This window comes from Sciurus carolinensis, chromosome X, assembly GCF_902686445.1.
Source record: "Sciurus carolinensis chromosome X, mSciCar1.2, whole genome shotgun sequence".
Classification (NCBI taxonomy): Eukaryota; Metazoa; Chordata; class Mammalia; order Rodentia; family Sciuridae; genus Sciurus; species Sciurus carolinensis.
The window spans coordinates 92,354,079-92,498,257 of record NC_062232.1 but is presented as its reverse complement, the minus strand read 5'-3'; the positions used below and the strand labels follow the sequence as shown (position 1 = coordinate 92,498,257).

Genomic DNA, 144,179 nt, shown 5'->3' with positions numbered 1-144,179 from the left:
TGGACACAATATCTTTATTTAAATATTTTTGTGTGGTGCAGAGAATTGAACCCAGTGCCTCACACATGCTAGGCAAGTGCTTTACCACTGAACCACAACCCCAGCCTGGGACATTCTGTTTTTAACATAAAATACTTATTGTGATTTAAAGGAAACAGGAAAATAGCTTATTATGAGCCAAATATGACTGATGATGGTCCAGGAAGAGGGATTCACATTACCTGGAAGATTCCAATGTGAAAGAGGTTACATGAACTTTTATAATCACAGAACAAAAGTAAGTCATAAATCAATATATTTACCAATTACATTGGTGGCATCATGAAGCAAGCAGGCTATAGCAAAGTGGGGAAATCTCTCCTATGGTTTTATTTTTATGTATTTACTAATTTTTATTTGTTCTTTTTAGATATGCATGACAGTAGAGTGTATTTTGACATATACATACACGGAGTAGAACTTATTAGGATCCCATTTTTGTGGGTATACATGATGTGGAGTCTCCTATGGTTTTAGATGTTACTAGGGCTAGTGGAGGCTAAATTTCTGCTGAGTTTAGTGATACATTTTGAGAAATTTGTCAAGTCAACAATGTTCAGATACAAAAATTAAGTAAATGGTTATTAAAGGGGCTCAAGATAATTCTGGTTCTTGACTTACAGCCTTTTATCTCTCTACGACAATCATAATGTTCTCAGCTGATGTCAGTCTGTAGGATCTTGAATACGGACATGACTTCTTCAGATAACTCCAACTCACACAGTAATTTCCAGTGAAAATAAATTGAGCTCTCTCCAAGCAAATAGGAAGAAGGAAAGACAATCCTCATTTTTCAAGGGCTAAAGAATTTGAAGGGCATCAGCTGATGCTAAGTACAACAAATGTCCCATTCTATAGGGAGAGGGAATTCTGGGATTCTCTCTGACATTCACTCCTTTGAATTTATAGATTTGGTTTATATGAAAGGTCACACTTTCTTATATGACCACAACAATATCTTACGTCCCATTTGCTCTCCTTAAAACATGACCTCAATGCTCCTTCCACTGAAGAGTGTGTTTTGTGTTTCCTCTCCTTGAATCTGGGTGGGGACTTATGACTGCCCCAATCAATGAAGTACATAGGAGTGATGCTATATTATTTCAGAAGTTAGATTATTACAAACAAACAAACAAACAAAAGAGCTTCTTGAGATGAAGGCATTTGAATATCCAAAATTCCTTATCTTTATAAAAAGAGAGCCTCCCAAAGAACTCAATAGTCATAAATCCCCTTCCCAAAGCAATTCTAATCTTATCTTTTCAGAGAATGTAAAGTGGGTACCAACCATGTCTCCTGTCTATTCTTCTATGGGCCCATTTATCTTTCCCCAAAGTCATTTCTTTTTCTACAAATATCCTTCTTCTTTCCTTCTTAAAAGTAGTTTATACTCCCTGAAATTGCTCTCTGCCCATCTTCATCCCCTATTGATAGTATATAAGCCAGAAATTCAAACCTCTTCCCAGTCACATTTCTTTGTGAAATCCCACATTAATGCATATGATTACATCTGTTTCTTTCTCTTGCTAATCTTTCTTTTGTGAATTTAATTCGCAGGCCCCCAAATACTTAACATAAGAGGGTAGAAGAAACATTTTTCTTCCCCCACATCAGCCATCATACTGTCAGACAAATCAAATTAGCCCAAGTAGAGAGACAACATAGACTCACTACACAGGGGAAACTGAACACTTAGCTGATAGAATCAACTACCAGAAAATAATATTTTGGTTTTTGGTGCTGGGAATTAAACCCAGGGGTACTTAATCACTGAGCCACATTCACAGTCCTTTTTTTTAAAAAAAAATATTTATTTATTTATTTTTTAATTTATTTTTTATTGTAAACAAATGGGATGCATCTTACAGTCCTTTTTAAAAATTTTTAAAATAATTTTTTAATTGTTTATGGACCTTTATTTTATTTATTTATATATATGTGGTGCTGAGAATTCAACCCAGTGCCTCACACATGCTAGGCAAGTGCTTTACTGCTGAGCCATGATCCCAGCCCATCCAGCACGTTTTATATTTTATTTAGAGACAGGGTCTTGCTGAATTGATTAGGGCCTTGCTAAGTTGCTGAGGCTGGCTTTGAACTCATTATTCTCTTGAGCTGCTGGGATCACAGGCGTGCAATTACCAGAAATTTGAGTGAACTAACCTAGAGGTGATTCCAGCTCCTAACCTTTGAGAATCCCAGCTGATGCCTGGACATTATGGAGTAAAGATAAGCCTTTCCTACTGTGTCCAGTCCAAATTCCTGACCCATAGAATCCATGAGAATGATAAATGGTTGCTTTATGCTTCTAAGCTTTGAGAGAATTAGTTATGCAGTCATAGTAACTGGAACAAGTGACAAAGACACAAAAGTTCAATAACATGTCTGCAGGGTAACTCTCAAGCATAGCTCTATGAATCATAAGTATTATTTATTATCACCAACTATTAGCTCAGAATTTTGTATGCATTATTTCTTTTAATTCTTACAAATTGCCTACAGGGTTGGCCCTATTATTATCCACATTACATAGCTGAGTAAACTAAAGCTCAGTGAGATTAAATAACTTGCTTTGGGCCATTCAGTTAAAGTGCACACTGTATCCTCTTGCCACATAGCTTCCTCAGTAAGAAATATATTTTAAATGTGCAATGAAAGATAGGATCTGTAGGATTTGGTTACAGAAATCTGTCTCAAATTTCACATATTTGTCCTCCCAACTCCCATAAAAGCCACTTTCACTAAATACCTGTTATTACTATGTTGGCTTCTGGTTGGTTTTCCTGTATCCAGGGTGCAAAATTCCTACAGTATCTGTGATATTTAGGTTCTTTAAACACTAATGGTTTGGTTTTGCCTTTCACCCATGACCTTGATACAATAGTTTCATTCAAAATCTTCTCTCTTCTCAAAGACTCAATCAGGAATATCATTTCTTCAAAGATCAGAGTCTACCACTGCTTCCTTGTTTGTTTTTTAGTCAATTCAAAAGTCTTTTAGTGACTTTTAGTCACTAAAGACTGGAACATAGCATAAACTCAGAAACTATTTTGTGGGTTGAACTCTCTTGAGTACACTATTGTGTATATTAGTTTCCTGCCTTCTTTGATTTTATGGGTTACTTTCACTTTGTTCTATACAAGGGCATTTTAGATCAGAAATAATCCCTGGGAATGCCTTTAGATGAGGCAATACTTTCTGGAAGTTGTTTCCTGGGACTTTACCTAGGCCAATGACTATAGGTATCCCTTACACTCTTCTAAATGTCAAGAAAAGCAACATAAACAGTCATATTCCTTTTTTGGATATAGGTTGATAATATTATATTTTGTTTGCTTTGAACAATATTTATGGGTAGCACCTTTCACATACTTGTCAAACTTTCTTCCAGATGAGAGAGAGGCTATATCTCATTTAAAACTGTTTTTGAGTTGAAGATGGACAGTAGGCCTTTATTTTATTTGTTTATTTTTATGTGGTGCTAAGGATCAATCCAAGTGCCTCATATATGCTAGGCAAGGTATCTGTCATTGAGCTACAGCCCCAGCCCCTTATATCTCATTTCAAAAATTAATTCTTAATTATATAAATAATGAAAAAATGATTGAGCATTATTTCCTTAACATACTTAATATTCACAAATTAGTTTTTCTTGCTAAAGTATATTCTCTACTAATTATTTCTGACAGTTTCTGTCAGTAGTAAATTTTCTGGGTTCTTATAGGTCCAAAATGTCTTAATTTCTCCATACTACTTATGTAATAGTTTGGCTTGACATTAAATTTGAGTTTGGGCATTATTTTACCTCAACAGTTTGAAGATATTGCACCTTTGCTTTCCTGCCTCTGATGTTCCTAATGGGAAATCTGATGTCAAATGGATTCTTATTCCATTGTAGGTGGTCTTTATTTTCTCTCTGAAAGTTATTGCTATTTTCATATTATCATTGATGCTCTAAAATTTCACTGTGGTGTGTGTAGACTTAAGTCTTTTTTTTTTTTCAAATTACTGTTCTCGTTTTTATAACTCATCCTGCTTGGCACTCAGAGGGACCTTTCAATCTGAGGACTGTTTTATTTCAGTGCCAAGGTGGTTTTCTTTGCTATGTAGTCTTTAACTATTGCTTCTCATCCATTATCTCCAGTTTTACCCTTAATGGAACAAATGTAAAATGCGAAAATGTTTTGATTGATCCTTCATGCCTCTTATCTTTTAATTCCTATTTTCCATTTTCTATACCTTTGTTCTACCCTTTGGGAGAATACCTTAGCTTAATTTTCTAGTTCACTAATTTAATATCCATTTGTGTCCATACAGATCTTCCATTCAGCTATTGAAAAATTATTTACTTTTTATAAAAGAGAACTTGCTCAACTTGATAAACATTTTCAACAAATGCCATTTTAGCTAACCTTGCACTTAATGATAAAGATTTAATGCTTTCCAACTAAGATTGGAAACTAGTTAAGGGTGTCCATTTTCACTATTACTGCTTGATGTAGTACTAGAGGTTATAGCAAATGCAATAAGTCAAGAAAGACAAAAGGCATTAAGCTTGGAAAGGAAGATATAAAGTTATCTCTATTTGAAGATGACATGATGATCTATGTAGAAAACCCTGTGGTAATTATAAAAAGCTCCTGAATCTAAGAAGTGAATTAAGCAGAGTGGCAAGGTTTAAGATCAACATTCACAAATAAATCACATTCTAGATCCTAACAATGACCATGTGGGAAGCAAATTTTTTAATACAATGCTGTTTGACAATATTTAAGAATGCAATATTTAAGTATAAATCTAGCAAAATCTGAAATGATGAAATTAAACACCAAGGAAAGAAATCAAAGAAGTTCTAAATAAATTGTAAGACATATGTTGTACATGGAATGGAAGATTAAATATAGTAAAGATGTTGATTCTCCCCCAAATTACCATGTAGGTTTAACACATTCCTATAAAAAAAGGTCAGAAAGATTTTCTTATATGGACAAGATTATTATAAAAATCAAAATACCCAGGCAACCAAAACAACTTTGAAAAAGTAAAATAAAACTGACAAACTCTACCTGGTTTTAAGACATTATGTGATGAGAGTAATTAAGACTATTTGATAGGCATAAATACATAGGTCTGTTGAGTACATTAAAGAACTCAGAAATAGATTCATATCAATACACTTGACTGATTTTTAAAAAATTTTGATTGACATAATAATTGTACATATTTATTGAATATAGTGTGATAATTTGATACATGTACACAATGTAAATCAGGACAATTAGCATTTCCATTTCCTCAAAAATTTATCATTTCTTTGTGTTGGATACTGTAGAACTCCTCTCTTCTAGTTATTTTGAAATATATAATAAATTGATGAAAGCAACAAGAGAAAAATAGCAAGTGACATATAAAGATATCCCCTTAGACTAACAGCAGATTTCCCAGCAGAAACAAGAAGGGAGAGAATGGGATGATATATTCAGGATGCTGAAATTTAAAAAATCTGCCAGCTAAGAATACAATATCCAGCAAAATTATCCTTCAAAAATGAATAAAAATAATGTCTTTCCAAGAGAAGCGAAAAGTGATGAAATTCATCTTTACTAGACAGACCAGTCTATAAGAATTGCTTGAAGAAGTACTGTACCTGGAAATGAAAGGACAATAATTTCCACTATGAAAACACAAAAATTATGATATTCACTGGAAGAGCAGATACACAAATGAGAAAGAGAAAAGGATCAAACTTTATCAATCAGAAAACCACTGAACTGCAAATATTAACAATAATGAATGAGGGATCTTTTCTAAAAAACAGACAATTAATAAAATGACAGGAGTAACTTCTTACCTATTAATAATAACCTTGAATGTAAGCATATTAAATTCCCCAATTAAGAGATAGAGACTGCTGAATGGATCTAAAAAAAAAGAATACCTAATTATATGGTGCTTATGAGAAACTCACTTCACTGGTAAAGACTCACATAGTCTGAAAGTAAAGAGATGGAAAATGATGTTCTGTGCAAATGGAAACCAAAGACTAGTCAGAGTAGTTATACTCTTATCAGATAAAATAAACCTTAAGTCAGAAACTATAAAAGAGACAAAGAATGTCATTTTATGATGATAAAAGTAGTGATTCAGCAAGGGGATATTACAATTGTAAATATATTGTACCGCAAACCAGACCACCCAAGTATATAAAGGAAATATTACTAGTTCTGCACTGAGAGATAGATTCCAATACAGTAACAATTGGGGACTTTGGCACCACACTTTCATCAATGCATAGACCATCCAGACCAAAAAAAAAAAAAAAAAAAAAACCCAAACAAACAAAAAACAAAAACCAAAACCAAAAAACAAACAAACAAAAATGGGAATTAAATTATACTACAGACCAAATGAACCTAACAAACATTCACAGAAGTTTTCATCCAAAACTACAGAATGCACATTCTTCTCATCAGCACATGGAATTTACTTGAGGATAGACCATATATAAGGACAAAAAGTGAGCCTCAAAATTTTTTTAGGGTCTGAGGATATAGCTCAGTTCATAGAGTGCTTGCCTGTCAAGCACAAGGCTCTGGGTTCAATCCCTAGCACCGCAAAAAAAGAAAAAAATTAAAAGTTCAAATTACATCATGCATCTTCTTTGCCCACAATGGGACAAAAAGAGAAGACAACAAAATAGGAAGTTTAGAAATTGTACAAATATATAGAAAGAAAATAACAGCCTCCAGAACAATCAGTGGGTCAATACAGAAATCAGAAGAGAAATTTAAAAATTTTTGATAAGTGAAAATGAAAAAATATACCAAAATCTATGTGCTATGATTTTGATATTGTTTGAGTGTGTTCCTCAACAGTTCTTGTGTCAGAAGCATGATCCTCACAGTCTCGATGCTGGGGATTTGGGGTGGACCCTTCAGAGGTGGGGCCTAGTGGCTGGTGGTTAGGTCATTAGGGTTGCAACCCAAGAAAGAATCAATGCCGGTTATGGAGTAAGTTAATTCTCATGAGAGTAAGTTATTATAAAAAGAGCAAGCCTGACCCCTAAATCACACTTTGGTTTCCTCTCTTGCCATGATCCCCCACTCCCATACACACACCATGATGGCATCTACTATGCTGGGATTTAAGGGGGGTCCTCACCAGAGATGAGCAGATACTGGCACCATGCTCTTGCATTTCCAAAACTATGAGTTATATAAACCTCTTTGCTTTATAAGTACCCAGATTCAGGTGTTTGTTACAACATAAAATGGACTAACTATACTATGAGCTACAGTAAAAGCAGTACTGAGAGGGAAGTTTATAGTGATGAATTCCTACATCGAAAAGATAGAAAGATTACAAATAAACAACTTAACAGGGCTGGGGCTGTAGCTCAGTGGTAGAGCGCTTGCCTCACACGTATAAGGCACTGGGTTCAAAATAAAAATATCTTGTCCATCAAATATTTTTTTTAAAAAAACCTAACAATACAACACAAAGACATAGAAAAGCAAGAACAAACTAAACCCAAAATGAGTAGAAGGAAAGAAATAGTAAAACATAGAGCAGAAATAAATTAAATTGAGACTATAAAATACAAAATACTGACAAAACAAGAAATTGTTTTTAAATAGATATACAAAATTAATAAATCTTTGGCTAGACTAAGAAAAAGAGAGAGAAAATCCAAATACATAAAATGAGATGAAACATGAGACATTGTAACTAATACCACAGAAATAGGAAGAATGTTTAGGGACTATTATGAACAACTATATGCCAGCATATTGGAAAATCTAGAAGAAAGGATAAGTTCCTAGATCCATTTATCCCACTAAGATTGAACCATGAAGAAATAGATAACTTAAACAGAGAAATAACAAACATCAAAATTTAATCAGTGATAAAAAGTTTCCCAACAAAGAAAAGCCCAGGACCTGATAACTGTTAAATTTTACTGAACTTTTTCTTTTTTTGTGGTAATGGGGATTGAACCCAGGTCCTTAGTGCTTGCAAGGCAAGCACTCTACCAACTGAACTGTATCCCCAGTCTGAATTCTACTAAACTTTTAAAGAAATAGCACGAATAATTCTCTAATCCAAATAATTGAAAGAGAGGGAATTATTCCAAATCCACCCTATAAGGTCAACATTACTGTAATACTAAAACCAAACAAGGATACATCAACATAAAAAAGAAGATTGGAGACCAACACCTCTGATGGACATAGATGCAAAACTTCTCAACAAAATACTAACAAACCAAATTCAACAGCACATCAAGAGGATTATATATCATGTTTAAGTGGTATTTATCCCAGGATGTTTCAACTTATGCAAATCAGTAAATCTGATGCATCACATCCACAGAATGTAAGACGAAAATGATGTGATCATCTCAACAGATGCAGAAAAAGCATTTGATAAAATTCAACATCACTTCATGTTAGAAACTCTCAATGAATTAGGTGTAGAAGGAAAATACCTCATCACATTTAAGGATACATGTGACAAACTCACAGCCAACATCATATTAAGAAAAAGCTGAAAGCATTTCATTTGAACAAGGAAAGGTGCCCACTTTCACCAGTCTTACTCAACATAATACTGGAAGTCCTAGCTGGAGCAACTAGTAAGCCAAAAGAAATAAAGGGCCTCAAATTGAAAAGGAAAGGAAAAGGAGGAAGTTAAACTCTCCCTGTTTTCAGAGGACATTATCTTTTATATGGAAAATCTTAAAGATTCTACCAAAAACTTTTAGAAATGATAATCAAATTTGGTAAAGTTTCAGAGTATAAGATTAACACACAAAATTATTAATATTTCTTTAATAAATAATTTGCTGAAGAATAAATAAAAACCAAGTGCATTCATGATAGCTTAAAATACATCTCTATGATGAAAAATATAAAGCACTGATGAAAAAAATCGAACAGGACGCACATGCACACAAAATAGACTTTCTATGCTCATGAATTGGAAGAATTAATGCTGTTAAAATGTTCATACTGTAAAAAGTGATTTATGGATTCAATGCGGTCCCCATAAAATTAATAATGACTGTCTTCATAGATATAGAAAAAATAAGAATAAAATTTATATGATTACAAAATACCCTAGAGTCAAAATAGTCCTGAGTAAAAACAAAACAAAGATATAACAAACCACAAAAAGCTTGAGGTATCATAGTACTTCAAAATATACTATGAAGTTGTAATAACCAAAATAGCATGGTATTTACATAAAAGCAAACACATAGACTAATGGAACAGAGTAGAAAGTCCTCCAATAAATCTATGTGTTTGCAACTCATTGATTTTTCAACAGTCACCAAGAACATTGAAGGAGGACTCTCTTCAATAAACAGTCTAGGAAAACTGGATATCCACACACAGAAGAATGAAAGTAGACCTGCGTCTCTAATAATATACAAAAATCAAGTCAAAATGGTTTAAAAACTTAAATATAATACTCAAAGCTCTGAAAATATTAGGAGAAAACTGGAGAAACTCTCAGTACATTTGTTTGGACAAAGATTCTTTGGTAGGACCCCAAAAGCATAGGCAAAAAGACCAAAAATTGACAAATGGGATTTCATAAAACTAAAACACCTCTGCACAGCAAATAATAAACAAAGTGAAAGATAGCCTACGGAATGACACAAAATATTTGTAAGCTATTTATCCAATAAGATATTAATATCTAGAATATTAAGGAACTAAACTCAACAGCAATCCCCCAAATGATATGATTAATTAATCGGAAAAAAGACTTGAATAGACATTTTTCAACAGAAAATATACAAATGGCCAAGAAATATAGACATATTTCGTTATATTGTGCTTCATTTTATTGCTCAGATGTTGCATTTTTTACGAAATTGAAGTTTTGTGATAACTCTGCATTGAGAATTCTATCAGCATTATTTTCTTCAACAGCATGTGCTCTCTTTGTGTCTCTGTGTCACATTTTGGGAATTCTCACAATACTTCAAACTTATTATTATTATGATGTCTGTTATGTTGATCTGTGATCAGTAATCTTTGATGTTACTATTTTAATTGTGTTGAGATGCCACAAACTGGGCCAGAGTAAGATAGCAAACTAAATAGATCAATGTTGGGTGTATTCTAACTGTTCCACTGACCAGCTGTTTCCCCATTTCTCTCCCTTTCTTTGAGCCTTTCTATTACCTGAGGCACAAAAATGTTGACATTAGGCCAATTAATAAAACTACAATTTCCTTTGAGTGCTTATATAAATGAAGATGATCATGTCTCACTTTAAATCAAAAGCTAGGAACAATTAAACTTAATAAAAGATAAGACAGGCCAAAAGCTAGGCCTCTGGTGCCAAATAGTAAAGTTGTGAATGCAAAGGAGAAGTTCTTGAAGAAAGTAGAAAGAGTTCCTCCTGTAAACATATAAATGATAAGAAAATGAAATGGACTTATTGCGGATATGGAGAAGGTTTGAGTGGTTCAGATAGAAGACCAAACCAGCCCCGACACTCCCTTAGGGCAACGCCTAACCCAGAGTCAGGCCCTGACTCTTTTCAACTCAGTGAAGTATAAGAGAAGAAGAAAGGTTCAGAAGAAAAGTTTGAACCTAGCAGAGTTTGGTTTGTGAGGTTTAAGGAAAATATATCTTCATAACATTAAAACTGAAAGTTGCAACAGACTCAGTGGCACATGCCTGTAATCCTAGCTGCTCTGGAGGCTGAGACAGGAGGATCACAAATTCAAGGCCAGCTGCAGCAAATTAGCAAGACCCCGTGTCCAGGTAAAAATTTACAAGGGGGCTGGGGATGTAGTCCAGTGGTAGATGGTGCTGGGTTCTATCCCCAGTACTGAAAAAATATATTCAAATTGAAACAACAACTGGTAATGTAGAGACTGCAGCAATTTATTCTTGAGATCTAAGAAAGTTGATGAAGTTGATTATACGAAACAATATATTTTCAATAGAGTGAAACGGTCTTATATTACAAGAAGGTGGCATCTAGGCCTTTCATAGCTACAGAGGAGTTGTCCATGTCTGGCTTCAAAACTTCATAGAACAGTCTAAATCTCTTCTGAGGGGCATTGCAGGTGGTGACTTTAAGATGAAACTAATGATCATTTACCAACCCTAAAACTCTAGGCCCTTAAGAATTATACTAATCTTATCTTACCTGTGCTCTATAAATGGCACAACAAAGCCTGGATGATAGCCCATCTGTTTATAACATGGTTAAATGAATATGTTGAGTGTACCTTTGAGAACTCCTGCTCATAAAAAAGTTTTTTCAAAATATCATTGCTAACTGACAATGTACCCAAGCGCTCTGATGGAAATATACAAGAAGATTGATATTGTCTATATGCCTGCTAACACAGCATCCATTCTTCAGGTCATGAATCAAGGAGTAATTTCAACTTTTGACTTATTTAAGATATATATTTTGCAAAGTTATACTTGCCATAAATGGTGCTTTCTCTGATGGATCTGGGCAAAGTAAATTGAAAACCTTCTGAAAAGTATTCACCATTCAAGATGCTATTCAGAACATTCATGATTTATTGGAGGAGGCCAAGATATTAACATTAGCAGGATTTTGGAAGAAGTTGATTCAAATTCTCATGGATGACTTTGAGAGTTTCAAGACCTCAGTGGAAAAAGTAATGGTAGATGTGGTGGAAGTAGAAAACTAGAATTAGGAGGAGAGACTGAAGATGTGACTGAACTGCTGCAATCCTATCATCAAACTTTAACAGATGAGAAGTTGTTTCTTCAGGATGAGCAAAGAAAGTGGTTTCTTGAGATGGAATCTATGTGTAGTGAATATGCTGTGAACATGAAATGACAAGGAAGAATTTAGAATATTATATAAACTAACTTGGTACAACAGCACCAGGGTTTGGTAAGATTGACTCGAATTTTGAAAGAAGTTTGACTGGGGGTGAAATGCTACTAAACAGCATCACATGCTACAGAGAAATCTTTCATCAAAGAACGAGTCAATCAATATGGCAAACTTGACTGTTGTCTTATTTTAGGGAGTTACCACAGCAGCCCAGCTTTTAGCAATCATCACCATGATCAGCAGTAACCATCAACATCAAGGCAAAAAGCTCCACCAGCAAAAATATTGCAATTTGCTGAAAGCTCAGATGATCATTGGTATTTTTAGCAATCAAATATAAAAGTATGTACAATGAATTTTAACATGATGTTATTGCTGTTAAAATTATAATATAACAAACATAACTTTAATATGCACTGGGAAAACAAAAAATTCATGTAATTTGCAATATTTTGATATTTACCTTTTTAAGGTGGTTGGGAACCAAGCCCACAATATCTTTGAAGTATGCCTGTATATTAAAAATGCTTAAATCACCAGGGAAATGCAAATCAAAACTACACTGAGATATCATTTCACTCCAATTAGGATAGCTATTATCAAAACAACAAAAAGTAACCAATTCTGGCAAGGATGTAGAGAAATGGAAACTCTCATATATTGTTGGTGGGAATGTAAATTAATATAGCCATTATGGAAAACACTATGGAGGTTCCTCAAAAAACCTAAAAATAGAACCACTGTATGATTCAGCAATCCCATTACTGGGTGTATTTCCAAAAAAGGGGAAATCAGTATATTGAAGAAATATCTTCACTCCCATGTTTATAGCAGCACTATTCACAATTGTGAAGATATGAAATAAACTGAGATGTACATTGACAGATGAATGGATAAAGAAAACGTGGTATATGTACACAATGGAATATTATTCAGTCAAAAAGAAGGAAATCCTGTCATCTGTAGCATCATGAATGACGCTGGAGGTCATTATATTAAGTGAAATATGCTGGGCACAGAAAGACAAATACTGCATGTTGTCATTTATATGTGGAAGCTAAAAAAATCATTTCATAGGAGAAAAGAGTAGAATAGTAGTTACCAGAAGTTGGGAAGGAGGAGGCAGAATGGAGGGATGATGGTTATTGGGTACGAGTGTGCAGTTGGATAAAATGAATGACTTCTATTGTTATATAGCAGTAGGGTAACTGATGGTTGACAACAATTAATTGTTTGGTTCCAAATGGCCAGTGGGAAGAATTTTGAATGCTCCTGATACAAAGCAATGATGAATGTTTAAGGTAATGGATATGCCAGTCACCCAGCTCTGATCATTACATATTGTATACATGTATTATAAAAATACAATCACTTAAAAAACTAGAAAAAAAAAACAAAATGTTCCTCAATATGTGAATGGATATACAAACTGTGGTACAGTCATATCAACAATAAAAAGATACAGAATTGTGATACATGTAACAAGTTGGATTGGTCTCACAGACATTATACTAAATGAAAAAAGGCTAATCTAGAAAGCTTACATGCTGTATCAGCGACTTTTGTCAGTGTGACCAAAATACCTGAGAAAAATAACTTAAAAGAGAAGGTTTTTTTTTGGCTCACAGTTTCAGAGGGTTCGGTCCATGGTTGGGTGGCTCCAGTGCTTTGGGCCTAAGAGGTAAAACAGGGAATCATGGTAGAAGAGCATGACAGAAGAAGGCTGCTCACCACATGGCAGCCAGGAAGCAGAGAGAGAGGGAGGAGGTGGTCAGGACACAAGAAATACCCTTCTAGGGCACAACCCCATGAACTACTCCCTTCAACTAGGTCTCACATCCACAGTTTCCATCAACTACCACTGGTCTATTCATGATCCAATCATTTCCTAAAAGTTCTACCTCTTGACATTGCTGCATTGGGGGTCTATCTTCCAACACATGAGACTTTGTGGGACATTCTAGATGCAAACAATAATACATATTGTACAATTCCATTTACATAGTTTTTTCAAAATGACAAAATATCAGAAATAGAAAATAGATTAGTGGTTTCCAGCAGTTAGGAATGATGAAGGAGTAGGTATGCTAGGTGTGGCTAATAAGGTGTGGCATTGAGCAATCCATATGGTGATGAAATGATTTTTTATTTTTTTATCATGGTGGAGGTTACACAAATCTGCACAGATAATAAAATAACATGGAATTATACACATTTTACCAATACCAAATTCCTGATTTTCATTTTATATTACAGTTAGGTAAGTGTTGACCACTGAGGGAAATTAGGTGAATAGTACTTGGAACTGTCTGTAATATTCTTCGATTTTCTTCAAATCTAGAAATATTTCAAAATAAAAATTAAAATATGCAGAGAAAACCAGATGGGATATTCATATGCCTAGAAGTTTTATTCCCTTATAAAATTTGCCATAATTAAAAATTTTTATTTTTAAATTAACCTACAGTGCAATTGACTTTTTGGTATATAGTTTTATGAATTTCAAAACATGGATATATTTGTGTTAACACCACCAATTAGATTGCAGAATATTTTCGTTGCCATATTTCTTTATGATCACACATTCCTTCCACATCTGACCCCTGGAACACGCTGATGTGTTTTTGTCTCTATTGTTTGTCCTTCCAGAATGTCATATAAATGGAATCATTGATAGTGATTTCTTTTACCTAGCATAGCACACTTAAGAGTCATAAAAGTTGAGGGTATCAGTAGTTCATTGATGTTATTGCTGAGTAGTATTTCATTGAGCAAATGTACCACAGTAGTTATCCATTTATTTTAGGTATTGGAGGACATTTAGGCTGTTTCCATTTTATTATGAATAGAGTGTGTGTGTGTGTGTGTGTGTGTGTGTGTGTGTGTGCAATTGTGCATATACACACATGTTTTAAGATACAGTTCACATACCATAAAATTCACTTTAAAGTGCATAATTCAGAGGATTTGAGTATATCTGCAAGGTTGTGCAACTGTTTTAGTCAGTTTTTTTCATTGCTGTGTCTAAAAGACCTGACCATAACAATTGTAGAGGAGGAAAGGTTTATTTTAGGGGCTCACAGTTTCAGAAGTCTCACTCTATGGACAGCAGGCTCCATTCCTTGGGGCTCAAGGTGAGGTGGAACATCATGGCGGAAGACTATGGCAGAGGGAAGTGGCTCACATGATGACCAGAAAGCATAGAGAGAGATTCTGCTGACCAGATACAAAATATATACCCAAAGGCACATCCCCCAGTGCCCCACCTCCTCCAGTCACACCCCACCTGCCTTCAGTTACCACTCAATCCCATCAGGTGATGAATTCACTGGTTGAGTAAAGTCTCTCATAACCAAGTCATTTCTCCTTGGAACCCTCTGGCATTGTCTCACACCTGAGCTTTTGGGGGGACACCTCACATCTAAACCATAACAGGATCATTAAAGAATAATGATCAATGCGATCTCCATTTCCATTCTTTGATATTCCGGCTATAAGACAAATATTGGTAGCTGGGTCAGAGAACATGCTATACCCATAGGATAATAACCTCAAATTCACAATTTATGGTCAACCAGCTGAGGGCATAACTGACTTAGCGTTAAGTAATCCAACATTCTATAAGACTAGATGCTTCTGGATGGTTCCAACCCTGGTAAGGTCTGTGAAATTCATGGATGTGAGAATATTGCCTCTCTTTGGGGACTGTTAAACAAATTATTTAACCAGAAGCCGTGTTGCAAAAGATACTGTGATGATGAAAGTATTCAGTAAATCCATGGATGTTGGTACTGTCAGAAGCATTGTGGATAGGTGTGTGAGAGTCTATAAAGATTAATTATCTGTTTCATTTAAGCCAAATGTCTTCTCCCAAATGTGGATATAATTATCCTGTTATCAGGTGCCTACATAGATACACTAGGTTATGATACCAAATTGGCAGTTCAGCAATGTTCTCTGCTATAGGCAGATTGGGCACCCAACAGTAGTGTAGATTGGGCTGTAGTCAGATTAGTTTTTGATAAGTGAAAGTTCATGTTATTTTTCTGTATCTTCTATCCTTACTATTATGAACGTTTTACTCATGAGCCTTCTTGAGCAAGCTCTGATGTAGCTGAGTGTTTTAGTCAGTTTTTTTCACTGCTGTGACCAAACAAAACAATTAGAAGAGGAAAAGTTTATTTAGGGTCTCACAGTTTCAGAGGTCTCAGTCTAAAGATGGTCAACTAAATTCCTCAGGGCTCAAACTGAGGCAGAACATTATGGTGGAAGGGTGTAGTGGAGGAAAACACTTGGGAGCATGACACTAGGAAGCAGAGAGAAAGAGCTCCTCTCAACAAGGACAAAATATATAACCAAAGGCCTGCCCCCAGTGACCCACCTCTTCCAGCCACACCCTACCCACCTTTAGTTACTACTCACTTAATCTGTACCAGGGAATTAATTCGCTGATTGGGTTAAGGCCCTCATAACCCAATCATTTAATCTCTAAACCTTGCATTATTTCATATGCGTTTTGGGGGGACACAATATCTAAATCATGACACTGGGCAAAGACAGCTACGCATGCAATGTTTACCTTCTCATGAGATTTTAGGACATACTTAATTCCTATCTTGTATATCATTTCCATTTGAAGATGTAATGCTTCCGTGCATGCTCAACTTTATGACTTGGTGTATCAAATAAGACTCATGTGTCAGGCAGCTTGCTTTCCAGGATCAATTTTTTCCCATTGTGAAGCATTTGGGTCTGATTTTTTTTAACAAGAAAATGTTTTCATTTTTATTTTTGCTTATTATTCTCAAGTATACATGTACAGTAGTGTCACATTTTCTTTATATAAATTTCTTAAGTATTTTAATATGTGTACATAGGAAGGAACATGTAATATTTAATAAAAAGTTCTGTGAGACAATAACAGTTATAAAAATTTGTACCTCTAAAAAACTATTTTTTTGAGGTGGTACCAGGGATTGAACTCAGGGACACTCAACCACTGAGCCACATCTCCAGCCCTATTTGTATTTTATTTAGAGACAGGGTCTCACTGAGTTGCTTAGTGCCTTGCCATTGCTGAGGCTGGCTTTGAACTTGTGATCTTCCTGTCTCAGTCTCCCAAACCACTGGGATAACAGGCCCATGCCACTGCTCCTGGCTCTATAAAACTTTTAACTAAAATCTTAAATTTTTAACTTTGCTAATCAAATTTCAGAATTCAAATCAACCTGTAACGGTGTTTAACAATAAGTACTGTTTACTTTTTCTTCATACGATTTTGTTTTTATTGGTTCTCTTAAACTATACATGACAGTAGATCCATTTTGACATAATTATACAAGCATGGAATATATCTTCTTCTAACTCAGTCCTCAGTACCTCTCCTTCCTCTTCCCTCCCTCCACTCCCTGCTCCCTTCCCTCTGTGGATCTTTCTGCCATTTACCATAGTAATTTTAAAAAAATTCTTGTGGATGTACATGCTGGTGAGATTCACTGTGATATATTCATATATGAACATAGGAAAGTTATGTCAAATTCATTCCATTTTCTTTCCTTTTCCCTTTCTCCCTCTCTTCCCTTCATTCCTCTTTGTCTAATCCACTTAATTTCTGTCCTCCCCCCTCCACTGTGGGTTAGCCTTCACATCAGAGAAAACATTTGGCCTTTTTTTTAGTCATATTCACATGACCAAACTCTTAATTATTATCTTCTAATGTTTACAATGTTGTGCTTAAAAAACAAAACAACCATGTATGTCTCCAGATTATGTAAGAAATGTGAGGTAAAGTGTAGTATTTTTTCTTTCAGTTTATTTAAAATATAAATAAGCTATTTATCTGTATTCATTTTACTGAATGTTTTTAGATTCCTAAGTTTAAATTGTCATTTAAATATTTCCTTTTATATTACTTCAGATAAGAGGCATTTGGTTCTTAACCAGGACACACTAACAAATCAAGAGCTTCGTCTCAAAAGGTTCTTTGCTCCAAAACCTTTGGGGAAGGAAAGGGGCTTTTATGAGTGTTTATCCTATTAGGACTTGCCACCATCCCTACACAGCAGCCTGAATCACTATGGATACTTTGACCAGCAGGGCTTTGTTGAGTCATAAAGCCTAGGTGACATAAGTAACATGAACCAGCCAAGTTCAGTCAGTATTATGCCCACTGGGATGGTGTGATAACCAAGGTCCCTGAGGACTGAGTTATGATACCAATCCAGAGAGTTGGTGTACTTCTGAATTAAGACGGTAAGAATATACTGATTTTAGAAGGATATACTTAGGATATACAATAAGGGTATTTTTTTGTTTGTTTAGTAAAGCAAACTATTTACTGTTTCTTGGTTACTAGGACAGACAGAAAAATATCATATGGTAACTGTATATCAGGTCCCAAGAATTGTATTTATTTATTAAAATAAAGATACCCTATGTGAAGGAAGTGTTTACAATTGGAATTACCATCATGATCATGAAAATTTACTGTCATTTTCTAAATCTTATCCATGCCAAGTAGGTGATTTAAATGAAAATATGATAAAAACCACTACCCTTACATATTTTAATCCTTTTAAGGGTATAGTACTGTCTATTCCCACCTCAAGGTTATGGACTTACTTTGGTATACTATCTTGGTAGAGAAGGGTAGTTTCAGAGTCTTCTACTTGACCCTTCTTTCTACCACACAGACCTCATGCACTGGTTCAGAGAACCACTGTGGGAATTCTTCCAGTTGTCCTGTATATTTATTTTAACCAACAAGGGACAGGGAAAATAATCATAAGATGGAGTGGATGCACTTGGCCCTCTATGAGATAGACTTTAGTAAAAACTCCATTTACTCCTGCTCTCCATTAGCTCCCTTTGAGATACAGTGACATTCTGGATCTCCAATTTTAGTGTTAGATGAGAGCAGCTTTAAATTATCCTTAAAAGGTATGTATTTCCCTAACATCAGTGAATAGTCACCCTGCACACCCTTGTCTCCAAGTCTTCATTCATTTAGTGATTTCTAACTCAGATCTGAGACTGAATTACCATCAGGGTGACTTAGGTTAGTCCTTCATTTCCCAGAGTGGAATTTTTGTTTGTTTTTGACTACTTGGATCAGGTAGGACGTTAGTAGGCTGCCCTTACATTTCAGCTCTGGGGACCCCATGATCATCAAAAAGTCTTATGGATCAAACGTTTATGACTTCCATGTCTACCTTATCTCTGGTAATAGAGTGTGCCTGGTCTTTGCTACACTGGGATCCTATCATCCTCATTGAAATCAAGGAACCCATTTCATTAGTCACATTTTCTACTTTAGTCCAAGCATCTAGGAGATGGCTACACAAAGACAAAGTTTGGGGAAGGATGATTATGTTGCACATGAATTCAAAAACACTCTTACCTCCCTAAGTCTTTGGATTTCTTCTTTGTAAATTCTTGGACTTAACAGTGTTTCAACTTTACTGAGAGCTTTGAGGTATTAATGAATTCAGTTTTTGACCAATAAAAAGAGGTTAGACCCACTCTAGGCTGTAGTGTGAGCTAAATCTAAACTTTTCTAATAAGCATAAGAAATGTGATGATTTTGACATAGTCTAAAATTATGTTCCATTATTCCTTGGATTCTATTAACTCACATAGTTCTTAGGTTTTTGTCAGTATAAAATCATAAAACCTTATAATTATTTTAGTATATAATGCTTTCCCTTCTTGGACAAAGCTTTGAACAATTTCCCTTGAGCAATACTGGGATCTGACTCTTGTTATAGGTCTGGAGAGCATTAGATTGATAAAGATGGGGAATGAGGAGAACTGGAGGCCATTACCTGGCGTCTTATCAAGGTAGGATCAGCTTCATCAGTCATAGGAAATGGGCTGCCTCTGCTGACAGAAGTGGTTCACTAGTGTTTGAGTTCAGGATATGTGGTTTTTATTTGAAATAAACAAATGTTCCCATTCCAATACTTTACCCCACTAATGCCTTAACACTCACAGAAGATATTTGGAGAGATTGGAATTCAACTTATGCTGTAATTCATCCACATGGAAAATTGGACTCTGGGTCTGATTGTAGGCTATGCACTCTTTGACTACAAAATATAAGATTAGTTAAGGGAAGTCATAAAAGTTCTCTATTCTTTTTTTGGGGGGGTACCAGGTATTGAACCCAGGGTCACTTAACCACCTAGCCACATCCCCAGCTCTATTTTGTATTGTTTTAAGAGACAGGGTCTCACTGAGTTGCTTAGTGACTTGCCATTGCTGAGGCTGACTTTGAACTTGCAATCCTCCTGTCTCAGCCTCCCAAGCCACTGGGATTACAGGTGTGCACCACCATGCCCAGCAAAAGTTCTCTATTCTCAATTGTGTCTAGAGTTAAGAATTTTAAACCCTGACCATGCTACATTATTTAAGTCTTTAGCACAGTCAGAAATAGCCACGCTGCTCAGACTTGATAATCATCATCAAACTCTGCTGAAGCAGCTACTTGGTCTTTCAAAACTTTGCCTTCAAACTCAACTAGTTAGATAAGCAATCACAGAGTTCCATCCTTGGTGGTCTGTTGCCAAAAATTATTTCTTGTATAAACACTTTATTATTCAGGAATCAGTTGTAGAAAACACAAGAGAGTCAAGCTATTTTAAGAATAAGGAATTTAATGTAAGAAACTAGGTACTTATAAAATTGATGGAAGGGCTGGAGGAGCAGGCTGTCTGCTTAAGATTGGAATTCTGAAGAAGCAGGACCTTTATTACATCAGGAAGAGAAGAAGTCAGGAGGCCATCAAGACCAGTAATACATCACTGATGAAGGGATCAAAAAGTCACTATTGTCATAGCAATGGCCTTTTGACACTCAAAAAGTTGTTAGCTGGACACTGCAATACTGTTGCAGAAAAACACTTGCTTTCCATGACTTCATCTGTCAGGGGCAATATAATCAAGCAGCAGAAAGATGGTCCCAGCCTTGCTCTGTCCCATTATAATCCTCATGCAAATGCATATAATCAGAGGAATCTAAGTTGCTAAAGAAATGTAGTTTTTCAGGCTGGGAATGTTGCTCAGTGGTAGAGTTCTTGGCTGGCATGTGGGAAGCCCTAGGTTCAATTCCCAGTACGAGAAAGAAGAAAACTTCAAAAAAAAAAAAAAAGAAAAAATATCTAGTTTTAATCTTTCCAACCTCTCCAACTCAAAAAGGCAAGCCTAGAAGGACATTGAAATGGCAATGGAACCAGTTCACCATAACCACCACTTAAACTTACCTCTCTTTTATTCTTTTTCACTGTGTGGCATTCTGTGTATAAACAATTACTAATCAAATTAGTATGTCAATGATTGGCATTGGGGTTGTTTTTATTTTTTTCAATATTTCAAATAACACTTTATTGAATTTACTTGTAACTGTCTCCTTCAACACATGTATGAGAGATTTCCTAGAATGGTGTCTTGGTCTGCCACTGCTGCTATAACAAAGTGCTGTAGAGTGGGTAATTTATAAATATTAGAAATTGATTTCTTATAGCCCTGGAGGCTGGGAAGTTCAAGCTCAAGTCATCTTTGAATTTGGTGTCTAGTGAGGCGTCATTCTCAGCTTCCAGGATGGCACCTTGTTGTTGCATCTTCATATTGTGGAAGGTGAAAAGCCAAAATGGACTAAGGCACTTGCTTCAATCTTTTTTTAAGAGCATTAATTCCATTCAGGAGGAGCAGGGAGAGTGCTAATGACTTAATCACTTACACAATGGTCCCAGCCCTTAATACTTTCATATTATTTTAATATTTTCATATTTGGTATGGGGTTCTAAAATATAAAATTTGGAAGGAGCACATGCATTGGATCCATAGCACATGGATACTTAGAAGTGGAATTCTGTATCTCAGGCTGATGTGCTTCTGCAACTTTGTCAGTTACTGGCAAAACCTGCTGTTCAAAACCGTACTGGTTCATATTCCCTTTAACACTATGAGAATTCCAGTTGTTCTTTATTCTTGCCTATACTTGTTATCCCATTCTTTAAAAATGTATATCAATTTAATGGTTGCAAAATACACAATTGCTCTTTTAACCTGTATTTCTCTAGTTATGTGTGAGAGTGAGCTTATTTTCATGTTTGTTGACCATTTAGGGTTTCTTTCTCTATGAATTACTTGGACATTCCCTTTGCCTATTTTTTCTATTGGAGTTTACCTTTTATTGATATTATATAACTTTAGATATATGTTTATATATGTAACTTTACATACATAGTTGTACGTATATAATTTTACATGTCTATATATATATACAGAAACACTTATATTTTGTCAGTTATATTTGTTTCAAATACCTTAAGTCTATTACTTTTAACATTTTGATTCTTTTGTCTTCAGAAGCTTTGATTTTTTTTTGACAGGTAAACATCAACATTTTATTAGTTTGACCACCTAGAGACTTGTGAGTTAATTTTAAAGACATTTTACTTCTATTAGTTTACCCAATTTAAATTGAACCTTTTTAAATCACGTGAATTAAAAATATTTGGATCCATTTTTAAATTTTAATTTTAGGAGCACTCAGTTTTGATACAGACAAAACATGACATCAGACAGCATGACATACAAATAACACAAAATCAAAAGCCTTGTAACTTTATAGGTGAATCTCCATTGCAATGTAACAGATGTTCAAAACTCTAGTTGAATAAAAAAATAGAACTGATCAAAAAGTCATGAGCTCAAAAAAATGTAGAATTCAAAAAAAAACAAGAGTCCTGGAAAAATGATACAGCTGTTAATTACTTTAGTAAAACACCATAAAATTTACTTTTGCTGGAGTATAGGTAAGACTCTTTTTTTTTTTTTCCCTTGGATTTGAGACCAGTCTCCTACTGAGTCTTCTGGCTTCCTCCATTTACATTTCAATGTAAACCTTGACTGAGATCTGGATCTGAAGGGCTAAAATGTTCCAGCAGAAACTTGATGCCTAGGGCATTTTAACCCTTTTTGCTGGTTCAATTCAAGTTTGGACGCAGAAAATTGTGAAACAATTATCTCCCACTACTTGTGGGGAATGGGGATGCTGTATCATACTTCTTACTGGGACATGCCACTGATGGTTGGGCTGGTTACTCCCTCCACACCGGCATATGTGGGACCTCGTGGCAGGAGGACTAGGTGGGCTGGGCTGGGGAATGGAAACAGAAACAGCTGAGTCGAAGTTGGAGGAGGAGGAGGGATTAAGAGGGGGAGAAGAAGGAGGCATTGGAGTTTGTAGGAAGAGCATAGAAGCACAAGAAAGAAGAGACTTGAAGATAAGGAATCCCTTTCCATCTGTCTGCTCGCTTGCAGAAGTTGTGTGCCAATATCTTTGGTAGCCACAATTCACCTTCCCATGGAGCGATCTTTCATCCCTGCACAGGCCAATTTATGATCGGTAGTCATTTCTTCCCAAACTAACATTTTAGCATTTACCGGGTAGGCCATACAGGGAGGGGGGAGGTTAGAGTCAGTGAGTTCTTGCCCAGTATCATAAAATGGCCACCGGGAAGATTTCCCACCATCCGGAGGAGGCGGCTCTTTGTGGGGAAGCTTGAAGGCCCCTTTCAGAGGTCCTGGAGAGAAGCAGGCCTTAAGGGCGGATAATGTAGGGCAGACTCCCAATGGGGGGCCCTCCCCTAAATTGATTTCCCTCTTCCTAACAAGTTGTTCTACACGATCCCATGTGGACCAGTCAAACAAGTTTGCTTCAGGCAGCGAAGGGGCTGCCTTAGTGAGGGCCTTCCAGATCTGAGATGCCTGGCTATCTGAGAGTTCCAATCCTCTACTTCTAAGGAGAATCCTAAGGGAGTCAAGGGAGGGGTCAGATTTGGAATTGAACTGTCCCATATTTTATGGGAGTACACTCACCCGGAGTCCGATTGGCCTGTCAGCGACTTCGTCTTCCTCACATGGGGCACCAGTTGTTGCTCCCTGTCGGGCAGGGCCCGCCTGAGGAGAATACGGGGCCGAGCAGGATGAGTGTCCGCGGCAAAGGAAACACACCAGAGCCGGGAGGTCTGTCAGCGCGCGAGGCACAGCAGGAATCTCCTTGTTTTTGTTTTTGGGTACTGGGGATTGAACTCAGGGACACTCAACCACTGAGCCACATCCCCAGCTCTATTTTGTATTTTATTAGAGACAGAGTCTCACTGAGTTGCTTAGCACCTCACTGTTGCTGAGGCTGGCTTCAAACTTGTGACCCTCCTGTCTCAACCTTCTGGGATTACCACTGTGCCCAGCAGCTTTCAATTTTTTTATAATCAAATTTACCAATATGTTTTCCATAAGAGTTTTGCTTTTTGTGTGTAAGAAAATATTTTTAACCACAATAATTAAAAGATAATTTTAAAAAAATTTATTCTAATACTTTTAAAGTTTTGTTGTTTGTTTTTGTTACCAGAGATTGAACTCAGGGGTGCTTAACCACTGAGCAACATCCCAGCCCATTTTTATTTTTTATTTTGAGACAGGGTTTCACTAAATTCCTTGGGGTCCCACTAAGTTGCTGGGGCTGGCTTTGAACTTGGGATCCTCCTATCTCAGTCTCCCTGGCCACAACCTCCCTGGATTACAAGTGTGGGCTACTGCCCCTGGTCTAAAGTTCTGTTCTTTATATTCAGGTCTTTAATATATCTGGAATTTATTTTTATGTATGATGTAAGGTGGGTTACTAACAAATTTTTTTCATGTGAAAGTTGTCTAAATACCATTTGCTGAACACTCCATACCTTCCTTACTCTGTACAACTCAACAAAATGAAATTCAAAAGAAATTCAACAAAGTGAATTTGGAAATTTCGAGTGCTGGATTGGGAGAGAGGTGTAACTTTATTTTTTAAATTTTGATTCATTGTACACAAATGGAGTACAATTATCGTTTCTCTGGTTGTACACAAAGTAGAGTCATACCGTTTGTGTAATCATACATATACATAGGGTAATGATGTTTGTCTCATTCTATTATCTTCCTTTCCCCACCCTCTCCCCACTCCTCATTTCCATGTACATAATACATCCTTCTTCCATTCTTCCCTTACTTCCCCCCTCCCCCATTATGTATCATTAATCACTTATCAGAGAAATTATTTGGCCTTTGGATTTTTGGAATTGGCTTATTTCACTTAGCATGATTTTCTCCAACTCCATCCATTTACCTGCAAATGCCATAATTTATTCTTCTTTATGACTGAATGATATTCCATTATGTATATATATAAAGCACAGTTTCTTTATCATCCTTCTATTGAAGGACATCTAGATTGGTTCCACAATCTAGCTATTGTGAATTGAGCTGCTGTGAACATTGATGTGGCTGCATCTCTGTAGTATACTGATTTTAAGTTCTTTGGACAAAGGCCAAGGAGTGGGGATAGCTGGGCCAAATGGTGGTTCCATTCCAAGTTTTCTAAGGAACCTCCATACTGCAACAATTGGCTGCACCAATTTGCAACCCCACCAGCAATGTATGAGGGGACATTTTTTCCCACATCCTCGTCAACACCTATTGTTGCTTATATTCTTGATAATAGACATTCTAATTGGGGTGAGATGGAATATTAGGGTGGTTTTGATTTGCATTTCTCTTATTACTAGAGATGTTGAACATTTTTTCATATGTCTGTTGATTGTTTGCAGATCTTCTTCTGTGAAGTGCTTGTTCATTTCCTTAGCCCATTTATTGATAAGGGTTATTTGTATTCTTGGTGTAAAGTTTTTTGAGTTCTTTATAGATTCTGGAGATTAGTGCTCTATCTGAAGTGTGTGTGGCAAAGATTTTCTCCCACTCTGTAGAGGTGTAACTTTAAGTAGGCAATCTTGGTTGATCTTGCTGAGGAGTTGACCTTTGGGTAAAGTCTTGAAAGAAGCAAGGGAATTGGAACATGAATATTTGGAGGATTGTTAAAGCTAGTTTTTATATCAGGCTTAATCTGTGCTAAGATTTTTGTATATTTATTCATTTTATCTTCAACACAACCGAGATCATCACTCCTGCATAACAGATGAGTGAACTGAGATACAGAGAGATTAATTAAGTGACCCAAGGTCACCCCCTAATAATTAGTAGTCAGAATTTGAACCCAGGCAGTCTGGCTACAAGTCTAGGCTCTTACCATTATATTAATCTATAGCAAGGTGCCATTGGTGTTGATATCTATTTCTTTCCATTGATCTTTGTCCTTCTGGCCAATACCACATTACCTTCATTTCTACATATAGCTTTATAATAAATCTTGGTAGGGTGAACGTCAACTTCTAATTCTCCTTTTTTTTTTACAGTGGGCTTGGCTATTCTTTGAGTTCTGTATTCTTCCAAACAAAATTAAAATTTCATAAAATATTGACATCAATTTTCAGGTTTCACAAACTCCTGTTGGAATTTTTAACTGGAATTTCTTTATATTTATAGATTGCTTTGGAAAGAATTGATAACAGCATTGTATCTTGCTATCCATTCCCATCATCTGGCATTAATTCACAGCTTGTTATGTTCTTTAATAATTTTATTTTCTCAAGAAAGATCTTTCACATTTTGTAATTTATTCCTAGGTACATTATAGTTTTTTGATCTACCTAGTTTATATATTTTTCTTACCTCCCTTGCTATTTGCTTAGTTGCCACACAACAGATCATACTCTGTTCTTCTTCTGATAGGTAACAATAAACTGACAATTTGTGTTTGTGTGTGTGTGTGTGTGTGTGTGTGTGTAATGGATAAGCTTTTTTTTCCTGAACTTGTTTTTTAGTCTGAGTTTGATTAACCCAGAATGCAGCACATCAAGAGAAAACTAAGCCCTTCTCCTTCATGATTTTTGCAAGGTATCCTGTCTCTTCAATGTGTCCTCAAGCTCTTCAATGGGCATTGATGAATTTCTCCTACTCTGTATCTTGCCTGTAGTATTGGGCACATGGTAATTACTCAAAAGGTCTTACTGCTACATTTCCCACAATGGGTTTCTATTCTTTCCCTTCAATCTGCTTACTCCATTGAGACTTTGACAATGACTCTTCCTTGGTCTTTAAATTGATTTCCATATTTAAAGATGCACTTGAGTTCATTTCTTCTGTCACTGCCTTTTTTCTTCTGAGGAAGTGAAGAAAAGGGCCTTAGTGACAGCTGAGAGTTCTTTGAGAAGACATATCTTTGTGAGATGATTTAGACAAGTTTTTGCAAAAGTCCCCCCCCCCCCCGCAGCCCTGACAAATCATTAGATTTTGGCATGCTCAGTGGGAAAATAAAGGTTCTGATCTTAAAAAAATAAGAAGGGAAGCCTTTTCATATTAATTTTTCATCCTGGAGACTGTGCTATATTTTAAGTATGTTAAAGACCCTGGTAAGTTTTATGATAAAGAAAATTAATTTCCTTTAGCCCATCACTTTTCCAACATTTTCGACCATAGACTCTGTTTTTAAAAGCACCTATTAGCATCATGCTGAGAAGTGTTGGTGTTGTCTATCCCTGTTATATACAAAGCAAAGTAATTTATCCTAGACTGTCTACTAAAGACATTGGTAGCATCCACAGTGTTGTTTCAAAGCCTTTATCATGAGGAAATTGCCTCTACAATCTATTCCAAATCATTCATGTTTAAGTTTTATCATCCCATCCATTCTTATATCCTCACCGGAAATAAGGCCATTTTGAGTTCTGATGCAAAATCAGTTGTGGCACACTTACTGAATACTTACAATATATAACAAAGGAGTTTTAAAACACTAACCTTGCTGGAATTTCCATATTTCATGCTCTTATTCCTTGATATTTCTCTGCTCCTGACCAGAATAAGTCTGATTTTTCAATAAGTGTCCATAACATAAGGCAATTACATGTGAAAGAGAACAAGGAAGACACACAGATTCATCTGAGGTTCTGACAGAATAACCAGGAGAGCAGCGGCAAGGTGTTAAGGGAACTTTAACTGGGTACATTGTACCCTTGTGTCTGTCCACCCAACTGACATGATAGCTTAGGCTTTGCTGAGAAAATAGCTTCCAGAGAAGAAAGATGATCATTTTTAAATAGTCTCACTTGGAAGCATGCTATTAGAGCTGAACTTCCTGGAAGCCAAGCAAAAATGGAACCAGGATAGTTTTAGACTTCTACACATTAATGTATGTAGTCTCAATTGTGAATATGGTAGCACTCCCCCAACACTGTTTAGTTTCTCATCTTTCTCTTCTGTATTATAGTTTGGCTTGATCGAATGAGTTCAGTTTGAATGCTTCTTTGTTCTTGACAACTTACATGATATAAAGAAGCCAGTTAGTGACATATAGACAGTTTGAGGAGAGACTTGTTAATATTTATGTTGTAGATAACACACTTCACATGGAAATATCTATGGGTTGTATTTGAATTCTTAAACTCTTAAAAGCAAACAAAGCAGATTTCATTAAACAAATTCTTATACCAGTCTAAAGTGTTTTGGGTGTCCTTTTCCAACTTTACCTTCCATGCAATTCTAGAAATATTTTCTCTTGTCTTGTTACTTTCCTATTCCCTCTTAGTCTACTCCACTGAGTTCATAGAAAAAAACAACCAGTTGTTGGATATCTGAACTAAAATGTCTTAAAAAATTTGCAGATTTAATTGTTTTCTCTTCCTAAGGAAGAGAGCTACAATTTCTATGAAGCTTGGTTTGGCTGTCAAGTCTGGCCTCCAGGCAGATTAGGCCAAGGTTTTGGCCAAGTGAAATTGCCAATTTTCTAAAAGAAAGGGCTAGCACATTGCTCATTAGAGCATTCTGAACTTGCCTGTGCAATCTTTTTGCTACCCTGCAATTTCCTGTTGGTTATAAATGAAACCTTTCTAGCTGTTAATGCAGGCTGTGAATTGAAAAAAAAAGCATGTAATTAATCATAGGAGGTTGGGGGGGATGCACTAAGCCTGAATAACAGGGGAGAAGCTGGACAAGGCACTAGGACCTAGAAGGCATCTATCCACCCTGGCAGGAATTTCTTGCTTGGAGCTCAGACAACAAAGGCATAGAGAGATTGGTTTTCTTTCTCTCAGCATCTCCACCCAACCAGCAGAAAACCGGTGAGTGGGGCTTTCGAGTGATTTTCAGCAGAATGTAACAGATGTCAAAGGGGGACAAGCACAAGGCAAAGTGCTCTCTCTCTGTCTCTCTCTCTCACTCTGTTTCTTTCTCTCTTATCCCTTTTTGCTTTATTCTACTGGATTTTTTCCCTAAGCTTCTACCTGGGATTTTCCTTTGGAAAAGTGAGTTTGATATTCCTTTGTTTTCACTATAATGTTAATTTAGGATAATATCACCTCTTATCCTAAAGCAAAGCAAACCGTTATTGGCTCACCTGGGGAAATGCTTACTACTTGCCTTGAGGAGGTGGGGTCTTACTACTGTAGGTGGTCTGACAGAGACAATGCTGAGCTCAGCGTAGGTCACGGTGACATTGGAAAAAAGGGGGACTGAGTCTGACAAGCCCACTAGGCACCAGTCCCCCTTTATCTCCTGATCTCCTGGTCTCTTGCAAATATTTTGATGTGGCAGTGTATAGCAGCTGAGCCCTGCTTGCTTTGTGAGTCCTTTTATCCCCATCTGTGAGATGCATGCTAATAGTTTGGTTCCTAGAATGTAACCACCTTTTCTTGCATTTGGGGCTTTGGTTGTGTTTGGTTTCATGTTTACATTTTTTTTTTTTTACAAACTATTTTATTTTGGGGTTTTGTTGGAAGGGGTTCAACAGAAGGGGAAAAAATCAAAGCCTGACAGATAACCATTTTTAACCTTAGCAAATGCACCTGGGCAATAGACAAGTTTGGGGTGAATTGTCTGCTGTGAATGCAAAATGCCCCTTCAGTCAGGGTAGAAACCCAGAACAATGAAAGGTGTGCTTGCTTCTAAACGTCCCATATGTTGTTCAGGGACTCGTTTGAGAATCTTTCAACAATTAAATTATTCCATTAAGAGGTATTGCTGCATTGGTGGGGAGGGGTTGAAGCACCTGGGGTGGGGGAAAAGGATTTTGTGACCAAATGATAGAAAGAGGAAAACAGAGCTAATAACTTGTTAAATAACTCATTTTTTTCTGATCCTTTTTTTTTCAGCATATTTCTTCTTATGAATGTTGATAGCTGCACCAGCTTGGTGGGGAGAGGGTTTGATGAATAGCACAAAGACACTGGCTATTCCCTGGAGGCTGTCCCTTTAAAAGAGAATTCTAGTTTATTCTGGGGGAGGGGATGCACACATTAGAGTAGGAAAAAGGATTTGGAATAAAATTAAAACACTCCCCTTCATAGTCATTGTACTGAGATGCAAAGACCGCTTCTTAAGCTGGAGATGCTAACCTTGGCTAGCTCCTTCTGTTGTCTTCAAGGGGAATTTTGTCAGGCTATGGATTCATTTACAACTGTTAGTCATGTGGGCATATGTGAGGAAACAGATGCCAGTTTTAATGTATTTAGCCCGAAGTTACAATTTGATAGGAGCCACTGTTAGTAAGTTCCAGGATTTTAAGCTATTTCAAAATCCCTCCCTCTTCTCTGTTTGGAACAGTGCCAAAAGTGCCTCCCTTTCTATCTCTTAGTCCCAACCCCCACAAGCACCAGTACCCCCGCCCAGCCCCTCCTTCTTCTCTATTAAGATCAATATTCCTGCAGGTCAGGGGCAAGCAGCAGATGGGTCACAGCCTCTCTTCAACCAGTTCTTTTCACAAGCAGCAGATTGCATATCTGAATTTGGCTAATATTTGAATTCTTTTCTTTTTTTCTCCTTACCCCTTTTTTTCTGCCTCTTCTTATCCCCACCCCTTTCTCCAACACTCAGGTCTCTGAGGTTCCATCAAAATATGGAACTTGATTTTGGACACTTTGACGAAAGAGATAAAACATCAAGGAACATGAGAGGCTCACGAATGAATGGGTTGCCCAGTCCCACTCACAGCGCCCACTGTAGCTTCTACAGAACCAGAACCTTGCAGGCACTGAGCAACGAGAAGAAAGCCAAGAAGGTACGTTTCTACCGCAATGGGGACCGCTACTTCAAGGGAATTGTGTACGCTGTGTCTTCTGACCGTTTTCGCAGCTTCGATGCTTTGTTGGCTGACCTGACTCGATCTCTGTCTGACAACATCAATCTGCCTCAGGGAGTGCGTTACATTTACACCATCGATGGATCCAGGAAGATTGGAAGTATGGATGAACTAGAAGAAGGTAATTTAAGGCAGTGGGTGGTGGTCCTTGGGGGGGAAAGGGCATCCTTGGTTATGATTACATTCTTGGATTTCACTGAAAGAAATTAGGCAATGTGTTTCTCGAAACCTCAGGTTGACTGATGCTCAGACTTGATTCTATAGACATCAACAGAGCCATTAGCTATCACTCTTCATGGGCTTCAGTCACTGCTAGGATTGAAGTGTAGATGGTGGTGATAATGTATTATGCTTATCTACCAGGCTATACAAATGAAAATCTGAATTGTGGTGTTTAGTGAATCTTGTTCATAATTAGCTCTAAGTGGCATTATTAAATCAGACCATGAAATCACCAGGGGTGTAACAAGGAAAGGACACTTGATTGGGTTAATAGAGAAATTATTATGTACAAATTTCCTTTGAACTACTGAAAAATTATTTGTGAATTGCAATTCACTGGAAATATACACCCTAAAAGCAGGACTTACTGGACATATTCACAGAAGATTATACTTTTAGGTAAGTGGTCACTGTTCAGCTGTTGCTTCTAAAAAGCCCACTTCAGGGTGTGTCCCTGAGGCTGAGATCATTGGGAGAAATACCAAAGGAAGCTGTAGGTATGCCTGGTATTTTAATAAAGATCATTCCTATTAGAATAGGAACTGACTCACTGTACCTCAATCCTTTTAAATCCTCTCTAGATGTGGGTATTGCAACTGAATTTTCTGACTAGATTGCTGAAAATGCTGACAACCTGTGTATCCACCTGAAAATAGGGGAAATCCCAGCTCTTATCAAAACTTGCTCAGCCATAAAGTCTTTTTTGTGATTACTTAGAAAATAGATCTCAGGTTGTGTTGTTAATATTGTACATTATTGGATAAATTATATTGATGATATTTCCCTATCCCTGCTTTTAAATTGGTGGGTACGACATATGTAATTATTTTAAACTGATACAGTGCTTTAAAGGACAGCTTCAAGGAATGGCGATAATGAAAACGTTCCTCCTCAAACCCCTCCCCCATTACCTAACCCTTCCCCCTCCCTCCCTTCATTCCCTGAGAAAAGGTGAGTTTAGAGCAGATAGATCTCTAGGGAGACCAAATTATGAAATGGCCAACAAGGCAGGAGAAACCACACACTTAATGACTTGTTGGGAATACCCTGCCTCTGCTTTACTGCTTCTAGGTTTCTTGTGTTACTAGACAAAGGAGCATGAGGGCTTCCCTTGTACAAAATCCCATTTCTCTCGAGTAGCTACTGTTTCCCAAGTAGTCAGGTAAAGTGATTTGGGCCAGTTACTTATAAGAGAAAGTGTCCATATGGTTGTGACATCTCAGTCTCAGGGTTCAAGTCTGAGATCTTTTACATAATGACCTTGAAAAGCAATGCCTAGGAGGTTTAGATCACATGCAGAATGGACAGGCAGAGGTTAATGAAAAGCAATGCCAAGGAGGTTTAGATCACATTCCAAATGGACAGGCCTTTCCTGAACATCAAAGGATTGGAGGTTCTAGTGCATTTCTTGAAAGAAAGGTGAAGCAGGGCAGACTCAAAGGGTTTTGAAGCTAGGTTGAAGGAGCTGTCCAACAGAGTAATCAATAGGGTGTGTGTCTTTGTTACTGTAAAATCCATATCTCAGTCAAATTTGAGGGATTTCTCTGATAACTTTCACAAACAAACCACCCCGAATCATCCAATATGTCTTCATTTCCATTAGCTGTGATCTTCTAAAGACCATCATAGATGCTAGGGCAGAATACTGAACCAAGTGATACTATATTTGGAACAAGGATTGGAATATTCTTTTATCTGATCTCAGACAGGTGTTAGGCACAGATTTCTCCCCAAATCCATTTTTCACATATTGATTTTTTTCTTCCTGGATATATGTGTGTTTGTGTGTGTGCGTGTGTGTGTATGTGTGCATGTGTTTTGGGAGAGGACTGGTGACAAATAATCTCATTTCAATAGGTATCAAATGTAATTTTGAAGAGATCACAGCTTTTTTTCACTTGAGTCTTCTTGAATCCTTGATAGATTGGACCCCTTTCATCTATCATCTCTGGGTCACTTTGGGTGCAGTGTTACTTCCTGGTTAGTTCCCAGATAATGTAGCCTATGAATAGGGCTAAGTTGCATTTATTCACATGTCATCTATAAACATAATCACAATGAATGTCAATGTTCCTCCAGTCCTGAGTACTGCCCATTCTGTCAAGTAAATTCAGGGGTATCTCTGGGTTAATGTTGATAAATGTGATCAATTTTCCTACTGCTGTATAGACAAATGGGTAAGGAGAGGAGAATAAAGAAAATGGGTCTTTACCTCTTCTATTGTGTTCTGTTCATCTAGGAAAAATGGATATTTCCCCCTTCACTTTACTTACTTTGGAAGAGGTTAAATGAAAATATAAAAATCATGCACATTGTTTTCTGTTAGCTTCAAATTGCAAAAGTTTGGAAAGATTCCTGCATGAAGAATCAGGTGTACTGGGTTCTAGTCTTAGAGGCAGCAGGTTATAATGGGAGAATAAATGTTTGGAATTAGATTTAGTTCAGATTTGGGATCTTCCAAATGCTAGTCTGTGTGAACTTGGAGAAAGCATTAAACACTGAGCCTCAGTTTTTAATCTGTAATATGGTAGTAGCTGCTTTGAGAATTAAATAAGATAATGGATATGAAGTGCTTGCTGTTCTTCCTGGCACACAGAGACACTCAGTAAAGAGTAACTATTACTTTTTGAGTCTTTCTAGTTTGTAACTGGTTAGCTACCTGAGCATAGGTTTGCCATTATCATCAATGTGAATAATGTTTTCTTTTTCAGAATGATTGTTTTCTCTAAAAAAATCTTTTCAAAGCATAATTTGTATACCAGAAACACCAATTTAAGTTATAAGTCAATGATATTTAGAAAATTAACTAAGTGATGCAATTATCACTGTAATCTAATTTCAGACCATTTTCATCTATCTCTTGAAGAAGAAACCCTGTACTAATTAGCTGTCACTACCAATTCCCTCCAACCTCTCCATATCTAGGCAATCATTTATCTAATTTATGTATCAATAGAGTTACCCATTTTGGATGTTTCATGTAAGTTAAATCATACAGCATGTGCTTCTTTCTCTTAGGATAATGTTCTTAAGATTTGTCCATGTTGTACAATGTATCAGCACTTTGTTCCTTTTTATTGTGGAATGGTGTTTCACTGTATATCCAGATCACATTTTGTATATCTCTTGTGAATAATATTCTTAACTATAAAGAGAGACTTATAACACTTGCATCCAAAGTGACCCAGAGATGATAGATGAAAGGGGTCCAATCTATCAAGGATTCAAGAGGACTCAAGTGATAGAAAGCTGTGATCTCTTCAAAATTACATTTGAAACCTATTGAAATGAGATTATTTGTCACCCTTTTTGTTAGGGTGATTGTGAAGATAAAATTAGATGTACTATGGAAAAACAGTGACAAGGTACAACTAAAGTGACTAAAGTGTCATTATCATTAATGATGAGAGACTAATAATAATGAGAACAACAAAAATAATGAGAATGATGATGCTAATGAGGGGTAATAATGGCCAGTGGTTCCCAACCTGGCTACCTGTCAAAATCTTTCAGAACTTTAGAAAAATATAGATTCTTGGACCACACCTCAGACCTATTGAATAAAAATCCCCAGAGACAGCACCACAGAATTTTTTTTACAGATCTTTCTGGGTGGTTCTTATGAGCACTTAGAACTGGGAAGTATTAGATTAGGTGATCTTGATAATCCTCTTCAGCAATAAACAGTGTTAAGAATTTCTATGAATGCAGAAATCCTTGGTATTTTTTGTTGTTGTTGTTTGCTTTTGTAGATCTTAAAGATGTTTTCAAATGTCCATGGAGTGAAATAAAAAGTAACTGCTTGGTAATCACTGTGACCTTGTGTTCCCCTTTGTCTAGTATCTCTAGTGCACTGTCTGCTTGTCAGATGCTGAAAGTATCAAGGGAAGCAGTTAGCAACAAAGTTGGGTTTTTGATGTCAGTTTTTCCACAGCTTCTTGGATACACAAAGGGTCTGAGCAAGGCCACATTAGATGTGACCCTAGATAGCTGTATCCCCAGTAGGTCATTGAATGAAATCCACTGGTGGTATTGTCTTTTGTCTTATCTTTCCTTGTATAATCATTCTCCTTCCCTTCTGTCTAATCTTTTTCCCACTTCCTTGTATGTATGTACCAGATCAATTTTGTGGGTATATTTAAGACTAGATAGCTTTTATTAATGCAAATTTAGACAAACTTGAGCATTATTGTGCAGACTATGGGACAGAATATTTATAATTGGGACAGTCTTGGGAAATCTATGTTGTATGATGACATTATGATCCAGTTCCTTTGCCATTGTTTGTTCCAATGAGATGAAACCACCTTTCACTAATTTATTCTCTACTAAAGCAAACACATTGCCAAAAAAGAGACCCAGGGATTTTAAGATATCTAGGAGGGATTCATAGGCATGATAATGTAAGAAATCATAATGTAATATTTTAATATAAAATACAATAAAGGTATCATTTAATATTTTCTTTCTTGAGTTAGGAAGCCCTGGAGAGGACAAAGTCCTTGTAAAAGTGCTTTTGCTCTGAGAAGAGATTAATATGTTTAATGCTTTTGAAAATAAGGTCCTCCTAAAAGTGAAGGGAAGTAGACATTAGATCATTTTGAACCCATGGCTTGTTCCATTTCTCCCCTTTTAGCTGTGCTTCCATGATTTCATTTCCTCAACCCCTCACCCTAAAGCCAGCTGTCAATTCCAGCAAATTGTCACCTTGGTTGGCTTTGAAACCAACCAAGCTTTCCTTCCAGGTTCCCAGCAGGTGGGAAGCTTCTGGAAGCTATGGCAGGATGGGAACCCAGCTGTGTAAAGGTGCAGCACACCTCACCCAGCTTTAATTGCCAGGCAGCTGGATGAGTAGGAAGCACCAAGCTCTGGCAATAGACATTGCAAATGCTCGTAAAATCAGAACAAGGAAGCTTTAGTATAGCAAAGTAGCACATCTTTCCAGTAGTAGAAGTGGAGGGTCCTTGGTGGAAGCACCTATTTCTTTGACATTTAATTACCGTAACAGTTTTATTTTTTCAAATTTGCTTGTGATGGAAAAAAAGAAGAAAATTCCTTCATATAGATCTTTAGATCTAGAAGGGATTCAGGTATACTTGGTGAAATACTTTCAATTTGTGAATGAAAAAGCTGAGACTGAGAGACAAGCAATTTGCCTGAAGTCATACGGTTCCTCAGTACCTGGTTGGAACTTGAATCTAGGTCAGCTTGACCCCCAAGTCACTGCTCTTAACCCCCATAAATATTCTGTCCTCATTGGGGGCATCAACAGTGACTTTGCTGAATCTTAGCTACAGAGCTCCCGCATTTGGTATTTGTGGCAACTGGAAACTTCCTCACAAGTAGCATGAAATCCTGCTTTTGAGGCATAGGATCCCAGCAGTGTTCAAGCCGTATAGTCATCACAGCTCAGGTCTAAGATTACTGACTTTGCTGCTTTCTATTTTCTTTCTTTTATTTCTCACTCCTCATTCCATTTCCTTTCTCTTAGCTTTTTCTTCCTCCTTTCCTTTTTCACACTTTCCTCCTTGTTCTCCTCTCTATTCCACTATTTGAGGGGCTTAATAGTAACAATAAAAATTTATGAAGTGCTTACTGTATTCTAGTCTCTGGGCTCAGCACTTTCTATCCATCATCTTATTCAAGGCCACAATGGTTCTATAAGGTAAGTATTATTAGCACCCCCGCTTTGCAGGCAATTCACTGAAGCCAAGGGAGGCTAGGTATCTGGCCCAAGGGCACATAACTATGAAGTGTTAGGTACTCCATTCTGACTGACATCATATCAGCTGTTCTTTTTCCATTACTCTGTATTCAGGCCAAAAGGAGAGAGTAGAGTGACTCAAATGTACCCTCAAAAGTGCTCAACATAGATTTGGCTGAGTGCTGGGCCCTCTGGAAAGTTCTTGGGTGCCATATGATACTCTAGCTGTTTGCCATCAGGTTCATTTTCATCTGGGGGTAGTTAATCATACTCATAGTTCAGAGGCTTAAGAGGTTTAAGAGATGGGGGCAAAAATGTCCAGAGTCCTAATAGGGCTACACAGCTGACTCTACAGAAGAGACTGTGGATGAAGGAAATCATAAATATATAGTCTTGCACATTTCCACACCATGCAGTTGTCTGACAGAGTTTTAAAGTGCATGACAAGTTATGGAAAACATCTGACTCAAAGGCAGTGATCTCTTGGAAGGTACCTATGAATCTGGTGAAGTGCTAAGGCAAGAGGCCATTTCTAGTGTGTGTGAGATGTTGGATATGAATATATGGGGTAACTGTAAAAGCCCCTTTTCCCTGTTAATTTACAAATTAAAGACCCTAGACTCAATCACTTGAGTTAAGTTGGATTAACCAGAAAAAAAGTCAGAGAAATTAAGGTTTCTACTAGCTGGTGTCTTTGTTTCTCCCATCTGGGTGTTCATGTGTGTACTAAGAGGAAATCAGTGCCTCTGTTTACCTATAAGCCATCCCTTGGTTCTCCTGTTGAGATGGAACACCATCAGCCTCTCAGACTGAGGGCAGCTTTGAATGCTACTTGCCTTCCCCCTCCACACACACACATAAATGTCCTTGAAAGTTCACTATATATTCTGACTGAATCTTCTTTTAGCACCGAGAAATTTATTAATTAATAAGACTTAAAGGATTTTGTGCTATAGCAAAACAATCCATATTTGCAAAGACAGTGAGTTATCAACCTGGCATTTCTAAATGTCTCTGTGTGGTTCTCCTGCTGAGACCAAAGGAAGGAGAAGAGCCATCAGACTATAATTGTGTTTAATGGTCTATTTGCACTGGCTAGGGTTTATTTATTTCTTTAGAGTTATTACTGATGATGTAAGACTGATTAAATCAGACTGCTTTTGCAGCTCAACCTCTGAATGAACTTCTGTATACCTTGAGGCTAATGCGTTTTACTGAAAATTCAACCTTCCTCAATATTTTCTCCCCCAGGCTGAACCTACATCTTTTCCTACCTTCTTCCATGTCTCGTCCCAGGTGTTTAATCCCCTCCTCTTGCCTCTGGCCCATTTCTTCCTCTGCATTAGTCATTTCCCCTAGCCCAAGGTAAATGTAAAATTTACACTAGATCTCTTCAATTCATAAATCAGGCTATTTGATGTATTCTCACATCTGCACTTCATTACTATGGTAGCCAAGGGAAGTACTGGTGAAGATGACCCTAAACACACAGATCTAGTGTGCGGTATCCAGGAGGATAAGAAGATGTAAGGTGGGTTGTAGAAGCAGGGAAGAGTATTTTCATGCAAGAACTAAAGAAAGATGTATTTGTGTGTGTGTGTGTGTGTGTTTGTGTGTGCATGTGTGTGTGTGTGTGTGTACAGTGTGTTATTTAGATTCTTTCTCTACCTAGATATGGGAGTGAGCAGTAAAGGACATATTTAAACACACATATAGACATTCAACACACACACACACACACACACACACACACACACTTTACATTTCAATATTCCACCACTTAAATATTTTGTGCAAATGACAGTCTGGCTCTTACCAACAGTGTACAATATGCCTGATATGCAAAGTTACTTGCTTCACTTTAACTTGGAATAAAAACTTAATAGCTCTGAAAGTTCTTGGTTTATAATATAATGAAGGGATGGGATCAGGAGTTCAAAATCAGTACAGGAACATTAGGAAATAAAGACATGGTAAAAATGCTCCAGTAATGCCCCAGAAGTTAATAAACATCCTAGAAACTAACATAAGTGTTTAAATTCCAATAGAACCATATTAAGTTCGAGAATCCCACTTGTTAGATTAAACTTAGAAGTGTTCATTGTCCTTATAACACTTAACTTTACCAAGTTCTTCAACAAGTTATGCCATTATATTGAAACATCTTTTGTTGATTACTTTTGAATTTGAATGGATTAAGTTGTTAGAGAGTCCATTCAGGAATTTGACTTAAGGTTGGTTACTATCACCTTTTCTCCAAAAGTCCTACTCCAATGTCAGTGTATATTAGTTTGGTTAGAGTCCATGTATCTGCTGTTGAACTTATCATTTAACTACTTATTTCTTCCCTTAGGGGAAAGCTATGTCTGTTCCTCAGACAACTTCTTTAAAAAGGTCGAGTACACCAAGAATGTCAATCCCAACTGGTCTGTCAACGTGAAGACATCTGCCAATATGAAAGCTCCCCAGTCCCTGGCTAGCAGCAACAGTGCCCAGGCCAGAGAGAACAAAGACTTTGTACGCCCCAAGCTGGTGACCATCATCCGCAGCGGGGTGAAACCTCGGAAGGCCGTGCGTGTGCTCCTGAACAAGAAGACAGCCCACTCTTTTGAGCAAGTCCTCACTGATATCACTGAAGCCATAAAGCTAGAGACTGGGGTTGTCAAAAAGCTCTACACTCTGGATGGAAAACAGGTAAGTACCTTTTCAAAGTAGTCTTCTCATTTTTCAAAATCATTGGATAACTGTCTTATAGACAAGCCATTGTTTCTGGTTGAGGGACTCTTCCTCCTCATTTCATCCTTATATGACATTACATAGTATCATTAGGAGGAAAAGCTCTTTTCAGTAGGAAAAGCAATGTGACAGGAATCTGAGACTTTGAAATTGAATTTGCCAAGTATAATGGTTATTTAGCTTCAGCTTCCTTATCTGCTAGGGAAAAAATTGTCTTAGAAACTGGATTCTATAAATTCTTACAAGCATGAAGTTAGCTAGTGTACAATAAGCTTTGATTATTCAATACATATGACTGAAGATTAGAGCTTATCACTGTTTTTTTCTTAAATACTCTCATACTGGTATTTTGTATCCAGCCTGATGAAAGAAGATTGAAGTGACTGTCATGCTGTGAAAGGAGTCAGAAAGGGGGAAGCACTGAAGCCTCTAGTTCATTGTCTTTGCCTTATACAAGTTTTTCTCCTCTCTCCCTTTTTCATGTGACATGATTGTCTTAATTTGGTTGCACTGATGGTTTGTGTGAGAAAAGGACTATTTCAGGATCCTAAAATTAGCCCAAGAAAGATGGTGCCATCTGTTCCCCTCCAAATCAGGTTCTTCATGTCATTGGTTATACTACTGAAGTGCCACCTATATTAATATCTAGGAAAGAATGCAGCCAGGCGTCTCCATCAGACAGATGCACCATTCTCTTGAGCATAGGGATCTGTAAATATATGGCAAAAAATATTCCAAGAGAATTGGAACAGTGGCTGGTTCTATTGGCTCTAAAGAGAATCCTGGTCCCCCATCAAAGAAGACAAATGTGGATTATTATCAGTCCATAATTCTACTTCTTAAAATACATTTTTAATTTAAACAACTAAAAAAGCAGATTCACCATGCATCAAAATGAATGGTGAGTATTCAAATGTAGTTGTGCCTTCTCCCAATTCTGATTATAAAGTGTGCTCCAAGATTTTGAGTTTTAGGGGAAAGATTACTCAAATACTGTATACTTAACAATTTTGATAAATTAGTGGATTCTATTTATCTCCTATAATTATATGATCTGGGAGATACCTAGAGGCAAGTATCTCCTATTTGTGTTTGTTGTACCAAAGCAATGGGCTTACCTATGATGTGAGGAAAAGTGCCAACTTTTAAGCATCTCTCTAATAGTATTTCTCTTTTGAGCACTGTGTATATAATAAAAAGGAGCTGCTTAGGAACAAGTTTAATTGCCAATACCTCATCTGGGAGATATAGGATCTAGGAATTTTAGAATCATTGGATCTTAGAGTAGACAGTGAATTTAGAAGATATGACATTTACTCTCCCATCTAAGTTAGGGAAATCCTCTACAACCATTTCATAAGACATTCTAGTTTACTATTCAACAGCTGTGTTTTTGGAAAGATATTCTTTATTTTAGGCATGAGTGAGGCTTCCCTATACCTTAAACCTTTTGAAGTAATATAAGAAAAATACAAATCAAAGACATAAGACTGGGATTCAGAAGATTTGGTTTCTAGTCTTTATATTGCCACTTAATATATGACCTTGGACTAACCACTCAACTGTCCTGAACTGCACAATCTTCCTTTGTACAAATGGACCAATCATATCTGCCCTGCTCAGGTTCACAGGATTCTTGTGAGGATCAGATGAAATAATGGATGTGAAAGCACTGTGTAAATTAAAACACACATACATTTACATACAATTCATCATTAAATGATATTTATGACAATTTACATATGTATTAACTAAAGTTAGCTCTCTGCCACCTACATTACTTCTATCATTATTACTAAGAGTTTCCAACATTTTGTGGAGATGTACCATTTCTGGGCATTCTGTAATCACTCCTAATATGTAAAATGGCACCTTTATCTCCTAGGTCCTTTCAGACATCTGTATGTCTCTCTATACAATTCCTTCTCTTTCAAATGTCTCATTCTTCCCACCCTGACCCCACAAGGGGTCATCTTTTAAGGCCTTGTTCAAATGTTATTTTATCTTTGAAAACTTATGTCTCCACTAGGTACAGTAAAAGCAGTCCTAACCTTCTTCCTTCCCTTCCCTTCCATTCCCATCCCTTCCCTTCCCTTCCATTCCCATCACTTCCCTTCCCTTCCCTTCCCTTCCCTTCCCTTCTCCCTTTCTTATTTATTTATATTCAGCTCCTGTTACACTACAGATACTTTACATATGTTTGTTGATTGAATGAACTGACATAAGGAGACTCTCACATGGCTCAGGGAGACATTCTGAAAAGCCCTCTTCTTCCAATGTTCCAGACACTATCCTTAGGTCTATCAGAAGTGATAGGGGGTTTCCAAAGGATTGCATATCCCACCCAGGCTCTTACATCTAGTATTCTACTTGGAAGTCACTAAGGGCAGATATTTATTTATTTATATTTTATTTGTTCTTTTCAGATATACATGATAGTAGAGTGTATTTTGTTATATTATATACACACAGAGTACAACTTATTCTAATTAGGATCCCATTCTTGTGGTTGTACATGATGTGGTATTTCACTGGTTTGTGTATTCATATATGAACATAGGAAAGTTATGTCTGATTCATTCTACTGTCTTTCCTATTCCCATCCTCCCTCCCTTCACTTCATTCCCCTTTGTCTAATCCAATTAACTTCTATTATTCCATCTCCCACCCTTATTGTGTATTAGCATCTGCACATTAGTGAGAATATTAGGCCTTATTTTTTTGGGATTGGCTTATTTCATTTAGCATGAGAGTCTCCAGTTCTATCCATTTATCAGCAAATGCCATAATTTTATTCTTCTTTATTACTGAATAATATTCCATTGTGTATATATACCACAACTTCTTTATCCATTCATCTGTTGATGGGCACCTAGGTTGGTTCCATAGCTTAGCTATTGTAAATTGACCTGTTATAAACTTTGATATGACTGCGCCACTGTAGTATGCTGATTTTAAGTCCTTTGGGTGTATACTGAGGAGTGGGATAACTGGGTCAAATGGTGGTTCCATTCCAAGTTTTCTGAGCAATTTCCATACTGCTTTCCAGAGTGGTTGCACCAATTTTCAGTTCCACCAGCAATGTATGACCTTTTCCCTCACATCCTTGCCAACATTTATTATTGCTTGTATTCTTGATAATTGCCATTTTGACTGGAGTGAGATGAATTCTCAGTGTAGTTTTGATTTGCATTTCTCTAATTGCTAGAGTTGTTTTTCATATATTTGTTGACCATTTGTATTTCTTTTTCTGTGAAGTTCCTGTTCAGTTCTTTTGCCCATTTATTGATTGGGTTATTGGGGGATGTTAAGTTTTTTTAAGTTCTTTGTATAACCTGGAGATTAATACTCTAGCTGAGGTGCAGGCAGCAAAGATTTTTTTCCCATTCTGTAGACTCTCTCTTCACATTCTTGATTGTTTCCTTTACTGTGAAGAAGTTTTTTTAGTTTGATACCATCCCATTTATTGATTCTTAATTTTATTTCTTGTCTTTAGGAGTCTTGTTGCAGAAGCTGGTTCCTAAGTTGACATGATGTAGAGTTGGGACTACATTTTCTTATAGTAGGCACAGAGTCTGGTCTAATGCCTAGATCCTTGATCCATCTTGAGTTTAAGGGCAGACATTTAAATTAGTATTTCCCAAAGTATATTCTAAGGAGAACTGTCTCCATATCCCACCCCTAGAAGTTCTTCAGAAAAGTTTCTGTGGTCAGATAAGGTTATAAAATGCTATAAATGTTACACCTTTCTTAGAAATTCACAGTGTTCATTAGCACATTGTTTTTTCAGAACATTAAATGTTTTCTCAGAACATTAAATGTTCTGAGAACATAGACAGTGAGGAAACTTATTTAATTTGACCCAGGATTTCCCAATCTTTAACCATAAACATTTTAAATGAAATTACATGTATATATGGAGAACAAAGAAATGCTCTTTAGAGAAGAGGCTGAATGATTAAGAACTAACTACCCTAACTTTCACTGGTAAGACTGGTATGCATTGGGTAACCCACAAATCAAATATCATTGTGTTGTTACAGCAAAGACATTAAATAACAAAATTTGGGAGTGTGTGGACAAAACTACTAATTACAAAATAACTGCTGAGTATACTGAAAGTTGGTGCCACACTTGAAATTTTGGAGCTCATCCCATTTCCCTGTGCTAGTGATAACACACAGTGCTAATATTACCACCTGTCAGTCACTTTGGATATTGGTGGGTATTCTTACTACTGCAATATGATCTTCTGTAGAGGCCAAAGGCACATGTGCTGCAATGGTTTGAATATACTTGGATGAGAGTCCAGTGACTGTCTTTGGCTACATGTAGCACTAGGCACTAAGTTGGAAAGGATAGAATATGGTAAAGTCTATTTGTTATAAAATATTTTATTCATAAAATCAAGGTCATAACTTGATGTCAGTATGTTTTTTAATTGAATCCCAGATCAACCAAACCAAGTGGTTTTTGTCCCCTTCTTATAAGTAGTGATCAGCTAAAAGACCCCAGTTGATTTAGTTGATTATACTGAGTTGTTGTTACTTCTGTTCTCCTGTATACCAGTTGGCTAATTGTTTTTTACTGATGGACAAGAAACCATAGTTATGCCTTTTTTCTTTGCTTGCTTTTATTTTGCATGGATGTGTTTTTGGAGTCCTTAACCTTTTTAGGGTTTATGTTTTGCTGGTATAGAAGACTGGTTTCCTGACTTCTTGCAGAGGAAATATTTGTCAAAAGTTGTTAGAAAAGCTAATCACTAGTGTGAAGAGGTTCAAACTGATTTCTCTCCTCAATAAGAAGTAGTTGGTAGGACCCTGACTACTATGAAGAGCCAAAATGAATTTCTAGAAGGTCAATCAAGGAGGAAATGATGGAGGGTTGGATGATTATATGTATTACTATATTCTCAGGTGAGGTTGTTCTTTTGATTCTTTGACTTCAGAAGTAGTACTTTTGTTGGGCAAAATTATCCAAATATTAATTTCCCTAATCAACCCACATATTGATCTTTGTGCATAAAGTTCCTGGATGTGTAAAAATTGAAAAACAAAATTCTGGTTCATTTGAAAATAGTGGTTTAATTAGATATATAATCTAGTATTAAAATCAATTCCAAAAGCAGAAAACATGATGCTTCTGTTAGAGGTACAGAGCTTTAATAATAGATTTTCAGTTTTTTGGCATCATACATAGGAGTGCAGCTGGTCTTCACACTATCCATTTTCATGCTACACTGATTGGCATCTCTAGGTTCAGTTTTGTCCACACATAGGATCTGTGCAAGAAAAGATTCATTATTGCCTCAAGATATGTACCTAAGACACAAGCAGAACTTTACTATTTATGTTAGCTTTGTTAGGCCAGTTTTCAATTGGATGAATTTATTTCATGTTTCTAACTTTCTATTATCAACTACTTGGACCAGGGAGTTTAGGTATCAGAATAACAGGAGAGGTTTAAACTGATTCCAAGAGGTTATATATAGCCTGGGATCTCTAGAATAGGATTTTTTTGGGGGTACTGGGGATTGAACCCAGGAGCACTCAACCACATCCCAGCATATCCCCAGCCCTCTCTATTTTTTATTTTGAGACAGGGTCTTGCTAAGTTGCTTAGGGCCTTTCTTGCTAATTTGCTGAGGCTGGCTTTGAACTTGCAATCCTCTTGCCTCAGTCTTAGAATAGGAATTTTAAGGAAACATTTGAAGCACAATAGGAAAACAATAGCATGAAGGACTTTGAGCTGCTGCTAAATATGCTAGGAAATACTTGAGACTTCCAACTTACTATACAGAATAAGTGGGTGCCATGAGCACAAAGGCAATTGTAGGAAATACAGGAAGGCAGGTCAGAATTTAACCTTGGAAATGATGAGTCCATTTCCCAAGGTGAATGTGTCTTTTGCTTATATAGCTAGTTTGTCTCTCCTTCATTATCTCTGCCTGCTTTAGTTATGTCTGGTCTTACATACATTTCTTGGCATTTAGTTCTCCCAGAGCCAACCTTTCTCTTCTTCCAGTGTTGTGACCCTGTCAGTCAATGTTGGGCTTAATAGATAAGGTCATGTAGCCATAAATTATGCCCCAAGAGGAAGGTCACTTATCATTGACCTTCACTTGAGAAAAATTAAGACTAGGAAAGTATTTATATTACCAGAACTTTCCCTCCCCAACCTTTCATAGATGCCTGGAGACAGGCTTTGGGAAGACTGGCTTGAGGATGGAGTAGAAAAGAACAAAGGTGGAAAGCTGGGTGGGCTCTGTGAAAGGAGAGAGTTTACAAACTGCTTCCCCACACATGTTGTAAGAGTTTGTACTTTATAAAGAAGGCTTATGGTGGAGGTGGCCAAACATCAGACATATTGCCCTTACAGAAAGGACCAATTGTACCCTGGCAATTTGTTATTTCTTCAGCAATTCATCTTCTTGGAGTTTTGTTGTTGATGAGATGGTCCTGGTTCTAAACAGTTATCAAGGTGGGATTTGGACATTTTGATCAAAAGCTGTGGCTTTGTGTTCCTATCTCCATACTACTAATTTGTCAGTGTCTAACATTCAGCAAATAGAAAGATCCCCAGACAAATTCAGACTTGAGTTCTAATCTTCATTCTGTTTTCTACTAGCTATATGATGTGGGGCCAATTACATCTCTTCTTTGGGTCTCAGTTTTTGAGTAGATCTTAGTATGTGACCTTAGTATAAATTCTAGGATAACAGAGTTTTCATCTCAGAGTATTGATCTGTCTAAACATTTTTTTTCACCAAGCTACTTTCAGTGCACTCCACTTTTCTATGCTCCTTGGATTGCCAGCATGATGTTGTACTCATTTTGATGGATATGTTGTTTTCTAGAATGGTCCCTAAATGGTATTTGCACAGTTCTTATATTCAGATCTTTCTTGTTACCTCTAATGACTTGACCAAGACATAGTTTTATACTTGTGATTTTAATTTGACATTTTCTTTCCAACATGGATGGTATGAAGGGTAGAAAGTGGAAGATTCACAAACAAAGCAAGACAAAAGGCAGACAGCTAGAATTATGTCAAATATTCAACAGTGCCATTATTAAGGCATGTTCCCTGCAGTAGTGCTTATTTTCAGTGCTGGAGAAAGATGGTTGCAAGTAGGGGTGGCTAGCATTAGTGTCAAATGCATTCCTATATTTTGAATAGCCTGAAGAGGCTCATCAAGTGGAGATTGATCTATTCAGGGATACAGAATGTTCCATTTCCAACTGTTGAAGTAGCTGACCTCTTAATTCTTTATTTTAATATTTCTCATTATTTCCATTCCTTCAAAGTGGCAGAAAGAACATTGTCTGAAAGATGCATTTTTTTTGTAGTGCTACGGATTGAACCCAGGGCCTTGTACATGGGAGGCAAGCACTCTACCAACTGAGCTATATCCCCAGCTGGAAAGATGCATTTTTAACAACTTGATTGAGATATAATTCCTATGTCATACAACTCACCTATTTTTGTATACAAATCAGTGACTTCTATATTTATGCAATTTTGCATCCATCACCACAAAATATTTCAGAATATTTTTATTATCCCCAAAAGAAACTCTGAAAACTTAGGCATCTTCCAACTTCCCAACTCCATCCCCTATCCCATCCCTAGGTACTCAGTTACTTTGTGTCTTAATAGATTTGCCTATTCAGGAATTTAATAAATAAAGAATCATATGTGGTATTTTGTGCCAGGTTTTCTTCACTTAACTTGCTTTCAAGGTTCATCCATGCTCTTAAATGTATCAATACTTCATTCATTGTTATACATGAATAGCATTCCATTGTCTGAATATGCCAAATTGTGTTTAGTCATTCATCTGTTGATTGACATTTGAACTGCTTCCACTTTTTCTATTATGAATAATGCTGCTATGAATATTCATGTGCAACTTTTTTGTAGGTATATATTCTTATTTATATTGGGGAAATAACAGGGAATGGCATTGCTGGGTTGCATGTTATGTGCATACTTAAAATTAAAAAAAACTGTCAAACTGTTTCCCAAAGTGACTTCATCATTTTCTCTCCCCACCAGCAAGTTATGAGAGTTCTCAGTTATTCTACATCTTCCCCAACACTTGTTATTTTCTTTTTTATTACAGCCGTCCTAGTGGGTATGAAATAGTATTCCAATGTGTTTTTGATTTGCATTTTTGGATGACTAATGATTTAGACATAATTTTATATACTTATTGGATACATGTGTATCTTCTTTGAGAAAATATCTATTCATATCCTCTGCCCACATTTTATTTTTAAAATTCTTTTTAGTCATATACATCACCAGGATACACCCTGACATAAACACAAAAGCGTGAAACACAATCCATTCTAATTCAGTCCCCAGCACTTCTTGACCCCCTCTGCTCCACCAATCCCTCCTTAATCTATTTAGTTTATTTCCTTTTTTAAAAAAATTATTGTCTTATGGTTACACCCAATGCCAGGACCCACCATACCACGACCCACCATACCACATCCATGCATGCACATATGAAAGTTCAGTAACAATCATTCTACTGTTCTTCCCTTTTCCTGGCCTCTCTTCTTTCTCAATCCTCTTCATCTACTCTACTGATCTTTTCTCCATTTTCATAAAATTCCCTCTCCTTTTTTTCTATCTCTCTCTTCCTTTTCTTTTATTTTCACCCCCTCCAATTTTGGATTAGCTTCTACATATTAGAGGAAACATTCAACCTTTAACTTTTTGGGACTGGCTTATTTCACTTAGTATGATGGTCTCCAGTTCCATCCATTTACCAGCAAATGCCATAATATCATTGTTCTTTATGGCAGAGCTTATATATATATATAATCTCATTTTTTATTTTAGCTTATATATATATATATCTCACTTTTTATTTTCATTCATCTGTTGAAAGGCACCTAGGTTGATTCCATAGCTTACATAGCTTAGCTATTGTGAGTTGAGCTGCTATGAACATTGATGTGGCTGTGTCACTGTCGTATGCTGATTTTAAGTCCTTTGGGTATAGGCCAAGGAGTGGGATAGCTGGGGTCAAATGGTGGTTCCATTCCAAGTTTTCTGAGGAATCTCCATACTGCTTTCCAGAGTGGCTGCACCAATTTGCAGTCCCACCAGCAATGTATGAGTGTACCTTTTCCCCACATGCACGCCAACATTTATTATTATTTGTATTTCTGATAATTGCCATTCTGACTGTAGTGAGATGAAATCTCAATGTCGTTTTGGTTTGCATTTCCCTAATTGCTAGGGATATTGAACCTTTTTTCATATATTTGTTGACCATTTGTATTTCTTTTTTTGAGAAGTGTCTGTTTAGTTCTTTTGCCCATTTGTCAATTGGGTTATTTGTTTTTTGGTATTAAGTTTTTGAGTTCTTTGTACATCCTGGATATTAACCACCCTATCTTGAGAGCATGTGGCAAAGATTTTCTCCCATTCTGTAGGCTCTCTCTTCACACTCTTGTTTCCTTTGCTGTGCAGAAGCTTTTTACTTTGATGACATCCCACTTATTGATTTTTAATTTTATTTTTGAGCTTTAGGAGTCTGGTTAAGGAAGTTGTTTCCTATACTAACATGTTGGAGTGTTGGACCTACATTTTCTTCCAGCAGTTGTAGGGTTTCTATTCTATTTCCTAGGTCTTCGATTAACTTTGAGTTGACTTTTGTGCAGGATTAGAGTTAGGGGTTAAATTTCATTCTACTATATATGGATTTCTAGTTTTCCCAGCACCATTTGTTAAAAAAGACTATCTTTTCTCCAACACATGCTTTTGGCACTTTTTCTGGTATCAGATAACTGTATTTATGGGAGTTTTTGTCTTCAATTCCATTGGTCTTCCTGCCTGTTTAGATGTCAATATGGTGATTTTTTTTTCTTACTATAGCTCTGTAGTATAATTTGAGTTCTGATATTGTGATGCCTCCTGCTTTGCTCTTCTTGCAAAGGATTTCCTTTACTTTTTTTTATCTTATTTTTGCAAATGAATTTCAGAACTGCTTTTTCTAGATCTGTGAAGAATGTCATTGGAATTTTGATGGGGATTGAGTTGAACATGTATATCACTTTTGGTAATATGCCATTTTAACAACATTAATTCTTCCTATCCAAGAACATGGGAGGTCTTTCCATCTTCTAAGGTCTTCTTCAATTTCTTTCTTTAGTGTTCTATAATTTTCATTGGAAAACTCTTTCACCTTTTTTAAAGATTGATTCCCAAGTATTTTATTTTTTGAGGCTATTGCAAATGGGATAGTTTTCCTATTTTATTTTTCAGCAGATTCATCATTGGAGTATAGGAACATGATTGATTTATTAGTGTTAATCTTGTATCTTGCTACTTTGCTGAATTCATTTATGGACTGTAGAAGTCTTCTGGCAGAGTTTTTGCCCACCTTTTAATTGAGCTATTAGCCTTCTTAACATCGAGTTTTAAAGCCAGATGGGGTGGTGCACACCTGTAATCCCAGTAGCTCAGGAGGCTGAGGCAGGAGGATTGCAATTTCAAGGCCAGCCTCAGCAACTTATCGAGGCCCTAAGCAACTCAGTGAGACCCTGTCAAAAAATAAAAATAAAAAGGAGGGGGACTGGGGATATGGCTTAGTGGTTAAGTGCCCCTGTGTTCAATCACTGGTAACAAAATAAACAGTGGAGTTTTAAGACTTCTTTATATATTTTGTTTTTGTTTGTTTGCTTGTTTTTGCAGTGCTGGGCCTCTTACATGGTAGGCAAGCGCTCTATCACTATATATTCTGGATAAAAGTTCTTTTTCACATATGTGCAAATATTTTCTTTCAGTCTATAGCATTTTTTCATTTTCTTAATAGTTTTCTTAATTTCCGTTTTGTCAAAATCCAGTTAATTTTCTTTCATACATTGTGTTGTATCTAAAAATTCTTTACCTAACTCAAATTCTCAAAAATTTTCTCCAACTTTTTCTTTTAGAAGTTTTATACTTTTAGGTCTTATGTTTTGGTCTCTGGTTCATTTGTACTAATTTTTGTGTATAGGGTGAGGTAGGAATCATTGTTCATTTTGGGGTGGGAGAGGGGCACATGTATATCTGATTTTTTCTAGCACCATTTGTTAAAAGGAAAGGATAATGCAGTTTCTTTGAATTTGAATTTAATCTGATACTTAGAAATAGCTGTGGCCCAATGAAAGACTCTGAAGTTTTCTGGAACTTCTAAGAATTGTGTGTGTGAATTAACTCACTCTAAGGCCACATCAGTGAGGTTAACTAAGCCTCCTTCAGCAGGCAAAAAAATAGGACTTGATAAGAGAGGCTAAACGTGACTATTATTCCTTGACAATGGTTCCCATGCTCTAGATCCTTGGAGTTCTCACCCAGACCAAACAAACTTGCCTGTCCTATGTCATATCCCCTCAGGGTGATGCTAATCAGGGTTTGAGCAGGGGAGTAGAGAGATGCCAGAGTTATTGGTGTTAATTTTTTTGGTAGCATCTTGAGATATATTTCATATGCAAGGTACTTTGCACCTTGAAAGTATATAGTTCAATGATTTTTATTATATTAACAGACATGTGCAATCATCACCACAGTCAATTTTAGAACATTTTAGTCATATTCCCTGCTTCCCATTTCCCTCCCCACACCTTAAGCAATTACTAATCTACTTTCTGTCTATATGGGTTTGCCTTTTCTGAGAATTCATATAGATATATCACATAATATGTCATTTTTGGTGATTGACTTCTTTCACTTAACATTAAGTTTTCTAGGATCATCAATCTTCTACTTACATTTATTTGTATTTCACCCTTTTATGGCTAAATTATATTTCAGCATACAGATATATAAGATTTTATTTATTCATTCAATTAGTGGACATTTGGAGTATTTCTGACCTTTATCTATCATGGATGATACTGCTGTGAACATTTGTGCGTGAGTTTTTGTGTGAATATATATTTTCATTTTTTACAGTATATACCTAATAATAGAATTACTGGGTGTTGAGGTTTCCTGACTTCTAATTTCTTAACTACCAAACTCAAATTCATAAATCAAATACCCCAGGGATGCTCCAAACCAACAAATTCACATTCTCTTTTTCTGCATAGTTATTTGGTTTAGAGTTCTTGCCTAGGGAATATAGAAGTAACCATGAAGACCCCTTCATTATATTTCCTTAAAGCTAGATGAAATCTTAAGAAGTAATTTTCTTCTTTTTTTAAGTTTTTTTTTTTATAACTTTATTTTATTTAGTTTTGTATGTGGTGCTGAGGCTCGAACTCAGTGCCTCCTGCGTGCTAGGCAAATGCTCCACCACTGAGCCACAACCCCAACCCAATTTCCTTCTTTTTATATGAGTCTTACCTTGGCCCTTCTAACTATCTGAAATCAAAGATGCTTTCTAGCTGGGTATGGTGGCACATGCCTGTAACTCCAGTGATTTGGGAGGCTAAGGCAGGAGAATTCCAATTTTGGGCTAGCCTCAGCAACTTAGTGAGACCCTAAGCAATGTAGTGAGCCCTTCTCTCAAAATAAAAAATAAAAAGGACTGGGGATGTACTTATTGGTAAAGCAACCCTCAGTTCCACCCCAGTACCAAACAACAACAACAACAACAAAGAGCTTTCTAAACAGAAGGGAAGGTGTAGAGGGCCACAGAAGTTCTTTATCATTATCCCAATGGTTCTGAACAAGGAAAGTTTTGTTCCCCAGAGGATACTTGTCAATGTCTAGAGATATTTTTGGTTGTTATTACTAGCAGAAGGATGCTTCTGACATCCAGTTGATATAGGCCAGGATGCTGATAAACATCTTACAGTGCATAGAAAGTCTCTTCATGACAAAGACTTGTATGACCCAAAATGTCAGAAGTTCTATGGTTGATAAAACCTGCACTATAGATAAAGCACAAGGAAGACATGGCAGAAGATGAAGCTGAGAGGGAGGGCAATATCTAGGAATGACTTTAGGAACTATGTTAAGGAGCTTTGATGTTATCCGGTGGGAATAGAATCCATTGAAAGAATTTAAACAGGAGAGTGACATGATCAGATTTGCACTTTGGGTAGGTCATTTTGGATTTGTGAAAAGCAAAACTGGTAGGCAATTCAGGTAGGAGGTTTCTTGTAGTATGGTACTACAGGAAGGAGAATGGAAGAATCAAAACCCAGGAAGGGGTAGTGAAGATGTTAAAAAGGAGGAAACAGATTCAAATGTTGGTGAAGTAGAAACTGGAAAACTCAATGATTAATTGAATTGGAAGGTGTATTAGTTTTCCACTGCTGTGTAACAATTTACCACAAATACAACAGCTTAGAAGGACACTCATTTATTATCTCACAGCTCTATGTCAAAGTTAAAACAGGCATGGCTAGGTTCTCTCATGATATCTTAAGGCTGAAGTCAAGGTATCAAGGTGAGGGACAAACTAGCCTCTTCTCTGGAATCTTTGGGGATGAACCCATGTCCAGGGTTTTAGCTTTGGGGCAGATTTTAATTCCTTGGGACTACGTGCCTGAGGTTCCCATTTCCTTACTGGATGTCAGCTGGGAACTATTTTCAGCTTCTAGAGGCTACCTACATCCTTCTTACATGCCCCCTCCATTTTCAAGCCAACAGATCTTTCTTACGCTTAGTATCTCTGTAATACCTCTTCTGCTACCAGCCAGAGCAAATTCCCTGCTTTTACTGGGATCTTATGATTGGTCCCCAATACATAATCACCTCTTTGATAAACCCAGAGTCAACTGATTAGTAATCTTAATTACTAGAATAGCTTTGAGGCTGGAGTGGCAGCTGTGATAAATGTAGCAGACAGTCTATTTCCAATAAAGATATAGGATTGTAACTCAATTAAATCCAAGTGATTTGAATGGTCATTATTGTTGGGAAAAGGAAGCAAAATTCTCCAGTGGACTAGAGGGTAGGGCCTGACTCAGCAAGACCCTCAGAAGTGACTAGGAAGATGGAGCCATGATTGAATCAGGGTATGGTGATCTCAAATTTTCTGTCAGCTCCTCATGCTCTAGATCTGTCAAAACTTGGCTAACCAGTGTGTCATTTTTTTTTATCTTCTATCTTTTGTGTTACATGTGATTGGTTGTTAAAATGCCTTTTATGTATTACTTGTCTCATGTGTGTTAGACCTAAGACCAATAGTATTCTTGTTCTATCTTATCACTTAAATCCCTGTCCCCAGATGAATAAGACTATTTCTGGGGTCAGATTTTTCTCAGAGGTTTGATCTCAGCTCACAAATGAATCCTCAAATTAATATTAATATCTATTAATTTAGAGTGCATTTCCCAAATTGTGGTTATGTAACATCAATCTGATCAAATGTTCTTCAGTTAAATAAGTTGAATAAAAATGCATAGTCTATTTCCTTCTCAGACTCCAAGAACTTCTCTATATAAAAAAAAAAAAAACCTTAATTTTGTTTAAACCAATATTCACCAACCTTCCTCGAACACCAAACCTTAAAAAACGTGTGACCATATGGTAGAATGCACTTTGGGAATTATTGGCCTCTGCCTCAGGTATTTATTTGCATTTTAATTAGATAATCTCAAAAAGGAAAAAAATCTTCAAGGCCCAATGGAATAATTAAATTGAAAGAAAACAGGCATCATTGCATATTGACAGGGTTTATAAACTGGATCAAGAAGGCATTTGTGGATCCATCTTTGATACAGACTGTAGAAGGAAAAGAGAAACTGAACAAAAGGGGAATTAAAGCTTAGTTTCCCTAAACACAATGGTAAAGAGGCAGCAACCTCAATTGCCAGGTTTAGAACCTTCATATTAGGTTTAGTTAAATACAGACCAGTTCTCCTTCCAACATCCCATGCTGCGGAGTCTCACTGGAGAAATCAGACAGGTTTGTTAATTAGACTTAACTTCCATAAGTAGTGCTTACCATTTAAAATAGACTATATACTTTCTATTGCACCTAGTCCATGCTTCTTCAACTGGCAACAATTTGGCAGACCCTAGAGGTCTAAATAGCTTACCCAGTATAATATTATCCCTTAAAAGAGGTTTTGGATTAGAAATCAGTGCCTCCCAAATTCTCTTTCTGTCTGCATACACACACTTGTGCCTCTATTTCTTTTAAGTATTGGCTGTCTCATCTGATGAAGTTGTATTTAAATATTTATATGTCAGGACATTTCTGGTCTTACTCACCAGAGGCATTAGAGCCTTGATATAAAGCTTTCCCCTGGCAGTATTTGCCTCCACAGTTTATTTAATATGGCAGTTGATAGGTGAACTTCCTCTTGCTGTTTGCAGAGGATAGAGCTTTGCCTTGCTTAGAATTACAAGTGTTTGACTTGTTGCCTGTTGGGAATTGATGTTTGTATTTTTCCAGATTTCCCTGATTAGAAGAAGTATGGGTTCTCTAGTGGGTTATCCCTTGCCCTTTATATTTTGGATCTTCGGAAATAGTTAATATACTTTGGAATTCATCATGACTTTTGTGGGATATAGACACTTTTGCCTTTGTGAACCCCTTCCTCCATTATAAAATGCCACTGTGTTGACATAAAGAGGATTATTTATATAAAATTTTTCTTCAACCTAAAAGTTCACTTATGTTTCTGAAATGAAAAGAAATTAAATCCTTTTCATGGGCCCATAAAAGTATTGTGGGTCTTAGGCACTGTACCTAATGGATATTGAGCTCTGGATATACTGGGCTGTCTGATACCTGGGCTAGTATTGTAAGTTCACACGTACTAAGCAGTGAATAAAAATGCTATGTCCAAAGGATCAGTTCAAGAGAGTGGTGGTTACTTGAAATTACCAACTAATAATTGAAATATACCAAGATGTTCCTTTCCCCTACCTCAGTTCTAACATATTTTACCCACTGTACAAAGCATGATAAAATGTTGTTGTTAGTCAGATTTTTCTCTGGCTTGGAGGACTCCAAGTTGGGAATAGAGAGTTGCCTCATCAACATTTTCCATGAGCAGCTTCTGGGATTGATGAATGGCATCATTAATTTCCAGACTGAAACTGCTTCTGTCATTTAGCTGGTAGCCCTACAGAAGGCAGCTGTGAAAGTGGAGTGGAAATTGATTAGCAATGAGATGGTTTACTGCATTTCATCCAGAGAAAGGAGGGTGGGGTTGGTTTTAATCAATGTCTTTATTTAGTGATAGTTAATATAAATACCTCTATCTCAACCCATACCATAATCTTCCCTAGCAATAGTCACCTACCCTGGAATATTGCTACCTGGAATGTCACACCTGGAATGTTCTGAATGTTACCACTGCTGTTACATTGACTGCTAAAGTGTTTGTTGGTCAAAGGTTTACCAGTTAATTCCATCTGGAAGCTGGTAGTTGGGGACAAACCAATATAGAATATGAGAACTTACATGGGAAGCTCTTATGGAACTTGACTTTACATAGCCACCCTTGATTTTAGATTTTTCCCCCAGCTGGGATTGGGGATAGAACTTGGATTGTAGAGACAATAGCTATTATTGAGCAGGCTAAAAATTTCATACATGCAATCCCACTCAGCTTAACAGCCTCGGTTCTGGTTCAGTTCAACGAGTGGCATGGAATTTGGTTACTCCACAGGGACCTTGTAGAGACCTTGAGGTCAGACAGCAATCACTCCCCCTCCCTTCTTGCAGAGCGAAAAATCTGTTTAAATCAATAGGTTCCCAACCACCCCCACCCCAGATGAATGCGGCTTTCAAGGATGACAGCTCTGTACTGCCCTTGCCCTTGTCAAATTCCAGTCTGAAACAGAACAGAATGGTGTGGGGTAGCTAGGTTTGTATATGTAACACATGCATAAATGCAAAGGTACAGACCCTGGAAGTCTGCAGACATAAGGCAGAGCCAGTGTGGATATGAAACAAGAGTAATCAGAGTGAAATATAATTAGAAAGAATTAAGGCTGATCAGAGTTTGCAGTCTCTAAGCAGATGTCCCTTAGGAGAACTTGAATTTCCATGACTCATAATATACAATAGATCATAGGTCATCAAACTCTTAAGTTTAAAAAAAGGAAGAGAGAAATATGTGACAATGTGGGACTAAAAACCCAAAATATTTGTTTATTTTTGATCGACACGTAATAATTGCACATATGTATATGGCACAATATACTTTGATATATGTATACCTTGTATGATGATCAAATCAGGGTAAATTAACATACTCATCACTTTAAACATTTATCATTTCTCTGTTGGTGAGGTCATTTAAAAATTCTTTCTTCTAGCTCTTTTGAAATATATACATTATTTTTACCTAGAGTCACCCTACAGTACAATAGAACACCAGAATTATTTTTTTTATCCAGTATATTTATTATATGTATTAGAGTTCTCCAGATAAACAGAACCAATAGGATGTATATAGAGAAGTGTATTTTATAGAATTGACTCACACAATTGTGAAGGCTAGCAAATCTGAAATATGAGGGGCTGGCCAGCAGGCTGGAGACCTAGAGAAGAGTTGCTGTTTCAATCTGGAATCTGGAGACAAGGCCCTTTACAAAAATATAGCTGATCCTTTTAACTTAAGGAGGGAGAGTGTAAAAGAACCTTGGACAAGGACCCAGAGACTTGTTACTAACCTAGACTAAATCACTACCCCTCTCTAGAGCTCAGATTTCCAAAAAGTTCCTTTCTAAGTTCCTATAGAATGCATTCTATACATTCAGTTCTCCCTGTTTGTGCTTAATGTTCTCTGCTTTCATAACTCAAATTTGGAAGATCATAAATAGTCAAGCTTAAGCTATCTCCTTGCAATTTCTAGGTATAACTTCACACTGGAAAGTTCCCCACACATCAGTAAATTACCAATATCATAAAGAGCAAAAAAAAATGCCCAATCATTCTAATTCATTCGTGACTTTTTAAATAGTTTGCATTAATTATATCTGTGGCAGTCCTTTGTAACCATCAAGTAGAAATGCATCTGTTATTACACAGTACATAGAATATTATACTAGTTACCTTGGGGTATCAGAAAATAAAGTAGTTAGTCTTGAGGTGCTTACAGACTAGTTAGGAAGACTTGTTCCAGGTCTGAAATAAAGTTTTGAATCTTTTAGAGTAACACACACAAAAAAAAGACTGTTGGAGACAGGGGCATTGTCTTGTTCATGGATGTATCCTCAAGACCTGGAACAGTGCCTAGAATCTTGTATATGTTCAGTGTATGCTGTATTTTGAATTAATGGATGAGTGGAAGGTGAATTAATGAATACTAAATAATAAAGGAATGCAAGTAATGGAATGCATTTATGTCAGTGTCAGGTGGAAGCTAATTCAGGATGACTTTGTGGAAGAGAGGATATAATGAGCTCACGAGAGGAAGGCAAAAGCCCAAGGGTGATATTTGTGAAATGTTGGATTTCTACAAAGGTATACAGGCTAAAGTCAGGGTTAGGAACCTTGGCATACAAAATGTATCCTAGATAATTCTTAATGCAAAATATTTATTTAGGATTTTCCTTTCCAGTTCTACTAACACCCCATTGTGAAATCTAGAGAAAAGTACTTCGAAGAGTACTTCACTATGCATGAAAAGAAACTTATTTTCTAATAAAATTAGAATGATTAAAAAGAAAAGAACCATACAGATAGGGACATTAGGTAAACCAAAGGCCACTTGAAAGAGAGGTCTGTGCTTTGAAGCAGAAAGACAGATGATTTGGTCTATAACCTACCTTAGAACTGACTCAGTCTTTGACTTGTGGTAGTCATTTAACTCCTCTGTGTCTCTGTTCACTCATCCATAAAATGAAAATGACATTTGCACTCAGAATGCCAGACTTGGAAGAGACCTTAGACCTCACCTACTTTAGTGAGTTTCAGTCCTGGCTGCTTATTAGAATCCTTGGGGAACTTTTAGAAGGCTCAATACCCAGGCCTGACCCCAGATCAATTACACCAAAATCTCTGCAGTTGGGACCCAGGTGTCAGAATCAATATTTTTAAAATCTCCCCAGGCAAGTCAATGTTCAGCCAATGTTGAAAACCATTGTTCTAGTCCAACTCTCTCATTTTATATATGAATAAAATGAAGGTCAGAGAAGGTTAAGGGACCTTATTCAACTTGCCTTATAGGACTACAGAGGATATTAGGTCATAAAAATTTAGAGCTAAAAGGGACCTTTGATATCAAAATATCTGTAAAAGTTCTCTGCATAACATAACACATTATTTGTTTGGAAGGGATTATTATGCCAATGGAACAAGAAAAATTAAATTGGCAACCAGACAAGGTATCCCCTGTCATTCGATTATATTAGTAGAACAATGGATGAAGCCCACATTCTTTTTCATTTTCCTGGTCTCTTCTCCCTGAACTAGCAATGAGTAAGTGTTCCATTTCAAAAGTTAGACTATAGACTATTGGATTGAATACTTGGAAAATAAAGATGTCACACATTGCCCTGACAATTCATTTTTTCAAGAAGAAATCTAAACATATTGTAAATGCAAGAGAACGTAAATCCATAGCAGGGGGTGCTGTTTAGCTTGGTTCTAGTCTACATCATCCCGTTTGGGGCATTGTCATGCCTGGAAGTAGAGAAACGTGGCTTGGAGATTTTAGCCTGTTATCAGACAGTTATGTTCAGGAACACCCTTCACTTGCTCTTGACTTGAGTGTCTTCAGTCTGCACTGAGCTTGCAGACACCAGGCATCACAGAGGATGAAAACCCAGGATAATTTCCCTTCAAGATTCATTTCCTCCATCTTACCCATTTCTTATTTAATCAGATCCACTTTTTGTAGTTCATTCTTCTATACAAAAGCAGAAGGTTGAGTGTTCAGTGATTTTCTAATTCTCTAGTTTATCTCCATGAGTTACATTTGTTCATTGTCTGGAAGATCATTTTCACTGAATGATTTCCTAGGAGGAAAATAATAAAACATAAGATGATGCCCTATGCATGCCCATGGCCCACTTCTTTTGTGAAGTTTTCTAATGCACAGACTTATTTCAATATTAATTATACTGAGAATGTCAGAGAGTTTTCAATTTATTAGTCTAGCCAAAAGATACTTCTTGTACCCTCTTGTATCTCCCCCATCCTGGCATTTAGCATATTATTTTTATAAAAATCAATGTTTGAGCCACTTATTTGAACAACTTCCAGTTGCTTAATATCTTTTAAAATTCCAGTACAATACTTCCTTGCGGAACTCATTTACTACCCAGGGAAATTTCTAAAAGAATAAGATATAACAGGTTGTGTATGGGGAGAGGTGGGGAGGTTGATATAAAACTATGTTAGGCTATCACTAGTCTAGAGCAATGTTTCCCAAACATGGGAAACATTGTGCCTCAGAATCACCTGGGAATTGAATTTCCATAGAAGGACCTGGAAATCCATAAATTCCACAATCCCCAAGTAACTCTAATGAGCAGCCAGACCTGGAAACCACTGGCCACAACATACTCTTAAGTGCTTCTCAAATTTTCATTTTTATACAACTTATTTATTTGTTGTTTTTAGATATACATGACAGTAGGGTGTATTTTGACATACTATAAAACTTTTGCATTTCTAACAAGTTCTGAGGTGATATTGATGCTGCTGGTTAAAGACCAAATAAAGCTAGAATGCAGTAGTTCTCAATATGTGGTCCCTAAGCCAGCATCATCAGCATCACTTGGGAATTTGTTAGAAATACAAATTCTCTCAGTTTCCACTCTAAATCTACTAAGTGCAAAACTGGAGTAGGGCCTCACAATATGCATTTAAATAATCTTTGTGGATGATTCTCACAAATTGCCAAAGAATTAGAACCACTACTATAAATAATATTAGTAATAAGGTACAGGGAAAGGGTACAGAGGATTTGAAAAATTTTAATTTATATCAGTTCTTTTACTCAGCTCTCCCTGAGCCTTTGTTTTCTTTATCTATAAAGCAGAGATAGAAGTAATATACATCAATTCAACAAACATTCTTTCAGGTATTTCATTAGGTATTGGGTATATATTTTAAGATGAATAAGATACATTTCCTGCCCTGGAGGAATTAACTTTTGCCTTGTCTAGTGAAAAAGGGTATCATGGATCTTAAATGAGATCTTATTTTAAAATGCTCTGTAAATTATAAGGTATATTGAAAATGTTAGTTATGATTCTGATTAAAACAATGAAATCTTGCCCCCTTTTCTTACACTGGGGGCCTGTAGTAATTCTCTGTATTACTTAAACTTTAGCAGACATTCCACTGGTAAAAGCTGATACAATGGAATTAAATAGTAATAAAAATATTTATACTTATACTTCACACTTTCAGACATCCTTATATTGTTTCTTTTAATTATCACAACAACTCTATGAGGTAGCTTTGATGGATATGATTGTCTTCATTTGACAGATGCAGAGTCTGATAATTCATGATGTGACTCAACCAAGATCACAGAGCTGATGAATAACAGAACCAGAACTAGAACTGAGATCGCTTGACTCCTAGGTCAGCGTTCTTCTCCCATATCATGCTGACTAATCAAGTAAAAGTCATTTCCAAGACTCACTGCATGTTAATTAGGTTATTGCAAGCACAGATGTGAAACAAGCTGTAACCTTTTTTAGAAATCTTAAACGTGTCCAGCTTTTACTTATCTGCTTGAGTTAAAGCATACGCAACTGTCAGAGAAACATAGCTAAATTCTTCTGTTTTGAATTTTTATATATCAGAAACCTTATCAACTGCTGGCAGGCTGTTGGATTACATATGCATTTTAAGAATCAAAGGCTTGCATTAGATAGCTACATTAGGAAACCAGAATAATATTCTTGCATCATCAAAAACCCTTTAGAATGGATTAGAAATAAGAACCTATATCTTTTAATACAGGCAGAAACTAGAGGCCTCCTCTCCTCTGTTGAATTTTTTTGACACATGGCCTAATTTTCAGAGTAAATGGGTGTTGAGGAATTTCAACTTTGGACAACCATAGTTACTGAGACTTACATCTTAATGCAGACATTTCCCACTTGCAAGTAGGTGCCAGAGAATGACATATTCTGCTTGAGCAGACAAAACCGAGGGATAAAATATGTTTGTTTTTAAAAGAGGATTTCTTTGAAATAGGTTCTGGACAGAGTTGTCATCTTCATAAAATAGGCAAAACAAATGGATGCCTAACTTCAGTTGTGAGGGCCATTTGGCACTCTTCCATGCCAACCTCTCCACTCCCTTCCATAAAAATCTAATACCTTGTTAAATTCAGATAAAAAAAATTTACATCCTCTAACATGTACAGATAATCCTCTAACACATAAAATTCTGTTAAAAGTTCTCCCATCAGATTTTGTGTGTGTGTGTGTCTTGGACCATGTACTTCACTGGTATTGTCATTCAGCACTGAGTCCTGTCCAATCCTTTGCACTACAGTTTGGATTCTCTAAGTATCTTTTGATCCAGGAAACAAATGCTACACAAATATTTTAACCTTGTTAAATTCAGATAAAAAAAATATATATATCTGAGAACATAAGGATATCAAATAGGCACAGTAAAAAAACATTATTAATAAACACTTTGGAAGAAGAGGAAAAAGTGGAATTATGTTCCAAGCATAAAAATAACAATTCTTTCAAGAACATTTTTCTACCATTTAAATTTTTTTTAAGAAACAAAGAAAGTGGGCTGGGTTTTGGTTGCAGCTCTCCCATTAAGTTGCTGTTCCTATAGGTCATCAACTTAACCTTTCACAATATCAGTTTCCACATCTGTGAAATGAGGGAAATAAATGTTCTCTTACCAAATTAAAGGTGTCAGAAGGTAGTTTTCAAAAAGGGTAAAATCATGACTTATACAAATATAAAAATGAAACTGTGTTAAAGGATTTTAACTAACCAATGAGAACCAGGCTTATGTTATAAACAAGTTCAAAAGAATATCCATAATATTTTTACAATGACAATACTCCCAATATTAATCTACTGATTTGATGAAATCCCTATCAAAATATTACCTGTTTTGCAGAAATTGATAATCCTAAAATTCATTGGAAATTCAAGAGATCCAGTATAGACAAAATAATCTTGAAAAAGAACAAAGTAGAAGCATCACACTTCCCAGTTTCAAACTTGCCACAAGTTTTATGATATTCAAAACAGTTTTGTACTGACATAATGTAGATCAGTGGAATAGAGAGTTTAGATATAAACATTTACAGTCAAATGATTCTTTTTAAAAAGTTCCAGGGTACAGGGAATGGGAAAAGGGAGGAACAGTGGAATGATACTGACCAAACTATCCTATGTACATATATGAATATATCACAGTCAATTTTATCATATATATGTATATAATGCATTAATTTTAAAAAACTATAAATAAATAGAAGAAAGACCAGTAGAGTAGAGGAAAGGGAACAGTGGAGAGAGGAGGGGGAAGGAAAGGGGAAGTACTAGGGACTGAATTGGAGCAAATTATATCCTGCGCTTGTATAATTATGTCAAAATGAACCCCATATTATGTATAACTATAATGCACTAATAAAAAATAGGGAAAAACTGCCAAGAGAATTAAGTGGGGAAAGGTAGTTTTTTCAACAAATGGTGCTGTAGCAACTGAATATCCACATGCAAAAGAATAAAGTTAGATCCCTACTTCACACCATACACAAAAATTAACTCAAAATGAATCTTAAAGGAAACATGTATAAATCTTGAATTTAGATTAGGAAATGATTCCTTAAATACAACACTCAAAATGCAAGCAGTCAAAGAAAAATAAGCAAATTGGATGTCATCAGAATTTAAAAATCTTTGTTCTGTAAGGGATATCATCAAGAAAGTGGAAGGACAAGTCATGTGTAGCCTGTAATCCCAGTTTCTGAGGAGGCTGAGGCAGGAGGGTCACAATTCCAAGACAGACTGGGCAATTTAGTGAGACCCTGTCTTAAAATGAAAAGGGCTAAGGTTATAGCTCAGTGGTAGAGCAGTTGTGAGGTCCTTGGTTCAATTCCTAGTTGAAAAAAAAAGAGAGAGAGAAAAAGTGGAAAGACAATTCATCAATTCATAAAATAGAAGAAAATATTTGGAAATCTCAGTAGTGACCTACACGTACATATATACATTAAAAAAAAAAACTCTGACTGGGTGTGAAGACTCATGTCTGTAATCCCAGCTACTCAGAAAGCTGAGGCAGGAGGATCACAAGTTCAAGGCCTGCCTGGGGAATTTAGTGAGGCTCTGTCTCAAAGTTAAAAAAAGGAGGGTTGGCTGTGGGTGTTGCTCTGTGACAGAGTGCTTCCTAGCATGTGTGAAACCCTGGGTTTGATCTTTGAGACCTGCACAAACAGAAAACAAACAAGCAAATAAACAACCCTCCACAGATTTCCTGGATTCCCCAACCCAGACCTGCTATATCAAATTTGCCAGAGGGTGGGACTCAGGACCCTACATTTTAAGTAGCTGGCTAGGTAATTCTTGTAAATGCTAAGAATGTCTGAAATCCACTGAGTTAATCCTCCCACTTTGGCAATATTTGTCATTTCTCAATAGTAGGGACATATTCTAAATGCCTGAGAAGTTATAAAAAATCAGAAGATAGGCTTCTTCCCAGAATAATTAAAATCAACCTTTTCTATATGTTTCCAATACCTTTGTTTGACATCTGTGTTCCTTGATCTCTGGATCCAGGCCTAAACTGTGGCCCACTGTTTGGTCTCAGTTCCTGATTTTGGAGGCTCTCCCAGGTCAGGATTTTGGTCCTTATCTTTCATCCTGAACCCTTCTTTGGTTTCCCAATCCTGCCTTCTTACTGCTGCCCACGTCTTATCACACTATCAAAAGGAACAAGTTTCCAGTTGATCAGAGTAAGCCAAGTCCTTAAGTTCTTTGTGCCTTAGTTTCCATGGCTATTTAATGAAGACAAATGGTGAAGAGGGAGGGAGGGAGGGAGAGAGAGAGAGAGAGAGAAGGAGAGAGAGAAAAGGGGGAGGGAAGAAGGGCCCAGTCATTGAAGACATATATTGAAAATAGAAGGAAGGCTCCATTGTTAAAGAATAAGACATGCGTACCACACAGAGTGTTTGACATGTCTGTGAAACATCTTTATTCCCACCCTCCCTCAACTGTTTCATTTTCGCATCTAGGGGTGACTACTAGAGCAGGTAGAGGTGACAGAAGCCTGAACCCAAGCAGCCTTATTTGGCAATTGGTTTTCAACTGGAAGAGGCTTTATTTCCCGCTTATCTTCTCTCACTTGAGCATAGTATTAGACCACAAGACAAAGCTCAGATTGATGCAGTCCCCACCCCACCCTTCTTCTCCTGGCTTCTTTTCTATAAGTCATGTTTTCAGTGTTTGGAGTCTGGCAGCTGCAAGGCCTGGTTGCTAGGTAACAATTTCTCAGCACAAAGAACCCTCAGCTGGGAAGGTCAGGTCTGTCAGTATGAAACAGCTGTACAGAATTTTTATTTGTCTTGCTCTTGTTTTGGTTAATCACAGGGCATGGAACCAGAATGAAACTTTTCATAGAAATGAGAAATGCTGGAGGGTACCAGTTCAGCTGCTGCTGGATATTTTTTTCCTTTCCAAATCACAGTCTTTCTACTCTGGCTCAATAGAGCCTCAACAAAATGGGAAGGCTAGAACTGGAGGCACGATGTGGAGGGGTCGGGTATTCCTTAGCCTCTTTAGTGCTTCGGCCAGGGAGGGCAGAGCCAAATCATGAACTAAATTAACTCATTTTGTTCCTCATTGTCCAGCAGATTTTTAGGATTATGATTGTCAGATTAAATACAGGATGCCCAATTACATTTTAGTTTCAGACAGACAATGAGAAATTCAAATTTAACTGGGTACCCTGTGTTTTTATTTGCTAAATCTGGGAACCTTAACAAGTATGTAATAAATGTGACATGAATTTTGTATGGGATCAATACCAAAAGAGTAAGAGAAATGGAGACAGAGATGATTCTAGTACCACTATGGAGAAGTAAGTCTCAGCCCTGACTTAGTGTTTTGACCAGTATACTGGAGATTGCAGTCAGGAGTTCATATAGAGTCACATAAAGAAAAGGCAGAATGCATTTCTATTGCTGCCAGTTTTCCTTATAGTTATTCATTAGATGCTAGTCTAGTGATTAGACATGAGTGTGGTACAAGGTGATAGAAACTTATTTGAAAATCAGGAAGCCTGAACTGTAGAACTGGATAGGTGAACTTTTAACCAACTGAGTGGTCTTGGACAAGTCAGTGCTCTTTTAGGATTCAGTTGCCTTTCTTAGGACCTAAACGAGTTTGAATAGAGTGTTTTCCCGAGGGTGACCAATCCTTCATCAGCAGCATCAGCAAACCTTGGAATTTATTATAAATGCAGATTATCAGGTCACAATTTACACCTTCTGAATCAGAAAAAGGGGGTTGAGTCCTGAATTTAAAATCTGTATTTTATTTATATAACAATTTGCAGTACTGTGGATTGAACCCAAAGGCACTCTACCACTGAGCTACATCCTCATCTCTTTTTTATTTTGAGAAGTTCTGATAGTTTGACCTTGAATTTGTGATCCTCCTGCATCGGCATTTCAAATGACTGGGATTATAGTTGTGTCACCATGCCTGGTGCAATCTATGTTTTAACCATCTTCCTGGTGATTCTGATGCAAACTCATATTTAAGAACCATTGAGTTAAAGAATCTTTACTGATGGTTTCAGCTCTTACTTTCATTGATTCTGATAACCAATTGGCAAGCTCCAGTGGTCAACTGGTTATTTGAAATGGCATGTTCTTCTCATTCCAACCCTCCCCAGGGATTTATTCCAAATTGATTTGTTGAAGGAGCTCTATGTGATAGCAAGGAGTATTCCCTTATATTTCCACCTTCATTTGTCCTTGTAGTTTCTCCTATTTTCATATACCCCCTCTCCTCCTTAGGCAGCTTTGACAAGAACTACTAAGGTCCATTCTCCCAGCAGGCCAATGCCAAGGTAAAGATTTCTGAAAGGATCAACAAGGCCCTGATCGCTGAATGCATGCTTCATCTCACTACTAGATAATACTGTGTTTAGGGGAGTGTAAATATACAGAATTAATGAGCTAAGGACACATCTCAATTTGCTTAAGCTGCTTTGAACCACAGCTGCCTTCAATTCTGATTTATCCTTAAAAACATGAGGTATTGGGATAGGACTGTAGCTCAGTGCTAGAATGCTTGCTTAGCATGTGAGAAGCACTGGGTTTGATCCTCAGCACCACATAAAAATAAATAAAATAAGGGTATTATGTCCAATTACAACTAAAAATATTTTTTAGAAACCCTGAGGTGTCCCAAATTCCCTTCCCTACCTTTTTCCTGTTTCTTCCTATAAAGCAGCATACAAACCTAGCCCACTGCCTTCATAAATATCTGATCAATACAGGGAGTGAAGCAGAATCAAGAGGGGAAACTTGTGGAGGTAATTAAGCCCAGTAGTCTGTTTCCCACAATATCTGACATTCCAGTGTTGTCCATGGTGCTGAATGTGGTTGTTGATCCTAAACTTAGAAATCTCTGTGGGAAATATGGATAGGCAAAGGAAGAGAAGCAGGATTGTTGTAATAGTTTATCCTTTGCTTGTTTTATTTCCCCATGGAGATAACATAATGAATTTAACAATCAAATTATGCATCTTGGTCAAGATGAGCAGGACAATTATGTTATTTTATAGATCAGTGCCTTTCTCTGGTGCTTTTCTACTAGAGTAGTAGAGAAAGGCAGGCCAAGCTTGGATAAGTGTATTTTGTTCTGACAAAGAGTGTTTGATGTAAAGTGCATGTTTACTTAAGAGCAACGAATCATCCCACAAATGCTGCACTGAAAATATGAATGAGTGAGGAGAACACTAAGATATGAAGTTACCAATCAAAAACCTGGAGTAGGACTCACAGATCATCTTAACTATCTAGCAACCTTAAGTGTGTGGATACACAAATATGCTTTCTTAGTATTTCCCAGGCTACTTGCAGAATTCTGTTTTAGTTTTTCATCTTTTAATTTGAAATCACAATAGATTCATAGGCAGCCACAAAAAATAGAACAGAGTATACCATTTACCTTTCCCAACATTCTTTCAACAGTGACATCTGACATAACTATACTACAGTATCAAAATCAGGATACTGACATTTGTGCAGTACCCAAACCTTATTTGATTTCACCAAGACTACATACATTCTTTTGTGTCTGTGTACATATACAGATTTATGCACACACAGGATTTTATCATGTGTAGATTTGTGTAACCACCTGTATTCCTCCTCTTTTCATTACTATAATAAAATATCTAACACAAGCTACTTATGAAGAAACGGAGCATTATTAAGCTCATAGTTGTGGAGGTTTGGAGTTTCAAGATCAGGCAGGACCCATCGATTTATCTTCTGGTGAGGGTGACAGATGGTGCATCATGGTGGTAGTGCATGTAGGAGCAAGCGGTACCATCTCGAACAAGAAGCTCAAGAGGATGTGAGGGGCCAGGCTTGTACTTTTAAAATAATTATTTCTTGAAAGCTCAAGGGGTCCTATGAGAACTACCTTACAGAAGAGAAGCATGCCCACAGTGACCTAAGAACATCTTATTAGGCCCCACCTCTTTAAAGTCCCACCATCCCAAGAGTGCCATCTTGGGGACCAAGTTCCCAGCACATTACCATATTCAAACCATAGTAACACCACTGCAATCAAAATGCAGCACTGTTTCCAACACCATGAAGATCTCTCATGCCAACTCTTCATAGTCACACTCATCCCATACCCCCTTCTACCCTACCTTTGTTTTAACCTTGACAACCAGTAATCTGTTCTATATATCAATAATTTTGTCAATTCTAGAAGGTTATATAAATGAGAATCACATGGTAGGTAGCATTTTGGGATTGGCTTTTATTTGTCATAACTTCCTTGAGGTTCGACTAAGACGCTGCATGTGTCAACAGTTTGTTCCTTTTTGTTGCCATGTGATATGATAACCAATAGCTGAGAAGCCCAACAGGAGGTGGTGAGGCAACCCATATATTAATAATAGCAGCAAGCTGTTACCAACCCTTCCTACGACTGGAGAAACAAAAGGTTAGTGTCACTAGCGCTCAGACCAGGGTCACCTAGTAGAAGGTAGAATCATTGCCAGCTCTTCTGTGGAAACTGGGATAATGCAAGAGTTGTCACCACAGGAAATTCTATCTGACATGGGAGTAAGGGAGTGCTGGTTGAGAAATACCGTTTTTTACCTTCCTCCAAATCTTCTATTCTCCCTCCATTGCTTGAATCCAACTAGAAGCTAGAAGACATAGACACCAAAGATAGGTAGCCTGAAGCAGTCACTCTGCTGCAAAACTGAGGATATCAGGGGAACATGAAGACTAGATCTGAGGGTAAACATGCCCAACACCTGCACAGTAGCATATATGAGTGTTCAGCATTATAACAGAATACTTCTCTGATATTCTAAGCAATTGTATGAATATATATATATATCCCCATAAGCAATATATATATATATATATCCCCATAAGCAATATAAAAAGGATCCCATGGATTCACATGCTATTCAATAACTTGGATTGTCTATGAATATGTTAACAGGAAGCATCCTGCAGAAGCTACTGTAGGCTATACTCAAATGGTCAGATAGTGGAACCCAGAGAGCTGGCAGAGAATAAATAGCCCAACCCTAAAAGCCCCCCAATCCTGCCCACTTTCTTCACCTCCTTTTGAAGTTTTCATTATGGTATGGGTTCCACTTTAATAACTTTTAGAGCAAACTCTTATGTATCCTATGCTCTACATGGGCATCTACTCTTAGATTTCTGTGTAATTTTATGGAATCTATAATCACTTATGGGATCAAAGTAGGAAAAGGAGAGACTGAGGGAACCCATATCTGTTGTTATAAGGTTCTTTGGCTTGTGTACAAGCGAGCAAGGGAGAATGCATCCAATTCCAAACCTGTTTAAAGTGTCACATTCAATTATAGTTTGTGAGCATAAGTAAGTTACTGAGCTTCATAGAGCCTAATATCATCTGTAAAATGGGTACAATAATACTAAATAAATAGTTTTATTGAGTAGTTGCTATATGCTAGGCACTATTCTTACATCACAAGGCTCTTGTAATAGAGTGATTGTAAAGTGCTTGGTGCATAGTAGGCACTCAAAAATGGCATCTATTAATATTATTGCAACAAACATTTACTTCTACGGAGACTTGAATATATTTGGACCATTCATGGTAGATCACACTCTCTTACTGACCTTGAGTTGACCCTACCTAATGTTAGCTCTTAGAATATCTGACAAATATATCCCAGGAAACACAAGTATTCTTGGAGACAAGAGTAAATGCAAGCAATTCTTCTCATTTCTTGATGCAGCAAACACCATTTTCATGTACTAATAATCCTGAGTGAGGATCAAAGCCATCTCTAAAGTATTTGATTCTTTTGGTTGAAAGTCAAAGCATCCACATGGGCAAAATCTCTTGAAGGGATGGGTCAGTCATTGCTGGTCAATATTCACAAAGATATCGTGCATCTCTTCATGGAATCAGAAACCAGGGAATGAATTTCTTGTGAATTAATCTTAATGTTTCTTCAGCTCTATATCCAGATAGGCTGCACAACCCCTTTGGAGCTAGAAGGATAATGATGGAAGGGACAGCTTTGCTATGTTTTGGTCACAAGTCCAATAACTCAAAGTTTCCAATCATGGCAGTGATTACACTGGTGATATTAACTCCATGGGTTCTGTGATAATGCAACATTGACCTCCCTAACAGAGAACCACATTTCACTGCATTGTGTTACCAGCTTTTCTCTATTGGAAAGCATTACTTAATTGTTGACTTCATCAAAACCCCAGGCATTCATTTTGCTAACTTGTCAACTATTTCCCTCCCCTAGTGGAAGGGTCCCTAATAAGCCTTCACATGATTAAAAGAGGCCTGGCAGCCTGAAATTCCAAAAGAGCTAGTGAGCTTGAAGGCTCAGCACCTCTCTTTATACTTTTCCCACTCTCTTTGCTGCCTGCCTGCTGAACTGAGATTCCAAAGCTTTGAAATTGATTTACCAACCATTTGTAGGCTTCCTGGTAGTGATAAAAAGAAGTTCTGTCCTGTTTTCAGCTGTCACCGTACTTCATTTCTTAATGCTCAGCTATAGATTTTTCTACTAGATATTCATCTGCTACCCTCCCCAGAGCATGCCACTCTTCTCTTTGCCAGCCAACTAGTATCATCCAGCCTGTAAGGGTAGGCTTGTTAGACTGAGTGGCCCAATAGGGGAGACTGAGGGACAAAATGGCTTCATGTAGCGCTGCCTTAGGAAGAAAATGGCCCCTGATGTGCATAAACAGCCACCTCGAATGGGGTGTGGATAATTGTCCAATTTAATGGGATTTTCATTAGGGGGAAGGGTAGCATAATGTAGCTTGAGTGAGCCCCAGCCCTGCCCATTCTCTGGCTCTGTGGAGATGTTAATCATGCTGCTCCTGGCAAGTCTGTCAGAGCTGAAGCTGATGATGTAACCGATTTTCCAGCAAGCCCTTTGTCTGAACGACTGCAGCACAGCTGCAGAACAGAGCGCCAGGGAGCAGAATGTGTTAATGGAAAAAACGCTTTTCCCAGTTCTTTCTTCCAGACAGATCTTGTCACTGGGAGCTTTGTGTGTTGGTCAGTACAACTGTGTTGGGGTGTGTGTGTGTGTGTGTGTGTGTGTGTGCTGGTGGCCAGGCTTATTGCAGGCATTTTTTCAAAGTTACAATGGAAAGGGCATTGTTAGGAACACAATAGATACAGATGCTTATACCAAGGTGCCAACCAGCAACATTGGGCTGCTGAGGTTTCTAGGCTTTTTCTGTGTTTGGATGAGAGACTCCATACTTTTATTTTGAATGTAACTGAATAGATTATATAATCAGTAAGTATATAGACTTATGCACACACACACATATATATATATATAAAACAATATGCATAGAATAAACATATAGCATTTTTGAACTCACCGTGTCATGCATAAAGAAGAAAGTGTAGAGTTAGCAGTATGGGAATATGGTCCTTAGAGTCAATCCACTTTAAGATTGTATTCTGGACCTGACAAATATTAGCTTGTGATTTGGGAGAAGTTACTTACTCCTTCTAAGTCTCTTTTTCCTATCTGTTAAGGAGATCACAACAGTAGGAATGATTAGATGAGATAATTCATACCATTAGTTTAGTGCCTAACGAATTGTAAGCCTTTAACCAACACTAACTTTATTACTAATTTACTTATGTTATTTAAATCTCTTAATCGACCTTGTGTGGTAAGCACTATTATGATCAATTTTTATGGGTATGAAACTGGTATTTACCCAGGTTACCTTACCAGAAATCTCACAGAGTATTGGTTAAGCTAGATTTGACCTCATGTTTGTGACCACCAGAGCTATTAACCAAAAGGCAGTACTGCCTCAGTTACAAAGTGCCAGGGAGCCGAAATGTGCCTGTTTTCCTTTAAGAGATTCTTCTCCTTGGTTACAAATTGGAATCACCTGGAAAAAATCAGAGCCAAACAGTGATTGCCTCTCAGGGGTAGAGATGGGTGTTTACTGAAAAGATGCATGAGAGAATTTGCTCCATCTTGATATGACTTTGGTATTATACAGGTTTATACATTTGTCAAAACTCATCAAATTGCACACTTACAGTTTGTGTATTTCACTGTGTGTAAAAGTGACCTAGTAAAAGAAACTTTAAACAAACATTGAAGTCTAGTTAATGATATGCCTTCAGAAGTATTTAAGGGTGAAATGTACTGATGTTTTGAAATGTATCAAAAATAAGGTGGATAGAGGGAGGGATAAAAGGGATAAATGATAAAGCAAATATAGCACATTAATTATAGAATCTAGATGACACAGACTTCACTATATGTAAATGTTCATTGAAAAATGTTAGAAAAAGAAATTTGAATCACCTTTTTTATAAATACTGATGTCTGGGGTCCCCTCATAGCTTCAGAAATGATTAATCTGGAGTAGGACACAGGTATGGGGTTTTTCAAAAAGCTCCCTAGATGATTCTAACACATAGATGAGGTTGAAAAGGATTGCTAGGGTAAGCCTGATCTTGGTCTGTGAACTTCCTAATCAGTAACGTACCTTAGGTCTTCACAACAAATGGCTCTCAAAGCCAGTTCATACTAAGTAACTGTGGGTTCCAAACAAAGTGTCCTGACAGACTGTTTCTGAAACTATAATGAATTATATGTATAGGACTGTCTACTCACACCCTAAAGAATTATCCAGCTCAAATGTCAGTAGTGCCAAGGTTGAGAAATCCTGCTATTGACCAGTGCCTCTCAAACTTGTATACCTGTGAGTCACATAGGAATTTTGTTAAAATGGAGATTCTGATTCAGGAAATATGAGGTGAGGTGAGACTATGCATTTCTGACAAGCCCCTAACTGTTGCCCATGCTGCTAATCTATAGCTCACACATTGAATAACCGGGACCTATAACTTCTCGCTTTATCTTGTCACAAAATTCTACCTCTCTAGGATTTACTCTGGGGTTGGCTCTTCTGAGAAAACTAGTAAGGAGTCAATGGAAGAAAATAGATTAATGTATTTAATCCATTAAAGTCTGAAACAGAAGGCTAACATGGATGAGAATTTCAGGAACTAAGTATAACTTAAAAAAGAGATGCATTTGTTCTGAGGTACCTGTTGGAGGATAGGACAGCATTTTAAAGCAGAATTTTCCACAAAAGCCAGGTACACCAGACTGGGTTTATGGAAACAGCCTTATTCATTTTCCTGTTCCTGGTTCCCAGAAAAGCACCTGGCTCAAGGTAGATGACCAAATCATATTTCTTTGGACTGATTGACAAATTACCCATTGCTCTGTATATAGCTGCTAAAAAAATAGAACAAAGGTATCTGCTAAGACAGGACACTGTCATGGATTCCTGTAAGGTTGGGAAATGATGCATCTCAGCAACTTTTCAGTTGAATGGGTAGCTCTAAAATGAATGCATCCTTTGGTAATGCACACTTTTACCCAACCCATGGATAGCAGCAGGATCAATTAAAATATCAGTGTTTTCTCATTCTCCCTTGTTGTGAGTTAGCATCATATAGCACAGGGTGAGTGGGTGGGTGTGGAGTGTTGGGCACTTGACATGTCCCTTTTCATTTGTCAAAAGGAAACTTTGTGATAAGGACTGAAGACCCAGGCTCTGGAAAAGGAACTGAACTGGACAAAAAGAGGCATCATCCATCAGTGCTGGTGTTGTCTGCTATCAGTGTCCCCTTATTTCCTACCTTTGACTCTTGGAAATGTGTGCTGATAGATAATGCAATTTAATGATAGCCAGCCATAGGACCATCCATGCTCCCCATGTGCCATGTCATGGGCCTGCCAAGGTACCTGGAATCACCTCTTTTGGGGCCATTCCCTTAGTTAATGCAGGTTTTCTATTAAAATATATGGGTTTGGGGCTTGGGTTCAGTGATAAAGCATATACTTAGCATGCATGAGGCTGTGGGTTCAAGACCCAGCACCCAAATAAATTGATTATATGGGTTACTAAATACAGAGAAAATAAATAGATTGGTTGCCCAGGATTGGGAGGATTGGAGAAAATGGGGAGTATTGGAGAAAATGGGGAGTAACTGCTAAGAGGTAGGAGGTTTCTTTTTGGAGTAATGGACCTGACCTAAAATTAATTGTGGTGATAGGGATACAACTCTATGAATATACTAAAACTCATTAAAGCATATACTTTAAATAAGTGAATTGTATAGATATGAAATATACTCAATAAACTGTTATAAAATATATAAATATTTGGGTCAAATTAGGGTGTACATATTAACTTAGTTCTGGAGTCACACATGTTGGGGGGAAAATGGATGATTCCACATCAAAAAGCAGGGAAACACTGGAACAAAACATACAAGGCAGGAATTAGGATTCATCCTAAATTTTTCAACTCTCTATAAACCCCTTTCTACTCTTTTAAATCCAATTGCAAATAATCTCAACTGTTAACAAATTGCACACCATTAGATTTTTTTTTTTTTTTTGCTTGGAAAGACAGGAAATGCTTGAACACCGTGAATAAAGAAATCCAAGTCCCTTAAGATGAAATAATCATGACATCATTAATAAAGCATAGGATCTGACACTACCCCAGGGTTCTGGAAGCTCTTTAAATTAAATCAGGCATCTCAGACCACTGGTGCTTACTACAGAGAGCTGCAGAACTTGAGGCCTGAGAAAATTGGATTTTTTTTTCACTGAAATGGAGCCTATGGTTTTGGAAGAGGTGGTGTTAAAACCACAATTCTCTCATATGCCCTGTGGCCAAAGGCTCCAAAGCCACAGAGGGAGAATCCTGTCTCCCCACATGTGGCTTTCCAAGAACCCACTGTAATTCCATGTTGGTATGGAGTATAAATAGCAGGGCCAGGGTCAGTTTAATAACCTGTTAAAGAAATGACAGGGACTAGGACCCCAAAATCCCTGTTTCTAGGCCTGAGCTCATGCTAGTCGAATACCCAAGAAAGAAATGTGGTTTCAAAGATGGTAGAAAAATTTCCACCCTCCAACTTGTGACTCGAAATGCCTTGGGAAGAAAAATAGCAAAATTAGGCTTAAATAAAGACTCTAAGGAGTAGGTCATGATGGTTTGGCTAATTTGGGAAAAGAAAGACCCCCAACTGGGGAAAAGGGCTGCAAAACAGGTCATGGGGTTAACAATGACTTTGTATTTTGCTCCATTTTGCTCTAGGCTTCCCGTTTGTGCCTGTGTCCAGAAATTCCTGGACTTGGAAATATAAATTAAGGTAGGGTTATCATGAGGGCCCAGAATTATGACATCAGCCCCAAAGAACCACTGAGTGCCCTATTATATGGCACATTATTCATAACCTGTCACTCCATTAGGTCCTCCTAATGCTAGAGAAACCCAGAACAAAGGAAAAACTATAGGAAGACAAAGGGAATAGGCATTATTAAATGTGTTTCACAGCAAAGCATTATCTCTATTGGATACCAATTGGAGGTAGTATTTGGCCAAGTGCATTTGGCCAGTGACTGACCCTGGATACAATAAAACCCCGATGTTCAACGAAATATTGTGAAAACTCCTCTGGTTGAACTCATCTCATTTTTCAGAGGACCATGGGTTATTTTCAAGGCATAATGATATCCTGCAATGCTCCCCTTCCTGCTAAGAAGAGATTTTATCATCTCTCCAGATTTCACACCAGGGTCAGTCTCACTTGGCTCCATTTCCTTGTGTCTGCAGACTTCAAATAATCAAGGAACATCTTGTCAGGAAAAGGCCAGATGGGCAGACAGGGAAGCGATCCAGCCCCTGAGGAAATAAAGTGTTCAGCCTATCTGCTCCCCCACGGCACTGGCAAGTGAGGAGCCAGACAGAGATGCAAGAAGGGTTACCTCCAACTTAGTTTAGAGCTGCAGAAACCTGGGGCCAGATGAGCATTTTTGGAATTGTGGGAGCAGAAAATTCAAAGTTCCATGTTGTAAGCTCACTTGATGAAATCTAATACCACCCTCCCTATGCTCTGGAGATGAACTAAGTCCTCTCCTTGAACTGAACTCTCAGAGCCACAGAATCTCACAAGGCAATTTCCCTCCCCATACCTTCTGCAAAAAGTGAAAGAGTGAGGACATAGGCATGGCTAGTGATACACGATCTAACTAAATGTTCAAAAGAGGGGCATTCTCCCTGTTTTTACATTTGATTCCTAAGAGATAGTTTTCTCTGGAGAGTATGTGGTAAATAGATTTTATAGTAAAAAATTCCAGAGCATATGTGCATCCCTAGCAGGTAGAGCATGTGGTGGTATTAAATGTTTCCTTAAAGACTAGGCCTGACATATGGCATTAAACTCTCCCTATCCCTTTGAAATATTGGGACACTGAGGTCTCTATTTCATTTTCTTCGTTATAGATGGACACAATACCTTTATTTTATTTATTGATTTTTCTGTGGTGCTGAGGATTAAACCCACTGCTTCACATGTGCTAGGCAAGCACTTCACCACTGAGTCACAATCCCAGCCCCTGAGGTCTCTATTTCTTGACCTCATCATGCAGGTGCCATCCCTTCTATGACCTATGTCTGCCACATTGATTGACTCTGCCCTGGAATCCTGGATAATATCTAGATAAAGCAGACAAGAAAGAGGGAAGCATTATTAGCCAAGCAACATGCAGATAATTGTTCTGAGAGCTGATCCTGGGGTGAGTTCTGGTTGGCTTTCTTTTCTCAGCCTTGACCCCTTGGCCCCACGGCTTTGAACCACAGCTGTGTCTCTGGACTGATTAGCTTCTGCAGTCTTATTAGGTATCTTGATTACTGTCCCTGTTCCCTGACCCATGATCTGAACATTAGTCCACAGATGTCAGGAGAAGAGACTTGGCTTTTACTGTTTAATTGCTTTTGTGGTAATGAGTCAGAATACAGTTCTGGATTGAGGAATCCCAAACCAACTAATTTAGAAAAGGAACAGTCAGAAAGCAAGGCCGGTTTGCCAAAGCCTACCCTGGATATACACAGTCCAGGATCTGAGAATAATAAAACAGAGACAATACACTGGCATTAAGTTTGGAGGCATGGATAGGTTATAAAGATTCATATCTTGTTGTTGCACTAGTTATGTTTTCAACTGATAATTCTCAACCAGGAGCAATTGTGCCCACCAGAGAACATATAACCATGTCCATAGACATTTTTGATCATTATATCTGTGAGGGTTCTACGGCACCTAGTGGGTATTGGCCTGGGGTGCTGTTAAACATATGATGCTAAGGACAGCTCCCCACAGCAAATAATTATCCGACCTAAAGTGCCAGTAGTGCCAAGGTAGACAAATTCTCTATTAAACAAACAAGGAAGATACAAATTACAGATCGCAAGATGAAGAAAAGATTAGAAAGTCACACACCACAGTAATAATAATGGACATGCCTAGGTGGCAGATTCATTCATTTTTTTTCTTTTCTCTGGCTTACAAACTTTCTAATATAACTATTTTACCTTTAAATGTAAAAATGGTAATTATTTAAGTAATATTTGAGCACACCCCACTTGTAAATATTACAGTGTTAGAGAATTAAGACTGAATATCTATTTGATGAATTCTGCTTCTTCCACCCCAGTCTCCTTCCCAGAGGGGATGAGGAAGTCTGCAGACACATCCAAGTTTTGTGGATGTGGTCTTTAAAAATTTTATCTATGGATTTATATATATTGTGTATATCTATAGAAAATGGTTACTAGTACATCTCTGTAATTTATCAGTTTTTCTACTAATGAACATTTAATTGCTTCCACTGTGAGGTTATTACAACAAATGCTGCATTGTGGATGTGGCCTTTAAGATTTTATCCATGCATCTGCACATATATTATGTGCAGCTTTAGAAAATATGTACAAGCACCTCCTTTTTAACAGCTGCATGGTACGTGCCTCCTTGAACATGCTTGCAAAAGTCATCCTGAAGTGGATATGGGAATGTTGAACTGTTGGGCTATGGAAAATGCATATTTAAAATTTTCTCAGCTATTACCAATTGCCATCCAAAGCACCCACAAATTTAATTTCCCGACACCCTAACCAACATTGATACTTATCTGTTTTTTTTTTTTTTTTTTACATTTGACAGTTGGGTAGATATAAATAGCACCTTGTATTCGTTTTAGTTAGCATCTCCTTTGTTACTGATGAGGTTGAGCACCTCTTCATGTATTTGTGGAATCTATCATATGGTTCTTCTGTGAACAGTGGTGTTCACATCCCTTGCTCACATTTGTGTTGTGATACCTTTCCAATATTTTTAAGAACAAAAAAGACCAGAATCAGGTTTGTATCAAAACAGAAGTGAGCCTACCCAGCTTCTTGCCTGTTCTCCCTAGACAGAGCTTGAGTTCCACCCAGACCAAAAAGACCCTTTCTTGCCATTACTAAGAATCCATGAAAACAGCTATACTAGGAAACAAATTAGCCAGGTCCGTTCCCACCACTGCTCCATGTTTCTCTGGACTGTGAACCTTTACTATGCCAGCATCTTGACACTGAGCAGCCAGCAGGTACTGCCAGTCAGATTCGCTTCAGTTACATACAAATCTGATATGTGGTAAAGCATAAAGGACCATGAAAGGCAGCGTGTGAACTGGATGGTATCTGCGGCCCATGCAAATGGCAATTAGTACCATTAAATTTCACTTAATCTTCATTAAGAACATCTGTTGTCTAGCCCACATGAGAAAGTCAAACATGGGGTGGGTGACTGTAACCACTGCAAGAAGTAGTTTTATCAACTAGTTTTTTCCCATCTTGAGCATTAACTGAGAGATGTGGCAAGGAAAATTTATAATATGTAATACATAGTGGCTAAAGTATAAAACTTCATAGAAAGTTTCTTTAAGATTTTCAGCATTATGTGAAACTAGGGGACATGCGGGCTATGCCCCTTTGTGGTGAAGAAGATGATCAATTTTGTTGTGGTGAGTTTCAGGTTCAGAAGAAAGGATTGCAAAGACTCAACCAAAATTTGGCCATACCAAATCTAACCTTTCTGGCTCCCTGCAGTCTTTTTGATTACCCCATTCCATATACTCTCCTACCCTCTTCCTTTGGGGACATGTTTTCTGCTGGAGGACTACAGATTTAAATCATTTCAAATTCCTGCAGACATATCGCCTGTCTGCCTCCCTTCCTCTTGCAGAAGGAGGACATCTTCTGCCTGATCACCCTTGTGTTCCTTGGTGGAACAGACAGCCTAAAAAGCATTTACATCACTTCCAGAAGGGATGTCAGGGGAAGGTCAGGGATTTCTGCATGTTACCCCGCGTGTGAGGAGGTTAGGCTTTATTTGATCATCAACTACTGCAGTGATGGTCTTTCTTTCGAGGGAGGGGTTGGACAGTGACTAGATAGGTAAGTAAGTACTCTAAATTATGTTCTTTTGTTATATGCACCAAGTACCTCACTTTGGTAGCCTTACCACAGTTGTAATTGTAACATTTTTTTGGGTGATCTGTCAATAGCAATCTTCCTTGCCAGGCTATAGCAATATAGAAGCATGAACCACATCTTCTTGTTGTTGTTTCCTGAAATCCCCAGCATTTAGCACAAGTCTCTGCCACATGTTAAGTGTTAAATAACATTTGTTGAATAAATAAATAATAAATAAATAAGACTCTGATGTTCTTAGAATAGAGGAAAGTCAGAACTCCAGGCAGGTAGATGGGGGAAAGGCATTTGTGAGAGGTAGGACATCTCACCCTTCCACTCACCACAGAGAAATATCTCACTCTGACTCCACAGTTCACTTCTGAATAAAGCTGTCCCAAGTCACAGGCATCTCCTGACTCTGCCAACAGGACCGCCACCTAGGAAGGTTAAGAATAACTGAGGATGAAGCCTCCTTTGAATAATTTACTGTTTCCCAATAATCTCAAGCCTACTGTCTTCTTCAGGGAAGATGCCCATTAGCAAGCATAAGCCAATCTTCCTTATGGGAGACTAGAGAGAAAACACTGTCAGTAGGTTGTAAAGCTGAGATGGCAGGGAAACTGAATGGCTTGGGAACTGCATTTCTATGAAATTTGAAACAAAGATACACTGGTGTATTACTTGTATTGTAATTGCTCCAAGAATCTGCCAGTATATCTCTCCTCTGCCTGTCAAAGAGAATTGATATGGAAAGAGGAGAGGATGAAATATTTCACAAAGATACTGGAAATGAAACAAAGATAGTATTTTGAAGAAATTCAGGCTTTGATTCAAGAGAATATTTATGAACTGAAGCAATGATTCTTTCTCCACCTCTTTTCAATTATTCCTTTTCACCTCCTTTCCCATCCTTGCTCCTTTTCCACAATCCTTCTCTTGATTTCTTGTCCATTGCCCTGAATTCTTACAAGACCCTTGTACCTCTGTTCATCAACACAAAAATGAGATTCTAACTGAATCCCTAGCCACTCCCATATGACTCAGTATTCTCATGCAGAAATGAGGAGCAAGCTGAAACCTTGAATACTTTAACTACCTCAGCTCCACAGTTATTACTAATTGGAATAGTTCTTATTCATAAAACCTAACCCAGAGATTTCCAATACAACCATTGCTAATCCCATAGATTCAGGAGCTAGATAAAGCAGTTGGCTTGGGTATCACTAATTTCATCTTCATGCTTATGTTTGTCATCATTCACTGAGGGACAAGAACAAGTCAACTCTGATAAGTGCTATGATAAGTCAACTATGATTAGTGCTGTACATTGTTGTTGTAAATGAAATGTATGGGTGATTTAAAAGCAGTTAAACAGGAAATAAGAAGCAAAAAATGAGACTTTGATGAAAAATAACTTGGTCGTTAGCTTAGTTGTATATTGGGGATTGGTTAATTTCTCATGTTTTACCTGGAGATAGTTCCCAGTGGGCCTCAAAGATTGGATTTATAATAACAGTGTAGGGCTTACTGGAATTAATAAAATAAAACTTCAGAATATGCTGAAATTAAAGTAAGAGTCCCTGGCTATTTAAAGATACTAACAATTTCCCCTCTTAGAAACATGAAACTTTATAGGATCAAAGAATAAACTTTTTGGGCACATCCAATCTCACCTCTCATGCAAAACAAAAACTCTCCTTAAAGTAATCTTTTAAACTCTGAACATCTCCAAAGACAGAATGCTTATTGTTCTTTATAATCATTTAAAAAACATTCATAGTGTATTAGCCAATTATCATTTTTAGGTGATTCTACCAATGCAAATGTATATAGAGAATATGTGAAACTTCTCTCTTCTCCCTTTCCCCATTCTCCCTTTCTCTTTCCAGAGATAACCACTGTTAACTGTCTAAAGTGTATCCTCCAAGTCCTTTTCTATACATTTACATCAATGGTTCTCAATAAGGATCAGCTTTGCCCCCCAGGGGACATTTGGCAATATCTGGAAACATTTTTGGTTGTCACAGCTGGGGGTAGGATGCTACTGGCACCTAGTGGGTAAAAGCAAGGGATGCTGCTAAACATCTTACAATTATCAGAATAACTCCTCATAAAAATGAATTATTTTGCTTCAAATGTCAAATAGCATCAAGGTTGAGAAATCCTAATTTACACATGGTTATAGAAATGTATCTTTTATTCTTTTATTTTTTATTTTTATTTTTTTTATTTTTTTTTACGTTTACATAGGGTAATGATGTTTATTTTATTTTTCCCCTCCCCCCCACCCCTCCCACCCCTCTTTTCCCTCTACACAGTCCTTCTTTCCTTCATTCTTACCGCTCTCCTTAGCCTAACTCTAAACCTAACCCTAAACCTAATGCTAGCCCCTCCCACCCCCCATTATATGTCCTTTTATTCTTAAATAAATAAAATCTCATGATCTTCATATTTCTGTGGTGTCCTTTGGCACTATTCAGAGTTCTTTCTATATGGGCTCATGTATTTCTATTTCATTCATTTTAACCGCTACACAGTATTCTAGAGTATGGATATATTATAGTTTGTTATATAATCTCTTATTGGTGGATGGTTCCACTTTTACAATTACAATCAGTACTATATTAAGCATTTTGGTACAGATATGTTACAGTCCTAGAAGAAGATTAACTATATCAAAAGTTATATACTCTATTTGATATGATTCTGCCAAATTTCCCTCCCCAAAGACTTTATAAATGTGTATTTCTATTCATAGTGATTAATAGTGCCATTTTCTCCTATCTTTTGTAGTACTATGTGTCCATCATTTAAATTTTTTTACAGTCTGAGGGGCAAGCAATTAAATACAATTAGTGCTTTCATTTGCATTGCCCTGATACTATCAAGATTGGATGACAATTATTTCCAACCTTTTAAAATTAATTAATTACATAATCGATTATTAATTTATTTTGCCCATTTTCTACTGGATTTTAAAAATATATTTTAGAAGTAATCCTTTGTTGAGTACATTGCAAATATTCCCTCATACAGATTGTATTTTACATTTATTTAGATCTTTTTTTACAAAAATTTATTTTGTGCATAATCAAATTCATTATTCCCTTGTTTTATGTCTTTTATGATTTGAGTCTTGCCGAAGAAGGACTTCCTTACCCAAAAATGATTAAGTAAATTTTATGTTTTCTTCAAACACTTGTTTTTCTTTTGTGTTCATCTCTTTTTACAGTGTTTGGCATGAGCTGTGGAAGGTCTACTTTTTTTCCAAATACATAGGCAATATCTAAATCCAATTTATAAAATGATTCTTTCTCTAGTCATGTCACCTTGATCATATATACCCTAAATTCCCATATACATGCTGTTCTGTTTCTGGACTCTCTGTTCATCCATGAGTTCTATGCCATAGACTTATTTCTGCCTGCTCCTGGCCTAGTACCCATTTTATTTTAAGTACTATAGTCTAATTTGACATCTGGTATTGTAAGTTGTCACGTGTGAATTTTTTCAAAATACATTTGTTATTATTACACATTTTCTCCTCTATATAAACTTTAGGATCAGTTGTCAATTTTCACAAAAGTTCTGTTGAGATTTTTATTGGGACTACTTTGAATTTTATATGTAAATTCATAGAGAAATAACATCTTGAAAATATTTTAAAAATTCAAACATTTTCGTTTTATTCAGTAAAGATGTTTATATGTTTTTACCAAATGGCTTGAATGCATTTATTGTAGATTTATTCCAAGGTGTTTTATAATTTTGCTTGCTATTGTGGTATTTATCCATAACCATTTTTATAGTTTACTATTGCTGGCATATAGGCAAACTAATGCCTTTGTATGTTAATCTTATATGTGGTCACCTTGAACTATCTTATTGGAGCAATTTTATTTAACTCATTTTCTGGGATTTTATGAGTAGACAATATGAAAAGAGTGATGCTTTTTCTTCTTTTATACCTCATTTTTGTTGCTTTTCAAGATCATTACTTTGTAGGACTACATGTTTAAAAGTTCCCTGTTATGCTGAATCAAAATATGTTCTGAAAATTCTGTCTGGTAATTCTAGTTCAGTTTTCAACAGATAAACAGAATAAGGCAAATCCTTTTTATACAGTATAACTTTTCAAATATTTGAATATGGTTATCATGGTCAAACCCCCCATTTTCTGTTTTCCAGGATAAGTCATTCTATTACTTTAAATCTATGGTGTGACTTCTGTATTCTTTCCCACTCTTGTCATCTTTCCCTAAATGAACTCATTTTGTCAATGTCTCTCTTAAAACAAAGTGTCCAGAGTAGAAGAAATTTCAGATATTGTCTGAGCATTGCAGAATATAGAGAAACTAATTTCATTAACTTACACACAATACTCCTACCCAGGTAAGTCAAAGATGGCAATATTTGAGCTAAATTGTTTAAAATATTATTTTTTTGTACTGGAATCTTTTGTAAGTGAAATCTTAACCAGAACTAGAATTTTTTAAATGTTTAAGAGTAAAATGTCTCCCTTGAAATGAAAGGATGGGAGATTGCAGGACCTTAATCATCTTGACTTTTGTCTTGTCCCACAAGGTAGCCCCAAAGGAATCCTAAGGATCAGAAAACAGTTTGAAAACCACTAATTGAATCCAACTTCTTCAGAGGACAGTATGGCCCAGAGAGGAGAAATGACATACCAATGTCACACTGTTACTTAGTGAAATAGATAGAACTAAACTTGGACTTCCTTGCTCCCATTTTAGAGATCTTTTCACTGCATTGTGGTATTTCTCACTATTAATGCCACACTTAAATGATTCTTACTAACCTTGAGATCAACCAAAATCCTAGGGCTTCAGTTAATATCATTTTTGCTCCATCTTATACAGTCGGATTTTGAAAATATAAATGTGGACTCTTGTATTTATTAAATATATTAAATATAATCTCTCCCAGAATTACAAGAGACATTAAAAATGTTTTACTTTGGCTCTTCAGTCCTGCCTTTTAGAAACTTTCTAAATTTTGATTCTGTCATCCACTATCAATCTTTTGATTTTTATTCTTTTTGGTAGGGCTGTGCAACTAAAGTTGTTCAGTTTGCCAAGCCTCAGACTGTTTATGTCATTTCTTTTTCTTTACCTGGAGAACTCTTAATTATTAAAACCATTTCAAATGTCACTTCCTCTGTGGAATGATCCTAAGCCCTCAGTTCCTGTCCGTGAAGCAGAACAGATACAACCCATTTTTGTATTATAATACTTAATACATTTCCTCTACTATGTGGTGAATTCCTCAAGAGTCTTATGCATTCTCTGCATCTTCAGGCCCTGAGCATGGGATGGTAGATGGACTATTGAGAAAAGCTGTGTGGATGGGTAGGAAGTGAGGGGCAAAGAGTGCTTTAAGGGATTAATGATTTCTGTCATAGACTCTGGAAGAGGTATCTTGCCAACCATGACTTTGAGCATAGTCAGTACTCAAACTATATTTCTCTATGGACTTGCACCCACTCCCAGATTTCTAGTAATTTTATCAAAATAAATGTTAGCTGGATATGGCTTGTGTCAACCCTTATTTGTGTCCACTGATTGTAATATCTCTAGAGTGCTCACAAACTACATTCTAACAATAATTTTTAGTTTTTGTCTGAGAATCATTACAACCTAATTATTGGTTTATATTTTCTGAGATATATTTCTTCCCCTTTGCAAAAATTAGGACAACATTTCCTTGTCTTTAACCTTCTGGCACCTCTTCCATTTTCCAAGAACTTTCCAGGTGGTGGTGACTCATTTGGAGAAAATGGTTTCTTTCACTCGGACCTTTCAACAGCATTGTTTGTCATGGTCAGGGGCCATGACTAGGAGAGCTGTTTCTTGGAAAAAGTATATTTGAATTGGGCAAATCAGAGGCTGAAGTCAGGATGGCCAATAAATGTGTTATTGACAGAGGCCTGGCCTAGAAAGAGAGCCAAGTTAGGAAGGCAGTTTTCTCTGAACCATGGTCCAACAAGCATTTCAGATGGCCCTCCCTGTCCTTCCCTTCCCCTTCTTTTGGCTCCATGTTCTCCTCTTAGCTGTACTTTGTCTTCTCTGAGCTGAATTTGGATGACTAAAGTGTAGTCTCAGCACAAAAATGAACAGAAGAACGCACATCTGCCCTTGAATTCCCAATTAAGGCCTAGGGTCAGTAACTGTTAGTGACAGAGATAATGAGCAAAACGGAAAACAATTTCAAAAAATTAAAGCTATCAGATTAATAATTGGTTCTCTTCTGGTTATATATTTTTGAAAAAGAGAAGACATTAGGTATTATAGATACTTAAAAACAATAAAGTGGTGATTCTTTCAATCCTAAAAGCAACAGATTTTTTATTAGTGCATTTAAATTACACAGAATAGTGGGTTTTGTTGTTTTTAAGGTCATTATGTGTAAGCAACATACTTCGTTCATATCCATCCCCCACCAACCTCCCTTACTCTCCTCTTCATGCTTGCCCTGGTAAGCAACAGGCATGTTGTGGGTCTTATGTATGCTCAGTCTTGTGCTACACACTAGGAAGGATACAAAGACATGATCCTAAAAATGTTGCAATAATTAAAATTTTTTTCTGTCTTAATAAGAGAATGAAAAACATAGGTTCAGTTTTTTAAGCCTGTTTTTTGACAAGATTTGGAACAAAATTTAAGTAAATTTTTAAAAAGGCTAGCTTCCAATGACCGGAAAATAAAATTCATCCAAACTCTGTTCCAAATATGTGTTAGTTAAATGACCCTTGACCTACTGTAAATGTGAAGAAAATGAGATTGAAAAGACTGCAGCTTGTCTCCCCACCAAGTACTATGGGTTGCTTTGTAAAGGTTGCAATAGGCATGGTTGTTACTGGGACTGGGAAATCTCATCACTCGGGTTCAATACGACTAAGGTCCCTGTCCCTTCAACTTGATGATACCACTTATTTAAAAGATACAGCAGGAAAGGTGCCTTTGACTTTCCAAGGGGTTGTCTTGCTGCTATATGCCATTGAAAACTAGACTCTTGAGCCAAGCAGCCCATGCAATGGGTGAATGTAAACAGGGGATGCTTTGCTCCAAGTGGAAAGGTTTGAGTTGAGTTGCTTCCAGGAGATCACACTGGTTGCCATTTTATACAGTCTATTTCTGTCTTCCTGTACACATCCCTCAATTTGCATTCCTGCTGAAACTTGCCACTAGTCCTGCCTGTGTGGGAGGTGGAATGGATTTGGAGGATAAAAAGAAAGACCTTTTTGTGAGGGGGGGGGGTAGAATCCAGAACTTTCACTATATACCTTCAGAGAAGCATTTTGTCCCCTGGCCTCTTTGAGGGTTGTTACAGAAACTTTCTTTTAGCCCAGACATCAGTCTTAGTTCTTTATGTATTTGACTTTTGGTTGAGCTTGAACTAATTTGTCTCATTATAAAAAGTGATTGGCTTAATGGGAAGATGACCTCAAGGGAGGTAGAAACAAAACTCTAAAAATAGTTTACATGCATAGGGTGATTTGAAGGAACCATCATAGGTCTTTGATATCTTTAATCAGATTTTCAGAGATACGAGATGTCTGCTATTAAAGCTTTAATACTTCAGATTCAGTTCTGGTCCTCTCTAGGCACCTACATCCTGCTTGGGGTTGGGGCAATACCTAGAGAGGACCATAACTGAACACAATATGAATTAGCATTTCAAAAATTTGCAGTCTACTCGACCTTTCCCAGAAACCAGTTGTTGTTCTTTGCCAATATGTCAGACCTGGACTTTCCCCCATTCTTAAGGAAAACAAATTTAATTGTGTAAGTACACAATCTTAACAGGCTCAGAAAGCAATTGGTATGAGTCAGAACTTGGAACAGCTGAGCAGTTTAGATAATTGTATAAACAAGGTCCAAAAGTTAATTTTTTGGAACATTAAATGTAGGTTAGATGCAAAAAGAGAATTAAATTGTGACAGAAGCAACTCAAATGAGAAATTTCCATGAGACAAAGAGCTCTTTGAGGAAAAGCCATGTCTTATTCTTTCCTGACCCCCTAATAGTTGCCATGGTGGGTGAATTATCATAGGACTAAAAGAAATTTATTCAGTTAGTGGATGATCTGAGAAAAAATTTCTTGACTAGAAGAAGGATTCTGGAGTATATTAATAATTCTGGGAGATCCTTTTTCATAGAGATTTTATAAAATAATAATAATAATAAAAATAGTTACTACTGTGTCCAGAATGTGAAAGTGGGGTGCTCCATAGGGACAGAGAAAAATAAAGTGGAGTTCTTTTTGTCTTTTCTTTTTACCTTTTGCCAAACAAGGATTCACTTGTTGAGCTTTTATTGGTCTCACATTATTTGCCTTCATTTCTCCTCAGATCACATATTCTTTGCAAAGTAATTATAACAATTTGTATTCATAGAGCACTGAAAATTTTCAAGACACTTTCATATACACAATCTTTTTGTGTTCTGAATTGAAAAAAAACACTGTAAGACATTCAAAGTAGTATTTACTCCATTTTTCAAACAAGGAAAATCTGAGATATAGACCATTTAAGTGACTTGTCCATAGTCATACTGAAGTGTGTGACTAAACCAATACTAGAAGCCTGCCCCTTTCCTCAAAACCACCCAAACCTCAAAATTCAGGAATGAAAGTTTCTTAGGAAAACAACAGTTAATTCTATGGCTTTCATGGTCATACTTTTGTTGCTGTTTCAAATTCTTTCTTCGTGTTCTCTTTCTTCTAGGCTGACACTTGAGAAATGGCCAAACCAGACATTATCTCAACAGTGGTGGGGGGGGTCTCAATTTATTCTCAGATTTCTTCTTTGAATATGAAATTGATGCTTAATGGACTCTAAACACCATTGTGTACACCTTTCTATCTCTGCTCAAGGCAACTGACACAGAAGTCTTCTAAAATGTGCAACTCCAGAATGCATCTCTGCATCTCCTCTCTCTCTCTCTCTCTCATAGCTTTTTTTAACAGTCACAGCAGGAAGACCTCTTGTACCAGTTGATAGTTCATTGAGTAATTTCTTTTCTGGTGCTGGCACCTTCCTCACAGAGATTCAAGAGGCAGTAGGTCCAATGAAATTACCAGCCCAAACCCTATTTGGTGTCCCAGAATGGAATGAGTAAGGCAGTATTGTAGTGAAATCATGGATGAAGTTGGACCTCAGAGCCTGGGAAGGATGCCAGGCCTAGAAGAGCTTGCAAAAACCAGAGGTCTAGGCAGGCTGTGAGTCATTAACCAGACCAGCAGTTAGGAACTAGGAAATAAAGTTCTATTGGGGTTAAAGCAAGGTCAAGGGTCAAAAATACATAGCAATGGACAATAGTAACAACAGTACCCTGGAAAATGAGATAAATTATGTCTTAGCCTAGAAGTCTACTGAGATCTAGCTGATTCTAGGAGTGGAAGCCTGGGACCCACAGTTGGAGGAAGGAAACCATCTGAAGAGGTGGGGAGTGGAGAATGTGGTGGCCAGAGGTAAGGTAATATGATCGTCACCAAATGCCCTGCAGCAGGGCTTCTCAACTGTGATATTATTAATATTTTTCTTCAGATAGTTTTTTGTTGTAGGGGGCCATCTCATGCATTATAGGACTAAATTTAGCAGCACCCTTGACCTCCACTCATTAGCTGTCAAGTAGCACTCCCTCCTATGTTGCCACGACAACAAAATGTCTCTAACTATTGTCCAATATCCCCTGGGAGGGGGATGTTAGAGGGAAGTAAACTTGTCCTTGGTTGAGAACCACTACTCTAGAAGGTGTGAATTATGAAAGCTTATTTATCTCGAGCCTTCTGGAATGTATTAACATCTATATTATCTTCCAAGCCAGGAGTCTAAGGTAGCAGGTATAGGCATCTGCAATATCATCCTTCTGAAATGTTCTTTCACATCTGGTGCCTGGCTCATCACTTCCATTAGGCACTGTTGCAGTTCCTAAAACTACTGAACTCAGAATTTTCCCCAAATCCCACTTAAGTGAAAACTCAAGGGTGGATCTGCTCATGCTTTTCATTTTTGAACACTCAATAGATGGTTTAAATGTAAATTGAAACAAAAGTGAAAATACTTTTTTTTTGCAGTTGAATTCCAAAATACATGTTGTTTCTGTTTTATTATTTCTTATCTCGAGCTTATTATTTCTTTATTTCTATTTCTTCCTCTATTTTCATTCAACAATATCTCTTTTGCACTGAAAGTATACAGTTGATGACTTGGATATCAAGAGGTCAGGAAAGGAGAGGGTGAGAGGGTAGGAAAACTTAACCAAGGCAGTTTAGCAAAAAATGGGGCTAAGAACCTCTGCTTTGAAAAGTAGTGTGAAGAATATTGTATGAACTTACCTGTCTTGCAACTTGGCCTGTTCCCTCACAACCCAGTACAATGACCTTTTCCTAATAATGTAAGGAAGAAGTCTAAGTATTTATTGACTTTGCATGTATTTTCATGTCTGTCAGAAAAAGGAGTCCTTTGAAGGTCTATTAGAATAGCTTTGTGAACTGAAACATGATACAGAGGAGACAATACAATACACTGGAAATGGTCCTAGGACTATGAATCCAAACCCAATTTCTAGTCTCTGTTCTTTTTACAGACATCTGATCTTATAAATCATCTAAACTTGGCTGAACCTCAGTTTCCTTATCTCTGAAATAGACCTACCTGTTTGCCTATATGATAACTATATGGTTCAGGTGAGTCAATGAGGTAAAATAGCATGAAATGTATAAATTGTTTTACAAATGCAAAAGTATGTTAATATTGTTCTTAATTGTTATTTATACTTCTATATTCTGGGACATAACAACAGTCCCTTCTTCTTGCCTAAAGTAGCACATGTATTCCCCAGGACTTCCCCTCAGATATACTCTCCACTCTCTACTCTATTCCACCTTGCTCTGTGCCCTTGGAAGCTGACCCATATCAATGGCTCCCTTGTCTTCTAGATTTCAGTTGTGTTTGGCTAATGTAAAGTACTGACAGGGAGGAGAAAAGTGGGATTAGGGTATTTCCTGGCACCCTGCCTGAGAGATTGTTGGACATCCCTTGAATAAAAGTCACACATTCTACCAGGGATCCCTGGCCATATAATTGCCTCTTTCCTTCCCTCTGAGTTCTGGTAACTTCTACTTTCCCTCTCTCCTTCAGGTCTAAGACTGGTTATGGAAATCTGTTCACTCTAAAAATGCCATGTGTTTTCTACTGAGACCCTGACTGAGCTACCTATCAAAACTCTTTCTTTACCCCCACCACCCCTTTTGGCATTAAATACCTATAAAGGAGGAAATATGATGTAGGTTTATGGCTTTTTGTATTCTGTACAACCATGTTGATAATTAGCTCTGAAATCACCATGTCAGAACATTTACAACAGAGTTGTATGTTTCTTACCAATTGAGCAATCATGCTTTATTGTCCTATCCCTAACCAATTATGATAGAGGCCATGACTTTTGTGCCTACCCTCTTCTGCAAGGTTAGTATCCTTGATAAATTACAGCAACCTGGGAGGCAAGGGTCTGATGCATACTCAAGTCCCGGGTTGCTGTAAATCAGTTTGCACTCCTTTGCTTCCCTTGGACTCAGTTTGCAGAGAATGAGCTTACATCCTTTTGCTTCCCTTGGACTGGAGTCTCAGGAAGCCTGGGAAGGGGGGTACAGTTAAGCCTCTGGGATTCCGCGACAGCTGCCAGCATTCTGGTCTGAGTGTCTCTGCTCATTAACTGTGTCCAACCTGGAATGTTTCATAGACTGTCAGAGCTAGCAGAGACCTCAGAAATCAACTGGTCTAGAGGCTGTTAACTTAGGATCTGTGGACGGGGTTCAGGGAAATCCTTAAACCCCCTAGATTATATGGGAAATTATTTATGTATGCACACATATGCATTTTTCCTGTGAGAGAAGATCCATAGCTTTCATTAAATTCTCCAAAGGGCTTGTGACACGAAAAAGACATAAACCTCAAAAGGTCCCAGACCAGCATCCTTATCTTATGGCAGAGGAAACTGAGGCCCAAAGAGAAAGCAATGAGTTAGTAGCAAGACTGAACTCAGAATGTAGGTAGATATTAACTTATTTTAAAAAAATCTTTCCTTCCCCTATCGAATTCCAAAACCATACCTCCACTATGCTTTGTATGTAGCGGACACCAGATAACTGTTGCATGTAATAGATAAATGAAATGGGCCCTACAATCACACTCTCCTATTTTAATTGATCTTACTACACAGAACCTGGAGTTGTGTGGGGCCCAGGGCCAATCTTAGAGCTTAATGGTGCCAAGGGATCAAGCAGGGTTTTTCCACCCCAGTTCTCTCTGATGAATGGAGTTCTGTCTTGTCCCTGTTTCTCTGAGCCAACTTGTCCCCAGGGCCCTGTGGAAGGGCAGGTGTCAGTCCTGGGCATGGACTCAGCAGTCCAACTTCAGCGCTTTTGCAGCTGTTCTCATCCCTGAGAGGCCCCCAGTGGAAGCTGACACAGACTCTTGGAAAAATGGCAAAGGAAAACTAAGGAAAAAACACCCTGAGCATTGAGGGGTTGCCAGGCTTCCAAGGGGGCTGGCACTGCCAAACTTGGTTATTAAATCACAACTAGCTCCTGGTAAAATAAGGTAAAAAGCCTTATTCCTTCCCATCTTCCTTCCATGTCCCCTCTTCCTTGTACCAGTGGTATATTCATGTTAACCAGGGTCCTCTACTATATTTCTTTACCCATATCTCCCCTATCAAGGATATAAGGGTCTCTGACATATACCTTGGGTACTCACTGTGTCAGAGTAAAATAAGCTACCTTAAGTTCTAGAATCAGCTCTGTCACTAAATAGCAATGTGACCCATACAAGTCACTTAACTTTGATGGGCCTTCATGCTTCATTTATTAAAAATGAGGATAATGGGCTGGGGAGATAGCTCAGCTGGTAGAGTGCTTGCCTCACAAGCACAAAGCCCTGAGTTTGATCCCCAGTACCGCAAAAAAAAAAAAAAAAAGAAAATGAGGCTAATGAACCAAATGAGGTAATGGCACACCAGAAAAATATAAAAAAGCAAAAGCAATGTAAAGTTATTATCACCTTTCACCAAAGACAAATTATTATAAAGATTGAAATTTACAAATTCAAGGGCCAATATCACAAGTGAGATCTGACTACTCACATTTCAGTATAACTCTGTCTAGAGGAAATTCCAGAATGGGGTTAGAAGAATGTTTTGGTTCGTTTTTTCATCTTTGTGACCAAAATACCTGACAAGAACAATCCTGAGGATGAAATGTTTATTTGGGGTTCATGGTTTCAGAGTTTTTGGTCCATAGATGGATGACTCCATTATTCTGGGCCCAAGGTTAGGCAGAACATCATGGGGAAAGGGCCCATCAAGGAAGTATGTTCAGCTCATAGAGAGAGGGAGGAGAAAGTGCCACAGGGAGGATGCCCCTTCTAGGGCATACTCTCAGTCACCCACCCTCTCTGATCATGTCTCACCTGACTACAATCATGATCCATTCAATTCATTCAAACTAGAATAGACTGATTACATTGTATCACTCACAATCCAATCTTCTTTACCTCTGAGTATTCCTGCATTCACAGGAACTGTTGGGGAATACCTCATATACAAATCATAACGGAGAGTCACCATTGGTTGTGAGACTAAAGAAGACCAGTGGAAAGATCCATTGACAAAATCACAACCTAGTCCTAATGTTTCTCATGGTACTTTACTACTACCTAGAGACCTATGAAAAGTATTTTTGAGGACTAGTCACACTTCAGGCAAGGATGGAGAGGGACCCAATTGGGTCTAGTGCTGAAGGATCAGAGGGAATCAACCTCAACATGACTTACCATGGGAGCAAGTAAACTGCTGTGGGAAGTCCCAGAGAATGACAGAAATAATGGAACATAATATCAATCTTATTGTATTTAAAAATCTTTAATGATGAATCTAAGATCTATGTTTTAGATTTTTCTTACTTTTATAGTTACTAAAGATAATATTTTAGAATATATGACTTTTTATATTTGAACTTAGTGAGGATATAATATTGAACAAAACAAATGGGGTTTCCACTCTTGTGGAGCTTGGTTCTCATGGTGGTGGTGTTAGTTCTAGTTTAGATTAAGCAATAGAGAAAAACCTCCTTGGATAGTGAAATTTGACTTCTGCTTCTGTAATACAGCAGACCAAATATTCTAAAAAGCATGCTTGATATATTACAACTGGATCCTAGATAAATTATAATAAATATTTCTTTACCTTTCTCTATTTTAGAAGCTTTATAATTCACATACCACACAATATATTCATTTAAAGTATATAACTCAATATTTTGATATTTATTAGTGTTTTAAATTGGGTAAAATATATATAATATAAAATATGCCATTTAATCATTGTATATGCACAATTAAACAGCATTAACTTCATTGAAAATATTGTCCAAGCAACATGTAGTTCATGACTTTTTTAATACTCCAAATAAAAATCAATAACAATTAAGTAATAACTCCCTATTTCTCCCTTCCCCCTAGTCCCTGATAACCTCTAACCTCTTAATATATCTGTGAGTTTTCCATTCTAAATATTTCATGTAAATGGAATCATATAATATTTGTTCTATTATTTCTGGTTTATTTCACTTAGCATAATGTTTTCAAAATTTATGTTACAGCATGTATGAGAACTACATTCCATTGTATGTACATAATACTACATTTTGTTTATTCATCTTTTGATGGACACAGGTTGTTTTTAATCTTTTGGCTATTGTGAATTATACTACAATGAATGCTGACATACCAAGTTTCTGCTTTCAACTCTTTTGTATATATACCTAGAAGTAGAATTGCTGGGCCAAATTAATGTTCCTATATCTAGGTATTTAGAAAACAATAATGAATTTTTAAAAATGCCTTGCTAAGCTTTGCTAAGCTTTCAGAAAAGAAAGGCAGGAGAGAGGAGAGGAACCAGAAATTGAAACCAGAGTAGCAGTCAGTTTGTTAAAGTTTGGGCTTTCCTGAGGTAAAACCACATAACTGGAACCCAGTGCTTTGGATATTAACAGAAACACAAGCTGTGCAAGGTATTTGAAAAGCGAGAAGTCTGAAGTTTAAAACCCCACATGAAGGGGATATACACCCTAAGGAAATGGTAACTGGCATTAAAAAGGACCTGACAGAAGAAAATAAAACAAAACAAAAACAAAAAACAAAACAAAATAAAACAAAAACCCAAAAAAACAAAAAACAAAACAAAACAAAAACAAAAAACTTGAGTGTAAACTTGTCTGTCTCTATCATGATTTCAGGTGAAAACAAAATGAATAAGACCACTATTATTGTTGCTGCTGTTACTGCTCTTTCTGAAGTATATTCTTTTTTTAAAAAATTTTGTAGTGATAGATGGGCAGAATGCCTTTATTTTATTTATTTATTTTATGTGGTGCTAAGGATCGAACCCAGTGCCTCACACGTGCTAGGCAAGCACTCTACCACTGAGCCACAACCCCAGTCCCTGAAGTTTATTCTTGAGAGTTTGCAGCCTAAAGTTTGCTTTTAGTTCAAGTTTATACTACTCATTTGGCAAAAGAAATCTTAGCAGAGAAATTAAAAGGTGGTCCTCCATTGTTGGTAACTCCTGACACCTGCAGAGGCAATGCACATATTTTTGCAGAACAGCACCCCCAATCTAGGTCCATCAAGATTTCCAAATATTTATTTCAACCAAATATAAACTCACAATAAAAAATGTATCAAACTCTTATGTAAACACATCACCATGAGGGAGGATTAATAGAAACAACAGATTTAGAGTCTCAAGGCCTTCAGCTATTAGAATTATAAAATACAGGGCATAAAATAACTTTATTTTGGGTTGTTAAAAGAAACAAAACATGGAATGAAAATAGAATAAGAAAAAGATACTATCCTCATGAACAGAAAAAAATTGTGAAGAAATAAATAGAATTTCTAAAAATCAGAAATCAGTGAAATTTGAAGTTAAATGGATAGGTTAAAGAACAAATGAAATACATATGAAGAGAGGAAGAGTGAACTGGCAGATTTGGGGACATTTTCCAGAATGCAGTACCAAGAGATAAGCAGTTGGAGAATGTGAAAGCAAGAGTAAGAGATATGGAAGATAAAATGGGAAGGTCCAACATGTGGCAAGTTTTAAAATGATCCCAGAAGTAAGACCTGAGCTATAACAAGAAGTGGTGAGAACATCAACTGGCAAATATATAGGCAAATCTAGACAATAGACTTTATAAATAATTTAAGTAATAGTACCTAATTTACATGGTTTAAAATAGTACAATAATCTGTAAATTGGGGATTGTTCAGACTTTGTGATATTTTAGATTTAGTTGTGCAGAAAACTAGTCTTGTGAATATCTGGAATGGGAAACTTCTAGATGGAGGGAACTGCAAGAGTGAAAGCCTTGAAGCAGGAAAGGTCTTTATGTGTTTGAGGAACAGAAAGATGGCTAATGTGGCTGGAGCAAGCTACCATATGTGATACAAGGGGCTGGGTAATACAAATATAGGAAAAATCTTTGTAGGGTTTTAAGCAGAAGAGTTAAATACATGATTAAAACTATAAAATATGGGCTGGGGATCTAATTGGTGGTAGAGTGCTTTTGCCCAGCATGCTCAAGGCCCTGGGTTCAATCCCCAAGAAGGGGAGAGAGGGAGAGAAAGAAAGGAGGAGGAAGAAGAAGAGGAGGAGGTGGAGGCTCGAGGGAGAGGAGAAAGAAGAGAAGGAGAAGGAGAAGGTGAAGGAGAATTGCAAAATTCTACTCTGCTATATGGAGAACAGAATAATTGTTATGTTGGGGCATGCTGCCAAGAGTGGACGTACGGTGATCGGTTATGAGGTTACTATAGTATATCTCAGACAATGACAATAACAATGGAGAGGGAGAAAAGCGACTCAGAAATGACTCTTCAAGTTTCTGATTTGGGTAACTTGGAGAACTATGGTACCATTTATTGAAATGAGGAAAATAAATGAGAAATAGTATTTAGAAAGGTGGGAATAAAAGTTTAGTTTGAGGCATATTAAATTTGGAATTCCTATCAGATAACCAAGTAGAGATAGTAAACAGACAACTAGATATAAATTTTTAGAATTCAGGGTAAGAAAGGTCTGGTGATATCAATATGAGTCATCAGTATATGGTTGGCGTGTAGCACTTTGGGACTGGATATGACCACTTAGGAAATAAATACATGTGACCTGAGAACTCAATCACTACTGGGGCTTTCAAATGTTGAGAGGTCTGGAATAGAAATATAATCCAGCAAAGGAGATTGAGGCAAAAATCCAGAAGACAACAGTATTCCAAAAGCTGAGAAAGGAAAATATTTAAGGAGGAGGACTTGCTCAACTTATGTCTATGTTGCTGAGGGGTTAATATGAGGTCATAAAGTGACCATTGGATTTGGAAACATGGAAGTCACTATTGACCTCGACATAAGCAGCCTTGCTGAAGAGATAGGAATGGAAGCCTTACTGGATTGGGTTAATGGGAGAATTAGGGGTGTAGAAGAGAGTACAAAATATTTATAAATGTGGAAGGATTTTTGTGTTTTATGTTTATATTATGCATTATAGTTATACAAAATAGTTGGGTTCATTTTGACATAGTAATGCATTCATGGAATTTAGTTTATTCCTTTTCAGTCTCTGGTGCCCCTTCTTTCCCTCACCTCCTTTCTCCTCCTGTTCCCCTTTACTCTGCTAGTCTTCCTTTGTGGAGGGGTTTTGAAAGCACTAAAAATATTATAACAATGCAAGTGGAATTCTTATTTCAGCAGAGATTGTTAGGAAGTTCAAGGCATTGAATAAGACTTGTGCCAAAAGAGGCCCTGCAGAACTAATGAGCTGCTTGCCCAGGCAAAAATGTTGTCATAAAGAACCCACAACCAAAACTGCAAGGTAAGCCCAAGACAATGAGTTTGATAAGAAAACCAGGGTTGTCTCAGAAACATTGCTGCAGCTCACCAAACCAACTCAATGCCAATCTCTGACTGGAGCCTGTCCAAGGCTGGCAGACAGGAGATGTTCCATAATGAGAGTGGCAGTAACTTTTAGAAAAAACCTCTTCTGTAATGTTTACTGAATTTTTCATTAACTCATTTTTGCAAAACTCACCAGCCACTCTCTATGGGCAGCACACACTTTTGGCAAGATTGGGATATTAGTGTGATTTGTCTTCCTTGCCACAGAGGTTACCTCTTCTTCACCGTAAGTGTCACCTTCCTGGTAGACATTCTTTGACTCTTCACCCTGAATTCTACCAGTACACAATTGTATATTTTGTCTATGAAGAAGGTTAGCAGATGGATCTGGGCAATTGTGCTGAGAAACTATAAGTATAGTCAATAAGATTCAAAGTCTTTTTCTCTAGGGTTGTTAAGAAAAAGGTGTACTTTTAGTATGATAAGGAAAAAAGAAAAGAAAAGTGGAGGAATTCCATCAAAATAGAAGAAAGATAAGTGGAGAAGTAGTTGTTTGAGGGAGAGGGAGGAGGGATGGGATAAGGGAAGAACAGAGTAATGAATCTGACCTAACTTTCCTGTGTACATATATGAATATGCCACAGTGAATCTCACCACCATGTATATACACAAGATGCTGAAGGGAAGGGAGGGGGGTTAGGAATAGGAAAGACGGTGGAATGATTCTGATATAACTCTCCTATGTACATGTATGAAGAGACTACAGTGAATCTCCACATTATGTACAACCACAAGACTGGGATCCTAACTAGAATAAGCTGTACTCTGTTTGTATAAATATGTCAAAATACACTCTACTTCATGTATAATTAAAAATAACAAATAAAAATACTATAAATAAATAGCAGAAAGACTAGTAGAGTACAGGGAAGAGAATAGGGGAAGGTACAAGGGGAGAGACAGAGGGAAGTACTGGGGACTAAATTAGAGCAAATTATATTCCATTCTTTTATAATTATGTAAAAAATGGATCCTAATGTTATGTATAATGAAAAAGAATAAATAAAAAAGAAAAAGGCACATTCTTGCCTTTCTGCCTTTGTTCATGCAGTTAGTTCTCTCTGGAACACCTCCTATCTCCATCAACCTATATCCCACCCGTTCTTCAACACAGGTTTTTTTTGTCATCTTCTCTATGAAGCCTTCCCCAGTTCTCATTATTAGAATTGTTCTCTTGTCTTCTGTCCTTCCCCTTGCTTTTTGTGCCTCTACAATAGTGCTAACAACAGCCTGCCTTGTATTCTAATTATTTGTGTAATACTAACTTGCTTATTATGTTGTCAACTCTTCAAAGACAAGGGCCTCTTATTGTACATTTCTGTGTCTCTCATGTAATTCCTTTGCCCCAATAAGTGCTTGATTTATCAATACTAGTGGGATGGAACTTGCAGTGAAAATATTTTTCATATTGAAAGTGAGCCACATAGATTCCTAAGAACTTACTTCCTGAGGTAACATTCTTTCTGAACAGTTAGACAATGAGTGAAATGTAGTAGCAGGCAAATATAAGAACTGCCAGTATTCATAATATGTGGATAGGGAATCTAATCAAGTCTAACTTAAGTCACAGAGTGAATTTTCCATTTTCAGCTAATAGACTCAAACTGCTCCCACACAGTGATCTGTTATCTCCATTTCTCCATTTGTACTTTGACATTTAAGCCATGAGGCCACCCATATAATATATTACTCATGCTAATGCACAAGCAAGCTAGACTCCCTTCCCCCAACACCTGACATTTTTTAAAAGAATAGCATTGAGTTAATGGATCAATGTTAATGTGAGTTGATTTTATTGATTTTGTGCTCACAGTTGATTAGTTGTAAAGATAGGTATCATGCTTTCATGTTCCCTTCTCTGACTTAAATACCCAAGTATGACTCATACTGAAGCTGATGTCAGCAAGACCTTTGCTCTCTGAGGATGATGTAAGTGGTATTGCAATGCTTATTATATTTACTATTTTTGTTGCCACCTTGTGATAGAAATTTTATCTCAAAAAAACTAATTTTGAAAATCATGGCTTTGTAACATAAACCTGGGTGGACTTTGCACCACATTATGTCAACTGAATTTTTAAAAGCAAACATTAAATGAGTGTGAGCTTTATTTGATAATTATATTTTATACTCCCTTCTTCCTTTCTGCCTTCCTCTTCTTTCTTTTATTCATCTTTCTCATTGTTACATACTCAATTGTCAGTAATGAATAGGAATTTTGTTGTCCATAGATTAAGAATATGATTAATAAAGAAAATTATTTTTTTCAATTCAATAGTTCTGATGCATATCAGGCATCAAGTGGGACAAATGGAGACTCTTCTGTCTGGCCGATATATAAGTCTTTCAAGTCAGGGTTTTATTTTTAATTAAGCCTACAAGCATTTATTATATATTATGTACTGAATACTACTGTGGAAAACACATAAATGAACTGGACACAGTCTTCTGGGACCTTAAGGAGATTACACATGTCCATCAATGGCTGTAACAAAGGCAGAATGAGGTACAGGAAAAATACCATCAGAATCCGTAGGAGCTGAGAGAGAGAAAACTTTACAAAGAACCAACAAAGACTCCATATAGGGGTTCCTGGTCATTTTTATCCTGTGATTTCCACTGGCAGTCTGATAAAGCTAATAGATCCAGGTCAAGGCTTTAGAAAGTCCAGAATTATTTTGTCCTGAATTGAAGCTGGACACCTGAATGCTAGTCCCAATTATTCCATGAGCCAGCTGTGTATCCTTAGGCCATTTTTACTTTTGTGCTTTGGGTTCCTCATTTAAGATGAAGAATATTCTATTTTCCCAACCCTATGACAATGATGGGGCTATTGTGTCTCAATATCCAAGTTATTTAGGAAAGTTGGGTATCCACATTGTTATGATTTAGATATGAGGTGTTCCCCAAAGGCTTGTGTGTGAGAAAATGCAAGAAGGTTTAGAGATGAAATGATAGGGTTATGAGAGACTTAACCTGGTCAGTGCACTAATCCCCTGATAGGGATTAACTTAGTGGTAACTGTAGGCAGGTAGGTTGTGACTGGAGCAGGTGGTCCCTAGGGGCATGGCTTTGGGGTTTATATTGTGTCCCTGTTGACCAGAGCTCTCTCTCTCTCTGCTTTTTGGTGCGATGCCCTGAGCCACTTTCCTCTACTACATTCTTCTGCCATGATGTTCTGCCTCTCCCTGGGCCCTGAGGAATGGAGTAGGACATCTATGGACTGAGACCTCTGAAACTATGAGTCCCAAAATAAACTTTTCCTCCTCTAGTTATTCTTTCCAGGTCTTTTGGTCACAGTAGTGAAAAAACTGACTAAAACACACATACACAATGTGAATTTTTCTACATTTGAGAGCCGGTAAAATATGGGGTAGGATCACACAAGAAATCTGATGGTGAAGAACTGAATTGTAACACGAATGTGTTTGAAACTATCCACACCACTGTGAGTTTGTCAGAAGCATAGGGGACTTTGCCTTTCTCAGAAGCTCCCCAAAGGAGAGTTTATCCAAAGGCTTTTTGCTAAGCCTGGTCAGAGGTGGTGAAGTTTGGATTGGTGGAGGATAGGTCATTATAACAGCAACTCCCCTAACAGTCTGCAAGACTTTGTTGTCCTACAATAAGATATCATGTAAAAATCATCCATTTCATCTAAGTTTTCAAACTAATTATTTTATTATATGAAGAATAATTTCTCAACTCAGTCATTTCTCCTTTCTTATTCATAAATTTGTATGGTTTTGTTACCTTTCAAAGCTTCTGAATGCTAAACTTCACTGTCACAATTTATTTCTTCTTCCTTTTTCTACTTCTCTGTCCTTTTATATCTTTACAAAACCTATGCATGTTTCTCTTTCTTGTCTTCTTTGTGTGCAGCAGAAGCAGAAATGGTTTTAGCTAAATTCTCATTATTTCATAAACCTTTACCATGATCCATGGGAAGATATAGGGGGAGGAGAGATATACTTGATCTTTACATTCAGAAACCTGTGATGTACTAGGGAGAACTAGGTGAATATCCATGAAGGCACAGGCAGGCAGGTTGTGAAACAAAGTACACAATTCCTAGAGACTACTATCAGAGGGACACCCAAGGGTGAGGCTTCCCTTACTCATGACCAAAATTAAAAGCAGCTACTCAGGATCAAGGGCAGCCTTGAGCAAAGAGACATGGCAGAGACCTTCAGGGTTAAGAAGGTAGCAGCGGGTAAAAAATGTAGAGACACAGGTGCATCAAAGTTAGGATCTCCAGATCTTATTGAACCAAGGTCTAAAACATTGGCTGGAGGTCTGTAGCAGGACTCAAAGCCATGTAGCCTTTATTATTGGATTTGCTATATGGACAATATACAGAGTGCCTATTAAACTAACAGTGTCAGCCAGAGACTGGGTTGCTTGGATGTGGTTGTCAAATCACTCTCACAGCACCTACGGATTCTCCCATCCTAGCACTAAGGTGCACTAAAATGAAATGCTGTTTCAATGTATCTCATGCCATCAGACCATGAGCTTCATGAGGTCATGGTCTTAGTCTTACATTTGTCTCCCCAGTGCCCAAACCATATGTGTTTTGTATTGCTGAGTGGTTTAAAACACAGGCTTTGAAGTCAGATAGATCTATCTTTGTTTGGATTTGTTGCTTTCCTTCTGGGCAATTTTCTTATTGTCTCTGGGTCTCAGGTTTCTCATTTCTAAAATAGTGATGACAATAATACCAACCTCTAAGGATTTGTTGTGAGGGTAAAATATGATGACAGATTTGGAAGCAGAGTGCCTGTCACAGAGTAAGCATTTAATCAATGATAACTTTGATTGTCATTACATGATTGTGGAATGAATAGGTGAGAGACAAATGGGTTGAAGAAGGGTGTTAGTTTATTTGATGAGGTTGGGACTCAGGACTGGGAAGATGCTTAATGGAAGTGACCCTGGCAGTCCTCCAAGAGTCTTTCCTTTCTCTGAGCATCTCATAGATGATTGGAAGGCTGAGACAATGGGGATAATCTTTAAGCATTTCTCCCTTTGTGTAAAGCTTGCAATCATCTTGGCTGGGAGAACAGGGACTGAATAGACCTTGGGTGGGGGTGATGTTATTAATATAAACAGTTTTCAAATGTAACATATTGCTCTCTGCACCCAGCAAGCTGTTGTTAGTTTGTGAGCACTATGTCTTTGGAAAGCCATTGCTGGCAGCTTGAATGGGAAGCTTAGAACAATTAGAGGCTTTGAACACTTACAAGCTAAGGATTTGGATAAGCATGTTTTGACTCTATAGCTTCTCATGGGGTTTCCCTGATGTGCTGGACTAATTATCAGATGTAATTAGGAAAGCCGAGAAGTGGGGAGACTGCAGGGAGCAACATACTTTCCCAGGGACCCTCATTTATTTGTGCAGAAAGGGGGCTGGGGAGACTGTATTGTGAAGAAGCAGCAATGCATAGGGTGCTAGAGGGCAGAAAGGTCCTGGGAACATGGCTTTACCAAGAAAGACTCAAGCCTATGGGACACATTGCTCTTGATGAAGTTTCAAGTGGTCAGCAGTTTTCCCTTCTTAGTTTCTCAGTAAGGAATGATATTCTGGCCACTACCAGGTTCTAGGCTCATTTTAATCAAGGTTCAATTTCTGTGTGTACAAAGTAGTTAAGAAGTGGTGTTCTTCTAGAACTCATGTACATGAACAGAGGGATTTCAACTTCTGGGTCAGCTCCAGATTATAGAAAATATTTCTCCTGTTCCTTGGCCTAGATCCCTGGCCCCAGAATTGAGTCAAGAATAGTTTGTATTTGAAAGTCTAAGAAAAAGTGACATTTGTAGGACCATCTTCCAACTGACTTTACTTCAGTGGGCCATTCCATTTAGATATGTTTCCAATCTCATCCTGAATGCTATGGAAACAAGACTACTATACATGAAACATGGAAAGGCAATAGCACTCAATCTTTACTTACTGTGGATCATGGTGCAGACTATGAGTGTGGTGAGTGTTTTGAGGAAAAGGAGCTCCCTGGTTGAAAGAGATAATGGCCTTCCTTGTGAAGACTTCCCCACTGCCAACATGGTATGATGTTCATTGTCACAAGAACACCAAATACAAATCCAGTGTTTCTGTTTTCTCCATAGGTAACCTGTCTTCATGATTTCTTTGGTGATGATGATGTTTTTATTGCCTGTGGTCCTGAAAAATTTCGCTATGCTCAGGATGACTTCTCGCTGGATGAAAATGGTAAGCACAACCATTGCATTTTTTTATTTGTTTGCTTTGGTTTTTAGTCATTGAGTTTTATTGCCTTGTTTTTCTCCTTACTGCTATTCCTTAGGATTTCCATGGGTTTGTGTTGGCCTGCAGAACATCCAAGTATGACCTTTCAAGGGCAGATATTTTTAGTCTTTCTCCTATATATTTGAATACATGGGCCACTAAGTCAAAGGTTGACTGGATGTCCCAGAAATCCAGCCTCCAAACTCAATAAGAGTCACCATCTGCCATGATAGTGACCATATTTCTGGAAATGCATATTTTCATATGGGCTAACAGATACCATTAGACTATAGGAAGGAAAATTTGGAGGAAGAAATTGGAACACTTTCTTTTCTAGTTAACAATCTCCAGCTATTTGGCCCATGTTAATGGTCCCAGTTTAGAAAGATTTTCCCATGGTATTCTTAGTGTCAGATCATTTCCCCACCTTTGGGCTTGCTGTACCATTCTCTTTACTTTGTGATTCAGGATTCCAGAAGAATCACCTCAGGAAAGAGCTGAACATATATCTCCTTTTGCTAAGATCTGGGTGTAAGATAAAGGTGAATTAGCTCACTCAGCAACAGGGTTAGGATATAATCTTGATGAAAAGATACATTTAAAACATGTTTTCCACTTAAGAGGAGTAAAATATTAAAAAAGCAAAGGCAGTTTTACTAATATAGATTTTATAAACAACTCAAGTGACAAGGACCCTAAAAACATAGTATTTCTGGTGTTCTTCCTTTGAGAGGAGGCAAATGATCATAAAATAGCTAAACAATTCCAGGCTAGGTCCAGTTTCCTATGCCTTTCTACATTTCTAGTTCTGGGCAGTGATCACTAAAGTTCATCAACCAAAGCAAGAAGTGAAGCAGACAAAAATGAGCTTTCCATTCAATTCAGTTTCCTAATAAGTTCAATTTACCAGAATAGCTCCCCAAATCTTTATGGTAAATTTACATCTTGGTATACTTTGAAATAGCAGAAAACAAGGAGGTGTATAAATAAAAGACTATCCTCTACCCAACTGTTTGATTCCACTTTTCATATCGTAGCATGAAGTTGGGAAAACTGTAGTGCAAAAAGCACTAGACTGGGACCCAGGAGCCTAGTCCTTATTCTGCTAGTTTCTTACTTTGTGGTCCTAAGCAAGTGGCTTAAGTGCTTTCTACTTCAATCAGAAAAATGAAGAAAATGATCCTCCTAGTAAATCAGCACTATCAGTGCCCAAGTTTACTACAACAGGGGAAGTTAAGTGACCTGCCCAGAAAGAGTGCTACATATGTGTCAGATTGAGCTGGGGTAAATACAGGGATATTTGGCAGACTCTCCTCTAAACCCGTGAGCCTTCTGAAGTTACAAGTGGCAGTAACTGATGACCCATTTATTCATTAAACCAATATAAGGGATTATGATAACTTGCACTGAAAACCAAAAGGAGCTCTATAAATGTAAGATGGTGGTGGTGGTGGGACTTATTCATATAATAGGCCATCACACTGTGTGGTTTGTAATAGACAATAACTTGTAGCTGCTTATCCCTCCTTTAAATTATTCATGGATGTTTCATCTGTGTAGCTATAACCTCTACTCCAAGGAAATTAATTAAGCATTATATCCAAAGGTACTATTCTGAGACATGACCAAGTCATCCTCAAATAACTGAATTATTGCCTATTTGACCTGCTTCTAAACTCCTGTCATTATTCCATAATCTAGAAACTTGAACACCTAGTTTAGCCCAGGTGACTTTGAAAGTTTTACATGCCTCACTCCCCAGGACTGTAATTCCTAGAAACAATGAAGACTGCCTTGTACACCTGAACCACTTAAGTGCTTTGGCCTGTAGTGTTTATTCCATTTGCCAAAGGCTGGTAATATGCTGAGCCTGCGTTCTACCTTCTGCTAAGTTCTCTGTGTCATTCTGCCCCAGAATGCCGAGTCATGAAGGGAAATCCATCAGCCACAGCTGGTCCAAAGGCGTCCCCAACACCTCAGAAGAGTTCTGCCAAGAGCCCTGGCCCTATGCGCCGAAGCAAGTCTCCAGCTGACTCAGGTAACGACCAAGACGGTGAGTGCTCTTCTCCTAACTGTGCACGCTGACTTCATTTATGGAGGCTAATACCCTCTGCATGCAGAGGAATGAATTCCTCATGATCACCGCTGTGTGTCCATGAATATCAATGTTATCTTTTTAAGGAGTAACACTGTCAAACTTGTTTGGAGTCATGGAGGCACAGTCACAACCCTCATTCCACTCATAATGGATGCAGACCAGAAATCTGGCCTATTTACCATGCTTGCTCTAATGCTTATTGTCATGGTTATCATTATCATCATCATTTTCAATATCATCTGGCAAAAACACATTCAATGAAATAATCAAGGCAAACATAAATCTGGAATTAAAAATCAGAGTCAAGGACAAAAATGCAAAAATCGACACTCAAAATACCAACTTAGCTGATGCACTTGCACTTCAAATTTGACTCTGAACTAATTAGATGTCATAACAGAAAGGGATACTGGTATACAATACATATTTACATATTTTTAAAAAAAAGGAAGACAAGATTGCACCACTCTCACAATAGGAAAAGACAATATAGACTAGGTTCTGAAAGCATGTGAAGAAATTTGTCATAAGCATTTTATTTAGTGGATTGTGAGTAATCTGAAATTGTGGTCTACGGATCACTGCCAACCCATGAGCTGTTTGTTATCAGTCAGTCTGTGATGAGATTATGTGCTTGTGCCAAATGTAAATTAACTATGCCACTAAGCAAACCATTTAGATCAGCTGACTTTTTCCCCCAGAGCATTATTTCATTGAGGAAGGCAGCAGTGTGCTGATTTACATTCTGGCAGAAACTCTTAAACTTGTCTTAGACCTGCAGTTTGAGTGGCACTGATCTAAAGGAAATGTTTTCCATTCTTTTATAACAGATGTTATTAAAAATAAAAAGTCACAGAAGTCCAAGTTCAGAAGATTAGTAGACTCATACACAGATAATATGAGTTCTTCACACTGAGGAAATCATGTGTTCCAGAAGACTTACACACTTGTCCTCCCAAGGTTCAGTACTCATCATGAGAATTCTTCTATCCTGAGAGACTTGAGGAACCACAAGGACCCTTTATTTATATATTTATTTGGCACTTGGGATTGAACCCAGAAGCACTTAACCACTGGGTCACATACCAGCCCTTTTTCTTATATTTTATTTAGAGACAAGGTCTCACCAAGTTGCTGAAGCTGGCTTTGAACTTGTAATCTTCCTGCCTCAACCTCCCAAAGTACTGGGATTACAGGCATGCACCACTACACCTGGCTACACAAAAGTCCTTAAATTTGGGGCAGCCTGAGTGGCCTGTTGGCTTTGAAATGCCTTTTCCTACTAAAATAGCCTGTCCTGCTGCCCCACACTGCTAGGATTATGTGTATCACCAGCAATCTCTTTGTTCTTAAGCAACAGAAACTAAAGTGTAAAAGGACATTCCAGGCTTTTCATATTTCCATGTCTTTGCACATTCTTCCCGCACACCTGGAATGTTATCTTTATAACTCTCCACCCTTGAAAATTCCTATTCATGACCTCACATAGAAATAGTTTTTCCATTTTCTGCAATATCATTGCATGCCATTTATATTTCTGGGATAATATTCACCACCCTGTATTGTAAAGTTTGTGTTCGTCTGATTTCCTAACTACATATTGAGCTCCTCAAGAGCAAGGTGTCACATTCATTTTTGTCTCCTCAGTGCTGAGCACAGTGTGTGCCCCCTAGTAAATGCTCACGTAATGTCACTGAGTGAATATATGCACAAAATGACCTGTTTCACCCAGCATAGTAAGCATTTAGGTAATGTTTACTGAAGGAATAAAAATAGGTGTGTCTTGACATCTTGTTCAACTGTGCAAAAGGGCACATGAATCTATCTAAGCACATTCATATTGCTGAAACTATTAAGCCTCAGGTTTTAACACTTGGATGAGGAATAAATTATTTGGACAATTTCTAAGCAGAGACTTACAGAAATAAAAAAGAACTTTAAAACATTTGCTCAAGATTTATGAGTCTGGCAATAATTGCTTAGCTAATCATTTTTCAGAAACAGCAATAGCTATTTCTAGAGATTTCTAACTGTATTTATATCTTGCTGTGAAACAAATTACCCCAAGACTTAGTGGCTTAAAATAAGCTTTTATTATCTCACAGTTTCTGTAGGTTAGGAATTCTGGAGTAGCTTAGCTGGGTGACTATGGGTCAGGGTCTCTCATATTGTTGTGGTTAGGGTATTGGGAAGGGATGCAATCATCTGAAGGCTCCATTGGGGCTGTAGGACCCACTTCTAAAATGGCTTATTGGTGAAAGTTTCAAGAAAATGAACAAAGATGTAGTGCCTTTTATTATCTAATCTTCAAAGCAAACACTGTCACTTCTACTTTATTCTAGTAATTAGAAGTAACTACTAAGTTTAATCTACATTCAAGGGGAAATGAATTAGCATCCACCTCTTCAAAGGGGGTATTGCAGAATTTGTGGACCTATTTTTTAAAACTGCTGTATAACCTATTAGTTGGAAATATCTAGGGTGTATCAGCTTGAATTAAATAGATTCTCTAGGCAGACTGCATACAATTTGTTACCCAGCACAAATGAACACAACCATCTGTATTGAAACCATTTAAACATGTGAAATCATTGATCTCCAGCATGTAGAACTTCTCTTCTACAAAATATGCACCTCACTGACAGAGACAGAACAGAAATACATTAGGACTTCACAAATATTTGTCAAATTGAAGAATTATGGTAGATAGCAGTCCAGGCCCAGGTAACCAAGATATGCTCTTGCTCCTTCAGAACTCCCTTGCTAAAGAAAAGAAATGAGAATTTATTCAAACTCACCAGGAAAATAGAATAATAAATGTGTATGGGGGGGTGTTTCTCTTGGCAGGTATCAGATTTACAAACGACTTCTATCCCCTACCACCAAAGTAAAGTGGTGTTCTCTGTAGAGAGAATTGGAATCTTCATTGCAGATAGTTCATGGACATAAATGAAGCCAAACCCTAATCTAGAGCAAATTTCATGACAATTTCTAAAATATCTGAGCTCACCTTTATTGATTTGTCTATAACCTCTGCATGATTTCACCCCCAAAGAATAGGATGATCCATATTAAATGACTATGTCCATTCCATGGCAGTTTGTTTAGAGCCAAGTCCATTGTATCCACTCAATGAACATTCCAGAGGAGCAAAATTGATCTCAGGCAAAACAGTAACACAGGACTATTCCAAGTGGGGAGGTCAAATCGGGGAAGGTGGTAGACAGGATATGGAAGAGGGGACGGAGACATCTAAAAAGGCCCAGCCATATCACTTCCTAGCTTTGTGATTTGGGGAAAATTTCTTTTCTTCTCTGAGATTTGGTATACTCTTAGGATAAGACAGAATTTGCATGTTTATAGATAAGAATAGTTTTTCATTATTATCAGTTATTTATTTATTTGTTCTAATTAGTTATATATGACAGCAGAATGCATTTTGACACTTTGCAGGTAAATGGATGGAACTGGAGAATATCAGTTATTTATATTTATAATTTATAGATTTATAACAGCTTTCACAGCATTAGAATCAGATAAAGAGAATAATGAGCTATAAACAATCTGTAGTTTTCAGTTGGCATAATTTTCTCTGACAGATATTATTTGAGATTTAAGAAGAAAGAACCATTTCATAAACTGTTGAGTTTTCTGAACTGAGTTACCAAGGGACATAGAAGGTTGATATACATTTAGTCAAAGAGTAAGTAGTGTTGGGTGTAACTGAAAGTCTTTGTTCTTTTCTAGGACATAGTAGGTAGTACCACCCTGTTTCTATCTTGTATTAGTCTATCTTAGATCTGGAACTCATGAACAGATGCACATACCTTCATTCAAACTGAGAAACTAAAGGTTGTAGGAGATAGGCCATTTCCATGGAATTTTAACTACCTTCCTTCAAAGGTAAAAGAAATCCAAATATGTTCCTCTTTAGCAAGGATTCAAACCAAATGAAACATTAGCTCAGTTAAGGTTCAGTTAAGGGAATGTTTTTATGTCCCAGTTCATTAGAAAATATATAGGTTTGATTCTGGTTTGAACAAGTTTGCTAGGAGGTATATGTGTATATATATATATATATATATATATATATATATACACATATATGTATGTGTATATATTTGGTCTGATTTATAGTTCAACTAATATCTGAGTTCAGTTTGACTTGAGGTTTAGTAAATTGATGCTATTTGGTCGGTAATTTGCATGATAATTTCCTTCCTTAGTTCATAGTCCTTAAGTTGTCTCTTTCCTGTTCCGCCCTATGAATAAATCAAAATCCTTCTACTTTATTCCCTTCAAGTTCAATCCCCACTCCTGCTAATGTTGAGTTTGCCCCAAATGGAATATCTGTTACTAAGCCCTAAATTTGAGTTAAGAAGGGATTTGGAAAAAAAAAAAGGGATTTGATTGTCCATATAATATTCCTGTAAGGAGATCATTCTCACTGAGCAGAGCTCTTGGACTCTCAGAACCCAAGTCAAATTAGCCCTATCCGTCTTTAAAGTAGGCCAGGGAACTAACTGTAGTTAAGTAGATAAAATCTGAACCCAGGATAGTCCTACGGGATATTTGAAGAAAGTTTGCATGGTGCCACATTTCAATTAACCCAGGACTCGGCATTGTGATAGGCAAAAATAAGCCTTGCTTCAGAACTAGAGGAAGACATTTCTAGTGTATGTTTTTGCTTTCATTTCAGCCTTTAAAGTGTTAATTTTCCCTTCATGTAATTTTTCCACCAATTGAAGTGAATTGAATTAAAAGGACAAAATAGCTAGTTGCTGGGAAGGAATCTTTTCTTCTTTTTTTTTAAGGAGTCCCCATGGAAGCTAATTACCCGCCATGGTAGGCTGAGAGAATTGTAATGTGATAATTAGTTTGCTATTCTTCAACAGTAAGCCACTGTAGCAACCCAGTGCTCTCTGTCTCCCTTCCCCCAACACATGTGCGCCTATTTCTGCAAAGTCAAATCTTCCCTGTTTGTAAACGTCCAAGGAAGAGTGGCTTCTCTACCAACATATTCAGCCTTTAAAATGGGAGGTCAAGGCACACAAAACAGTAGGGGTCCATGAGAGAATTTATCCCAGGTTCCTTCATTTCTGAACCTGCACAGCCTGACTCTTCTGACTTTCCTGCATGTGACTGACTAGCTCAGCTCTGCTCAACAGAAATACAATGTGAGCCACAAACAAAAGCCACATATATAATTTAAAATTTTCCAGTAACCACATTTTTAAAAGTTAAAAGGAACAGACTAAATTTTGATGTGTTTTATGTAGCAATACCTTCAAAATATTATCATTTCAATGCATAATTAATGAGATATTTACATTCTTTGAAATTGAGATGTATTTTACACTCAATGCCACATCTCAATTCTGACTAGGCACATTTCTTTTATTTATTTATTTTTTTGTGGTGCTGGGGATTGAACCCAGGGCCTTGTGCATGTGAGGCAAGCACTCTACCAACTGAGCTATATCTCCAACCTTCTGGCTAGGCACATTTCTAATGTTCAATAGCAACATATGACTAATGGCTATTACATTAGACAGTAGAATACCTTTCTTCTCTTGCTGACAGAAGTTCAAGATAACAATCCTTCACATGAATTAAGTGTTGTGCACTTTGCAAAGCATTTCCTGCACCACAGCTGTCCCTCATAATAGCACCATGAATTAGGTTGGAATAGCATAATTATCCAGGTTTGCTTCTGGATCAGGGAACTAAGATACAAAGAGGCTCAGAATCTTAGAGTCTTCCCAATATTCCACAACTATTTAGAATTCAAGAGCCAGAACTCAACTCATCTCACTTCCTGGCAGGCATTCTTTGCACTGCCTGCCTGGCATAAAGCAGGGTATGGAAGATCCAGTGTGGTGAATGCAAAGGTCTCTTTTGGATGGTCTTTGCTTCTAAGCTTCCTTCTTCCTCCAACTCTAGGTCAGAGATTTGGGGAGGTGTGGTATCTGTGTCATTCTCTTTGTGCTGCATTGAACCCAGCACCAGAAGTAATTAAGTGCCTTTGTTTCCAGTGCTTTGGCCTAGACATTCCATCAACTCTCTACTGTCACTCCAAGGGGAAATGGTGCCCTTGGCAGATCTATGGGAAAATAAAAACTTCCTTATCACCCTCCCCCACCTGATTCTTTCTAAAACTGCAACTCTTGTCAAGTTTAACTGCAAGAACTTCCCTAGATGGAAGACAACTTTTCTATCACCAGTGGAGAGTCCCTTAGGAAATGGTTGGAGCAAGCTGTGTAGTGGAGGCCACTGAGCACCCGATAGTGTATGGATATGGTGTGCCTTCCTACAGCAGGAGTCTCATCAGCCTGCCTTACCTGGGACTTATGTTTAAATACAATCAAATTTCCAAAGTTTGTTTGGAGTATCTAGAAGTTCTAGGTACTATGAGGAAAAAGAGTAAGACAAATACCCTGTCACTAAGAAGATTATTTTTATTTCAGGAATCAGCATAAATGTAAATTTCAAACCTTTTTTATTTCAAAATACTTCTATAGTTCTTATTATCAGTGTAGTCTTCCAGACTAATTTAGTCTTTACAGCAACTTTATAAGGCAGGTTCTATTATCCCCATTTTGCAGACAGAGAAGCTGAGGCACACAAAAAGTTGAGTGATCTGCTTCAGGTCACACAGGCTTGCTCCATCAAAAACATATTCTGAACAGAACCAACTTCCACAGGAAATAAACATTGACAGCATTGTCAAGCCTGAGAAAACAACCCTGGCAATACTAACCTCCTGATAGTTATCCTTTTCTTAAAGGAAAATCATCTGTGTCAAAATATTGTAGGATTGGGTACACACATTTGTTTTACAGTAGGAAATAGTCTTACTTCCCCCCCTTATTTAAGATTCATAAGTGTATACTATACAAGACTCTGTAGGAAACAGATTTAAAATTCAAGTATCATCTTCTGAGTTACAGTATCTTACAGCCTATGATTGAATTTGTCCTAAGAAACAACCCAATGACCAAAGCATGAGGAACTGCTTATGGGCTCTCAGTTCTTCCTTTCCTAATGAATGGGTTTGGGGAAACAGACCAGAGTTTTTCTACTGAGCAGAAACAATTAGCCAAAGCAATCTTTACACCCTATCCAAAGACTCTTTGGAATGGATATGTGAAAACCACAGGGTCTGTCTCTTGGCTCTGTTCTGAAGTAAGCTGAAACCACCTTGGTTTCACTTGGATGGTCTTCCAGAAAAACTCCTTGTATGTGTAAAGAGAAAATAGGGTATCTTTGGACTGGAATGAAGAAAAGCTTAGAGTATCTCAATATAAAAAAATGAGGGAGTATGTGAATTATGAGTTAGAGAACACAAGACAGATAATGAACCACTAAACAATCACAGTGGCCAATGTGTCATATACTAACCCTAAGGGAATCTTGGAATAGATTCTGTGAGCAAATTCGGGAAGCTATCATCCATGGAGTAGAGATAGTTTATACCTTTTGAGCAAATCACACCCTTTCTGAAATTCTATATCTTTGTTGATTAAAAGGAGACTAGTCATACCTGGCCATCATGTCTTAGGATTATCAGGAGAATCATGTGAGTTCTTGTATTGTAAAATGATTTGAAAATAACTGTAGAAATACAGTTATTAAGGAAGATCTGAATTATTGTTAGGACTTTTTTGGTAGACTGGGGTTATTTTCAGTGAGCAGTATTTCAGAAGAAACATCAAATCAAAAACAAAAGACTTGATTTTGAGTTGAACTGAAATGTTGGAATTAGAATGAGAAGGTCAGGGTTAATTGAATGAGCATTTAATCAATTTGGTCTCCATCAAAGTTTGGAAGAAAAGCAGATGCCAAATTGACCCTTCTTTTTCTGTCCCATTCTAGTCAAGAAAATTTGAACCCAGAGTGTTAATGACATGTCTAACTTACTGCCCAGACAGCTCTTCAGTCACTATTCCTGGGGCTACTTATACCCAACTTATATGTAACTGCATTTTAGTTTTAGGGATCAGTCTAGCCTCTAAGCAAGAGAATCTACAGTCTGAGAGCTCAGTGTTAATTCTGCCTGACTGGTGATTCCATGTATTCTTCCCTTGTCTATTTCAGAAACAGGACTCTTTCATTGCTTTTTGGAAACTAGCCCCTCACCACCACCACTAGCATCTTATTCCTCACTCCCAGGAAACCATTTCCCTACATATATTTTCAGTCCCTGTAAATCTAGATAATCAGCCTACTTGCCTCACCCGCCATCCTGTTGGGGCTTGTCCCTTTCCATTCTGACAGGAAAGGCTGGCAGAGCCAAGGAGCTAAAGATAAGTACAAGGGCAAGGACAGGAATAATCATTGAGAAAAGCCAGTGAGCCAAGACTGTACAGAGCCAGGCTTGGCAATTTTACCACATAGCTGAAGGGCACCAACTAAGGGAGGAGACAGGGCACAAATACCATCTTCCCAGAGCACTCTGTGGCATGAGGGTAGTTACATGGCATGCTGGCTTGTCTGCCTTCTATTGTTTCGTGACATTGTGTATACACCCAGCCAAATTGGTGAATGAAAGAGAGCTCTTGCTAACCACTTTCAAATTTAAACCTATTCAAATAGGATAGAAGCCTCAAAGAGGGGTGTCAGCCCTGGTGTCTGCCTTAACCTTTTTATTCCTTTCTCTTTTCTCTGCTACAACTATTCCTCCTCCTCCCTATTCCCTGTCAGAAAATTGTCTAAGAAGGAATCCCAGAAGCAATTCATCTCAAAAAGGAAGGAGCTACTTAGCAAAAGCTAAAGGAAAAAAAGAGAATTATATGAAGGCTTTAGGGTTTAGAATCAGAAAGACCGAAGTTTGAATCCTGACTTTGCTTCCTCTAACTGGAGTGTGTGGAGGGGGCGGGGAGAGAGAGAGAGAGAGAGAGAGCGCACAACTGACTCACCATAGATACTCAATAAACAATAATTAGTGGTTCCCTCCAGAGGAAAAGAAAAGGAGTTGTTGAGGGGTTACTGGGGTAGAACAGGCATACAATTTAAGGGGGAACCTAAAAACTAAGTAATCAAGATAAATATTATGTTAATGCAATGTATCTAAAATATCCAAACTAATTCCAAAATGCATGATAAAATATCAAATTTTTAAATAAAGTCAAGTTCAGTAGGGCGCTGGCAGTGTTCTTTCTTTTAACCTGTGTGGTAAATTATGCTCATTTATCTTCATTGGATTGTATGTTTATATTTACTGCACTTTTCTATACATGTATTTCCAAAAATTGCAAAAGGTGATGAAAATTGGAAAAATAGCACAATAATTATCCTGTATTTTTTGATAAGTTTAATAAGGTAGTATGGGAGATTGAAATGGTTTTGACATACCTTGTTGCAAAGGGGGAAAAATGAACTGTATAAAGAGAAGAAAGAAATAAGAGGATTTGGATTATATATAAATAAAAGGTGAGAATAGTGATTGCTTGGTTCCAAGGTAGAAAGTGAGAGACACCAAAGAGAGAGAAGACATCCACCCCATCCCAAGCATTTCCAAACCACCAGAGAGCTAAGGATGTTTAATTAGGAAGAATAAAGGAAAATAAAGATCAAACAGTAATGCCACTTTCATTCCCTCTCAAAATGAAATGTGACAGCCTTTCTACAATGGGTTTCCCAGTCTGAGAACACACAGAATTCATCAGATCCTATTTGCATTATTTCCTACTGCTTCTTTTAGTTGACATTTATATGAATCGACTCCAGAATCCATAACAAATAGCACTCTTCCAGATTTTCCCCCATAGAATCCAAAAGCAAAAATGTGTATATGAATATATTTTTACCTAGGTTCTAAATAAAGGAGCTCTTTTAACTTGTAAGCAATCTACTTTTGCCTGTGCATGTCTACATTTTCTCATTTCTCTATGTCCATCTTTGGATTTCATTCCATCAGGGAACTCTGGGAAAGTATTGGGAAGTGTCTGCCTTTTTTCAACCATGCAGTGCATGGCAGTTAAATTATTAAAAACTTATTTCCAAAATGTGTGTTGAATGTTGGTGACAAAATAAAATCCTTTATTTACAGATAGCTTGAGATTGATTCTCTGGAGGTAGGGACCTGGAGAACATATATAAACATTTACACATATGCAGATAATATAGAGAGGCATATATGGAACATGTATTTATATACTGCTTCTAAAGTTACTGGGTGAAAGAGTTTCAGAAGATAGTGAGAAAAAAACCTGGAAGTTGTAGAAGAGCCAATATATTAAGATCTGTAGCCCGCAGGTAGAAACTGACTCACATGTGGACATGCTTGTGACTAGTGATTTCCCATATCTTGGCAAGGCCAATGGGTTCATTCTCAGATAAAAGTGTAGATTTAAAAAGACAGTTTTAATACTGGGGATATAATAGCCACCCTTTTGCAGTGTAACTAACAAATGCTGGGCAACTAGAATCTGTGAAGGATACAGTGACCTTAGGGAACAAAGCCCCAGAACTTACCCAGGGATGCCCACATCTGTTAGACCTCAGTAGGCTGAGACCAGGGCTCTTTTTGAAGACTTCACTGTGTCAGCTCACACAGTCCTCTAAGATTGTTCCTTATCCTGAATGCTAGTGACTGGGTCTGATGGGAAAGCCCTCAGGCACTGTAGGCGGTCCATTAACTCTTTCATTAATTAACTCCCTCATTTCTTAAAAAGAGCAGCTGACTGCTTCACACAGTTGTGATTCCTCAGACTCTTGCCTTTCCTACAGTACAGCCTTTGTTTGCCAGAAAGCCAGATGCCTTGGCAGTCTGGCACCCACATTCTCTGTGCTGTCTGGTATAGGTCATGTTCTTTGGGTGGCTTACATGGTGTATAAACATAGCACTCTAAGCTTATCTGGCCTCTAGGTCCCTCTATGCTGTTGGGTCCCTTCTCTCCTTCCCCATTGCCTTGGCTGCCATCACCATCATTAACTGACTACTCCAATGTCTCCTAAGCAACATCTTTGTTAGTTCTACCCTTAACCAGCCCACTCTAAACCAGTATTACCATAGCAGCTGGGGTAATAGTTTTAAAATGCAGATTTGATTGTATCACTTTCAGCTTAAAATCTTTTTGTGACTTTTTTTAAAGAAATCAAACTGAAATTTAATATGCCACATGAAAGACTCTGAAGGTCTGGCTCTTATCTTCTATCTCCAGTCTCATCTCCTTAAACTCCCTGCTGGCACCCTATGCTTGAGCCATTATAAGCTACTAGCACTTTGTAAGCACTATATTCTTCCACATTCTCACAACTTTGCCCCAGTGGTGCAATTTTTTTTCATTAATTTATTTTTTATTGTGCAATTCCAATGTACAGAATACCCTTTCTGTCCTCTTGGTTTAGCTAGCTCCCATTCATCTTTTTTAAAAAACAGCTTTATTGAGATAAATTCACATAACTTATAATTCATTCACTTAAAATGTGTAATTCGGTGGGTTTTAGTTTAGCCACAGAGTTGTGCAACAATTACCACAATTTAATGCCAGAATAACTTTGTATCACCAAAAGAAACCTACCAATTAGTTGCCACTTTCCATTTCCCTCCAACTTCTTCCCCCACTCAGCCCCTAAAAACCATTAATCTGCTTGCTCTCTGTGCAGATTTGCCTATGCCAGATTCATCTTTAAAGATTCCTCAGGTGTTGCACCTCTCTCTCTGTTTGCCTCCCAGGCCACTGATTGAAAAGTCTGTCCTCTGGGCTTCAATAACATCCTATGTATGGCTCTGTCTTCACACTTACTCCATGGTGTCCTTGCCTGCCTCCCCACAGGAAGTTCCATATTCATCCCTGAAACTCCAATATCTAATACTTTGCCTGGCTCATGGGCAGTGTTCCATAACTATTGGCTAAATAAATGAATGACAAGGAGGGAAGCTTCTCAAAAACCAGACAGTGGTGAATGCCTAAGTGCTCATTTTCCAACTCACTTGCACTTGGATAAACTCAGCAATCACCACATTGATGTCTCTTCCATCTCTACCATTTCTAGCCATGTTCCAGAACCTAGGGAAACATTACCATAAATGGTGTAGAAGTATATCTTCAGGAAATATTCATGATAACACAGTTTAAGCTTTATCTGTTGGGCTAACAGCAGCATTCTTAGGCCATCTCTCTACTTAACTTTCTCAATTTTCTGCTTATTCTCTCTCTCACTCTCTCTTCTTTCTCCCTCACTTTCTCTCTCCTTCACTCTCTATATTTGCTTTTTTTAAAAAATGCACATTTCAGAATATCTCTATTTAACAATGTAGGTCCTAAAATTTAAAAAATCACTTCAGGATGAGATTCCTGAACACGAATTCATTTTGAAAACTATTTAATTGTTCCATTTAAATGCAGTACATTTCTTTTTTTCATGATTGAATATTTTAAAAAAACTCATTATCAAGGGAATATAAAACAATTTGAGAACAAAATGGAATATAAAGATGTTCAAAACGAAATCAGCATTTTATTGACTACAGAGAACTGGGGATATACCCTGACTCTGGCCACCATTGTCTACCTTTGTGTCTATTCCTTTCTTCTCTTACCCTATATTTCTCACCATTCTTCTCCCCTATTCCTAGCTCCCCCCCTTTAATTCTCTCCTCTGCCCCATTTTTCTGTTTGGGCCCTTCTTTCTGTTTTAATTTCTGTTTCTACTCTACTTTCCCTTTCATTCTTCTTCCTGATTAGCCTACTTTCTCTTTCTTTCCTTACGATCCTTTTTTTCCATCTAGAATGAGGTAGCAAAGGGGGAAGAGGTAAGCAGGAAAAGAGAGGGAGAGAGATTGACAGTGGTATTGTCCTGTTCCTATCCCGTCATCTGCCACCAAAGGGGATGCACCCTGATCTGAAGCACTCCTACTTCTCCCCTTTTATGTAAGGCACATAACCTCTCTGTGTCTCACTTTTCTCCTCTCAAAGATTGAAGTAAACTAATACTTATCCAGACTACCTCCCAGAGATGTTAGGGTCAAACCTGGGAATGAATATGAAAAAGATTTGAAAAGAAACAGGCCCCTGTGATTGGGAAGCATGCAGGGAGTGTGCTGGTGGGAAGGGTGGGAGGATGTCTGCCTTGCACTGCATAGGGACCTAATTAACAGAGGATTGCAGTTCTTGTCCTTTTGAGGAATGTGTTTCTTTTCACCTTTGTTCTACTCATCAAATCACTTGGTTGTCTGTGTGCCTTGTTTGAATGTTCTTAGTGTCTTCGGAGGGGTCGGATAACTTGCTCCTTTGTATGCTGTTGATTTTTATCCCTTCCTTTTCTCTTGCCTTGGGCTAGCAAACGGAACCTCCAGCAGCCAGCTCTCTACCCCCAAGTCTAAGCAGTCTCCCATCTCTACGCCCACCAGTCCTGGCAGCCTCCGGAAGCACAAGGTATTATGTCTCTTATACCTTACTAAACTCCTTTGCATTCAGAGTTTCTTGAATGGCAGGACGGAAGTTTTCTCTTCCATTCCACTTCAACAGCAAAATGAAGCCAGAATCCCCCTTCATCTGGCTCTGCTAGCTTGATGTCCTGAATCCCAACAGGAATCATGCTTCTTGTCACTTTTATTTATTCCTCTGGTGCCTGCTTTTTTTCAATTTCCAGTTACATCTGTATCTTTCCCAAAGGGAAGAAGTACAAAGGTCCCAAGTACCTCCTTCTGAGGTAATGGTGTAACCGAACAATGTCTTGGGGGATGGATTGAACATTTGCATCCCCAATTCAGAAGCATAGCAAAGGGGATGTTGAGGGCAACACCAGGAACCAGTCAAGGGAAGTAACATAAAGATAGAAGTCAAAAAATGCTTGCTCCAAGTTACTCCCTTTAGATTTGCTGGACATTGATGAATAGACTCTTGTTTCACTCTGTTCATTACCTGGCAGATTCTGGTGCAGTGTATGAAGAAAGGACACAAACATATTGCAGTGACCTTGGGCACCATTTGCACCTCTTTAGCTATCCCAAATAAATATATCACTAAAATAACAGAAGTGTTGGGGCTGGGAGAGTAGCTCAGCAGTAGTGCTCTCCTAGCATGGAACCCTCAAGGATCTGGGTTCCACAACCAGCACCATAAATAATAATAATAATAGAAGTACATAAATTTCCTAGCCGTACTTTCCAAGCAGTTCCTGCCCAGAAATCTCTCCTGTGTAGAAAATGCAGGGTGGTCACTGCTTTAAACCTCTTATACCTGAAGAATGTGGATGTGGTTTCATCTCTGATGACCACACTGTAAAACAAGTTCCTCTGGGATTCTCTTATATTCTTCTGGCTCACAAGGCTTGATATGAGATTAAGAAAAAAACAAAGCTAAAAAACAAAGCTAATTCCATCATGGAACCATAAATGGTGAGAGGTCATGGAAGACCCCTTCAAGGGAGATGAATTCATTTCATTTGATTCGTTAACTAATCTTATGAGGTTGCCACTTTACAGATGAGAAAATTGAGACCTAAATGGCTAAGTTACTTACCAGGACAACATAATTAGCTATGGGACTGGTACTGAAGTCACTACCAGTGTAATACCGGAGTCATTTCACAGTAGCTCTTGAGAGCTGATTGTGTATATCACTTCCTGTGTTCAGTAACATCATGTTGGTAACTTGAACTTGGCCATGGTGGGAATATTTACACCATGGAAATCAGTTATTTCTTTTCCCCGTAGAAAGTCAGTTGTTAAACATTGAACAGCATACTACTGCCTGACATCCATTTTCATTTCATTTTTTCTACATCAGACTTTTAATTTCTCTACATCAGATAGCTATTGCCTGTCCTGTCATTCCTAATGCCCATTCCATTCCCTTAATTACCCTTTAACTTCTGATATTGATCCTGACAAGGACCTTCTGATTGTTCTACTGACCTATTTGGTTTCAGAATTTTCTGACCTGTCTCGTAGACTTTTACTCAGAGATTGTGAGAATGGATGAAAGTTGCTTTTACAATTAGCTTTCAGTTATTCTCTACTGAACAGAGAAGCTTGTTAATATTCACATTCCAAGATGGGAGCAGCCTACCTCTGTTGTTCTGCTGCCCATAATGAACTTCCTACGCTACACTGCTTCTTACTATATCTTTGCCTTGCGCCTTTCTGTCCCTGCCTTCCTTCTGGGAAGTGTAATCATTACCTTCCCCAAAGTGCTAGAGGCAGCTTGGGCATTTGTTCTGCACACTTGAGTCGTTCAACTTTTCAACTGACATGTCTGGTTCGTTTAGGCTGAAGACCCATCATCCATAAACCAGTGGAGGTGAGTGTTGGTATTGTTAAACTGTTTCTCCTGGTTGGGCTTGCAGGAACTTGCGGCTTGCTTGTTATTTTTAAATTTAATTCTAAAAGTGATTTTAATTATTGAAGGACTAGAACAAGCTCACAGGTGGCAGCATTACAAGGCCTCACTATTTTCTTCACTGTGGAATTTTCAGTGTATCCTTTTATTTTTAAAATTATTCTTTCTTAATACTGTTAAGAAAGCAAGTAATAAATTATATAATTTTCTAGAGCAAACTGTTAAATAAAATAAACATTTGAATTTAGATATAATGTATTCTTTTAAAAAACTTGCTATCTTTATATCTTTTCAAACTTACAAAAAGGTTGCAGGACTAATAAATGCTTCTGTGTTTCATTTGTACAGATTCATCAGTTGTTTGTATTTTTCTGGTCTACTTTATTTTTTGTGTTCTCTCCCTCCCCACACCTCACAGGCATGCATATATACATTTTACTATTTTTCTGAATCATTTGAGATTAAGTTGCAAACATCATGTTCCTTTACCCTAAATGCTGAAGTGTGTATTTTTTTAAGAACAGTGGCATTTTCTTTTCTAACCATGGTACAATTACGAAAATCAGGAAATCTAACTTTGACATAATACAGTCCATATTTGAACTTTATCAATTGCCTCAGTAATGTTCATTTTTAGTCCAGTATCTAGGATAGGATAACACATTACATTCAATTACACTATCCTTTTGATCTTCTTTAATCTGGAAAAGTTCCTGAGACTTAATCCTTTAGTACAGTATATTATAGAAAGGAAGAGTATAGGCCAGTTAGAATGTCCTTCAATTTGAATTTGTCTGCTAATTCCTTGTGATTAGATTCAGACTATGCGTTTTGGGCAGGGCTATCATAAGAATGATGTTGCACTCCCCTCAGTGCGTCCTATTGGGAGGCAATAAGCCTCATACTTATACCAGTAATGAAGCTTGAACTGATTTTTCTGAATAAGCTAAAATGTGTCTTGTGACCTTGGCTCAATCCCCCTGGGCCTCAGGTCCCAGATCCACACCCCTCCTTTCACACAGCTACCTGAGCCTTAGAACCATCAATATCCCTGGGCAGTGGGCCTGAGCAAATCTCATTTGACCTTTTGTCCAAGTGAACCTGAAAGGTGTGAGTCATGGTGGAGGCAGGAAGCAGGTGGCTGAGGCCATGACTTTCCTCCTGCACAATTGGAAACAAACTTGAAGTCCCAGCATCCCTCTGGTAACTTTTGATGGCTGTGATGGGGCCCTAAGCTGTAATCAGCCTTTTGGCTTCTCCTCTCAAGCAGCTCATGGAGAATCCTTAATGCAGCTGCAAGGGGGTTAGCCAAAGTCCGCATACTCAAGTGCTACAATATGGACACAAAGTAAATCTTTGGCTAGTTAATGAGAACAACATTTTGCATTTCTATACTGCCTTAATCTTTTCCATAGTCATTTCTCATTTACCCTTGTTATATCCCCATGGAAGAGATAGTGCAGATAGTATTCCCATTTTACAGATGAGAACGAAGAGGTACAGAGATGAAAGATAGTTTCGATGTGATTTAACAAAAAAAAAATTATTGAGGATCCCCTTTGGAGATAGTACCACATTCAAGATCTTACAAAAGTTTACAAACATGGGGAAACTCATTCAATGAAAAACTTTCCCAGATTAGTAATTGCACCCATGACTTTAAATTTGGAGGTGTTTTATCTGCAAAGTATCTGAACATAACATATTGTCTGAATATATAAATAACATAATTTAAATATATACTTTCCTTTATGTTTCCAACAATTCTTTTGTTTTCCTATAAGTGGTCAGAGAGATAGATGAATGAATAAAACAGAGTTCTGACCCCTAAGTCACAGGGGCAAATAACTTAATACATGTGACTTTGCATAGTGTAATGGAGAGCTAACAAAAGGACTGCAAGAGGACAAAATAGGGTGGGAAAGACATCTGACTGGGGAGGGTGGGAGATGGGGAAAGCTTTACATAGAGTGACATTTAAGTGGGGCCTTGAAGACTGGGTAAGCTTTTGATGGCTGGTAACAAGAACAGGCATTTCAGCTTTAAAAAAAAAAAAAAAAACAGCAAGAACAAAGCCACCATAAAAGTGCAGCGCTCATTTGAGAAATAGCAAACTCAAACTAGAAGCCAGTCTTCTCAAAACTTTTCCCTGATTTCCTTTGGACTATAAGCTCCTTGGACCAGAGACCAATTTTTTTGTTTTCTCTAATGCAAGAATATCGCCAGCACAGCTGTATTTGTTACAAACATTTTGTTCTGTAGGGCTCCAAGGGACTAAGCAAATGAATTTCAGGTGCAAATTATTTGTATTGTTAAGCAATTTGTGTGTTTCTGTATTTCTACATATCAATCAACAAAAACAGAATGTTAAGATAATTCTTTTTTCCTGAACATTGTTCTATCCATACAAGAAAATACGTTTTGAATGTGAAATAAATTGATGGAGGTACAGAGGTTCAGAAGTTCATACCTAGCTCTGGTCCTGTGGATTCTCTCCTTAGTCTGCACCTCTACCCATTCCAAATCACAGCAGCTTCAAGTGGAGTCACCTCACTATTCTACCCCTATGCCTTCACCCACTTGTTCCAATACAACGTCAGGAACAGTATTCTTATATAATTATTTCCACCAACCAACTCCACTAAAGTGTCTGTTACTTGAATAATTAAGAGCAGAGATGAATAGTGAAGCCCAATGATTTAGTATAAGACTCAAAGTGACCTTCATATTTTTAAGAGCCCTTTTGTACTGCCTGAAAAATATCCAGGGAGTTTGTTAACTTGGCAGTATCCATCTCATTTCTTGTGCTTTGGTGCAACTAAAGAAAAAATGCAATTATATTTTATAGAATTTTAGAACTAAAAGGAACATTAAGGATCTTATAGTTCATAAGTTCCTCAATTTTCAGATGTAGAAAGCAAAGACCCAGAAGGGGAAGTTAAATAGCAGAGCTGGGCCTAAAATTTGAGTCCCATGACTCTTAATCCTGTGCATTTTCTACTAGTGAAATTTCATTATATGCAAGTTTAAATTATGAAATTAATCAATAGTCACAATAGTGATAGAAAAAGCTACTACAAAACTATCCCTTACATTTATACACATTATTAAATCCTAAGTATTACTATATTCATTATACAGCTATACATGCATATTGCTGTTTATGGTTGTGTTCTCAAAAATCACATGAGCAGCATTTTATCATTAACATAAGGGACTTTTAAAGTGTATTTAAAAATAATTATGTGAATTATTGAAACATAATTCACATACTATAAAATCCACCATTTTAAAGTATACAGTTTAGCAGATTATAGTACAATCTCAAAGTTATGCAAACATTTACTGTTATCTAATTTTAGAACATCTTCATCACTCTTCAAAGAAGCCCCATGCCCATTAGTAGTCACAGCTCCTTCCCCTTTCACCCGAACCCTGGCAAGCACTGTATCTTTGGGTTAGCACATTTAGAGCATTTCATATAAATTTCCCTCTAGAACTGCTTTAGCTGCATCCCATAAGTTTTGATATGTTGTAACTTCCTTTTTCTTTATTTCAAAGAATTTTCTAATCTCCCTAATTCTTTGACTCACTGGTTAGTCAGCAGTGGATTAATTTCCACATATTTGTGAATTTCCCAGATGTCTTTCTATTATAACTTTCTAATTTAATTCCCCTATAGTCAAAAAAACATACTTTTTATGATTTTGATCCTTTTAAATTTATTGAGACTCATTTTATGGCTTAGCATATGATCCATCCTGGAGAGTATTCCATGGACACTGGAGAACAATGTGTATTCTGCTGTCCTTGAGTAAAGCATTCTATAGATGCTTGTTTGCTTATAGTGTTTTTGAAGTCCTCTATTTATTTCTTGGTGTTCTGCCTAGTTGTTCTATTCATTATTGAAGGTGGAGTATTGAAATTTTCAACTAAAATAGTTGAATTGTTAGTACTGCTTTTGATTCCATCAGTTTTTGTTTCATGTACTTTGGGACTTTGTTAAGGTGCATATTTATAACTTTATTTTCTGGAGTCATTGACTCTTTTATTATTATAAGGTTTTTGTCTCCAGTAAGAATCTTTTTCTTAAAGTCAGTTGTTTTCCAATATTACTATAGTTATTCTGATTCTCTTTTAATTATTGATTTTATGATTGATGTTTTCCTATCATTTTACTTTCAACATATTTATGTCTTTCAATCTAAATTGCTTTTCTTAGCATAAGACTGGATACTATTTTTTATAAAGTTCATTCTTTCAATCACTGTGACTCAAATTCAATTTGAGTGTTTAATGTACTAGTGCTTAATGTAATTACTGGTAAAGTAGGAATTACATCTGCTATTTTGCTATTTTCTATATGTCTTCTGTCTTTTTGTTTCTTTATTACTCAATTCTGCCTTTTGTTGAATATATATTGTCTAGTGTACCATTTTAGTTCCCTTGTTGATTTTTTTTTGGCTGATTTTATTTTGAGCTATTTTCTCAGTGTTGCCTTAAGGATTATAATTAGTATCTTATTACAATCTACTTTAGATTAATAGCAACTTGATTTAAATCATATGTAAAATTTTTGCTACAATGTTCCTGTTTCTTCCCCCTTTCTTTGTGCTGTTATAGACATACAAATTATATCTTTATACACAATAAGTCCATCAACACATTTTTATAATTACTACTTCATGCAGTTGTCTTTTGAAATAAGCCAGACACAGAAAGAAAAATGTTGCATGATCTCACTTATATGTGGAATCTAAAAAGAAAAGGAAAAAAAAGTCAAACATGCAGAGGTGGAGAATAAAACAGTGGTTACCAGGGGAACTGCAGGGGAGGGGCAAAGAAAATGGGGAGATGTAGGTCAAAGGATACAAAGCAACAGAAATGTAGGATGAACAAATACAGAAATCTAATATACAACATAAGGACAACAGTTAATAAACTATATTTTATTAGAAAGTAAGTAGATTTTAACTCTTCTTGTCACATACACAAAATATGTAAGATCATAAGTGCTAATTTGCTTCATTATGGTAACCACTTTACTATCTATAATACCATGCTGTAAACCTCAAATTCATAAAGTAAAATTTAAAAGGAAAGAAGAGCGGTGCAGGTCCATAATCACAGCAACTTGGGAGGTTGAGGCAGGAGATTTTGGGTTGGAAGCCAGCCTCAGCAATTTAGTAAGGCTGTAAGTAACCTAGTGAAATCCTGTCTCAAAATAAAACATAAGAGGACTGGAGATGTGGCTTAGTGGTTAAGGGCTCCTGGATTCAATTCCTGCTACTAAAAAAAAAAATAAAGAAAGAAAAAAGAAGAGTTACAAACACAAATTTGTACTCTCTGTAGAATATACTTAGGCATTTACCTTTACTGGTGTTCTTTAGTCCAGAACTGGTGTTCTTTACGTTGGTTGGAATTACTGTGTAGTGTCCTTATACTTCTCCTTGAAGGATTCTCTTAAGAAATCTTGCAGGATAGGTTAGCACAATGAATTTTGTCTTTGTTTTTCTGGGAATTCCTTCATTTCTCCTTCATTTGTGATAATTATAATTTTGAATTAAAAGAAAAATGTTGATTGATTTCCTAAAATACCTTGATCCATTAAGTCTCCTAACCTTCGCTAAGGGGGTCTGTGCATGTGTTGGGGCAAGATTTCAATGCTCTGACAGGTAGGTTACTACTCTACCTTAACTCTTCATTTACTGCTTGCACAGGGCCTCAAGTTCAGCCAGAGGTGAGAGATTAGGGTCTTCTCTAGTCTTTTTGAGAATACTCCCTGTCCTTGACATGTGACTGACCTTCTAGAATCTCAGGAATATATGTTAGAGCTTTTCAAAGTCCCTTATGGAGAGCACTAACCTTTTCTTTGTAAGTTTATTTTTTTTGCTGGGAGAGTTACTGGGAATTGAATCCAGTGGTGCTTTACTGCTGAGCCATATCTGCAGCTGTTTTTACTTTGAGACAGGGTCTCGCTAAGTTGTTCAGGGTTTTGCTAAGTTGCTAAGGTTGGTTTTGAACTTTCAATCCTCCTGTCTCAGCCTCCCAAGCCACTGGAATTATAGGCATGCACCACCACACCCAGCTCATGTAAGGTTTTATTTGCCCCAACCTTTGCCCCCACCCCAGGCAACTGCAGTTTTTAAACAATTGCAAGTGATTGATGCCCCCTCCCCGAAAATATTGTTCACAGCAAGTGTGCTCTGAGTCAAGTGAAATAAAGAAGAACCCTGCAAGCAGGAGTTTCCAGGAAACTCCCACGCAGGTCAGAGAGTGACAGTTCTCTGGGAATGAGGCATGTTGGGACCTCCAAACCACCACATGCATCCTGCGGTGGCTCCTATGTTGCTGTTCTTCACAAGTATTGGAGGCACTTGGTTTTCAAGGCTATTGTGGAGCTGGAGAAAGGGAGAATGAAACTAGAACAAGTTAAAGCATCAAAAGCTTAGTATTCTTCTAAGATTTGGCCATATTCCTTGAATAAACACTTCTCAGATTGTTACAAATATTTGGTCCACTTCCAGAGATCTGAAAAAGTTGATTTTTGCCAATGTCATTACACTTATGGAAGGAAAGATTTTCAGAGTCTTAATCCACCTTTCTGGACATCTGCAGCTCAAAGATACCTTTGATTATATTCGATTTTCACTTTTCTCAAGTAATTGAGAACTAAATCCTTCAGAGACACAACTCCATTGTATGTCACTTTGCCTCAATTCAATTTCACAAGTTTTTGTTACAGTTCTATTATCTCCTCAGTTTTGTATTTAGCACCTATTTATTAGTTTTCTAATTAACTTTTGTTTGGTAGTTAGAACAGAGGTGCCAAATCTTACCTGGGTCCTGGCTCTGTTGGTATAGATAGTTCACTCATATAAAAATGGTTTTTACATCTTTAAACAATTGTAAAAGAAACAAAACCCTAAGAAGTATATGTGACTGAGACCATACATGGTCAACAAAGAAAGCCTAAAATATTTACATCTAACCTATTATAATAAAGGTTGCCAAACCCTGATTTACAAAGAAGGGGATAGTGGATTTATAAGAAGTGCGTCCATTTGCTACAGTTGCCTTTGTTTTGTTTTTAAATCATTCAGTATTCCTTTGAGAGTCACGAATTGTAGTCTCAGTACTGGAAGAAACCTTACAGATTGTCTTCTCCAAAGTATATTACACTAATGAAGAAACCAACATTCAAAAAGACATGTCAATATTATATTGTGAATTAGCTAGGTCTAAAACCTCAGGTTTCTGAATGTGCTTTACTCTTCTTTCCATTCTAAATAAGCTAAATTTTTTTCTGCCCCATCTTTCTCAGCAAAAAGCATTCTTTCTCTGACTCTATCTACCCCTCCTTGTGTGTGTGTGTGTGTGTGTATGTGTGTATGTGTGTGTATGTGTCTGGGTTATTGAGTATGGAACCCAGGGCCTCATGCATACTAGGCAAGCACTCTACCAATGAACTATACTCCCAGCCCTTTTCATTTTTTTATTTTGAGACAAAGTTTCACTAAGTTGCTGAGGCTGGCCTCCAACATGTGATCCTCTTGCCTCAAAGTCCTGAGTCACTGGGATTTAAGCATATACCACTGCAACTGGCTGTGAAAAAGCATTCTGTTTTGGGTTTTGTTTTTTATTTTTGTATCAGGGATTGAACCCAGGGGCACTTAACCACTGAGGCACATCTCCAGCCCCTTTTATTTTTTTATTGTGAGACAGGATCTCACTAAATTGCTGAGACTGGCTTTGAAATTGTGATCCTCCTGCCTCAACCTCCCAAGCTACTGGGATTATAAGTGTGTGCCACTGTGCCTGGCAGAAAGCATTCTTAATATTATATAAATTTTTCTTTCTCACTGTTCTTTCTGCCTCCTCAGTTCCACTTTCAGCCTACCTTGAGCAGAAGTTGTGTTTTCCAATTTTCTTGGGCAATCCTCTATGAAAGTTCTTTTCTACCATTATACAAAAGGGGTAATATCCACATTGTTAATTCTAAATTTCCAGTTCTCTTTGGTATCTTGCTAATAACAAGCATAAAATAGTGTTTCTCAAACTTTGCTACATTTGACGGTGCAGACAAATATGGAAATGGGTAAGAATCTGCTAACACACCTCTGGTTCAGTGAGAACAATTACACTTTTTTCATGAATTGGGTTTCCAAGCAATATTTCATTTTAATATAAGGGTTAAAAAGAGAGACAGCATGAGGGAGAAGGAGAAAAAGAAAGAGAGAGAGAAACAGACAGACAGACAGACACTGAGAGTCAGAGACAAAGACCAAGATTTGAAAATCACTGACTTAAACCACAGGTATAGTCTGAGAGGAATCACAAGGATCTCCAAATAAATCTCTGGAAGCAATGGGGAAAACCAGTATCATTTCATTCCCTTTATGTTCTTGAGACACAGACAAGACAATACTGGAGCTAGGAATCCCAATTCCTGGCAAGAAAAAGAATCATCAGGAAACAGGTTTGAAGTAGGTAGATATGGAACATTCTCTCAGTTACCATTTATTGAGGGCTTGGAAGTTCTTTGAGAGCTTAAAATGAACCCACATATATATACGCAACTGATTTTCACAAATATACTAATATCAGTCAATAGAGGAAAGATAGTTTATTTAATAAATACTGCCAGAGCAATTTGATATCCTAGGCAAAGCAATGAAACAAACAAAAAATCTTGACCTAAACTTTATTTCTTATACAAAAGTTAACTAAAAAATGGATTGCACACTAAAATGCCAAAAATTTAGAAAGGAAACATAGGAGAACATCTTCATAGTGTAGGCTTGGCAAAGAGTTCCTAGATTTGACAAAAAGCACAATTTACAGAAGAAAAAAAAACTGACAAATTGGATAGATTGGACCTCACTGAAATTAAAACCTCTGTCAAAGACCATACAAAAGATATGAAAATACAAACTACTGACTGGGAGGAAAATATTTGTAACCCACCTATCTAACAAAATACTTATTTAAAGAATATATAAATAACTTTTAAAACTGACAAGAAAAAATCCAATTAGGAAGTAAACAAAAGATATGAAGAAACATTTCACTGCAGAGGAAATAGATGTCATTTAAGTACATGATGAGATATTTTAATATTAGTAGTCCATCAGGGAAATGCAAATAAAAACCTCAATGTAACATCAGGATATTTTAATATTACTAGCCCATGAGGGAAATGCAAATTAATTCCTCAATGACATATCACTACAAATCCACAATGGTTAAAATAAAAAGTAGTGAAAGCACCAAATGTTGGTGAGGATGTGGAGACACTGAAATTACTAATATTTGGTTAGTGAGAAGGTAAAAGGTACAGCCATTCTGGAAAACAATATGGTAGTCCTTATAAAACTCAATATGCATGTGAAAGGTCCTGGATTCAATCCCCAGTACCAAAACAAAAATGTACAAAAGGAAAAATGAATAAAGAAAACTCTAAATTAAACATGCAATTACCATATGACTCAGCAATTGCACTCTTGAGCATTTATTCCAGAATAATGAAAACTTACATTCACATAAAAACCTGTGCATGACTATTATGGCAGCTTTATTTGCAATAGTCCCAAATTGGAGTCATTCCTCATGCCCTTCAGTGAGTGCATGGCTAAATAATCTGTGGTACTTCTACACCATGGAAAACAACTCAGCAATACAAGGAGGAAACTATTGATACATGTAGCAACTTGTTTGAATGTGCAGGGAATTATGCTGACTGAAAAAGATCAATCCCCAAATCTTACTAACTTCCTGACTCCATTTCATCAACACCGTTGAAAAACAAAAATTATAGAGAAGGGAAGCATCTCTATTGGTTGTCAGGGCTTGGGAAAGCAGGATGTGAATGGATATAGTCATAAAAGGGTGTCACAAGAGAGCCCTGTGCTGAGAGTTCTGCATTTTGACTATGGTGATAGACACACAAATGTGCATGCAATACAATTGCATAGGATTATACACACAGTTAAACAAATGAGTGCAAATAGAACTGTAAGATGTTATGTTTGGGAGAAATTGGGTGAAGGGAACATTAGCATATGGTTAGATTCCTATACATTATTTTTCTGTTTCTTATGACTAAATAACTATTTGAAAATAAAAATTAGAGAGAAAAACTAAAACAGCCATCCCAAGGCTCAAGACTTCAAGAAAGGGAAAGTTAACTTTGCCTCTTCTCTTCTTATAGGACCTGTACCTGCCCCTGTCCTTGGATGACTCGGACTCACTTGGTGATTCCATGTGAAGGAGGAAGGAGTGTTCAGAGTCCAGAGTACAAATCCAAGCCTACCATTAAAGTAGGGTACTTTACTCAACTGTCCAACAGGGCTATTGGTGCTTTCAATTTTTCGTTCATTGTTGTTGTTACTTTTCAAAACACACTGTAGTATGTTGGGTTTATTTTCCTGTGATTTCTCCTCTGGGCCACTGATCCACAGTTACCAATTATGAGAGATAGATTGATAACCATCCTTTGGGGTAACTTTCCAGGTATGCCAAATGTGCTAGTACATGACCTTTCTACTGAATACTTAGGCGCCTTCATTATTTTTCCTGTCTCACTTACTCATACACTACAGCAATCTTCCTTCTGTAGAGGGCTGTTTACATACATAGCCCTTAAAATGTTATTGTGGGGAAAAAATCTCATTGGCATATTCAAGAGTGACAAACACAAGTGTCCCTTGTCTCTGAATCTTAAGAATGCTCGAGGATCCCAGGAGGATGGCAAGGCAGTTTCCAACCTTGCTCTTCACTCCTGATTGAGCCCCCAGTTTGTTGTCTAGCACCAATCCTGGCTCTCAAGGCGTAGAAACACCAGCAACTAATAACAGTGGCACCAGATGCTTAGGACTGTGGGGCAGGACTAGCTAAAAGAGATGAAGCAGAATTGGGAAATACCATAGATGTTTCAGTAGAACTTAAAAAGCACAGTGAATTCCTGGTCAATCTCTCCACTGGGGCAATTTGGAATCAATAAGTAAGTGATAAGACTTTGGAGTAAAGGATGTTATTTTATATACTTGATTCATCTAGAAAGCTGTCCAACATATCAAGTTATTACAATGAACTGTATGGTATCCATCTATCTCTGTTCTATTGAATGCCTTGTAAACAGCCAACACTGAAAACACTGTGAGAATTTGTTTTCAGGTCTGACACCTTTCGGTCACTTTTTATAGCAAGAAACCAATATCGTTTTTATAAAAACTCATGTCTGTATTTCAGGAGCAAACTCTTCAGGCTCCTTTTTTATAAACTGGTGATTTTTCTTTTGTCTAAAAAACACATACAGAAAATTTACCAAAAAAATGCAGAATAATGTAGTTTAGAAATCATGCTGTCACTGCCAAACGGTAACCTCCAGGAGAATATGAAATGAATAGTAGAGGCCAATTCAATAGAATCAGTCTTTTGATAGCTTTTTAACAGTTATGCTTACATTAATAATTTCAATGTGGACCAGACATTCTGATTACATTTTAAATGAAATGTTATGGCATATTTTAAGCAACTCTTTTTTATCTATAATCCTAATATTTCATACTGAAGATACAGAAACCTTTCACTTTAACACTAGAAAGGATTTCTCTTTATTAAGGACTGATCATTTGAAATACTTCTCAGTCTTTGAGGTACAGGTTCATAACACTGCTTTTTGTCTGTAATCATAGCCCATAATGGCAAAGACAACTAAATTTGGGTGAAAGCCATGCATGCTAAATTCTGTGTTTGCTTTGAGCAGATATGAAGATTTCCTTTATTGCTTTGTAATTGTTCAGATATTTTGAAAGGTGCATCATTCAAAGCCAAGCTATTGTTTGGCTACTGAATGACATGCAGTTGTCCCTCCCACTAATGGAATGAGCTTGCTCTGTGTGTGTGTTTGTGTGTGTGTATGCACGTGTGTGCACACGTGTACAGGCATGCACATGCTCATCTGCAGCTGCTTCATAATTAGTAAATACTGCAAGACAACCCAACATGGATTGGTGGCAACTTGGTGGCATTGCTGATGTTCAGGGAGAAATGTAGGGTGGAAGGGGTAGCTAGAGGCCCCTAGACAAGTTTCAGAAGTCCTTAATTACCAGAAAGAATTTTGGTTCAGAAGTAAGAGGATAGTAGTACCGGTTTCTGCTTATTCTGGTCATTCACTGAAGAACCCCCAAATTATGAGGATCTCCTTTTGATCTTGCCTGCATTTGTAGATCCATTCAAAACCATTGAGAAACTCATTTCACTCAGCCCCTATTTTTTTCTAGAAGCTCACAGTTTTTGTATTGCCTTCTAGAATGGCTAATAGTTAATTAGGAAAAATTGGTACTTTGGATTGGGGTATGGGGATAGAGAGTGGTGGGAGGTCTATTTTTAAACTTTAGACCAGACCCTCCAAAGGACTCCATCTACTGTCTTTCTCAAAATCTCATTTAGTCCCATACCTTCATTTTAAGATGAGGAAACAGAGACTCAAGCAGCTTAATGACCTGCTGGGAGAGTAGGACCGGAGGAAGAATCTAGATTTCCTCATGCTCCACACAAGAACTTCCTTGCTGTGGCTTATGTACCACTAGAAAATACTAAATGGATGTATTTTATTTATAATCTTGGAACCAACACTCTTCTATAACAATAGTACAGTTTCCATCTTTCTATTAATCAATTATAAGGAAATGTTTCTGTATTGCTGCTTTGAGGGGTTTGGTATAGTTCAAAATTCAAGCCTCCACTAATTGCATTTTAAATTAGCCCATTTTAAAGGCAAAAAAATTGTCACTGAACTCCTTTACCCCTATTATTCATTCCCAATTTTCCCAGTCTAGTTTTACCACTCTAGTCCCATTGCGTTGACCACTGCATGGTCAGCAAACATCAAGTCAGCAAGCATTTGCCACCACACCCCATAACTTCTCCTTCTCTCTCATACACTCACACACACACACACACACACACACACACACACACACACGTGTGTGCACACACAATCCATCTGTTGCTTGTTCCTACCTCCTAATTTTTCTTCCCTACAGAAATAGAAATAGGGACAAAGAAGGGGAAATGTATATATAGGGGCTGGGCTGAACAACTAACTTCCTAAGTAGTGATAACTAGAGGTAAATTGAGAGAAAATCTCCTTTTCTCTTCACTGTTTTGGAAAGGATAGCCATTAGCATGACTGCTTTGTGTCCTTATGGACTTTAGTATTAGCCTAGATTGAATCATAGAGTTTTCTAGCTGGAAGGAACCTTAAGATCACATCATCCACTCCAAATTCCTCATTTTTTTCAGGCCAGGAAATGGAGACGCAGAGGTAAAGTAATTTCCCTGAGGTCACACAGCTGGCTAGGGGCAGGGCTGGGATTAGAACCCGCATCTCTTGGCTCTTATTCCAGGGCCTTTTCCCACTAACCAGTATTGCCTTCCATTAGGCTCCTGAGAATTCTTTCCCAGGGTCATGTTGCATCTTGGAGCCATATGCTGCTGCCCTGATCTCAGTGGGAAATCCACCCAGCAACTTAATATGACTTTTTCTCCCCATATTCACATGGTTCCCATCCACATGGGCTGCAGATGTCCCCAAAGAGAGGGAGGCATTGAGGACCAATAGGAACAGCAGTCCATCCAAGTCAGGGGATGCCCTATCTTGAGAAGCCTTTGGAATATTCCTCTGAGCTTCTCTGTCATGGAATGGAAGAAAACGAGTTTTCCCTACCAGCTGCACACATGTCACCACATACTGATTTGTCTTCCCAGGCAAATGGCTAAAGGTTTCTTGTTTCTGGAGCAGGGAAAGGAAGAAAGTGAAATAGTAGCTTTGTTCATCCTGATTTTCTGAGATGACTTTTCAGCAATTAAGAAACTAGTGCAGCTACCATTGCTACTGGCAATGCTTTCTTTTAAAATAGCAATGATTTCTTTTCATTAGACCAGCTAGAGAAAATAACCTAGTCTTGCTGCGGTTGCCCTCATACACAATGTCCCCATAGCCATCCTTCCCTGATGGGGACAGTTTCCAGGTATAAGCAAAGTGGCATTGTGACTAAAATGTTCCGTGGCTGATGTTAAACATTGAATCCTTATGTTTTCACCAAAATAGCAAGCAGTGTGTTCTACACATGATACCCCTCTTCTTGTGTACACATGGAAGGCTCCTGTGGCCTTCCATGGCAGGAACCAGGGAAACAAGGTCTGAACATGCAGGAAGGTTCTTTAGTTCCTGGAAACTAAAGGGTATTCATTGAGCTCCAACTAGGCTTACCCCATTCCTCAAGTACTTCCCTCTCCTTCCTTTTTCTCCTCCTCCAGAAGTAGCTAAGGAATCTTAATGTATAGCTATCCCTTAGATCCTTCTTAGGATCACCTAGCCCAGGTCATAGACTAGGAATTCAGTGCTTGCCTAGGACAAAATTGTGTCTCCATCTCTAATCTCTTCAGTACTGGGGGTAGAGATACACCTAATCCCTATCAAAATTTTTTCAAATGTATTTTCTTTTTTAAAAAACACACATCTCCCTGGGATTAGAGAGCAAACATACACATGTTCCCCAAAATGAACTCCAGGATAATATACACCAGTGGGAATATTTCAAAATATCAGCCCACCTCAGAAGTATCTATGTCAAGAGACTTCCCTAGACAGAAGCACTGGAACAGTGTGGTTTGAATGATTTTCTTCACAGTTGGCTATTTGTTATGGAAATTAAAGACACTGGGTAGTTTTTGAAGGTGACTGAAACTTGTTCTTGGCCACATGGGGCTCATGGCCAGGCCTCAAGCATGTTTTGTCTTTGCTGCATTAAGACATTTGACTTTCAGACTCAGATTGGTTTCCTAAGTAACCCCTCAGCATTTTGGGGGGGTGGTTGGAGAAGGAACTGGAGTTTGAGGTTATGGAACCTGGAGCCCAGAGAGGGAAAAAGCTGAGCACTAGCCCAGACATTGACAATATGTCAGGATTGATATAAGGCCTTTTTTGTAGCAATGGAGCCTTGCAAATGCTAGATCTCCTGAGTCTCTTTCCCAGTATGGAGTTTAGAAACTGTCACACTTCTGCCTCTGTCCTAAGAGGACCCCATGTATAGCTCCACTCACTGTTCTATGAGTCCATGCAGGTTTCCTTCTTCCTTGCAGGAATAACCACCTTCATGCCTACCTTTTGACCAGAGAGGCATCTCCCTCAGATTTTCTGGCTGTTGGTGACCCAGATTCAGTCTAATGCTGTTGACATTCAATAGATTGCCATTAATCAGCCCTTAAAGGCCGTGATTACATATAAGACAATATAGGTCATTTCTTAAAAACTAATTCCCAATTTTATTATTCTGGCTAACAGACCTCACTTCTCTGGTATGCAAAAGGCAGGTGGTTCTTGTTGCACAGCAGCAAAGACACAGTGTGGAGAGGCAAATAAATTTTCAAAACCACAGCACTGACTTCAGTGGGCAACCTACTATAGGCGGGGAGTGTTAGCAGATTCTCAAAGCCCCTTCCGTTTTTTTCTCATCAGAGTCTGGAAATCTCACTCTCCATCAGTCTGTCTTTCAGTATGTCTGACTTTCTTATTCATTCAGGAAAAGGTGCCTTTCTTCTCTATCTCCTGTACCCTGCTCCCCAGAGCTTGCTTCCATTCCCAAAGCTCTGCTGTGGTCTTCACACCCAGCCTCTTGACATTGCTTCCTGCTTGTTTCCTTGTTAAGGATTCATGCAGCCCTCACACTTTGGCCAAGCTTGTTGGCATAGGCTACCTTTTGAGAAGACTGACTTTTTATCCCTTAGTTTATTGATTTCAACATCTTGTGGCATTAGAGGTGAATTTTTCTTACCTTGGATGTCTGGAGCTAGGGGAGTGCAGGATGCCCATTGGGAATTAAGGCCACTTCCTCTCCCGATCACAAGAAGGGTGGGTTAGTTGAGGGAGGTCAGATGACACAACAGAAGTCAGAATAAATACCTTGTAAACTAAGACAAAGACTTGAAGGCATAGGAATTTCTCATTTCTGAGAAATAACATGAGGAAATCAAAGGCTTTTTGCCACTTTACCTCCCCTATGTATCTTCTTTACCTTTTCCCTCCCTCTACTTCCCTATATTTGTTCTCAGTTTATACTCTGTGTTATCACTCTCTTTCCACAGTCTAAATATCCATCCTTTTTACTGTGCAATTCTTTTATTATCACTTTTTAGTTTTTCTTCCTCCCTGTCTAAGCACTAGGTGTATGCTGCTTCTTAACCTGCGATTTTTGCCTTGGGATTGATGCAAAATTATTTCCAGACTCAACCAGCCCTAGTCTTACCCCAGTGCAGTTTGAAGCATGTTGGTGGGAATTAACCTGATCCTGGCCCTGTGTCTTTTCCATTTTCAGTCTCAGCAGACCTTCTCAATCATTTTCCTTGTAACTCATTTATCTTTAGGTCTTTACCTTCCAAGCACTGTACAGAATACTTTGTGGTTCCTTTTTAGTCTGCCATTTTTGTGGAGCAGTGAAGTGTGCTCAGAGAAATACTCAGCTGAACAGAAAAATCCCCCCGTGGATTCATATCAGCTAAATACTATTAGTTGATTTTGTTTAATTTGCTCATAGTTGAAAAAGCTGCAATATAATATAATGAGAGACCACAGGTGATTGCTTCTGTTATTTGGTTTGGCTGGGTGGGGCTGGGGGGCAGGAGCAATTTGTCTAAACTTTTACCACTACTCATTAAACTCTCTGTAATACCCTTTTGTTTGGGGTTTGCCAACTATTGAGTTGGTCAAGCTAAACCGGTAGGCAAGTGGAGTTAATTTAAATGAAAAGGGTATTTAGCAAATCCATACTATAAAAAGAAACATTCACTTAATTGAGATGTATGTTTCCTTCTGTTACTAAACATTTTATTTTTGACACCAACTGTTCAAGATCCTGCACAGGCAGTCCATATACATATAATCAGTGGGCCTAGAGATGCCAGCTTGTAGGTGTTCATTTATTCAACAGAGTGCACAGCCCCTGGGAATGTCAGTGCTTGACAATATCATATGGGATGCCAAAATTTCCAATGACTTTCTTTATAATTTCTCTTCAAGGGATTTAAGCAAGTAAGAGGCTATGCCAAAATGTCTCCAGTGTATGGTCCTGTAATATATTGCAGCTTGAAGCCAATGATCCCTTGTGACTTGTACACAACTAATGCATGTTTTGATTGAATTTTGCATTTCTCATGTGTGGTAAGTTCTTTAAAACATTTTTTGGTCACCTTTCTGTGCCATTAAACTTGTATAGAAAATGTTTTATGGCCATTTTCAAAGGGAGAAAGTTTAAAATGGAAACAGCCCACCCTTTCTGCCCTATAGCTGTAGTTAGAATTGAGTAACTGTAGCAAAACAGCTGTAATTGGTGGTTGTAGTATTAGAGGCGTTAGCTTGCTAGTGACTAGCTTTGGAGAGTAAATGCATGGTATTGTACATCACATTTCTTAAATAACTCATTTTAACCTCTGAAAAGAATATATTATTCCTTGTGGCCCTTCTTCCTTCTCCCACTCCCTGCTCCCAGGTATCTTACAATTGTAAATAAATGATTTAGGGGTCAATCATTCTTGCCAAGTAAAATCAGCAAAGAAAAAATAAGTCAAAAAGGGGGGAAAGGCATTTCTCAGCAGTTATTGACCATTTCTCAAGGAATGGCATGGTGATCAAAGACTCAGTTCCCTTTGACATAAAAATCAGCAGCAAATTGGGAGTTGAATAGTTCTCAGAATCACATGAAATCCAAAGACAATACACAATGATGTCCCCATCCCTGCAGTAGTTTTTGGGGAATTCGGAGACATCCAGAGAATGACCAATAATTATTTGAAAAGAAAAACAGAAAAATCTAATAGATACTTATGAGTTTAGTCAACTCTTTAAAATGGTTATAACCAGAAAAGGTGAGGACCTGGGTTCACATGCATTACTGTCTGTTTCCCAGGCACTGCCTAGCCCACTCTTAGACTACAATTTTCCTTTTTGGTTTGCTGTTCCCCTTGGACTGGTAGGTTTGGTGAGGCCCATGTAAAACTGGTTGGAGCAGACCCTTTTTATCTCCTGTGCCTGTTAACATCCCTTTTCCCTTCCCCCCTCCATACTTTGATGAGGGCTCTTTGGTCAGAGGACTTCAAGGTCGTCTAGAGAAGTTCCCCATGCGTGTAAAGTGTTGTGAACTGTGAATGCTGCAGATTCACAGTGTTCAATACTGTGCAGACAAAGAGCTGCTCTTGCAATCATTTTGGCTCTCAAGCTCTGTTCTCCATTGCATTCTCATTTCTGTGTACATTTGCAAGATGGGTGTAATGTCATTTTCCAAAAATAAAATTTGATTTCAATATTTCTGACTGACATTCTCTTTTTTTAACCATTACACCAATGACCATATAACCACAAAATGTCCAAGCTGGCATAAAACTTAGACAGTATATTTCCCAACTCCTTAATTTTACAAACAAGGAAGCTGAGGATCAATGTATGATGGAAACACCATAATTGAGAACATGGCACATTTGTATCCTGAAAGATCTCGCTCCAGAGTTGAGCAGCAATCAAATGACTTCTTCTTATATATAAAATCCTTTGCCCAGGGTCAGTTGATGTCATCAGAATTGGTGATAACTTCTAGTACTCTGTTTTCAGAAATCCAAGAAAGACTTGAAAATATCTCTTCCTGCTGCCTGCAATTCATTCAACAGTGTAGCCTTCCTTTCTCAATAGGTGATGCTGCAGCTACTCTCGGGGACAGGGAACACATAAATGTTTTATTCACCCCAAGGCATAAATAACTAGTTAAATATTTTTCTCAGATTGGGTTTTAATGGGGTCAAGAACACAAGGAACTGTACGTGGGAAGAGGTTGATGTCAAGGGTGGGAGGAAACAGTACAGAAAGAGGAAGCTAAGATCTTGGGAAACACTCTGGTCAACCCCACGATTCTGAGGGCCAACACTGCAGTTCCCATCTGACCTGTGTTTCCAGAAGCAAAGATGCCAACATCCCCTAGGCACCTCCAAGGATTGAGGTAAGTAGGAATTCCTCCTCCATACAATATTTTAGCAAATAGTCCCATCACCATCACTCTGGTGAGAACAAAGTAAGTAGATGGAGATGGCACATCTTGGTGTGCCTACCTCAAAGAAAAGTCGGATGCAGCAATCAAACTGGCTAGACCTCTATAACAAAAGTTTTGTAATAAAACTTTCACTAATGGTTGGATGTGTAGCTCAGTGGTAGACTACTTGCCTAGTAAACATAAGTCCCTTTGAATTCCCAGCAATGCAAAACAAACCAACAAAATCACCAGACTGTGGTCAAAAACAATAACTGTCAAATAAAAAAGAAAAAAACTGTAGTGTTTTCCCCATAGAAGTAATATACTTTGTATAAAGGACTATTTTTAATTTTTGAGATCATATCTATTTTACCTTTTTGGTATTAAAAATGCCCATTCTTTTTCATTATTTGTTCTAATTAGTTATACATGACAGTAGAATGCATTTTGACACATCATACATAAATGGAAGATAACTTCTTATTCGTCTGGTTTTACATGATGTAGTTATACTGGTTGTATAATTATATATGCACATAGGGTAATAAGGTTCAATACATTCTACTATTCATTCTTTTATGAAATCTTGGTCACAGCAAAAGAGAGGCACATATTTGGTTTTGAATAGCCTAACAAGGCAAAATTTCAAGTGACTAATGTTGGGAGGGACTCAAACAAATCTATATTTCTTTTTTCTTTCTTTTTTTTTTTTTTTTTTTTGGTGCTAGGGATTAAGCCTAAGGGCCTTTAACCACTGAGCCACAGCCCCAACCCTTTTCATTTTTTATTTTGAGGCAAGGTCTCACTAGGTTTCTTAGGTTTCTTACAGCCTTGCTAAATTGCCGAGGCTGGCTTTGAATCTGTGATCCTCCTGCCCCAGCCTCCCAAGTTGCTGGCATTACAGGCATGCGTCACCATGCCCAAACTACTTCTTTTTCTTTTTTAACTTTTGATGATTTATGAAGTCTAAAAATTTAGAAACCACTTGTGTAGACTAAAAGAATGGAGATGTGAAGAATCAAGTATGGGTGGGGTTATAAGAAAAAGCTATTTTTTAATGGAGTCTTACTCAGCCATAAAGAAAAATGAAATTATTTGCAGGAAAATTAATGGAACTGGAGACCATCATGCTAAGCAAAATAAGTCAGACTCAGAAAGTCAAGGGTTGTATGCTCTCTAATATGTGGAAGCTAGCTAGGCGCAAATTTTTTTTTAAAAGGGGATCTCAAAAATAAAAGAGAGACTGGTAAAATAGAAAAGGAGGATCGGGGAAGGGAGGAGAGGATGGAAAGGGGAAATAGTGGGGAACAAGATTGATCAAACTATGTTATGTGGGTGTACAGATATATCACAATGTATTCCACTATTATGTATAATCATAATGCACCAATAAAAAAAGAAAAAGTTTGTTTGGTATTTGAAAAAAGTTCTTCCTAAGAGTTCTCGATCTTCTCCCCTTCCACCTCTCTCCTCTCTTCTAGGTTTTCCCCATTCCTCCCTCAGCCTCCCTTCAGTTTTCCCTCCTCCCCACAGTGTGAGCAGCACCCAAAACAGTACTTGGGCACCAACTAGGAACTTGTCAGAAATGCACAGCCTTGGGCCCCACCCCATATATAGGGGATCAGAAACTGGGAGTGAGGCCTAGCGATTCCTATGTTAACAAACCCTCCAAGGCATCTGAAGCCATCTCTTGTTTAGGAACTCCCTGCTCTGATGAATTCCACTTTCTTTTCCCTGAGACTCAGAATTTATGTAGCATATATGGGTTAGAGTTTCCATCTCTCCTCAAAGAACAGACTCAAGAAACTTCTTGAGAGATCTCTATATGTTTAGTTTTTGAAAGACAGCCTTTTTCAAACTCAAAGCAAAGTTCCAGATGGGGATGCAAGCAGATCATGAGTTAAAGCCAGAGCTGGTGGACCATGGAACCGTTGACAGAGAAGTGCAAAGATTTGGTGGGCAAATAAGATGTATGGAGGAAATGGGAAAGAGGGAAATCCCTGACTCGAGCAATTCAGCCTGAGCTGCTCCTATTTCCAGACCCTCCTCTGCTCTGGACAGCTCAGTAGCCTCTTGCACGCCTCCTCCCCTAACTTCAGCCCTGGCTCTGCAATGCTCATTCACACTTCACCCTTGCTGACAGAGTCTACCCTTCTTTCCCTGCCTAGAAAAATACCCTCTGAATGCCCTTCCACATTCTCTCCACCTGTCTAAATCTCAGACATAGCCAAAACCTACCAGCAACGGAACTTAAGGCATATTTATAAGAAAAACAAACCCAAACATGGAGAAAAACTGGCAACTTTCTATTCCTGAACTTTCCAGAGCAATCCTGATCTTGTGTAACTTTTTTTTCCTTTTTCCAAATAAAGGTGATTTGTTAAACATATAACTAAATGTGATTTCATTTTTGTATCTTTCTAAAAAAGAATTTATATAAATACACTCACAAATCAGAAAACATCCCTTGTCAGGCCACAAATCCATGCTGAGAGTTTGGAAAAATAGGATTGATTTCAGGGAGAGGCTTTCCCCAGGTTTTCCTGTCAACTTGTTTGCCTGCCACTCTCCTGCCCCCAACCCCCGCCAGGGTGGGAGGGGTGCTGCACCCTTGTTTCTCTTTCCCCTTTCCAGTACTCTAAGAGGGTTATTCAGACTGCCTGATTATATCCTGGTTGCTTTGAGGAGACAACCTTGGGTAAGCAGGTAATTTGTCTTTGAACCCCGGAGACTGCTGATTTTCTCCGATCAAGGAGACTTGGCTTAAGTTTTTTTCATCCTTTCTTTTCCCTACCTGAATAGATGTGGATGATTCTGAAAATGCTTCCCCCATCTGAGAGGGATAAAGCCTAGGGTTCTGAATTAAGTACCACTACTCACTATTCTCAGAAATGAACCAGTGCATATAGAATTGCAGAATGTCAAAGGCAGAAAGACTTTTATAAACCACTTATCCAATGTTTTCCACACTTCACGGATATGAGTCACATGAAGTACTTGTTACAAATACTAGTTCTGGGACTCCACCTTAGTCTCACTTCATTAGAGTCTCCAGGACAGCAACCTGGAAAGCTGTATGTTGAACAAGAGCCTCAGTGATCATTTCCTCTGGGAAGTTTACAGCACTTCCCAAACTTTGCTGTGGAGAGCATCACCTGGGGATCTTGTTTAAATAGAGCCTGATTTCAGAGATTTAGTTTGGGGCCCAGATTGCATTTCTCACAAGCTACCCACCGATGCTCCATGCTTCTGGTCCTTAGGGCACACTTTAATTAGCAAAACACTAAGTTCAAGCCTCTCATGGTTCAAAAGAGGAAAAAACTGAGTTCCAGGGATGGAAGGGAGTCACCCCTGTTCCAACACTTGGTTTGAGGCAGAGATGGCTAGCACTGGTGACTTCAGACTCCCGGTTCAGTGCTCCTTCTATATGACCAGGATGCCCATCACCGGCAAACATTTAAAGCAGCCCAGCTGCAATGGCACTGTTTCCAATCAAAGGCTAATTGGGAAAATGATGCTTCCTGAAAGGGAAGCAGCCCTGGCTTGTCTCAGTAATGAGTGGGCACACTGGCAGGGGAAGACAAAGGGTGGGGGAAGGACAGAATTTATGTTTCATTTTAATTGAAGAAATGAGTCAAGGTCTCCTTACAAGAAGCCAGGGGCTGGGGGAGGAGTTAAGGTCATACAATGTCCTCCTACAACATGGAGGAGGGGAGATCTAAACTAAACAAACAAAAACCCATCCCCCAAAACCTTGTGGTGGAAGCGCTATGACAGAGGTGCTGGAAGGAGCTGAGGGTGCAGAGAAGGGGCAGCATGACTGCTGGAATGGGGTGACAAA

General features: G+C 37.6%; 1 protein-coding gene across 3 annotated transcripts; it reads left to right on the top strand.

Moving 5' to 3' along the window:
• The first annotated feature begins 30,696 nt into the window (after nt 1–30,696).
• On the top strand, nt 30,697–131,610 carry Dcx (doublecortin). 3 transcript variants are annotated; one of them, XM_047536573.1, is made up of 6 exons: nt 30,697–31,075; nt 39,234–39,574; nt 103,733–103,835; nt 105,787–105,909; nt 119,257–119,351; nt 131,470–131,610. In XM_047536573.1, the coding sequence occupies exons 1-6, from the start codon at nt 30,712–30,714 to the stop codon at nt 131,524–131,526; spliced, it is 1,083 nt and encodes a 360-aa protein (XP_047392529.1). In that variant the 5' UTR covers nt 30,697–30,711; the 3' UTR covers nt 131,527–131,610. The 3 variants fall into 3 exon arrangements, with proteins under 3 accessions (XP_047392529.1, XP_047392527.1, XP_047392528.1); XM_047536571.1 differs by having other exon boundaries at nt 30,712–31,075; nt 105,787–105,924; XM_047536572.1 differs by lacking the exon at nt 119,257–119,351 and having other exon boundaries at nt 30,712–31,075.
• The last annotated feature ends 12,569 nt before the right edge of the window (nt 131,611–144,179 follow it).

Excerpts from the sequence above, each read along its gene's own strand:
- Dcx (XM_047536571.1), top strand. The coding sequence starts at position 30,712 with ATGGAACTTGATTTTGGACACTTTGACGAAAGAGATAAAACATCAAGG. Across the intron at positions 103,836-105,786 it reads CTTCTCGCTGGATGAAAATG|AATGCCGAGTCATGAAGGGA; the intron begins GTAAGCACAACC and ends ATTCTGCCCCAG. Across the intron at positions 105,925-119,256 it reads CTCAGGTAACGACCAAGACG|CAAACGGAACCTCCAGCAGC; the intron begins GTGAGTGCTCTT and ends GCCTTGGGCTAG.